We start from the raw sequence: 135,824 nt of genomic DNA on the forward strand, positions 1-135,824 counted from the left end.
CCTAAAGCTGCCTCCGCCTCCCTCAGCAGCATGAGCGAGGGAGACGAGGATGAAAAATAAAATACGGATATTTTTTTAACCATGAGACAGAAGAACAAGCTATGGACTCAACCGCTGGATGGGGAGAAGCGTGAGGAACATCTGGGGTATCTCTGACAGCAGGGAACGTGCTCTGGGAGATGTTGGAAATGGACTGGAGCACAGCAAGGGAGATCTCAGGAAGAGCGCATCCCATCCCCGCTCCCTCGCAGCGCCTGGAGGCCTCACCGGCAGCATTTGCCTGGCACGGTGCCGGGGACTGGCAGAATAGCATCCGCCTGCGAGTGAGCTCCTGTCCATGTGCTGCTGCTTCCTGCTGCTGGGGGCTGGCCAGATCAGGGGTACCAGGCTGAGCGGGAGCCACAGCCCTCCGAAGTCCTGACCCAGCATGTGGGCACACAGCTGCAGCCAGCAGTTGGAGAAGTCAGACCCTGCAACCCAGAGCTCTTCCAGCACGCAAAGGAAGGGCATTGCTGCAGCAAATACATTCAGAAATGGGAAATAAACCTTCTTTTCTGAATGAAATCCACCCCAGACCTTGAATCATGCCATCAAAATGGAGCGTTGTCCAGCTGAGCAGATGGAAATTCATTTGATACATTCAAACTGCTGAATGTTGCTTGTTGACCAAGCCTTTGTTCAGGGCATATGTAAAGATTCCGGCTGTACAAACACCCTGAGCTTTATCAAATCTTTTTCCATATTCCTAGTGCCTGAACAGCTACATCACAACCTCTGTTCCCTAGGTTTGTACTTCAGAGACAAGGAAGTAAGTGAAGAGCACCCAAGCTGCATTTTCTTGCAGTGGGAAATAACTGCTCTGAGGACTGGCATTTTCTGCTGCTGAATGGTACTAATATATGTGGAGTCCTACTACCCAGGGACAGACAAACCTCTCCTGGAAACCCCACTGCTCCCAGACATCACCCTGCAGCAATCCCAGCAGTGCTGCTGTCCCCGTGTGCTACTAATCTAGTCAAAGAAATTGCACGTCACACTCTGAACCAAATGTGTCCACAGACAAGCTGTCCTTGCATGGGGTGCTGGGGCCATTCCTCTACCCTAATATGGAGAAGAGGCTGCCTCAGGCAGCTAATGGGGTCCCAGTGACTGCTGATATGAGGTGGGCCCTATCCGCACGGATGGGCCAGCCTCTGAGCAACCGGATCTAGCTGCTGATATCCCTGTTCATTGCAGGGGAGTTGGACTGGATGATCTTTCCGACTCAAACAATTCTGATTCTGTGATTCAAAATGGGCTTAGGCACTAGGATTTTCCTTCTCTTGCTGTGATGTACTTAAGTCCCCAAGCAGAACTACAGAAGTAGCACTAAGGAAGCTTTCTCCTCTCCATGATGCACACTCTGATCACCTGCAGCTTGGCAAATAACTGACTTGCCTTCCTCCTGGCTCTACCATGCAGCCCCTCAGCTGGCACTTGTCCCCCAGCATTGGAACAGGCTGCCCAGGGAGGTGGTGGAGTCACCATGGAGATGTGGCACCGAGGGACGTGGTTAGTGGGCTTGGGGATGGGCCAATGGTTGGACTAGATGACCTTAGTGGTCTTTTCCAATCTTAATGATTCTATGATGTGTCTTGGGGAATGCTTTGCCAAACAACCCCGACTACCACAGGACCCAGTAACTATCTCAAGGCATGCATTGCCTTCTGGAGCCCCGCTGGCTCCTCCGTCATGGAGCTGCAACAAGAGGTGAGCAGGGAACAGGACGAATGCTGCTTTCATGAGGAAGTGCATGAGAAGAGCCACAGTGAGCTCAGCTGCACACCTGGCGGGATGATGCAATTGAGACCTTTCTCAGCCTTAGGCAACCAGTTACTGTAATTTCATACCTGGGATGCACTCGTTAGTTTTCTGATCCTTTGCCAGTTCAAGTCTTCCCATCACAAACCACTCCTCCACCACGGGAACTGTCCGCTCGCTACTGGTGCTGTTCATACAACGAGCCATGTCCAAACACAATGGAGGTGGGCAGGTTTTTCTTCTCCTTGAGTTTTACTGTTGGTTTTAATTTCATAACGCTCCCTATTCAGCAGCCATCGGTCAGTGGTTGGGGTGGAAGACAGCATCCATGGCGTGTAGATGGGGCTGGAGAGAAACTCAGAGCGACCTCTGCCTGGCAAAAGCTCTTAGTCCCAGGTGGCGACCCAGTGACAAAGCCATATCCTGTACCAGGCATCCTTTTCCCACATAGGAGGACATCAATAAGCCGAAGCCTTTCCCCTGCTGGTACAGACACCAATATCCATAATGCTGTCTCCAGCAAACCAGAACCTCATTGTCTTTGGACACGTGGAAGGCCATTTTGCACTTCTGAGTCATGGTTGGCTTTTATTTTTCATGAGCATTGCTTTAATTCAGTCCTATTTATTGGCCAAGCTCCACATGAAAAATAAACAGTGTACAACAGAGATTTCTGCCTCTCACCTTCATTTTATGGCACGTTGGGCACACCAACACAGCTCCTGGCACAACCCCACTGACAGCACAGCACCTGTCACCTCCATCCTTTGTACCCCCACACTTCACACCCCTCATACCCCCTGAGCAGCCTCTCCGACCTGCCCAAATTCTGCTGCTCGCGTTCCTAGTGCTGCTCTCAGGAGCCCCACTCACATCCTCCCGCGGCAGCAGCTGTAGTGCCGTGTGTGCCAGGACAGCGCACAGGTGCACCAGGTTCCTGCAGAACCGCAGCAGCAAACATGAGCCACAGAGCACAGCTCCTGACACTGCCCCATGCATTCGGCTCTTCTGCAGCTCGGTCAGTCCGACCCTGCACGCTCTGCCTTGCCAGCTTCTTACAGAAGTTGCTGGTACTGCAGCAGCTGCAGAAATTTGTTTTGTGTTTGTTACTTTGTTTTCCTCTGTCGGTTCTGCCTTAGGCAGGGAGCAGCTGAAGCAGCAGGCGAGGTGTTAGGAGATCCCGGCTGAGACATTTAACTACAGAATAAGTCCAAACCTCAAGGTTGATCAGCACAGCAGAGAACTGTTGAAAGGCCCCCACCAAAACACCCCCGGCAACGCAAGCTTTATTGCTGAAGATGGATGTGGGGCAGTTTTGCACGGTACTCTGCAGCGCCTGGGAGACAGAAGACATTCCCAGAGGAATTGGACATTCTTAGAGTTCAGATAAACCCATCAGGAGCTTCCAAAATACAAAGAAGCAAAAATTATCCAGTGCAGCACATGGCAGAGAGCTCCTGTTCCAGCTCTCATGTAACACCTTAAAGATTCGCTTACTTTTAAATCCCTCTGTCATTTAAGCATGAAATACCATAGTCTGAGATCACTCATGTGAAGTTATTTAGCTCACGATACTCAAGGAAGATAAACGTTTTAAAACCAGATTACAATGTGTGCATATTAACTGTTATTTCCAAATGTGGTATGAATTCTCCTCAACTGCACCCAGATGGATACTGAGGAAGCCAGCCCTCTGTCCCGGTGTGTAAGCATCTGAAGGCAAGAAGGGAAAATCAAAGGGAAAATCCTACATGAAGGCATTAACCAGTCTGCATGCACGGCTGACATCTCTCGCGTGTTTTAGACTCCAAACCCAGCCTTGCTGCTTTGAATTATGGCCCCAACAGCCTATTCTATTATTTTCTAATCATACTTCCCCCACCAACAAACAACATTTATCAGTAAAATAAGGTAACTGAACTACAAAGCCATTGCCCACCTGGGAGAGGTGAATTATAACCTCCTCTTTACAGAGAAGTGGCTTTGAAACCCAGCAGCACTTCAGTAGATGCCACTGGAGCCTTATAATTTTCTTGAAGGAGTTACAAGTGCTTATAAATCCTGAGGGAAATGGAACAGTTTCCAGGTGGAAGCCCAGAGCACAGTTTCATAACCAACATCCCATACATCGCCAAGAACATCCCATACATCGCCAAGAACATCCCATACATCGCCAAGAACATCCCAGTTCCAGGGACATTTACAAAGCAGGAAAAAGGTGCTCACGTGCTTCAAGGAAAATGTGGTGATAAACCTCTGCTGCACATACACAGCACAATTCAACAATGGGGCTCACGAAATCTACCATCGCTCCCTTTGTTCTGTTGCTTATCAGGTAACCAAGGAGTTAAAGATGCAGGGGTGAGTGGAAGAGGCAGTCTGTAGCACTGAACACTGCAGCAAACGTCCCACTCCATAGAAGTAATAAAGGTGCCTGAGGGTGCAGGCCTGACGCTCCCTTTAGTTACTGGCATTGATCTAGCAAGCCTATCAGTCGCTCATTCAGTAAATGACCCAGTCTTGATCAGCAGTGTGGATCAGCCAGGGCTGCAGAGCTGAAAGGAGGAAAGCCCCCCATACAACAAAGTTGTTTGAGCAGAGGATGCAACAGCCTCACCAGATCTGTAGTGAAGTTCCAGATGTACTTACCATGCAGATGGTACCCAGCTCCTAAATTCTGTTCTTTTGCTTTACAATCCTAACACCTGCTCTGCTTCTGAACCCGCGTTCCTTCCAAAATAAAAGTCATCTGGAGAACATCAAATTCGTTCTTAAAATACCATTTCACGTTTTCAAAGGATGATGTTCTCAGACACCAAATATGCCCAAGGTATAAATTACCGCAATTCAGCACCTTCAAATTACATCTGCTTCCGGATTCCCTCACAGACATGAGAAAAGGAGAACATGGGGCTCCACTACAGCATTGCTGTTTGGGGCAGTTGTTCAAAGCAGCGCTTTCTCAGAAAGAGATGATGCTTTTCTTACCTCGATGTTGTCAGAAAGGAGCAATGAATGCTTGCTAAGGAGAGACTACAACAGGAGTTACTCAATGTTTTGAGCTCGGACTATAAAACAAGAGGAAAAATGAAGTTTTATCTCCAAATACTTCAGGGTACACGTTCCTACCTGCAACCCCTCACCCTCCCCCATCCTGCACTCCTGAACTACAGAACTTGAGAAGCCCGTCTGTATGGGAAAAGGAGTAGAATAAAGGAAGTATCTGCAAAAACAACTGACATTTCTGGTTTAGAAAACATGGTCACCACAACTCTCCCCCGCTGCAGTGTTTGCATTACTGGCATTCTGTAGGGAGATGCACCTTCAGATTCACAATGCACAAGGAATATCTGACAGTTCAGATTGCAGCTCTGATGAAGCCTCCATTTTATTTTCTACAGCATCACTACCTTCGTTAATATTTGGCACAGCAGCAAAACCAAGATCTGCAGTTCAGCTGTATCAGCACACGATGCTATCCTTTCCAAAACCAAAAATGTATCCCACAAGATTCACTGGCATAGCAAAGCTTTGGAAAGAAAACTAGAGCTTCTGTTGGAAAGGACCATTCAAAGCCAAGATGGGGTTTCACAGGAACAAAACACAGACAACATTCCTGACTTGCAAGCAGATTTTAAGCTCCCAGCTCTAAGTGCTCACCAAAAGGCTGAGGCTCACCTTGTGCTGTCCAACCACGAGAAGAGCTCCACAGCGTGCGATTCTGAATCAGTCCCTTAAAATGTTATCGTGTTGTTTTTACGTACTTTTATTTGTCAGCAATGGAAAAGAAAAGGAAAATAAGAGTATACACAAATTATGTACATGGGTGTCAGACTAGAAACAATTCCAACGCAAATTACAAGCAAACTCAAAGTTGGACTGAAAACATCAAGTAATCTCATGAAGAAAGAGCTCCCCACTCCTCGACTGGAAGCTCAGTTGATACCAATGCTGCTACCTCAGAGGAACAGCAACACACAACCTCATGGGTGCTGGGCACAGAACATGAGCTGGCACCACAGGAATTCTGCCCGTAACAGATGCTGAAATTGAATTCAATCGATTCCCACTGTCAGAAGCCCACATCAAACCCTGGTACAACTGGCACAAGTTCAGCACGTTGTCAACAGCTCAGCAGAGAAGGCAAGCCAGCAGGTTTTGGTAAGGTCAGCTCCTGCTGAAGAACCAGGTTCTGGCAGTGACACCAGCAAACCCGGCCTGCTGCCTGTCAGCGTGGTCTGCAGACACAGTGTGTGAACTTCCAAGGATTGTCACTCTGGCACCTCTCAGATGTATTCAATTTAAAGGAAAAATTTCAGTAATAAATTTAGTGAGAGTTTGGCAATGATCGAATTATCACAGACACACCGACCTTACCAAAACAAGTCTCTAAATTTAAGAAACGAGTTCTCTGTGTCAACCTCTGAGATCTGTTAAGGCAACTTAATATTGCAATTAGAGCAAGAGAACTTTAAATTTGCTCATTTGTTTTCAATGAGAAAGGTACTTTAGCTACACAAATCTTCATTGCTTCAAATTAACTCCAACAGCTGATCCTGAGAACAGATTCACCAAAGTGGGTTTATGTGTGCAAGCATTGGCTAGATTCAGCCGTGAAGTCGCTACGCAATCAATGCCTGTGTTCCTCACCTCTGAGCTCCATTAATACACTATTCTGTCACATGCCGTCACATTCTCTTAAGTTCTGCAAAGACACATTTAGATACAGTGACTCATGATGAGCAAGTATGGCAAGAAGAGATAAGAGCCACTAGGAACCACAGCACCTGTACGGCAACCAAGGGAACATGCAAACTAATTGGACATCTTGCAGTCAGATCTGGATATTGTTAGGAGATAAACACTAACCATAAACATTTAGTTTGTTTTCTACAGAATGGCTTATATCACTTAAGATCACTTAGCATTTAGCAACATTAAACACGTACAGATCTCGAAACACTTACTAAAGGTGAGGGAAAAGTGTTTGCTGTATGAATGAGGTCAAGGTTCCACACAAAACAGTCTGGCTTAAGGCAAACAGAGGATTGCACTACACTCCAGGATGGTCAATCTACCTGCTTTGTGGACTAAGAGCTGTTTAAGCAAAGCAAACATTCCACGTGCCACTGAGGAGAAAGGAAATTACATTACCCACTTGCAGCATCAAGTGTAGTTCACACAGCCAAGAAGTGGCTTGAGTTTTCCAAGAACACCAGAACTGACATATTCTTGATGCGTGTCCCAAGGGACCTGCCCTAAATGCCGCCCAAGAGATGGCACAAAGTGCAGCAGGACAAAGACTTTTGCCATCACAGCTAAGTTCAGAGACACAGACTGCACCTCAGTGTTGTAAAAAGAAGCACTCCAGGATCTTTCTTATCAAATGCCAACTCCTACGGAGAAACCTTGTTAGCCTCAAAACTAAGCCTAGAGAAAACAAGGAGCAGAGACACACATGTAATTTGGAGAGGCTTCAGTATCCACTGACAGTCAGCTAGACAGGGCAATACTCTCATATGTTCAAGACAGATACACCAGAAAAACAGGCAATGGAGAAAAAAGCTCAACTATTCTGTCACAGTACAGCATACAGAAGTTGTTTGTAAATTCCCAGGGAGAATCAAGCAGGACACATCTCTTGCTCAGTTTGTTTCTGTTAAACACCAGACGCAAGAAATACAAGGTATTTTCACTGAAAACATGTTTTCCTATTTACTGTGTCCCATAACCCAAGGCAAACAGGTTGCAACAGCATTAGCACACGTCTGAAATCCATTACAAAAGACATAGTTTGATATCATCACAAAGTTCAGTTTGGAATGAACTGCCCCAAAAATATTAAAATACATAGTTATGACTGATACTAATTAAAGGTAACAGCAAGTGAAAAAAAGAACAGCGTGTGCAGTTAAGCTAGGCGTAGTGAAAAGCTACCCACCCTCATTTTCAGGAACGCCTATTGGAAAGCTCGTCAAGGCCTGCTGCTGCTGTTTGCTAAGACCATTTTCAGACTAATGCTTCTGTGCAGAAGAGTGGCAAGAGGACAAGAAAGACCAACTGATGGCGTACCTGAGAGCTGCAGAACTGTGGAATGCACAAGCTGCTGAGTCAAGGTCGGAGAGGAGTAAAGCTGTTTCTCGGGTGTATTCAGCGTGATGCCTGAGGGCAAACTTTGGGAAAGGGAAGAGCACAAAGAATGCATTTTCTGTTTCCCTTCTCTGAGCAGTTCATACATGCTTGGGGCTCCTGGAAGCAGTTACCAGATCAGGGGGATTTTAGCTTTTGAGTACCATGGCACTTCAGTCCTGAGAGTCAACTAGTGGTTTTTGAGAAGAAAGAGGAGTATCTAAATACAATCCTCCACAGTGTTTTCACTTTCATTTAGAGTCACTCCATGAAATCAAAGTTCAGCATTTGAATCCTTTCTCTTTTGGCTGTTCTTTCTCCTCTTCGTTTATGAGGGGGGCAAATTTACTCCTACAAAATCCGATTTCTAACAAAAGCTCAGTTTCAGCTTCATATTTCTTGGAATGGTTTGGTCAGGAAAAACTGACCACATGCAAATGGGAAAAGACGAACTTTGTCAAAGATGTCTGTCTTTAAGTAAGTCCTCTTCTGCAATGAGTGCAAAAACACAACTTGAAACAAAATCAAGAGACAGTAGGAAGTTACGGGTGAGGGCAGAAGTTCACTGGCTACATTTCAGTTGGTACAGCTTCCACCTGAAATCTCAGTTGGACTAGTACACTGATATAGCTACAGCCACATGGCTGTATCACTCCAATAGCAATCTGCCTTCTCTGCAGCCGTGCCCACAGCCATAGGAAGTTATTGCTCTGGGGATCACACAAACAGCCCCATCAGAGGGCTCCATCTCCAAGCCTGGAAAGGCTCTGCTCACAGCCAGCACCAGGCAGCTCCAGCAGCCACTCTGCTGTTTGGGCCTCTGAAGTGAGTTGCAGCACTCAGCAGACACGTTCAAGATCATGCTAAAGCAACGTGGCAATCCAGCGTGACTTAAATGTACAGTGCAGAGATGCTTATAATAACCCAAGCTCTGCAAATTCATGACCATTCCTATACATATTCTTGAACTGACTGTGACAGCTGGGAACACTAGTCTGTAAGGCAGGGACTCTGACTTCTCAGAAATGAGTCTACATGTAACTTATTGCTCAAAGCACTCCACTATCCTCTGATGAAGAGTGCTATGCAGGTGCTAAGAACCATCATTAAGTTAAACTAAGGGCATTCTTTAAAAAAAATATCTAGGAATCTCTCAGCATTTCCCTGCTTACCCAACAGGCCAGTTCTCTACAAAAGGAAATGAAATACTGAGAGGACACGGACAGTTCCCCCAGAACGTTAGGAAACAAGTTTCAGTTTTCCGTGCTAAAATCTGTAATGTCTTTCAAAAAAATATTAAAGCATCTAGAAGAAACCGAAGGGTTTTTTATTCCTGTGGCTGCTTTATCAGCAGAACTTCGGAACCTCACAGGTTCCTCTGATAAGCCACATTAGCAGAAATGGTATTTGGCAGAGACCTGGTGAAGAGCAGTTTCCTACTGCTCAGTAGTAACCCTTATGAGAAATTTGAGGAGATGACGCCTTATCTTCTCCTCTTTAATTTTGTTTTCCTTTCAGATCGGGTACCAATTATGTTTTGCCCTTCCCATTTCTGTGAGAATTCCAGTTTCATTTATTTAGATCAATGACACTTCCCAAAAGCTGGTGTACAACATCTTTATATACACTACAAATTCAGATTACCAGACTACTGTCAGACATTGAATATATAAATAACTTTGCAAACTATTTACAGGTTTTAAGCTAATCAGGTTCCAAGAAACCAACACTCTTAAGGCAAATTTATGTGTATGAGTGGCTGTCTGGCCTTTCAGGTTTCTTCCCATTCCCCCACAGATGACAGGCGATAAACATAAAGTTTCATTACCTCCTGCTCTCACACTGACAGGATATTTTTTGCATGGAGATGATCTACCTACTTATGATATTTCATGAAAACGGGGAAAAAACGTTTAAAAATACTTTTGTGTTTCTGTGTCAAGAAAATCATTAAGGTGCATACCAAAAAGTGGAATTCCCCATGTCTTACACCAACACAATTTCTGTATGCACTGGACAAAAGTGGCTTGGGGAATTTGGGAAAAGCATCGGTTTAAAGCTGTACAACCCTTTTCAGAACTACACATTTATAAGCTCATCAGACATGAGATCTAGAGAGCTCAAAGGGATCTTCTGTAAGAGGTGACACCGCAAAACAAAATGCAGCAAAAGGTGGATTTTCAAAGCATACGCTTAGCTAGACTAGAGTTTCTCTCTCACACCACATTGCTGTGCAAGACGCTATTCACCATTTAAAGGGATTCTGCACAATTTGCTAATCCTTAGTGGGATAAAAATTGGCACTTAAAATAGCATCTTTCGTTACAGCAGTGTATAATTAAGTGCAATCCCTTTTGTCAATGCATGACTGAAGCAACCAAGCATATTCTGGTGAAACAGGAAGGATTCGCATCCCAAACGTGCTTAGTGCCTCCTGTAAGTCCCGATCATCACTTTGTTCTTACTATTTTTAATGCCCTGATTAGGTCTTTGTTTAGAAGTAATTAACTATTGTGGTTTGGAGGATTTTGGAACAAAGCAGAGACTTTATACTGAATGCAGAGGTCATCTCCAGCAGAGACAAAAGGTGGCAAATTATCGGTTAGCTTTGTATTTAGAAGCATCCCTTGGTTCACTGCTAGGATTGCTCCAGTCATCTGCTTCAGGTGTGGTCTTGTAGTGCCGCCACGCTGACTTATTAAAAACAGGAAGTCTTTCAAATGATTCACTTGAAAGGGCCTACGGAAAAACAAAAGCAATGGTAAGATATCACCTGGAGATACTGGAAGCAAGATGATACTCTGGGGGTTGGTTTAGTACAGAAGTTGTAACTGTGGAAGTGTCTCAATTATCAGAGCATTACACATCACAACACTATTCTAAAAATACTTTGACTTCGACCAGTCATCCCTAAAGTATCACATGACAGTAAGAGATAAAAGAAAATAGAATTCTAAAATATTTCCCTTCTTTCCAGGGAGTGGTGTTTATAAAGAGAGCAAGAGAAAAAATAACTTTTGGTCAGATGCATTTTAGGCTTCTGTACGAGTGCTACTTAGAACAATAAACTGACTCCATCAGTACAGTCCTAGAAACACGTTAGGTCCATCCACGTGCCTTTTTTTCTCTCTGAGAAACACCATACCTTTTTCCTCCATGGATACTTGCACAAGATTAAACTCATTAAAAACTGAAATGAGTGCACAATTCCAAAACTTGCTCACTAAATACAGTAAGGCATAGGAGCAACACTGAGCCAATGCCTGGTGCACGAGCTGTACTCTACAGTCTTATAAATCCCCTGATGAAATTCAAGCAGTTTGCTTCAACTGTGAGCCTCCACACAGCCTGCTATCTCCTCAAAAGTGCCAACAGGATCAGTGCGGTCTATTGCACAAAGGTCAAGGATAGGAAAAAAACCTACAAATCAGGAGTTAGTCAGTAGTCTTGTTTCAGTTTTGCTGCAATCAGAAGTTTTAGAATCAACAAGGTATTATCCAAAATTCTCTCATCACACAGTTGTTTGAAAAGTTCAGCTCTTATGATACATTTATATAATGCAAAAATCCAACACAAGTGACCACAATGAAGAATTCAAGGCAAGCTGACGAGTATGAGAGTCAAGGATATCTTTAAGTTGTTTTTATGACTCTGTGCAACTCGTTCAGATGAAATATAATAAAAATAGCAATTACAAATTTGAAAACAAATGAAAGAATGAAAAGAGAGAAAGTTCATTTGTACCAAATGGCACCTGCTATACGCTATAGCTATGAGCTACCAAGTCGCACTGCACTGCTAGTTTAGGAAAGGGTCAAATTCATACCTTCAAATAAATTACAGCATCTGATCCAACGCCTTCCATTGAGTAGAGTTTTAGGTCCCCTTGGAAGTACCTAGCATACAGACGAGAAATCGGCAAGCCGTAGCCAAACCCAGCCTAGAAAGACAAGAAAGAACAAATAGGAAGCTTAAAAAAAAAAAAGAAAAAAAGTGCTACAGATCATAGTGGTTTATATAACAGAAGATACCTAAAGATCAGATTTGCCTCCAATTACTCTTCAAACTTTTCTATATTCCTCACTCTGCACCATAAGTACAGATTCAACACTTGGAGCCTTCTTTTTTTCCTAGGCAGTTTTTGTTTGTTTGTTTGTTTTTTCCTTTTATGTACAGAAATAGAAGAAAACAAAGAAACAGAAAGAAGGCTTTTTTAGGTGTACCTCGTCCATTTTCAAGGCCAAGTTGGATGGGACTCCTGGCAGCCCATTCTGGTGGGTGGCAGCCCTACACACAGCACTGGGGTTGGAACTGGGTGGGCTCTGAGGTCCCTTCCAATCCACGCCTCTCTGCGATTTTATATTTTCCCCAAGGAGGTTGGTAGGTAGGTAGGTGTAATACCAGACATGCTACTTCCAATCATTAAAGCAAACTGGTAACTGCCTGTAGCTTCCTGTCTGATTACCGCTCTGTCTTTGATAATAGCAGATTTTTGACAGGTGCCACATTGCAGCAGAGATTAGAAGGTCTACTGCAGAAGAAACTAACTTCATTAACAGCACACAAAGCAACAGAAGGCAAATAATTCTTGGTATTGTTTACCCCTCCAGCAAGAAGTCGGGATCTACTGAGAACGTGTAGATGCGCAGACGATCTATTTGTCAAAGCACAATAGACGTAACTAACCACAAATCTAAGATTGTACCTGTCATATTCATAATCGCAGCCACAAACAAGTCAGCAATTCACACCTACTCCAACCCACTCATGTCAGAAGAAGTTGATGCAAAAATAAGACACTCACTGCTGACAGGGAGTAAGAATTTGGCATACATGCCATCATCTACATGACTGGGGACATCCTGATAAACACTGCATTTGATTATTTACTTGAACCTCCCTGGATTTTTCAGGGCTATCCAGAGCAATAAAGGAAGGATTCCAGGCATACAAGAATTTGAAACTAAGGATACTGAAGGCAATGCAGTAACAGAACAGGTGGATTACAAGAAGAATTTGATGCTGGAGAATCAGAAAACTAACAAACTCAATGCACTGCAATATTTATACATAAGCAACCTCAAAAACACTAGGAAAAGGGAGAGTTTAGGTTAAGAGTAAATTATTTTTGTTGAACCTATGCAATACTATGCATGTAATAACTGAATATCATGCCCTAATCTTGAAAACAAAGCCCCACAATGACAAAACCAATAATAATAAAAAGAAGGCTAAGAAGCATGAGCTCTGAGCAGTGTGTGGTATTGCATCATAATAAATCCTTTGGGGTAGAGGGGTGAGTATCAAAAAGCTTTGTATTACAATATTCATCATAAATTCTTTTGTTCTCATCATCTCTAGAGCAACTTTTGTCCACTCTGCCTTTTTACAGAAGTGTAAATTTAGTGATCTTCAGTGGTTTACAGTTACTCACAGGGGTGATTAACAGTTCATCTGTGTCATTTCTGTTTCTTGTTTTCCTAGCAGAAAGATGCCTTTTTCTACTCATAGTGCTTGTTAACAGTCATTAGTGTTCACTTCTACTATTAGAACAACAGCTTAGATGCACTTTTTCAAACAAAGCACGCTGCAAAACAATCCTCAAAGACTCTCATTACAGACACTGGCATCACTTTCTTGCAACTCATTTCAAGATGCATCACCTTTCTGATCTCTAAAAACGGGAAGTTCCAAAAAAGGTACAAAAGCTTGCTTGTGTCTTTTCTAGAGACAAAACAGCATGTGAGTGAAATTCAGGAACAGCTGACCTGCATGTTGTAGGCAGTGCACAGCCCCAGCTAGGGAAAAGGGCAGCACTCAGCAATTCTGAAAACATACTATACTTTCTCCTTTGCAGAACTATACCTCCTTAAAACCCACGTTCAACTTATGTTTGCTTCCTGCTCCTTTCAGGAAGGTCTTTTTTTCACTGCATGCTACTCTGCCTGTGTCATACTTCCAAAAGTGCCCTGTTAAGGCAAGCTTTGCTATAGTTTTCAAGAAGATGATGACAAAGAGCTGACTACTACATCGGCCTGTGACCTAGAGGAAAGAGCACAGTCAATAATGGCCCACCTGCCTTCAGAAGGGGAAGCTTTGTAGGATTAACTTGACATGAAATACTGTAGTATGTGCGATACAAATGGGAAAATATTTGTGTTACTAGCGTCAGTATGTTTAATTAATCCTGATGTAAGCCAAGTTTCTTCCACTACAACCAAATGCTGCTAAAGGAAGAATCATTGAACGCCCCCCTTTTAATTAATTTTCTAAAAATTGACTTTTTAAACATCGCCTTGTGTTTCTAATGTTTTCCTTACGTCTAAACCAGCACAAATGAGTGCAAAACCTGCTAGAATCAGAATGCTGCCATGGTAACAAAGTGTCTCAGCAGATTTAAAAAAAATCCATTTTCAATAAGAGAATTTTCACCAACCAACAAAACAATCCCTCCTTTCTGCCACTCCCCAACTCCACGCATGTTTCACAAACTAGACAGGAGAGGTTACAATAGAAAAATACACCTATTTGCACTGTACTGCAATTTAGCTAATGAACATTACCTAAGCCAAGAATGACAAGTGAGCACAGCGCATGGTAATTCTTCGCTGGCTTTGGTCCTTCACACTAAGTGATAAAGAAAGCTTCCTTCAGCACAGACTTCGAAGATGACTCATTTATGTGAAACCTTTCTGCTGAAAGATTTTTATTTCTTTACTGGCATACCAAGTACGGAGTAATTGCTTTTATAATTGAATCTGGACCATAATACATAATACGTATCAAGGTGCACTGTGAAAGCCCTTTCTCCTCCCTAACAATGTAATACAATGAATACAGTGTAAATCTCAAGCTGAACATCTTACAGTCAGTCACAAAGGAGGAGACATTTTAATGGTGAATACAACTGGCAATCAAGGTGTAAGTTTATAGGAAGAACAAGCTTCAGAAAACCTTTGTGAGCTCTGATAGTAAATTGCTGAGCAAAACTGAGACAGAAGAAAGGCAGATTATAAATGAAGAGAGCTTCCACCATTCCTGATCTCATGGAAAAAGCTCGTATTTGAATTAAGATCTGTCTCCTAGCACTCACTTCATTTCATTTAGGAACTTTTTGTTAAATGCATTTTCACAGTCCAGAACTTAAACAGAAGTCATTTTCCAAATTTCATGTAAGCTTGTGTATTACCAGGAGGTGTTTCTCAAGTGTTAGAACATACAACATGGCTCACCTCTTCACTACATGAAATAAACTCAGATTAACAGTAATTTATACAAGGAGGGGCTTTTTAGATTATTTACCTTTCTCGTAATGCAGCAGTAAAAATCCTACCCATGTACCTGTGATAATGCCATGCTCATGCAGATATGCTTGTTTCCATGAATAAAAGGTCAAGACAAAGAAAGGCAATTTCCTGTTCCAAAGACTAAGTGGTGATAACAGACCCCATTTTATCCTGATGTGTTTTACCTGCATGGAATTGCTAACAATAAACAATTACTTCAATGGAAAATCTGGTCCAGTAGACTGCAGTGAAAGGAACGCACAGAAGGACATTTAAATATGCATTACAATTGCTTACCAAAGGAACAGCTCTTGTGGGCTCCAAACTAGGCCTGGGTGCCGTTGAGTACATGTAGTTAAACAATCTGTCTATTTTTCTTAAAGGTACACCTCCACCTTGATCACTTATCTAAGGAATGAAAAGTTAGTTTTCAGCATTATGTTCTGAAGAGACTTGTAGTACAACACATGAAAACGTTACATAAATGACTTCAAAAACATTAATGAACATGAAGCATCAGAGGTCAAGCAGTACTTCATCTGCTTTTTCAAATTACACGTTAAACAATTCTAAATAGAGCAGGCTGGTAAGCTGCAGATGAACTTATTTTTTGGCACTTACCTTAATAGATAGATCTTCTTTCCCCAGTGTGACTAAGGTTTTGATCGATGGATACCCTTCTCTCTTACCTTCGTGCAACTCCACTGTAGCTCTCATTGAATTCTGAAGTTAAAAGAAAAAAAAAAGTGTTTCTGATTATAAATTCACCATATACACGTTGTGTGTCAACCTTAAACCTGGATATATTTTGTTGAATGTCTTGTCCTGTGCAAAGAGAAGGAAGATCATATTAAGAGAAATTGAAGGAGTGCTTCCAAGTCAATCAGATATTCGGTTAGATTTTTATACCACAACTCTACCATACATACATTTATCTATGACAGAAACTCAGAGAACCTAAAGCAAGAAGAATACTTCTCACTTCTGTGAGAAATCAAGGGATTATGTAAGAGACAACGCCGTTCTTCCAGCCTGTCTTGCAGAACACCATGGTAGACATAATGGTTATGGCACAGTCTATCATTCTGACTTTATCATACCTATTAAAAGGATTTTCACTGCCAGTCCATCACAGATTAACATTACTTATAGCTAGAATCTACTAGTTTCATGCTGTTTAACTACTTGTACCAAAGCATATGTACAAGCGCTGTACAAATTCTCATCTAGTCTTCTCTCAAAGTAACACTACAAATAGGAAAATAAGGAAAGATTTGAAACAAACATACTTGTCTAATGCCAGAAATCAAAGCCCAAATATTATCATTTAGGAAAAACTTCTTTGACTAAATGCACTGTTTCTTTTCTTGACTTCTCAAATACATGTGCACCACCCAGAGTCCACCTGTCTTACTCCAGCACATATGGTAGTTCTGTTCCATTTTCACTGTTGCTCGAATGGTCCAGAAAACACAAAAAAACAGTACAAAGCTACACTATTCACAGACACATGGGCTGCTCTTAAAACAGGCAGAAGACACTGATATTTGCAATAAAAAAACAAGCTTGTAGAAACAGTAAGAAGACACACCATCACTGCAAAGATTATCATGAGTCAAATCCATCGGTATCAAAAGGCCAAAGAGAGAGGTGGGAGAATTTTTCTTTTAATTATACAAGTGCATAAGAGGTTTGTGAGCTTAACTTTCACCAGAATTTCAATCTCTTCACTCAGATAAGAATAAGAAAAGAAAACTGAAATAAAATGTCAGAGCTGCGACTCAAAAGAAAATCTCAATTTCAACAGCAATGGGAGTTCACAACCCCCTTCCAAATATTAATAAGCACAACCTACCTTGAATAATTCAAATAACATATGAAACAAGTGAGAAGGTACGTAGACTACTTGAATAGGCTTGTTTGGAGCTTTAGCTACAAGAAAAAAGAAAAAGATTTTATTTTTTTTTCCCCAAACACTACCCTGTAGCATTTCTATTTACAGGACTACCATGAAATTATAGACAAAGTCATTGAAGCATGTTTTACTTTTCTAGGCGCAGAATACAGTCCATGAAACATCTTGCGTAAAAACAGATTTCAGTTGCTGTTTCCACCTTAAATGACACATGCTAATGATTTTTAAAGGTATCAACATCAGCAGACTTATAGAATGTTCACAAAACTTGATGAATCAGTGATTAATTTAGTACCAGATGTATACTATGAATAACAGCTTTCCCACTTAAGACAGAATTCACTTTTCTTAATACATACTATACTTAAGCATGCTTGCTGCACAAAGATTCTTAAACTAAGAAAAAAAATTCACTGCTTAATATTCTCAAAAGAAATATTTCCCTCACTTAAAAGCATAGAAAATGTAAGGTATTCATAAACTTTCAAAATACATTTCAAGCTATCAAAATTCTCTTGTTTCAAATCACAGCTTGCTCTGTCCATTGGTGTCCCTATTATTAGTATTTCAGTAGAGGTGTATGGCATGGCACAGCTCCGTACACCAGAGCATTAAGTGACCACATTTAATACGTTCCAGGACAGTCTGGTGCTCAAGATGCAGTCATTTCTGAAAATTCAAATATCTACTGGTGCTGAAGTCACACAGTCACAGCTTGTCAGACTGAGCAGCGGTCCACATGGAAGAAAAGTCACTTAAATCCCTGTTTCCTAAGCACAGGGAAACATAAATACACATGCAAGAAATGGCTAGAGTCAGTTTCACCCTTTAAATTATCAGCCCTCAAGTGCCATAAAGGTCCACTTTTAAAGACAGAGAATGTATTATATATAGTCTCATAATTATTTTATGAATACAAATAATGAACAAAACAATCAGTCAACACACTGATGAAGATTGTCTCATCAGTTCCCTAGCATATCAGCTTGTAGCGATAACGGAGGTTGACACAACCATGGTGCAAGACCTTGCACTTGGGTTTGTTGAACCTAAAAAGATTCAACTGGCCCCCACTGCTCCAGCCTGCCTAGGTGTCTCAGGATGGCATCCTGTCCCTTGGGCTTGTCAACTGCATGCCACAGCTTGGTGTTATCTACAAATATACTAGGAGTGTACTTGATCCCACTGTTGATGACATTGATGAAGATGTTACTGAGCATTGGTCCCAGTACTGACCCTTGAGGAACAACACTCATCACTGATCTCCATCTGGACACCAAGCCACTGACCACCACTCCCTGGGTACAATCTCACAATCAGTTCCATATCTTTCCAATTTGGAGAGGATATTAATGGAGACTGTGTCAAAGGCCTTACTGAAGCCTGGACATCAATGGCTCTTCCCTTGCCCACTGACACACCATCACAAAAAAGAGACAAAGTGGGTCAGGCAGGATCTGCCCTTGGTGAAGCCACACTGGTTATCCCCTATCACCTCCCTTTCTTTCATGTGCCTTATCATAGCTTCCGGGAGGATTTGCTTTATGATATTCCCAGCACTAAGGCAAGGCTAACTGGTCAGTAGTTCCACGGGTCATCTATCTACCCTTCTAAAAAAATGGGTAGAATATTGCCTATTTTTAAGTTACAAGGGACTTCACACAATGGCCATGACTTTTCAAATATCATAGAGAATGGCTAGGCAATTACGTCAGCCAATTCCCTCTGGATTCTTGGTTGCAAAACAAGACAGCAGAGCTCAAATTAATGACTTAAAATTAATTAGCAAAACCAAAGCCACAGATATTAGAAACACTTTCTTAAATGCGTCACTTAAATTAAATGAAGTTCTCAATTACCATTGAATTCTTCAACTTCCAAATCGGGTGCCACCAGATAGTACTGTTCACACAACATCTTAGCTGTTTCATATGCATCTACAGAAAGAGAACACCAATTAATGAAATGTCGGTTAAAAAAGACTAGCAAAGCTCAGTCAGTATCTGAAAGACTAAGAGCAGAACACTCACTTTAATTGGCTCGCAAGCATGATGCTAGCATCCATTCTAATCTCTTTATGTCAATAGGCTCATTGTCTATTTGTCAAGAAAGTGTGAACTCTATTTAAAATTAAAATAAAATAAAATAATTCCTAGAGACAAGCTATTTTTCATCTCTCTCTTTGCTTATATATCATGTCTCATGTCTCCCTGAGGAGAAATTACGAACTCAAATGTTTGCAACTACACTGCTTAAGTTACCTTAAAGAAAATGGTTTCAGGTAATGATTTTTTCCTCATTATTAGAGTTGGCTATGAGCAAGCACATGAACAGATGGGGTAGTTCTGTGGACAAAGAGTAATTTGCAAAGATACAGTAGCAGTTGCATTTGACCCAGTCCTAGAAATACCTTCTTCCTGTCCAAAGTGGCACTACAAAACAAAATAGTCACTGCCAAGACAAGCATAACAGGTAAAACCATTATAGCCCAGAAAGGGCTGGTCGTTGTCCATAACTGCTCTCCTTCAAAATGCCTACAGACAATTGATATTTGTGCCTGCTATCTGGAAAAAATATATATTGCTTATTCTGACATCTGCAAGGCTGAGCAAAACAAAGAAGGCTGACAGAGATGCTGCTGGAGCTTTAGTAAAATGGAATTAATCAAAGTTTGGGATGTTCTTGACCAAATCCAAGAACATTTCAAAATCACTCTCCAATAGGAGTCTTTTGTGCCAAGACAGTCAGTTCCAAAAACCTTCTCTAAAAAGGTCCTGTCATTAGCACAACAAAATGTGCCCTAGTCAAAATTCCATTTAATATCCAAATTACTGGATATAATAATGTTGGATATATACCTGATAGCCTTGTGAATAATGCTGTATTTTAACTAAAAAAAAAAACACATAAGGAGCACAGTTACCACTTTGACTCAGTCATCAACAGTTGAAGGTAACCATGCAGGTATTTTGACCAATAAACCATCTACATGGAGAAAGGACTATATAAGCATACTTCAAAGAATTTCCACACCTATGTGGAATTGAAAAAATCAGATGTGGATCAAGAAAGCAGGAGTTAAGATTCCTCACTGTGGAGAAAAAGCTCAAGTCCTCTAAAAAGAAAAGTAATAATAGAGTGATAATAAACCCAAACACATCAATGTATGAATGTACTGCAGATACATCCACTATGTAAACCTCAAGAAAATGAAGGGACTGAAAAATTCCATTTAGCCTCCCTAAACAGAATGTAAGACTCATTCATTTTCAAGAAGTAGCCACCCTGATGTGCTTGAGATGAAAATGCAGGAGCTATCACTTCATGATCCAGTAAAGCATCCGGAAAAGTGTCTGGGTGCAGACACTTACCCTTCTTCTAAAAGCCACCTTCATCTTTGGCAGAGGCCTAAGACTTTAAAATAGACCATGACAAAGAGTTCAAAACATTCCTCATGTTATGGCTTGAGGTACAACAGGAGTGAAGGGTCCATTGGTACATATAAAGTAACAGCTTGCAGAACAAGTCCAGAGTTGCTCTCAGCTCGAATAAACAAAAAATACTTCTGCAGGACAGTCAGTGAGATAGTGACCCACCTCAGGCATTTAAAGATGCTACACTTGGTAGAGCTGCTTGAAGTGAGAAGTGGGCATGTAAGTCATTTCTTTCCAGTCTGAAGGCCATACAGAGCCTGTAGCTGACACATACAGTGCCTAAGTCACGTCTGACTTCTGGCAAATTGCTCCACATACCACCTATTCAGTAGATCATTTTAGAGCTAGCATAGTATATAAAATGTATGCTAACCCCTCTGACCACTTTGAAGATGAAATAGCCCTAATTACTTTGACTCTAGACAGGCTCTTCCCCTAATGACATTCTGTTTCTTTGAAAGACAACAGTGGATACTGTTTTTGATGCCCTGATTTTGTTAAAGGATGAGTTTTTATATATAGTTTATCTACTACAGCTACTTGCTTGAAAACTGAACACCTGTTGATACCATGCACTCCTCTGTCCACGACAGATTACAGCTTATGATAAAATAGATTCAAACACTGCTATTAGAAGGAGCATTGAAATAAACAAGCCTGTACCATACCATACCAAGGTCAAAGTGGAACAGGATCAATCAAATGAAAATAGAGCTGCTGGAAAACAGCCACCTCAGAAGCCAAAGATCCAGATGACAAGAAGCCCTGCTAACACTAAAAATCACCTATGTTACAAAGCAAGCTATCATGCAGGCCAAATTCTAACAAAGTTCTCTATCTTAACTGAAAGCAGACAAAAAGAAAAAGGAAGAAACACATTCTCCTCTAGTAACTGCATAAACAGCAGTGAAGGACAGAGGGTGATATTCACTCCTAGTTCAAGAACTGTATTTGTAAATAGATACATCCAGAGCATGACTCTTCAATAAGCCAGTTCTTGATAGGAGATAGCATTGTCTCTTGCATATTTATTCATGTTCTGAAAGCATGTGAACATTCATAACATGAACATGTCTCTGGTACAAGACAGAATGGGATGAGATGTGGTAAAACGCATGTGATTAATCACTGGAACAACTGTACATCTGAGAACACTGTACTTAAAGGCCTAATGAATCAATCAGAAAACTGCACTTATTCCCAAATTTCTTCACTACCAGCATTAAAGAAAAATAATAGTGCCTTAAAACACATTTCTAAGGATTTGGAGGGAAAAAGGATATGTGATTTTAACACAGCGTTTAGATACTTAATCTGATATTAAAAAGGACATACTAAAGTTAAAGAAATAATAAAATTCATGCCTCCCTAGTTCTGTTAATGAACCAGAAATACAACAGAAGTTTCACATTCTTAATTGTAGAGACTTTAGGAATCATCGTAAGCAACTGCATGACTTTTGTTTCTTGTTGTTTTTGTCTTTGTTTTAAATTTATTAATTCAATGTACATCACCTTCAGTCTTTTGTATCAGAAGAGTATATTTGTTCATATTCTTATGAATATGGATATATTATGTGAGGACTTTTTAATCAACAAAATTATCAACGTAGTTTCCTTACCTTTAACCACGTCTGCCACATTACAATTAGGATCGATACTTCCAATATGTTTGGGATGAGCTGGATTAATGTCTCCTCCAAAAAGAAGCGCTATAAGAAAAAACAAATAGTAATAACTTGCCTTTACACTTGAGACAGCATAGCAAATCAAACTCTGAAGATCTCTTAAACTTAGTGGATAGCACAACACTCTGTGTAAAGACACTGCAGCAAACTGGCAGAAACCCTGCTGAAGACAACTCTCAGCAGCATGATTCTCCATTCCCACTTACATGCAAGGTCTGGCCCTTACCAAACCTTTTCCTGAGTGATGAACTCTCAAAGAGACAGAAAGACTTTAGGCTTTTTTGAAGAAGTGACTTTCTGCTGCTTTGGCAAATTTAGCAGTTCTGATAAAGAACCAGAGGCAGTATGATGTAAAAGATATGAAAGCTTTTCCTGTTCCAGAAATGGTAAGGTAATATACTGGCGCAATGCTCCTTGTAGAACCACACCATAATAAACAGCATCAATAATAAAACATATAAAACATAATAAACAGCATCAATAATGAAACAAAACATAAATGCCGAGTTATCTCACAGTATGCTTTGACACATGAGAGTTACTTGTACACACACTAGTCACGTGCCATGCTGTGTGTGAAGGTTACTGGAAAGACACACAAGATGTATAAAACCTCACAATGCACTACTCTGCATTAGCTCCCCACCATCTGTGGTGCAGTCATACATTAATAGGCCATTAAAGCTGAATACTGGGCAGACAGAGAAGCTCTTAGGGCTAAAAGGTACAAGATACACTCAGATATCACATGCTTGGCCTTAATTTTACACAAACCGCTCTCTGCATACTTGCACATAACAGGAGCTGTGCAAATAAATCCTTTTGCTCCGTAGTACAAGTATAAAAGGTTTATGAGTAAGAACACAAAGGAAAGAAACAGAATCCTGTTGCAAAAGATGACTAATTCTAATATTTATACTTTAATAGGGAGTAGGAAGAAGAGGGAGATGGGGGGCTGGGGGTCATAATTTAAGCCTCATGTCAGAAACACTCAACTAGTATTGGTTAAAAGGCAAGAAAGTCTACATAACTTGATGACAAACTAAGAAAGATATACACAGGGCACAACCAATTCAAAACCCGCGTCCTCCCATTTGATTATAAACACCAACCCTACAAATGATGTAAACAGATTTCTGAGCAGAATGATCTAAAAATACCACGCGTCACTATGCAAACTGCCTGTGCCAACAAGAATGAAAACTGAAAGCCACACTGCCAACATCCCCTAGTTCTGGAAGAAAGCATACTGGTGCTTTGGATTCATTTCTGATAGCTGTGAAGTACCAAATTAATCAGTTGTCAGTACAACTTCACCATCATTCGTGCAGAAAATTAAGAATTAGTCACGAATCTGAAACAAACAAAAGATACGGCTTCAGGATTACAAGCAACAACTAAAGCTCTTAAAGATGAAATAAGCAATTACTTACTGTGTTGGTTAATAAGCATACGGAAAGAGATGCGGTTGGTGTAGAATCTATCTAGAAAATACTGGATGTTACTGCTAACAAATGGGTCAAAGCCGTATTTTTCCTTGTATTCGATCACCCCTTGCGCCATGGTTGGAACCACATCATTGTGTCTGTTCCTGACTTTAATTAAAACGTCTAAAAAGCTAGAAGAAAAAAATCAGAAACAGATTGTTAAAGATAAAATTAAACTCTGTCTCTCGTTTCTGTTTTCAACTCTCCACAGCATAACCATTTTATCTATTTACTGTCCCACCCAGTAAATTAACCGGTTGTACCCAAACAAGCCTATTTAAAGGGAGGTCTTACATCAAGGTGTCAATCTCAAGACTTGTGAAATATTTATTGCCTCAATTCGAGTCATTTCTCCACAGAACATTCCTTTAAAATAAATATCTTCACGGTTAGCAGATCTCCTTATGACCTCAGTCACGTACATCATGGTAACTCATTTTCTGCAAGTAACAGTAGCTGGTAGACTGGAGAGGTAATTCAGACAAAACTGCCTTTCATGTTTCCTGACAAGCTTTATACTTTGCACTTTCTCCCCAACACTGCACCCCATGCAACGTCAGTTCTAAATGCATTTCTTTACCTGGCATCTATTCTGAAGTCTGAAAGCTGGGATAAATAATTATCCGTGTGACTTCTGTTCAGTTTCACTTTACACCACTGGATGGCAGAACACATACAACAGTGCTCAGACTGACTCTCCTCCCTCTGGCAGTTTAGGGGAAGTTTGAGGAGATCTTTTGCACCGTTTTTTAACAAACACTCCTCCTAGAACAGCTTGGGGAATTTGTGTTCCTCCTGCCAAGGGAACTGAACACCTACAACTTTCAAAGTGCTCGTCCTTCTTATTCCACACACAAACTCATGCATACTTGATGTATTAATAGCTTTCTAAAGCCTAGACACAGAAAATCAGTGCTACTCAGTGCTGCATTCTCTACTACTAAATATTGGCACCAGAACGATTACAGAATCTTGTTTCACAAAAACTTCAAACATAGCTTTTAAAGGAAAGGAAATTCGTTGTGCTGTGTCTACATGTGCACAGTTAACTTTTTTATTTTGGTTTAAAAGCTAACTATAAAGAACTCAGTAGATTAATACCAAACATGGAGAAGCAATGTATTAATTATTTGTATCTAAAGTAAAAATATGCACCAACTAAGGAAGGAAGACTAAGGTCACCAGAAGTGGAAAGAATAGAGTGTCAGCTAGTCACCTTGTCTAACACAGATGTAAAGCAGGTGCTTCCTTCCTTTTCATAACTAGACAGCTGAGCCAATCATTAGATAGCAAACCATACTACTCTTAACTAGTCAATGACCTGCTTTTAAAAATGGTTTCTCCCACTGTACACTGCCAGTTCCAAAGGAAAGGAAAATTAATATTCAATAACTTTTTCATAATTCTTGGTCTGATCATCACATTTTGCCCATATGTTAACAAAGAATTCAGTAGTTTCTATACGTTATTTTGTTGCATATGAAAGGAGAAGTCTGAATTGCATAATTTCCAAGTCTGAAGACTTTCACGTGGCTGTTCTCTATTACTCACCAATCTTTCTGACTTAACAGCTTGAAATGTACTGTTCAGTATCTTTACTGGTGATTTGGATTAGGGGACTGAATGCTCTCTCAGCGAGTTTGCAGATGATACCAAGTTCAGAGGAAGCGTTTTTCTGCATGAGGGTAGGATGGCCCTACAGAGGAACCTGGACAGGCTGGATCGCTGGGCTGAGGCCAATGGGATGAAATTCAATATGACCAAGTGCTGGGTCCTGCACTTCAGTCACAGCAACCCCAGACAGTGATACAAGCTTGGGGCAGAGTGGCTTTGATACTGAGCGGAAGAAATGGGCCTAGGGGTGTTAGCAGACACTCAGCTGAGCATGAGCTCCCAGTGTGCCCATGTGGCCAAGCAGGCCAATGGCATCCTGGCTTGTACCAGGAATAGTGCAGACAGCAGAAGACAGAGGTGATCAGCCCTCTGTACTCAGCTCTGGTGAGGCCGCACCTTGAGTGCTATGTTCAGTTCTGGGCCCCTCATTACAAGAAAGACACTGAGACCCAGGAGCATGTCCAGAAAAGGCCAATGAAGCTGCAAGGGGTCTGGAGCGCATTTCTTACGAGGAACAGCTGAGGGAACTGGGATTGTTCAGCCTGGAGAAGAGGAGGCTTATCCCCTTCCAAAGGGGAGACCTTATCACCCTCTATAACTGCCCAAAAAGAGGTTATGGTGAGGTGGGGGTTGGTCTCCTACATAACAATGACAATATGACAAGAGAGAGTGGCCTTAAGTTGTGTCAGGGGAGGTTCAGGTTGGACATTAGAAAATACTCAGAACGAGCGGTCAGGCACAGGAATGGGCTGCCCAGGGAGATGGTAGAATGACCATCCCTGGTAGCATTCAAGACACATTTCCATGTAGTACTAAGTGACATGCTTTAGTGGGAAATATTGCTGATAGGTGGTCAGTTGGACTGGATGATCTTGGAGGTCTTTTCCAACCTTGGTGAATCTATGAAATACTTTTAAAAGTTTGAAAACCCTTTATTGACTCTTAATCCTGTGTGATTTGTAACTACTGAGCTTTCTAGATAAGATGAGTGCTTAGCTGTTGTCATCATGCTTCCCCTTTGCTTCAGAGCAACAAGACTGGCATAAAACCACAATGTGAAAAACAGTTACAATCATATCTAAAAGACAACAACTGATAGCACCCTCTACTAAGTGCTAGTGGCAAACAGCTTTGCTTTTTATTTTTAAGTAGTTCCACTACCCACAGTACGATGCTTACATGTTCCATCAGGGCAAATCAGTCACTGACATCCTGCTACTGAAGGGTTCAAATGTGTGTGCAGGGCAAAGAGAGGGCTAGGATATTTACTTGTTACATCAGCACAGCATAGCTGAAGTTCAGTGTGTGAATGCATACAGTAAAGAGATTTTTCACTACTGCAGTGATTGATAGGCTCCTATTCTAACTTCAAAGATAGCTGAGTTCATTCAAGCCCTTCCATTAAGTAGATGCTTTAAAGGACCAAACATATCAAACTACGCACACATATTTCAAGGCAGCAGGGTAGAAACCGTCACACATTTCCTTCATCTTACCACTCACTCCTTACCCACTCCTTGTCCTACAAACAACTGGAAGGCATTTGATGCTTTCACTGTACCAACAAATCATAGGAGACCATATAAAGAAATTTTTAGGCTGCTCACAGGGATTGCTTGAGAAAAATCAACAGAATAGCTCTGAAGGCTTTATTTAGAAAAAAATCTTTGGAAAAATTCAGTGCACTGTATTTATAAAACTACAATGAATAAACAATACAGTTGGTTTGACAGATGAGAAATTACTAATATGAAGATACTGTAGTCAAATAGAATCTCTGGCTTCTTCATTAACAAAAGAATATTTGTTACCATAGCTATTAAATAAATTAAGTCTGCTATTAAATAAATTAAGCCTATAAACTTCTGCAAAGATAATTCATGAATGTCACCACACAAGCTATTTAACTCCCTAATGACTGTTCATATCATTCTGCTTTAATCCATCATCACAGTGAAAGAAAAAAAAATAAATCACAAGGACAAAAGGGGATTTCTGCTATGCCCATTTTATAGATGCCATTATCTGAAAAACTGAAGAAAAAAAGCCATGAGTGGACAGTCAAGATCCTTTTAAATAGAAGCAGCATGCAATTATTACTAGTGGTTTTTCATTAACCACTCTTTAAGTAAGCACTAGCTGGTAGTTGAGTATCTCCAGAAACAAAGTTCACACACTGACAGACTTCTCTACTATGAATTGCAACAGTTTTCTAAGTGCAAAACACTGAGTGAAACTGCCCATCATATGACTTTCAAGTAACAAGATGGCACGTTCTTATTCTTATTTACTGCAGCATTTATTTATTTTAAATTGCTCGCAGAGGAACTGCTTTCATCTCTATATTACAGAAAGAAAAATCATCTTTGTTTACTAAGTTTCTCTTGTGTGCATTATCTGCAGACATTCACAGTCTATTATTTCATTTACAAACAATTCTAGAACACTTTCTCTGACATGCTCCCATCTCACAGGGAAGAAAAAGAACCAGTGAAGAAGCTCACAGGTACAGGGTGTGCAGTGTTTTCTGAATGCCTGTAACAAACATCACTTTTTACAAACCTTTCATAAGTAGATTTGAAAAGCAACTTCTGTCTTTGTTTATCTGCACACTGACAGTATGGAAAGTTTCATAGTATCATCATAGTATCATAGTATCGTGCGAGTTGGAAGGGACCTTAGAGATCATCGAGTCCAACTCCTGGGATTCGAGCCCTCTAGTGTAGCAGAGCGGCAGTTTTACCCCTTGCGCCACAAGGGGGACTCGAACCTGGGCCCTCTGGTGTTGCAAGCAGCGGTTCTAATACTTCTGCCAGCTTACAACCTCTACTGAATGGAAACACTGTCCTAATGCTTCTGTAATCACGCTATTTGACAGAGCTGTAAAAAGACTTCCCAGCTGAAGCTGGAGGAAAGATGTTTGTGTCTCCAAAACCAAAGTAACCCAAGCTTTCCTTGTACGCCCATACCACTGGCAGCAACAGTGGCCTGCCAACATTGCAGCATGCCTTCATCTAGTCCAGTAACCAACAGAGCCTAGTAAAGAAACTAAAGCACCTCTGAACCTCTGTAACACAGAAATCCTGTGACAGAAACATCCCTTTGAAATACTTTTCCAGTGTTTGCAAAAAGTAACGCTCATTAACATTCACCCTTTCTCATATTTGTATCCTAAACACAGAGAAGTTGGGCCAGTCTGGTAAGCATTTTCTCCAGCATTAGCGCTGGTTTAGTTTAATTTGTATCTGTTCACCACTTCTATCTTTTAAGCATTTCAGCTCCTTTAACTCTCACTTGTGCAACTGTTCCCTTGTTACGTAATAACAGAAAGTTAAGTCTACCTCAATTGACCAAAACTGACCAGGGTGCTCATTCTATTTTCAAAAATCTGTTCCTCTAAAAGTCTTAATGTTGTTGGTTTGATTTATTGTTGTTTTCTTGTTTTTGTTAGCTTGAGGCTCATACCAAACTCAGCTCCAAAAAAAAGCAGCTAGGGTGTTAGTGGGCCAGAATTACTTCTGTTCAGGAAATCTCACATTTTATGGTAGAAATTAATCTACAGGAAGAAAAGATAGAGGTCATCATGAAACGTGTAAGTCACCTGGTACCACACAGGATACTGCAAACAGCAGCAATGTGATTCTACCTTACAATTAACATCACTGTTATCCTACAGCACACTAAAAAAACCCAACATTTTAAAATAAGCCATCACAAGGAAATAAATTACTCACTCATCCAGAACATGAGGATCCTCAGGACTTTTATTTTCATATTCTAAAAGCTCAAGGAAACTCTGCATGTACCTGAAACAAGCAAAGATGATAAAGGAAGTCAGAATAATTAAACCTAAATTACTTCTGAACTTTTACTTAAGCTTTTAAGGCCACACAACCCCATCTAAAGTAACAGAAGTATAACATGTTTGTCTGCAAAGGCTGAGATTTGCAAAGATAGCATAAACAAAGAGAATCAAAGCAAACAAAATACATTATTTTGAGTTAAAAGTTATTGTGTTGAATTAAAAACTACATTTTACGACCCTACAGTCCACAATCGAGGAAAATAAACCATGTTTTAGTTGAGACATTCAGTAAAAACCAAGTAACCATGGATGCTGTACTGAGGGACATGGTTTAGTGTGGAAATATCCCTGGTAGGTGGACAGTTGGACTGGGTGATCTTGGAGACCTGTTCCAACCCCTGGTGATTCTGAGACTCATGGGTTAAAATAATGGCAGCTTAATAGGGAAAATAAAAGCTGCAAGTTAAAAAATAAATAAATAAATAAAAGAAGCAGAATTAATTCACTACTTTCCCCCACCAATATGCATGCAGATGTTCAGCCACATCCAGGGGTGCAGACCCTCAGCACTCACAATGATTACTAGGGAATACAGACTTAATAACCGGAACCATCCCCTTTTCTTCCTCCTCTAAGATTTTACTGCTAAGCACAATGGCATACCGTAATATTGAATATCCCTTCAGATACCTCAGATGAACTATCCCAGCTGTGTCCCCTTCCAACATACTCTCAGGTGTGGGGGACAGGGAAGAGGGAAAAAGAGACTGACCTGACAGTGAAGAATCGCTGCTCAGTAACAGCCAAAACACTGGTGTGTCACCAACACCATTTTAGACACAAATTCAAAATAGAGCACTATATGTTGGCTGCTATGAAGAAAGTTAATCTCATCCCAGCCAAGTTACAGCAAAATAACTGAGATCTGTTCTACAAAGTGTTGAAAATTGAACATTCTCCCATTTCCCCACCAGGGCACAAATACTCTTTGAAAATCCACTTGTGGACAATGACTACAGTGTTGCAGAAACGTATACACAGATGATAAGAAGTGCAACTGAGGTTACATGGGACTGAAGCCACGATCCTGTGAGGAGAGGCTGAGAGAGCTGGGACTGCTCAGCCTGGAGTACAGGAGGCTTGGGGAGGGGTGGGGGTAAGGGAGAAAGAAGGGCTGGGAAATCTCATCATTCTCTATTATTTCCTGAAGGGAGCGGTACAAAGAAAACAGAGCCAGGTTCTTGTCAACAGCGCTCAGCATCAGGACCAGAGGCAATGGGCATAAACTAGAACAAAGGACAGTCCCTCTGAACAGCAAGTAGCAACTTCAGTGCTGTGTGGGTGATGGAGTCCTGACACAGGCTGCCTAGAGGCTGTGGAGTCTCCTTCTTGGAGATCTCCAAAAGCTGCATGGACATGGGCATGGGTACCCTGCTCAGTCAGGGACTGGACTACGTGGCCTCCAGGGGGTTACCTCCCACCTCAGCCATTCTGTGACAAGGTTATCATGCAGACTAGTGTTAGGAAGTGAAAGTTTGTCCACAGTAGTCACATAAAACTTCCAAAACAGTCCAGGACTACTCCAATGGAGGTGATCCTAGGCTAAAATATACAATTTCATCACACAGAGTAATATCTTCAACATGGTCAGCATAGTTATATTAGGTCCTGTCACAAGGATTGCTACTTTTTATGTTTTTTACTACAACCATCACAGATAACTACAGAAATCCCTCAAATATTGTTTGCCTGTTCCATGTTTGAGAAGTACTCGATGTCTCTAGTGCTGCTTACCTTAAAGGTTGTATTTTTATAATGCTAGATATTTGTTATAATGCTATAAGATCATCAATTCAGAACCACCTCCACAACATATATATTTGATCCATAACCCACCGAAGATGTGTTTCTGAACAGTGTAATATTTTCCAATTTGAAAGATATTAAAGTAGCTCTACTGACTGAGTAGTAGTAGTAGAGGATAGAGAAGCAGGGGAAAAGCCATCAACACTATCAGCTGGAGGAGGGACTTGGTTTCTAAGAGAGTGAAAGAGAACTAATTTCCTCTGAGAATGTGTCCTCAGATACACTCTCATTATTAATCCTCAATGGAAAATAACCGCTTTACTTTCAGAACTCTTCTGCTTCATCTGTGAGACTTATTGCATAACAAATATATGAGCACCCTCATTTACTAGAGAGAATGGCCTCAAACTGTGCCGGGGGAGATTCAGGTTGTTAGGAAATACTTCTCCAAGAGAGTGGTCAGGCACTGGAACGGGCTGTCTAAGGAGGTGGCAGAGTCACTGACCATGGAGGCAATGGTTTAGTGGGAAATGTTGGTGATAGGTGGATGATCTTAGAGGTCTTTTCCAACCTTGAGGTCCCTAGAGGACTGTATGATCTTAGAGGTCTTTTCCAACCTTGGTGATTCTATGATTTCTTTGGGGTACATTTTCTTCAACATTATCTTCCTCATATGAATCAAGATCAATCAAGCTAATCACAGGTAAGAATGAAAAGAGGTACAATTATTACAGTTAGCAACACACAGTTAAAGTACCTCCAAAATGAAAGATAGAGAAAATGGCAGATAATGCAACAAGACAATTCCAGGTAGAAGTTCTCATTCTTCTCAGCCTCTCACCCTCATCTTCATTCTCTCCCATGAAGTATTTATTTGCATTGATAATATGCAATCACCTCGAGCTTTCTCTTCTCCATATTGAACAACCCCAGCTTTCTGAGTATCACTAAGGAGATACACTGCTCTCTGTCTCTTCCGATATGAAAGAGTCTTCAGTAAGTCTGTGACAGAGCTAATAAAATCTCCAGTGGCACAGTAAGAGAGAGGAGATTAGGAACACGTTGATCCTTCACATCATACAATATCTTGAATGTCTCATTTCTGAATACACAGAATAATAACTATGCCTCAGAAGCTACAAAGATTTTTACTAGAACTACAGAATTATTGAGGTTGGAAAAGACCACTAGGATCAACTAGCCCAGTCATCAACACATCACCACCACATCCACTAACCATGCTCCTCAGTGCCACATCTACACAGTTCTTCAGCATCTTCAGGGACAGTGACTACACCACCTCCCTGGGCAGTCTGTTCCAATGTTTCACCACTCTTTCTGAGATTTTTCCTAATATCCTACCTGATCCTCCGCTGGCACAACCTGAGGCCATTCCCTCTTGTCCTATGACTGTTACCTGGGAGAAGAAGCTGATCCCCACCTTGCCATAACCTCCCTTCAGGCAGCTGTAGAGAGCAATAAGGTCTCCCCTAAGATTCCTCTTCTCCAGACTGAACAATGCCAGTTCCTTCAGCCTCTCCCCATAAGACCTGTGCTCCAGAAGCTTTGTTGTCCTTCTTCAGACACACCCCAGAGCCTCAGTGTCTTTCCTACACCAGAACACAGCACTCAAGTTGCAGCCTCATCAGTGCCAAGTACAGCAGGACAACCACCCAGCTAGCCCTGCTAACTACATTATATCTGGTTCATGCCAGGATGCCACTGACCTTGGCCACCTGGGCACACTGCTGGCTAGCGTTCAGTGGAGTGTCAACTAACAGCCCCAGATCCTGGTGTTAAAACACCAAACAGAAATCCCGAATATCAGCAATCCTGTACTAATGTTGAGGATAACATAGCAATGAATACTTCAGGTACTGAATGCAAGCAATACCTGATTTTTATGCTACCTGGATTCGATTGGCTGCTCACTATTATTAGCATGTTATATTTAGATGTGTACCTTCTATTTGCTCACTGGAACATTAGTCCTAAGACTGTTGCCTCTGTAGTAAACAAACATTACTAACTCTAAGCAGAAGGATCAGCACTTTCATACTACTGGTGTATCAAGTAAGGACAAGCCAAGTGTTTATCTCATGTAATGCAGGAAGTAACTGTGCAGAAAACAGTCTCAATCAGAAAGAAGACCAAAGCGAGTCAACCAGAAAAAAGCTGCCAAACATGGTCACCAATCCTGAGTGCAAGCAGCAGGCAGAACAGGTTTTAAGACCACTGGTGCTGCGTTGAGCAGACAGCATAATGAGGAACTGAGAGTTTCTGAAACCAAGGGAAATTACCCAAGCTAAATGCTCTAAGCGAATCTACAAACACACTGATGTGATTTATCTTTAGTATCTGTGGTGATGAATAATCTATGGCACTGAACAATGTTTTTCCTTTCAAAAGTGTTAGCAACAATATTTAGATGTCTTCCCAATTCTGAACTGTTATTACCTTAAGGCAAGATCATTAGCACAAGGATCGCATCCAGCAAGTTAGAGATAAAAGCTCAGAGGAAAGGCTATTAACATCAAATGTAAGCCATTCAAATTTCTTCCATCACTCTCTCTTTTTTAAACCCTTGGCTACATGAAGCTGGAAAAAATGAAAACATGTAACCTTAAGTTAAACAAATCTAACCCACTGTCCAGTGCCTATGGATTACACAACATCCAAACAGAGCTGCAAATGCTGGGCTTTTTGGTTTTGTTCTGTTGTTTTGCTTACGATTTTCGTGTTCTCAAACTGCTTACATCCCTTCATCCCTTACTCCTCCCCAAAAAGAGTTCAAAACTGAGGAAACTAGGAAGTAAAAACTTGTTTAAGAGGAAATTTAAAGCAGTGATGATCTATTAGTAATTCACAATGCTGTCGTAACAGCAATAACAGTACAGTTTGCTTAACAGTGCGGAGTCAGCAATGCATTACACCCCTACAGCAGTTAGGCTTGGTAAAGAATGTCACTCCCTTTCAACACCATTCATTCATTTAATTGAACTTTCTTTTTATTAGGAACATAGGGGGAGATGGATAACTGAAGGTTTTAACTGCAGGATTTACCAAGCATTGGAAATCAAAACCTGGTAGAGGTTTTACTCCAGTTAAGATTTCTACTTAGCTAGAACAAAGGAGAAAGGAATAATGGACAATTTCCTACATTATTAGTGAATGAATACAACGATACGGAACAGAAATCTGCAAAATAAATAAATAAATAAAAATGAGGGAGAGAAGAGGGAGAGAGGGAGAGAGGGAGAGAGGGAGAGAGGGAGAGAGGGAGAGAGGGAGAGAGGGAGAGAGGGAGAGAGGGAGAGAGGGAGAGAGGGAGAGAGGGAGAGAGGGAGAGAGGGAGAGAGGGAGAGAGGGAGAGAGGGAGAGAGGGAGAGAGGGAGAGAGGGAGAGAGGGAGAGAGGGAGAGAGGGAGAGAGGGAGAGAGGGAGAGAGGGAGAGAGGGAGAGAGGGAGAGAGGGAGAGAGGGAGAGAGGGAGAGAGGGAGAGAGGGAGAGAGGGAGAGAGGGAGACAGGGAGACAGGGAGACAGGGAGACAGGGAGACAGGGAGACAGGGAGACAGGGAGACAGGGAGACAGGGAGACAGGGAGACAGGGAGACAGGGAGACAGGGAGAGACGGAAAATGACAAAACAGCAAAGCCATAGCTGAAATGGGAAAAGACAGTGTCAGTTATACTTTGCCAATTTTGGTGAGTCATCAAAAGCAGAAATCAAAGCCTGTGCCCTTCAAATCTGCTGTCTTTCTAGAGCTTAATTATTTAGCATAGTCCACTACAACTCACTGGGCAAGCTCTTTGGCTTCAAGCACCGTAGCTTTGCTCGTTCTCAAATTAGCACAAAGTCGACTGAATTCCTGTCAGTCTGCCAAACACAGTAATTCCAGCATGGCACATTTCATACATGAAATCACTCTATGTGCTCATAATGCCAACTCTAGATTTAACTACCATTCTTTTCCCCCTCCTCCAACTTTTCTTTCCACCCCCTCCAACTCACACAAGATACTTTACTTTCCCTCTCCACAACATGAATTTCAGCAAGATTTTCTGTTAGAGTCTCTAACATCCACACACTGATAAAACCTGCCTCCATGGAAACATAACTTTGTTAGCATAGTATGAATGTAAAAAATAGAACAATTAATAATCCATGAACTACAGATTTCTCTAATGTGCCTTTCCAGGAAAGGCCCAAAGCAGATAAAAGCTAGGATTAATTAAGATGGGAATTATAGATGTGACTGAGTAGCTCATTGTGCAACTCTTGCACTTATTTTTGAGTATTTTACAAGTCTTGGCTGCTGTAAGTTTTTATTGCAATTATTTTCCCACATCACTGTAGCAATGATATCCTTCTAAGCAATTCTGTCACATATCCATATTCCACCTGCAGAGCACCTTCAGACAGAACATCCTTCCCAAAGCTGACCTATCAAAAGGATCTTTTTTAAGTGGGAAACTGCTTATAATCTGCAAATCTCTAGCATGCTGCTTGCTCATCTCTTATTTGGAATCACTCCATTTTGCAGTCAAAAGACATTAAATGCATTACTGTTTCACTTCCTTCCCTTGCAACCTTCAAGCAAAACACACGCGTGTTAAGTTATAAACTGTAATGGGGATAGCTTCGTGTAGATGTAAAAGCAAAACTCTACTTTGCGTTCATAATTCACTATACAGACAAAGCCAGTTTTCTTCAGAAAAGAGTAGATGAGTACAAAGGAAGGACAGCTGTCCTTCTTATCCTCATTACTGCACACATCAGGCTAAGGAACCCAGAAAGGAGAAAGACCACACTCTTCCAGAGCAGTTATTAGTCAAATCCCTGCTACACAGTGCAGTTGGGTGTATGCTACAGAAAGAAAAGCATCCACAGAGATGGATTAGAAGGCTGGAGAACAGAGTTTGTCTGCAGCAGAGAGTATATTCTCAGAAGCATCAGGATGAGACTGCTTCATAAGAGGCATAAGAAGCAAGAGAAATTCTTGCCATTTTGAATGTAACTGACTGCCTGGATGCAGGATTCATGGGAAAGGACCCACGCTGCAAAGTAGGTGGAGATAGCTTTGGTGGAGTAAGAAAACAAAGTTCTGTCTATATAAATACCTTATTCTAGTTTAAAAGTTTAATAAAATCTACCATAAGGACTAAGAGTCTTCCGAATTTTTTGGCAGACTGATATTAATGAACATATATTGGGAACTTGCAATTTAAGGCTCCAAATAATTTGGAGTCTTCTCAAAACTACATAGAAACACAGGGTTCTAGTGTAATGCAATAGTACAAATAAGCCATAATTATGCTAGTGACAAGACAGATTACTGGAAACTGGCAAATAAGCAGGTGAAAGTGAATAATGCATGAAGAGATGTATTTGCTCACTTGTGCCAAACATACATCAGCATTTTGGTTTGCATATTAACAAAGTGTCAACCTATGACAGTAAAAATAAAGGATTGTGAAATCTGACTTTCAAAAGCATAAATATGAAATGAATGAACAGGAAATCACAAGGAGGTTTCTTCATTTTACAAATGCTATTACAAAGCAACAACTGAAATTATATTTGTTTATTCTATTGCATAAGATTCAGAAATCTCTCTGTAAGTATGTCTAAAGCTTAGGTTAAAAACAAGCGTGTTTCAAAATTCCCTATCTTCATAGCTGCCTCGTGGTCTAGGTGACAAAAACAAACAGCTTTAACAAGTTTAAGAGTTAAGTGATAAGAGTAAATTTCGGCCAAGGTTCAACACTGATGTACGACAAGGTTTTATTACCCACAGATAAACTTTCTCTTTTTTAATTAAAATTCCAAGCGCAAAAATTGGAAAAATCTCATTCAAGTCCACATCTATAACCAGGAAAAGAACATTCTATAAGTACTTCTGAACTTCTGACACACGATCACAAATATATTCTTACATAATCACAATGAAGATATTTCCTTTCATAAAAGCCATTAGTTAACCAAAGATCAAAATCAGAGGACCACCAGGTAGGTTATCTACCTGAACCTCTTCATCATATTAAAGACCTTATCAGTTGTCTGACACTTTTGGCCCATTTAACAGAAAACTATCAGTCTACAGCTGTGATAGCACACATCACACCGTCACACAAAATATAGGATTTGGACAAGTATGTTACAGTCATATTCAGACATGCTCCAGATTTAAGTTGGCAGCATCTATCACAGCTATTAAACTCATCTGAAACCTGTAACAAAAGCACCTCTAAATACCTATTCACTCTAAACACCTTTGCCACAAATGAGGCAAACATTGCTTGGCTCTGTGTTAGCAGGGTGGAAGCCTATGCTGCAGAACATGTATTTTGACTACAGTAAAAATCAAGTATCATGCTCAACAGTTACTACAGAAAGATTATTTCAATTTCTCCATCTATCTATATTTCACTAAAAACAGCTTCACGCCATCTAGATCAGAAAAGCCTGAAAAGGCCAGGATATTAAGCACTCTTCTACTTGTTGTAACAGCTTCTGGTACTATCAGACAGACACAAGCCTTCAGTCCTTGCAAGCCACCACTTAATCACAACGAGATTACTATTATGTGGTTCTACTGCATTTACATTTACTTGAAGTACTTAGTCATTACATTTGAAGCAGTCATCAAGACAGCTAACACTGTCTCTCATAGACAAACACATTAAAATCAAATTGTGCAATACCACATAACCTAATTTACACTTTAAGTCTGACAAAATATGAGACGATATGCAGCGAACAATTTCTTGGCTCAAGAGCTACGATCGAAACTTGCGAAAGCCAACAACATCAGTTGTAACTCATGCATCTTGCTGTTAAGCTGTTGTTCACAAAGGGAAGTTTGATGCATCCCACAACTGTATTTTTATATAAATTCTTTGGATCAAGTATTTGCAGGGAAAGAGACAAGGAACACCCTTTGAACAAAAAAAGAAAAATAGAGCTTACAAGGCAGTTGTCTCTGAAATTCACAAATAGGCTAGCAACAAATTACTGTGGAAAAGATGGCAACATTTACCATCATTTACTATTTATTAAGAAGGAAGGTGTTGTTTAACAAGCAACAGAATTTGGTCCTGTTCCATGAATTCCCCTGAATAGTAGGTGAGAAGAATAGGCAGTGGTTAAACTTGCTTTTTGTTTTTTGGACAGAGGAAGAGTAAGGGGAAAGGACAAGCTATTTTAACTCACAGGTGTAACACAGCAAGGAACACTTAAGAACACAGCCGAATGTAAAGCATCATATATAGTGTTAGTTTTACACTAATTTTTCAATTCACTTTAAAAAACAAACAAACAAAAACTTACCAACTCTGCACTAGTCCAACTGAAGGCCTATTAAGTAAGTTATCAGGCAACAAATTGACTTCTCTCATGGTGTTAGCTAGCCGCACAGGCAGCTCTTTCCGCAGAAACATGTAGGAAGTCTTCTCACAAGCATTGTCACGACCTGTTATAGGGAAAGAAAAAAATACAAATGTCTATTGCAGCACATCAATTTTTAGACTCACTAGTGTCAAAAGATAAGTCACTGGAGGGAAAAAAATAGTAACTTTTTTCAGTACTCAGCTTCCCTCTCAGTCCCAACACACATCTTTGGGTGCTTTTTCCTTCAGTACAAAGGGTAGTACTTTTGACTTCCTAGAGCTCACCCCCTTCTGTCAATGAGACTCATTCCTTTTTTATTTTTACACTTAAGAGTTTCTGACTGCTTTGATCTAGTCTCTTCATTCATTCATACAGGCTTCAACCCAGCCAGCACCTCACAAACATATGTTACAAAGAAAACTAGAAACTGTCTGTTAGTCTCCAGCAGACGCTCAGCCCCTTTGATTACAGCGTCCACTCCAGTTCACACCTGCAGTATCAGACACCTCCTAACACACTCACATTAAAAATTTCAGATTTGAGTTTCTCCTTTCAATGTCCAAGGAAAGAAATGGCCTTGCAAGGAATGGTTCTGCTGATAAAGAGCATCGAGAAATAACTCTTCCTTCCATTTGCTAATGTTTTCTGTGTCTGCTCTTAATTTTTGAGACAAAGAAAATGCCAGCAAGGCAAAAGTTGAACAGCTGCAAGCATCCCAATAAAAACAACAAAAACCAAAGCAAACAAAAAAGCGCTACACATACTACACTACAGATACTCATTTACTATTCTGTATAGGATTTCTTGGGCCTCGTATACTGCTGCTGAAAAGGGTTACTGGTTAAATGTCAAGAATTCCTTTCCATAGTTCTGAGTTCTGTAGGAGCGTGAGATAAAAGCTGAATCTGAGCTAGCAGTGTGCTCTGGCAGCCAAAAGGGGCCATCTGAGCCCTGCGGTGCAGCAGGCCCAGCACTGCCAGCAGGCAAGGGAAGGGGCTGCCCTGCTCTGCACTGCTGCAGGCTCACCTCCAGCACTGGGTGCAGTGTTGGGTGCTTACAATGTAAGGAGGACATAAAACTATTAGAGAGTATCTGAAGGAGGACTTCAAAGATGGTGAAGGGTACAGAGGGCAAGACATGTATGGAGCAACTGAGGCCTCTGGATTTGCCCCGGGAAAAGCAGCAAATGTGGTCCCTTCCAGGGTTGGGCTACAAGGAACTCATCAGCCATTGGAAGGAAAGCAAACCTCTCAGAATCACATTCCAGTTTTGGAAAGCTGCAGCTGAGTATCTTTGACTTTCGTTTCTAATATACTTCTATCCAGTACAACATTTTTAAAAGTGAGAACAAGCAAGCAAACAAACAACCACCCACACCTCTTCAGAAAGCAAACATAAGACATGGAAAAATAATACCGCTTTGCTGCTGACCAGCTTGGAAAAAAATGATAAATTATTGGAGATCCTAGCCTGAACCAGAAGGACACAGCTGACAGTATTCTTAAGCTAAACAAGTCATCGGCAATACGTACGAAAACAAGCATATGAAAGCATGAGCTGTTAAGATTCTTGCCTAACTAGTTCAGATGGGAGATGAGACCTGGCTGAACATGCTTTCTGTACTTTGCAACCTTTCACAGAAGAGGGCATTCTTCATCAAAACTAATTTCCAAGGAGTCCAATGAAATTAACGAACAAATCCCACACAAGTTTTACTTGTAATGAGTAGTCAGTGTAATGCTTTCATCTAGAAAGGCACATCTTTTGTGATTATCACCAATACAACCACCTGCAAAACTGATGAGTGAAGGCATAACACTAGAGCTACAATTTATGCTCAAGCAAACCAGAAAGCCTTAAAAGCCCTGCTAGGCACATAATCACAAAGATTTGCAATTTGAAAGACTCAAGTATAATGTAACCAGCACAATCAAGGTGCTACCTTTATAAGAGAGTCCCATTATAATCAGCTGAACATCAGAGTTTTCTCTGCATAGGCAATGTGTCCTGATAGATTAGTTCCCAATCAAACTGTAACACAAGCGCGGGGGAGCTCACGGGAAGGATTAGGGTTTCCCCTATTTTTTTTTAATCATCTAAGCATCATCAATCAATAGATCGTCATTACGTTCTATTGGCATCAGCAGTTCCGTTACCATTCCCCCAACAAACATTTGTGCACCTGTTTTACTTACTTGCCTTTTTCCCTCTCCAATTACAAAGAAGCTCATCCTGTAAAAATTAGACAAAACAAATACACCACTACATTGTTGCTGTGAAGCACAGTAAGAATTTCAGAGTTCCAGCCTTCAGTGCAGTCTGACACTTGCCACCCAGAGAATGCAGCCCTATGGGCTGGGTCTTCAGGAAGAGTAGCTGGACAGCAGGAAAGAACACTCTGCAGCTGGCTCTCACAACACCTCTTCACTGGGGAAAGAAACTGGAATCAAGATTACAACTGCTTCTTTCCAATGGCATCTGAGAGAAAGTGTGGTAGTTTTCCAGGCAAGAAAAGGAATGAAAGACAGCCCAGACAGACAATAAGAAAAAAGTGGACAAGCACCCACAGCCCATGGCTGCCTATGCAAGGACGCAGAGGCCCTTCAAGGACACAGTCCCAGAGTTTGTACAAGGAAGGCTGCAAAGCTGCTGGACTAGAAAGCGGGACTGGCAGAAAAGACCCACGTCCTGTTCTCCCATAAGCAAGGGCTTATTTCTACTTAAGGTGTCTCACTACAGCAGTCCTAACTGGTCTCTTTTTAAAGAGTTGCCCTGCTGTGATTTAGGTATGGAGCATTTTTGGGGTCCCTTTGAAGTCACTTCAGGAAAAGAAGTGCTATTTCAAGACTAACCTGAAGTCATTTCACCATTAGCCCCAGTACATCTTTCTGTTTTGCAGTGCACTGCCAGAATAACATCTGCTTTGCTGCATGTAGTTCATCTGAGAGCCTCCACAGAACCCCTTCAGCTTCTAGCCAAAGGCTGGTTGGTTATGTGCCTCCCAAGCAGCATGTGTTCAGGGACAGAAAATGGCTGTGCACTGGGTCAGCAATAATTAAGCATTCTTCAGCTTTCAAAACATCATACTGTGTCCTGACAGCTGCTCCTTGGCTGCTGTTCCTTATAGCAACTCCTGAGCTATTACATAGGTCAAAATGAGTCCAAAAAATAAAATTCAAGTCTAAGTTTGTTTGTTTTTTAAATATGAGTGCTCTGCTAAGTCACAGTGCCATTTTCAAAGGTTTAAATTACAATTAGACTTCTAATTTTTCAAAGGTTGGCTTGATTTTTGCTCTACCTGCTACACCTTGTTTCAAAGCATACAGCTTTCTTTCTATAAATATCTTTAATCACTCCAGCTGGGTCATTACGCATTGCCAGAAACAAACTTTCATGTTAAACACCAGAGGCCATATCCAGTTTCAGTCCATCAATTTCAGTTCAACATAGTTTGAAGCCACACCCAGGGATAAGGAGAAAGTGAAACTTGTGCATAATTTCACTGTGATTTACCCAGCAGCTCTCAACAAGTTACTCCATAACACAAAGATGCACAACAAAGACCTGCTTACCTTTGCATAATTCAAAGTGTAAGAAAGATTACAGTAGTTCTATGCCCTAATGCAGATTACACTGCACTAGGCATCGAGGACTGTAATTAGCTTTATTTCCAAAAACAAGGGGTGCTGTGTCAGAGTTTCCTAATTGCACCAAAGAGCAACAGCAGCAGCAGATTTCAAGACAAAAATGTAATGATAGGGAAGTATAGTGCTAGCACAGCATTATGATATGCTATGAACACAGCTATTGTTATTAATTACTAATAGAGGGCACACCGCTTTTATTTTTTCAAAGCATTGCATAAAGCTATATTTGCAATGTAATCTTGTTAAATTATATGAAATTAACATCATGGAGACATGGATTGTCATCTATAAAGCACTGAAACACTGAACTTTAGGAAATAAAAATGCACTGTGAGAGAGACGCTGTCATTCAAGTACTAGTGATTAATTAAGGTTCTTTCTGTCTGTCTCCTTTAATAGTGTTTTAGAGCTACATTTGTCTGAGTGAAACGAACATATTCCAATTAAAAGCGGCTTACCGAACACTTGTTCAAAGTTTCAGACTCAGCAATCTCTGAATGTTGGATGTGCTTTCATTAAAATACTGCACCTGAATTATGATGCTTTTCTTTCACATTCATGCTGAGTTGGAGTAATTTGAATAAAGGCTAAGTTAACACTTTCACCTTAACAAGTGTTTCAATACAAACGTATGTTAACTTTCTTTAAATAAAAACACAGTAATAGCGGCTCTTTATGATGTACCTCTGTTTATGGTCATATAATTAAAAGCTGGATTTCGAACACTAGTAACAAATAAGCGCAATAGAAAGTTGTTTGTGCACCCGCTACAAAGAATAAGAGACAGCCTAAATGATGTTGGATTTCACTTTGCAGTGAAGCATGACACAGCTGAAGAACTGATTTGATAATCCTTGATCAAGTTTGAGTTGACAAATACATATGGATGATACAGATATGACTTAAAATAATAAGACTAAGACTTCACGAGAAGTTCACTCAAGAGGTGACATCCAACAGTGAAACCAATTGTCTCGTATGTGAAAAGGTGACAAATATTTTTAACAAAATATATCACGCCACTTAATGAAAGAAGTATCAGAAGGAAAAAAAATACAAGACAATGCATAAAGAAAACTTGCTCTGAAAGCATGAAGGTAACACAGGCCATAACAGTAGAACCTTGGATGCAACACGTCTTCAAACACAGTAGCAGCAGATGGACAAAGATCAAAACGGGAAAGTTCCCTATGGTGCATGTCAATGTTATAACCAGCACATCTTCAGAGAAAATTCAGGAAGCAGTTACTTCCAGTTTTCTGACATCTTTTTATTTTCCCCTTACTGGCATTTAACTTTATTCACTCATCTCTTTCCCTCTCACATTTTTACCCACACTGCTAAATGTCCGTAGCTTTTCAGTTCCTTCCATTGCACCAATGGAATGAGAAAACTATTGCAGAGCTGAATCTATTAAAAACAAAACAAAAAAACCCCTTCAATTCTGGATCCTGCAACAGGAGGCACTAACAACATAGAGACTATTCACACACACTCCCAACTGATGCAAATTGAATTCCAGCAAATTCTACTGATTGACCAAACAGCACTATGCTGAATAAGATTCAGATCACAAAAGAATTTGTAACAAATGGAAAGCTGCAGAAGAGGGTACGTACAAACTTCAATTTCACTCCAGAGGAGGTCAAACTCAGGACCCAAAAAAACATTACCAAATACTAACAGACCGTCTGCCAGATTCCCACATTCAGGAAGCACCCATTTGAGAGCAGCCTACTGGAGAATGCGTGATGGTCAAGGTTACTTGCTTCAAAAATATCACACGGCTGCCACAACTCTACTAGGTACTGGACTGCTGGGGCTTCATCATAGAAGCAGCAGTGGTTGCTGAGTATCAGCACTTACATGACAGCAGAGACAGGGGAAAGACGAGTTAACTGTTCTTTTTAGTCTCTGCACTGCACCTAGGGGTCTACTTCTCTCTGTTAGCTATTTATCCAACACTGAGCTGAAACATCAGCCATCACACTACTCTAAGACTCTAGAGCAGGAGAGCCCCACCTGCTGCATGCCAGAGAACACAGACTCCATTCAAAATCCACAAGAACAAGGTCAGAATCCTTTCACCCCTATCCCCATGAAACTACTATTGCTTCTTTCTATGGTAAAATAAGACATAGGAAGATAAGAGTGATTGACCATATCTACCCTCTTCTCTTTAACTTCTAGAGTATTTTTCAGCTCCTGTACAGGCAATCCAAAAAAGAAAGTGAAACAGATGGACAGAGAAAGCTTCAGAAGATGATGCAATGAGATCAAAGCATCAGAGCACACTGAGCAAAGGTCAAACTTAACCACTTGCTGCTGAAACTAGTAAAGCAGAACTAAAGGATCTATGGTTTCCACTGCTTATACATCGTTTCAGGAGCGTGGACTATATACTAAAGTCAAGCAACCTATGCTTACATAACAACAACAACTGCGGCTACCAGAAAGGAAAAAAAAAGCCAACTCTGCAAACCACCACCCTCCAGTCCTCCAAAAGTATTTATGCTCCCAAAAGGAACACAGACACTTTCAGTATACTCTCTAGTGCTCATCTCACTAACCACTACAACCATCAATCCCATACAAAGCACATAGAGTTTGTTAGCTCTGCAAAACCTAATAAGGATGATGAAGCAAGAGGAAAAATAACACACACACCATAATCGGAAATGCTGACTCTTGCCAACACTCACTCACTACCAGAGGCTGCCTCTAAGAATGCTCTACACTTAAATGGGATTCCCTTTTCCTACCTACCATGCCATGTCAGAGAATAGCAGCCACAACCCAGACAGATGTTCCAAGAGGGACAGCCAGCAGGTGGCCATATTTGACAACATAGCCCACACAAGCCCTAGGTGTTCAGCCTCTGCTTTTTAGAGGGCTTCAGCCCAAATTCTCTCTGCTCTCCAGGGCTACTCCCACCAACATCTACAATTTTACATTCAAGTACCATGTTTTAAGGACTTGTTTTCTCTTGGCATATACGATCTCAATATTAAGAAATTCATGATGTGTTAATAATGAATAGGAGAATGACTGAAGCTCAAAACAAAAAGCAACACCAAACCTGATGAATTAAGGACAGGACTGTATTTTTAGTTCTTCTGCATCTGTAACAATAAAATCACTTTTTAAAAGGCTGAAAAATTAAGATTTGTGAAGTAACTACTCCCTGAAAACTGGCTGAAGACAATTCAGACTGCCACTTTAACACAAGTTAAGGACAGAGTGTCAAATGGTAAGAGATGTCATCAGCACAGCTGAACATGGAGGAAATCACTGTAGTCATTATCACACCAACCACATGTTAGGACACATAGCTTGCTAACTCCAAAAAGTCTGTTTTAAAATAAATGATCCTTCATATGACCTGGAATTTGTTGGAAAGAAGTTTAGTTTTGAACTGGGACAGATAAACGGAATGAATAAACAAAGGAACAACACATCGCTGACCAATCAAAGCCTCAGTCAAACTGCAGATCCTTCACTGTCACTCAAGTCATAGACTTCCCTACAGTGGAATGATCCAAGGGAAGATATTTGTCCCCCAAGAAGAACAGATCTTCAGCCAACCATTTGTAATGGCTGTAAACTAGTATGTGTTATTAAATAAAACAACACAAAGTAACGCAGATAAATCAATATTCTAAGATAAGCTTCTTCGATCTAAAAATAACATTAATGAAGTAACTATTCTGAAGTACACGCTAAGAGAAAATGCAATAGTCAAGCAATAAATAAAGTTTAATGCAGAGGTGCTCAAACAATTACCACGGTTTGTTTTCTGTTTTGTTTTTCTAAGAATCCATATGTGTCTAGGACTGTCTGTCCCAAGACAGCTGGGGAGTAGCTGGAAGTCAGGGTTAAACAATTCACGTCTCTCCTTCTCTCTCACAAAACATGAGAGGCAGAGTATTCTTAAGAGAAATCACGGTTCCTATCTGGTTCCTGGCCTCCAAGCTACCCATGTTACCCAAAGGCTCCCTCCACCAAGCCCCAGTAAGCTTCTTGGAGAAAGCTGCTCCTCAGACATCAATTTTGTTTCTTTGAGCTTATCGCCACCTTTCCCCCCCATTAACGATTCACTTCACACTGTAGCCTACAGTTAGGTATCCCAAAGCAGCCTCCCTAAATTCTCAATTTTGACAAATTCCTCACTGACCTCAAGGGAAAAGATCTACAATTCTCAATAACTGCTCCACAAAAATACAAATCCCTGCATTATCTTTTAGTCCCTGCCAAAACGCCAACGGGAAAACTCCAATTCTCCAGCTTAAATATGAGCAAAAACACACAGTATCAATAACAACATTACTGCTGACAACACAGGGCCTGGATCTCCTTCAATCTCAGCAAGGTTTACTAGACTGTTATCCATCTTGTTACAAAATGCTTTCAGTGCTTAACAAACTGGGCTACAAAAAGATTAGAGGATTAATCCGTGCTGCCACCAGTTACCAGGCTCGTATATATTTATCCAGCATGTATTTTTTTAAAGCATAGAAAGGATAAAAGTAGCAGTTGTAAGGTTGTTCTTTTCTTTTAGCAAAAAGCAATTTGATGATTTTTAACCTTGCTTCTTTCTCTGTTTGTATTCTTAAATCTGATATTGACCAAAACAAAATCAACAAAAGTTGCAACAAGCACATGACTTACATGCAAAGGAATCAGTGAAAGCATTTATAAAACTGGCATTTCTTTTACATTAACTATAAACCAGTGTGCTACCTGTTTTACATATATATATATATATATGTGAGTGTGTGTGTGTGTGTGTATATGTATACACACACACACACACACAATAAGTGGCCTCTTCACAGGGAAAAGACTAATTTAAATAGGTCAAAGTAACACATAAGAGAATGTCAAATGTCACATTTACATAGAAAAGGTTCAGAGAAAAGAAGGATCAATATAACAGTCTCTAACAATACACAAAGAACATCAGGAAAATGAGGCAAATCCTAAGTTTCTGAGCCACAGCTCAGTGCTCTAAGATAATAACCCTCCCTTTCAGCCTATTACACCAAGAAAAATTAGACATTTAATTGATGAACATGCACAAAACCATAAACATTTTAAAAGGGCAGTAGTCTACAAACAACTTTTACAACTTAAAAAACAACCCTATACAAGTGTATTAAGGGTAACTGGCACCAATAAAAGCTGCTTCAATCCTGCAGGGATGGAACGAGATAAAGCAATTCTAAAATTCTAAGCCAAATTCTATTATCAATTACATGGTTTTGGGCCATAGAAATGCTAACTATCCATTGAAGAGTACTGGTCAAGTATTAAGTATGGAATATTTTCTAATGGATATTTGTGCCAGTCTGGTTGGGATAGCTCTCTTCATAGCAGCCCATATGGTACTGTGCTTTGGATTTGGGACCATGAGTGTTGATGACACCAGCATTCCTGCTACTGCTCAAAAGTACTTGCCCAGCTTCAAGGCTTTCTCCTTTCCTTTACTTACCTCCACCCAAGCAAGCAGGCTGGGGGCTGGCACGATGCTGGGAGGGAGCACATCCAGAAGTCAACCTTTGCTGATCACAGGGGTGGCCCACACAACACAACTTCAGGCTCAGCAATAAAGAAACAACTGGTGGACTTGTCTTCCAAGACAGACATTACTCTGAGATTTGGCATCAGTCCACTAGCAGGAGGTAAGAAGTGATTACCTTTGCCACACTTTCGTCTTCCTCTTTCCTTCACTTACAAAACCGGCCTTATCTCAACTCATGAGTTTTCTTACTTGGGCTCTTCCTATTCTCTCTCCCTGCCCCATGCGGGAAGGCAGCAAGTGGCTGTGTGGGGTTTTAGCTCCTGGACAGTCAGCCCACCAGAATGCTGCACATCTACTATACAGCAATCTCATGTTGAAGTTATTCTGTACTCTCTATTTTTATCGCCTTAACACATTTTTTTTTCACTGTTTAGTGCCATAATATCTTATCTGAGCATTTTATCATTATTACTTTTTATTTTTTCGGCTATTTAGTTCAATATGACTCACCTAATTTTGGGCTTATTCTAATGTCCTCCTCTTCATTCCCTCTCAAAGAGGAGCACTGTTACTGTTCAATTCCACAACCCTGGGACTATCACCAATGATTATTTCCATGAACCCCATAAGCAACAGCCCTGCTGCTTACTAAGCCAAAAGGGCCCAAATACATTTCAGCTTATCCAAACTTTGTATAAGGAACAAGGGGAAGTTAAGATTTCCTTTATTTCTCTTTTCCTGAAGATCAAAGATGAACTCAGTCTTTACCATTATGTATTTTAATGAAGTAAATGCTACACTGCAAGTTGTCTTCAGATTCTTTTCTCTGGCTTTCTATCCCCTGCCTTCTGGGGGTAACCTTTGCCATTACTTGCACTGCAACCCAAGATACACGTTCTTGTTTTAAGTTCGCATTTCAGTTCTTAACACTGTTATACTATCCTTATCTTTTGTCAACACCAGATTATTTATTGATTTATTTTCAGAAATCATCTGCTATTTCTTATACCTTAGGAGAGACTGTGTCTACTCATTTCCTTAGCTTGTGGAAGCTAAGCTACAGGAACTGCAAGAAATCCTCCAATATTCTTGAAAATAGAAGAACTGCACTTCAGGCCATTTCAATTCCACATCAAATTCAGCAAAACAAAAAGTGTAAGTACACATGTGAATACATACACATGTATGTATTCATCGTAACATCATATGCTCCCTCTGAGCACCTGTGGGCAGAGAAATGCAGAGCACCTTCGTTCAGCTTAAAGACAAACAGAACACAGATTAAGGAAGCTTCAGCCACTTAAGGAGCAGGGGGAAAAAAACCACAATGAATCTCATCCATTGGAGAATGCTCACCTGTAGACAGCTAAGCTTCAGGCAGCAGAACAGCCAGTTGTATTACCTACTGAATGCAGAATTTCCTTTGCCACACAGTCACCAAAAATAAAATAGGACTTATTGCATAATCAAAATCACTGCAAATTTAATCCAACACTAACTTGTTCTGTTTTGTTTTGAGAATCTTGCAGACCTGAATGATCAGAAATGTAACTACCAGCATTAGATTAAAGAAAAAACTTCTGAAAAAGCGCCTATTGGGCAAGCAGATTTAATCCCTAGCAGCCTCCAAAAGCAACCAATACAGGCAATGCTGTAAACAACCCCATTTGGTACCGCGATTGAAAATGACACAGTACTCCCACGCACAAAATAAATCTCTACCACACTGCAGTTCAATAGCAACTGCTGAACCCAGTTATGTAACCAGAATGACCCCTATGGACCTTCACAAGAATCAATATCAGAACTGATAAAAAACTTCAATGCTACAGCAAGTAACGCTGCAGTCAGAGCTGTAAATAGTAACAGGTTACAAGGAACGGTTGCATCACAAGAGGTTCCCAGCTCCCTTACTGCTTGGCAGCCCATACAAAGAAAGCCCCCTTTACTGTGTGCCCCCAGTGGCGCAGTGGTTTAAGCTGCTGCCTGCGGCACTGGAGGGCCCGGGTTCGAATCCCCCCTGTGGCGCAGGGGTAGAAGTGCCGCTTCGCTACACAGGGGGCTCGAAACCCGGGAGTTGGACTCGATGATCTCTAAGGTCCCTTCCAACTCGCATGATACTATGATACTACTATGATACTATGAAAAGAGCAAATCATGGTCCATGCTCACATCTACAGAACAGAGGAATGGATGCAGAAAAGAATTTAAAAAGCAATAAAATAAAATAAAAAATGTACAATTCAGCATCCACCTCCAGATTTCACCGGGTTGAGTCTTTTAATGTGAAGCCATTTAATCATGTGAAGATCATTTAATGTGAAGCCAAAAACATCTTTTAATGTGAAGCCAGAGTAAAGTTACTCTATCCCACAGTTAGGCAAAATTCATATCAGGATGCTATTTAAAACTCTAAGACGCAGAGGAATACTACTGAAAACCTGGGAAAAGCTCACATAACTGTGATGGTATTTTCATGAGGCTTTACAAAATCAAGACAAAATATTCCATCCCAGCATATGGGATATATCCAACTTCACAGAGGAAAAAACTCCAGGCATCCAAGAATGCTCCCCAATGAAAGCTGTACGTGCTGGGTGAGAGCTGAAGCCAGTCAGATTAAAACAACGGCAGTAATGTCTGACCAGCACTCATCTTTTTGATCCAGTTCAGTTGTTAGCATACCGATGGCTAACGTTCAGACTAAGAGGGAATTTATTTTGAAGGTACTCTCAAAATCAAACATAAGGTTTCAGAGTCAGTTCATAGATAGCAGGAGAAAAATTCAGTTGCAATGCAATAAATGATAGGTCATTATTTAATAGCTCCTTCTAGCATTAAATTTGTGAGAGTCTCAGCCACACAACCTCTCCACTAAAGCTGTGTTTAAAAAAATACATTATTTCTTTGTGTACACTAATCCTATATTGGTCCCCCTTCTACCAGAAGATTAATTATTAAGTTCAGAGACATACAACTGTTTTCAGCCTCTACTTCCAACCCCCCCATCTCATTGTTTGTATCTCTCCACTCACTGCCTTCCCCGTTTCCTTGTTTCTAAGCATGTTTTCAGTTTCAGCACTGACAGCCCTCCGGCCACCAACGCAGAACACAAAGTGTGAGCACTTGCAGAAGTCTGACCTAGTACTGCACGCACAACAGACAACAACAGCAGTGCCAGTACCCGGCCTACTCCTTCTAACAGTTTTGGAACAGGCCTATAAGCTTCCTCAATACAGGCCAAGTTGAATAGATACCACAAACTAATTGATTTCATAACAAAAGTCAGATATAAAAATGAGGAGGATCTGTCATATATTTGTTCCTCTTAGCCTCCAGATATGCCCCAGCTGCAAGCACTCACTGTTGCACATTCTAGATGTTCATGGTACAGTGCAACTGCTCCATTACCATCCTTGTGACATGCTTCAGTGCCAGTTTTTGCAGCAGTTGCCACAGGCATTTTTATTATAACCTACAGAATGACAGCCTTCCAAGCCATGTTCCATAACAAGGACTCACACAGCCCATGATTTACTGTCCTCTCCCTTAAGTATATACTCTTCATTTTTACTCAGTGTCACAAGAAACGACATGGTATTTAAGATTAGCATTGACAAGTAAGAGGGAATGAGTGGAATGAGTGCCTTTTTGTTAAGTTTTACCCACACGTATAAACAGTTACCCAAAAACACATGTAACCTCGACTACAAAATTCATCCAAAACATTTCATTTCAGACTTGCAGGGAAAAAAAAGGGAAAGAAGTCCAACTGGCCAAGACAGCTTTGGTATTAAGCAAGCTCCACAAGCACACAGTATGCATCAGACCTCAGCCCCTCACAAGTCTCAGGTACATCATTACCACGGTAGCAGTTATCGGTGCATTACACTGGTATAGTTGGCCAACATACATTCACAAAATACCAGTTAAGTACACTTAAATTGACTCTTTCCAGAATAATCAATGAACTGCACAAGTTATATCACCTGTACCTTTATTTGTGCTCAGTTATTTTATGAGCAGCCTTTTCAGTACAATCACTCTTTTCACAAAACATTCTACCATTATCTTTACTGTCAGCTGTTTACCGTCAACAACATGACCCAAACTGTGCAGCTGCATGGAACGTGTGAGCTCAGGCACAGCTCTGTTCTAGTTAGGCTGTAACGTTCTTGGCTTAAAGCCAGCCCTGAACAGCCAGGCAGAGTAAGCTCACGTCCTTCTGTGCCCTTTCTTTAAGTGCTAGGACACAGCTAGACATAGAAACATTACCTTCCCCAACAGACACAGCCAGCTGGTTACCTACCTTCTTTCCCAGACATACTTGACTGACCAGTTATCCACGTAAGAAGCTGATAGGACTGCAGGCTATTTCAGATTACCTGTAGTCCTTCAAGGCATGCTTTGCACAGCTGCGGCAAATCTAAACTAGGAGGATCTATCAAACACACAAGTCCAATACTGGTACTCCTCCCCACCCCCTGACAGTTTTGCCCTAGAAGTATATGAAGATTCATTTACCTGAATGCTATTAACATACAACTCTTGTTTCAAGGTTTACTTCAGAAAAGTTAGTTTAGAGGTTACAGCAGAACAGGCCGTTTAGGAATGCGCACAACTTGGAAACCCACCAAAATCACTTCCAGAGTAACTATCAAGTTTAATAGCACAGATATAAATCCATGTGTTCTGTTGGACTTTGTGTGTTGGGTTTTTTATTGTTTCCCCTTTTGACAGGGTCAGGGGGCGTCACATAAGAATAACAGGTGCCTCTATACACCTAGAATGACACACTGACATTAAACAAGGTCTAAAGTTGTTTATAATAAACACATCGAAGTCATTCTTTTGCAAAGGGCACAGATTGCACAAGAATCTCAGAAAATGCAATTTGCAACAACTAAATAAACAATATTCAAGAGGAGCCCCCAAAAGAGAAAACGAACACAGGAATGAAAAAGAAAAGCAGCACAGTCTGTGCTCTCTGATTGTGACACAGAGGTCCCAAGCCCATGATGACACTGTAACCCTTCACACAGTTGGGGCAGCTATGAAGATAGCTGCAAGCCTGACAGAAAATGCATCACATAAGGGGGTGGAGATACTGCTTTAAGTATTGCTTTCTGATTAGTTTTACAGGGCTTTGGTATTGATAAGCTGGTTTAAGTATTCAAACTGTCATAGAAGTTTAAATGAATTGAGCTACCTGAGCAATTTTTAAACTTAATAGCATCATGAATTTCTACCAGTGGTAGAAATTTGACAAGAAACGCACATCAGACAACAAGATCCCACACTGCCATTCACAAGTTTCCTCAGGGCTTATTCTTCTTTAAAGCCTGTTAGAAGGTTGTTCATGTTTTTGTAATACAAGCACTACGTTCACATCCCTTGGCAAAAAAACATACATTGTTTTACTAAATGCGAGAACAGTCGGCTCACGGACGCTACCTAAAACCAGAATTTCATCTTCCCATCAAGCAATCAGACTAGGTAAACATAACTGAGCTGCACCTTTACTATCACACTGTGCCTCACATATTTGCTCACTTGAGCGCTTGTGTCCGTTGCTATCAGTGAACACTTTGAGGTAATTCAGGCAGCAGGGCTGTATCTCCTGATGCAGTACTATATGTCAGAGCACCAAGTGACCAAGCCTTCCATGCGTAGCACATCACAGTTGTTGCCCCAACATCTGCCATCAGGGCATTTATTGGCGATTTCTCCTCAAAGTCTCTGAGGTCTCTGTTAGAACCTGAAATTATCCAAAGCCACCTACGCCCAGGGTTGGATAGGTTAAGTAACTGCTCTGTTTTTGACCTATTGGATTAGACTGCTGTTATCTTCCTACTCAGGTTACCTCAGTAAATACATGTGCCAAAGAGAAAGTTAGTGAAGCTGTAAACAGGCTGCAAGGCTTATTAAGATCAAGCTGACAGTTTTAGCGAGACACAATATCAGTTTCTAATCTTATGAACCCATGAAAACATCCCATGGTGATTATAGGAGCCTAAACCACAGCTGTATTTTTACTTCTTCTTCAGAGATTTTAAATGACAGATCATATAGCTTCCTGTCAGTTGTAATATATGACTACATTAAAACATACAGTGTAAGCACACACAGGGTTCCACAGGCACATCCAGTGACGGCAGCTGGGACCACAACCACAGGACAGCACTGGCCAGGCTCTCACTGACCCTTCCTGTTTTGTGCGCTTCGGTTAACAAAAATCAGGCTTCAAACAAAGAAGTAGGACCACCTCCTCCTAGAGAATCCAGAGACGTTCTTCAAATAGTGATTCTCTAAGTTTCAGAGCATTGTTTGTGACAGCACAGAACGACACTGTGTCCAGAGCACAAATGCTAGGCACGGCTAACACAGCAGCAAAGGCACACGTGGGGATGCCAAGTCAGACTCGTGAAGAGGAATGCACAGGTTCTAGTCAGGTTATCATCTTAATGTAACCCAGGACAAGGTGGGGCGTTGGGCCTTGTTTGAATGGCAGAACACCCTGTGTGCAGAGACATGGCAGCAAGAACACCTCCACTGCCGGCTCTTTGTAGTCGCAGCCTTTTTTCCACTAATGCCACTGCCATAAATGTGCCACTGTTTCCACTTTTAATTGCTTTCAGGCCTAATGCCTCTTTCCTGTCTCCTTGTGTCTTTAATATCACACTGGAATGAAGGAGCACTATATTAAGCCTCGTGGTGTTACGCATGACCTTTCTGTTTACTTCAGCAGCTGCATTTATAGTATAATATAACGTAAACAGCGCTCCTGTCAGAAGAGGAAGCCAATAACCTCTGACCCAGATAGAAGTGCATTGTTACCTAGATCAGAACCAGCTCTCCAGCAACACAAGGCACGCCCGGGTCTCCACTCAACAGGAAAACGCTATCTGTCCATCAGCATTGCTTCCTAAAGCATGAACTCTCCACGAGCACGACGGCTGTCACAGCTCGTGCTCCAGCTCTGGGAAAAACAATCTCCGCGCGGAGCGAGTACAATTTCCACATCCGAGCTCAGCGCCGAATCGGCGCCCCGCGCGATAAGCGCTCCCACCGACCCTCTCCCTCTCTCCCCCCCGCTCCGTGGCCTCCCGCGCCGTGACGGAGCACCCCAAGGCCTCCACAGCCGCCTGGCGAGGACGCGGGGGCCAGGCCTCTCTCGGGGCGGGCCCTGGCCGGTGCGGGCGGACCCTTCGGAGACCCGGTCCCGCTCTCCCGGCCCGCCCCGGGCCCGCCGAGCCACTCACCGAAGTCGAGGAACTGCTTGATGGAGAGCGGCGAGGGGGAGAAACGCGAGTAGTATTCGATCTGCTTGGGGATGGGGCTCTTCAGCAGCGCCCCGCACAGCCGCATGGCGCAACACTAACGCGCTGAGGCGGCGGCGGCGCAGCCACCCGCGTTCATGCCAAGGATCGGCCGGCCCGGCGAATCCCGTAGCGCTCTGCGGCCCTACCCTGCCCGGCCCGGCCAGGCTCAGCCCGGCGGGAGGGGCGAGCGGAGGGACCCCTCCGCCCCCTCCGCCCCGCCCCACTGCGCAGGCGCGCAGGCTCCAACCCCGCCCCGCAGCGTCGAGCATGCGTAGAGCTTCGACATCCAACGGTCCGGGCGCGTGGCGCGCATGCGCGGAGCGGCGAAGTGCGGCCTGCTGTGCGGACGTGCAGAAGGAGGCGGCGTGTGGGTGGTTCGGTGCGGGCATGGGAGTTGTGCTCTGTGGCTGCCTGCCGACTCGAGAAGCCCATGTGATGGGCTCATAGTTGGACTCAGTGATCTCACAGCGCTTTCTGACCTTAAGGATTCTGTGATTCTACCGTGCTATGACCTCACGCCACCACAGAGGTGACCACCTCAGCTCTGGTTATCCCTCAGAGCTCTGTATTCCTCTTAAAGAGAACTCATGCCCAGTCTCTGTCAAGTTTCAGCTCTCTGATAATACACACAATTGCCGAATAGCCAACTTTTAGCTGAGAAACCTGCCTGAATAAAAATAAAGGCAATTTTGATCGCTACACCCAGAGGTATACTCAAGGAACTTCAGCATACAGGAGATATTACTTTAATTTTTCATAGCCGAATCCCAAAAGGAACAGGGATTCTTCAGATACTGAATCTCCAGCCTTCCTATCTTGACTGTCCTCCCAGAATGTGAGACTGGGAAATCCTGACCTAACGTACAAAAAGTTTTCTAATAGCTGGAAAACGTTTTAAGTCCTTTTGAATTGCGTGTTATAGGTATGACTGCCTTGAAGAAGCATGTAGCATATGCAAGGGTAACCAAATATCTCCTGTAATTCTGGAGCTTTTTTGGCAGACGACGAAAGCTGTTTTTTAACTTCTGCTGTATACACTATTCAGGGATTGATTTTGATTTATCTACAGCTTTACTTATGAAATGAGTTGGAGAATCATGTGATAGCAAGTAGTATCTTTTCGCATTATAGACAGAGCAATGTTTCCCCAAATTAACATGAACATTAGCAGCTACAAAGGATAGTACACTGTCTAAATTTAAGCCTCATGATTATATATACCATTCACATTTTTAAGTAATACTAGCGTTATTTCACTTATGCCTTGAAAACATCTAAGACCAACTTACTGAGTTGTCTTTTAAATGCAAAATATTTTTTCCAGTATAAATGATGACACAACATTGTTTTTTTTGGAACACCAATAAACATATAAACCTAGTTCTTAAATAATCTGCCCAAACAAGGAGAAGTTGGGCATAAACTCTGTTAAGTAGAAAACATCACCGAGATCAATAGATGTGGAATATAAACTCATGATTTTGCCTCCTCGAGAAACTTTGCACATGTAATGAAATGTCTAAGAAGTGTGCAATGACCTTGCAAGGCACTACAGTGAACTAGAAGGGAAGAAAAGAGATTTTATTTGGGAACTGGCTTGTCATTTTGCCTCCTAGAATCACCAGCATTCCTGCTCAAATTGAGATATCCCTCTGCGGTACATAATGGGGTAATCAGAAATCTATAATATAATTTAGAAAGTAATGATATAATGTAATGACTAGTAAACAGAGTTTGATTTAATAGCTATCATCCTGTGTGGAATGAATTGGAGTAACTGGAGGAAAACTGGTACGGAATTGATACCCTAACAATTTGCATGACTGGCTTTCACATTTAGAAAATGAAGGAAGTAATGGAAATGATGCAAATATGTTTCAAGCAGAAAGGAGAAGCCAGAGCTCATCTTTAAGGTGAGGAGATAGGAGTTTATATTACACCATAGCTATTTATTAAAACATTCAGAATGTGCTGGTCAAAATAAAGTCTTGCAAACGTCTTACTTAGAGCTTTATTTCCTGGATGGTCATTGAAGTCAATATCTGTGAAAATAAAGAGGAGTGGGATCTTACTGTAAACTATGATCAGTACAAAGTAATTTTCAAGCTAATATTTTCAAAGGTATCTAGTCTTTGAAACAACAACAACAACCCAAACTTTAAAGCTTTCTTTAACCATTTCACTATTTTGCGTGCTTTTTTGTTTGTTTTAGCATTTTTAGCTCAAATCACATGAATGTATTTTCTGTGTAAAAAAAATTCTTTGCCATTACTTGTGCTCAGAAAGTTCCTGAGGAACCTGAGCATAATGCTCAGATGGGCACCTAGCAGAGCCAGCTTTGCTAGGATCCCTTCCCTTAAACTCTCTGGGGATGGTTTTCAGTAGTCCTCTGGCATTTCTGTATTAGTGCTGGAAGGACCGAGGGCCAGAAATATTCCCTTGCCAAAACCTGAGATTCTTTGCTTCTCCCTGCCCCATCCACTGGCTCCACTGAATGCCTTTACAAACCAGCCCATGTCTCCCCTAGAGTGGTGAGCATGGAGGAGCCTCTGCTGCTTAATCTCTACATATGTGAGTATCCTCAATACACGAGTTTAGCAGAGCCACGGGGATGGAAAAGGAACTTTTGTATGGCTAGTGGTGAGAAAAAATTGCTTACTAGAAATCAAATGTCTTACTAAATTTATTAGTGTTTGTCAACCAATAGAGAATCATTCCTATTCTGATAGAAATTTGTTGCAAAGTTTCATCTAGGCAATTCGGAAGTCACGTTTGTGTTATATTTTCAGATCCTGTTCTTTCTCGGCCTTAATGTTACATATGCTTCCGTTTTCAAGGAGCAAAGATTTTGCATGTAAAGTTTTATCCAATTAAATTTTTTTCTCAGTGAACCTTTTGGATTGTTAAGACACCAGAGCCATAATCTCCTTAACAAAGCTTGTTTTTCTCCACTGCAGAATACTTGCTAGCTGCAGGGGATTCAGCATAATGAACTTCTTTGTATATGTGTCAGAGAAGAGGAATGTTAAACCATAAACTAAGAAAACGTGGTTATTAAGTGTTTTCTAGACATTGACTTCATGGGACTCATAGTAATTTTTCAACAACAACAAAAGGAAGCTATGTTGAAGTTATTGTACCCCTATATCTTAAAGTTCAGAAGCAGTCACTGAGAATAATACAATTGAAACTCTAACAATAACAGTAACAAATAACAGTTATTTTGGGGAAATTCACACAGAGAATTACAGTCCCAAAGCACATTTTACAAAATGACAGGAAAAAACCCCCATCACAGCACAGGAAAAACTGGTGTAGTAGTTGATGTCTCATACAAATCACTTCTGCTCATAGTACTGATTTTTTACAGTAACACTGCTGTGTTTTCCTGCTTGCCATTATGCATTTGCAAGGGCCGATTAAAGCAGTGGGTCATGTACAGCTGCATTGGAAACACATGGAGTTAGAAGGGAGTAAGTGCTTTTGATGAAACTTTCCTAAACTTGAAACTTCATTTTTAATACTTTATCCCTTCCTGGTATTTATACACTCAGATGGTAAGCTTCAATGGGCTGCTACCCATAATGGTCAGAAGACAGATAATACTCAATGCATGAGTTTAAAGTCAAAATAGTCATTGCATTTGGAATCACATGTGTTGAATTAGATTATCACTATCATTGCCTACCTCTTCAGACATTCTTGTCTGTTAGTCACCAGGCTTCTTTAACAGGCTTTTTCTTTTCTGCCAGCAAAAGCTGGTTGTCATTGCATTTAGTATTCCACATCCTAGTTAGCTGAATGACAAAGCTGCATCATTCTATAACAACTCTTAAAACATTTCATCTCTGGGGAAAACAAATAGGTGATTTCCTTTTGAAATTGTTCAGGAGATGCAGGAGAGAAAACCCTTGCCACTAAATAACTCAGAGTAAATACAGAGAAGAAGAGTTTACCTACTTCTCTCTGTCAGTGAGGAAAGATCACTTTATGAGTTTAGCTACTCTTACCTAACGCTTCAACATTAGTCACACTTTTTCCTTTAATTCCATGGATGTTTCTCTCTTTTCCTCCCCCCGTTAAGAGTTTCGCATTGCCCTTTTCTCCAGTGTGTTTTAGGGGAAGGAAAGCAGGGAGCCACGATTTGTGGTTATCCAAATGGCTGTCAGTTCTCTACAATTTGAAGAGGGTGCTGAACCCCTCAGGGAGAACAGTCAGAAGGATGGAAAGTCACATTTTAACCACACATTTGTCAGAAAGAAAAGGTGCTTTAACCCTAAAAACTGCCTAGGAGGAATACCCTTCCTGCCACACAGTACTTGGGGGTGTAAGGATGATGCCTGAAACAAGTGAGTTAGAACTATGATCACTTGGTGGAGAGTTATACCAATACAACCTCTTCCCCACAAGAATATGTCTTACTGCTACTTCTACCATCAAGTGTATAAAACCAACGCAGCCCTGCATTTAAAACATGTGGAAAGCTGAATCTTACCTGTACACTTATTCCAAGGATTTGCATTTAATCTTCTCTTCCAGAAACAGCTTGCACAAACACTGTCTAGGGAAGAGTCACTAGAGAAATATATCTTTGTGTTTCATATCCTAGATCAATTAGATTGGAATTGTCAGCCTCCTCCAAGGAGGAGGACAGTGTCTCTAATGTAAATTCTCTTCCTTGTTTCTTTCTTCTTCTCTTGCAGTCACTCACCACCTTGTTGGGTAATCTCCCAGGGGGCAGTTCAAACATTTCTTTCAGACTGGGTTGATGTAACCATAGCCTGGCATACCTTACCACTGGGCAAAATCATCTCAGCATCTTTCTATTTGCAGAAATTGAAGCTTATGGATGCCATGCAAGGAAAAAGCTAAAAAAGGTACTAGATCTTGCTACATGAAATTTGCTGTGTCCAGCAGCAGAAGTTCTTGTGTCCTCAGATGTAATAAATCTGCAATTTAGGGGAGCAGGTTTGAGTTGCCTTGGCTCTGAATGTTCTCATCTGGAGAATAAAGTACTTTGCCTTCATTTTGCACAGAACATTTGTTTTCCACACACTCAGTTCTTCAAAAAGAACATCAGTTTTGCCCAAAAATTGCCATAATCTCATCACAGGTTGTCCTCATCTATACTTGTACAGCTGCTGCTTGACACCCTATCAAGTAGGCTTCTGGAGGACCGGAGAAGCAAGTTTACCAGGCTTTTCATGCCCCAGCCTCCACAGCTCTGCCAAATGGACTGTCCTGAAACTAGGGCTTTCTGGTTTTGCTGCAAAATATGAAGTGAGAACTGTAGACGATAGGAAAAAAAATGTGTCTTTCTTATAGAAACTTCAAAGTATTAAACTTCAAAATATTCGTGTTTGAGAATCCACCCATTTCAAGGGATTGTTTAAACAACATGGTATAGAAGTTTAGCTCCAGATACAAAGTGAATGAGCATTCGCCATAGTGGAATTTTCTGAATGTTAAAAATCTTCTACAGTGTAATTCCTGTTCCTGAGCTTACCTTCTCAGAGGTGGTAGCTCTGAGCCATTAGACAAATTAGTATAAAATTCTAAATGCCTTTGTAATGAGTTGTCAGCCATTTCTGGAAAAAGAGAAAGAGATAAAAACAGAATAGTTTGGTTTGAAAGGGACCTTTAAGATCATCTAGTTTCAACCCCCTTGCAATAGGCAAGGACACCTCCCTGCCTATGGGAAGGGAGAACACATTTTGTGTTTATTTCATCCCCCAGATCTTGGCAGTAGAAAGTGGGATGAGAGGAGTCCCTGTTCCATCAGCAGCTCTGCCCATTGAGGATGCAGCGATAAAACACTTTGTTCCTCCACATCGATTAGTCTTCTTTTCATCCCATTATGATATTTCCCTGAATTTCATGCACCAAATGCTAAAAGTTTTATAATTCAGTAGCATATGAAGTGCTTTATCTGAAATCAATAGGCATTATTTCCACCAGAAGGCCTCTATATAATGAACACGCAATTACAGCAGTTTTAGTTATCAGGTTTGTCTGACCTGCCAGGTTTTACTAACTACTGATTCCTAGTGTTCTTCAGGCTTTTTCACTCTATGTATTTACACATAAATTGGTTACTTTTTTTTATCTTAACCCAAGCCTATGAAAAGCTTAAACTAATGATTGTAGTTTCTTCCATTTCTCTATGAAAAAAACCTTTCTGCATTTACGTAACCAATAAGCTTTTATTGTTCCGTTTTTCACACACTTATTCTGTTTATATATCACATGTTTGCAAGCGAGCAGTAAAGAAACTGAACTGGCTTACATACCACAAGTAAAACATGCTCTTTAACCTTTTTGTGATACTGTGAACTTCAAATGCACTTTTGCACCTTCTGTTGATACTGCTTTTTGCCAGATTCTGGAGCTCGTCTTCACTGCAGAGTAAACATCAAGATATATTTTGTAGATATATTTTGTTTGACTTTCTGCGATGGTTTCCAAACTGAAGCCTGTAGATTAGCCTAAGTGAGAAAATAGGTAAACATGATGACTGCATCTATTTATAGTGAGTTAAGAAGTTGGCCCTAAACCTAACTTCCAGCAGATGAAATTCTGCGAGGAGAAATAAAATAGCCATTAAGGAATGATTACATCTCCTCACTAACACAAGAAACCTTTGTTGGGTTTGTAACAGCACAATAGTTTTTGGTTAGACATTGTGTATCATAACCCTGGTTTACACTCCCCTATGACAGCAGGGAGTCACACCTGAATGCCAGTGCGGCTGCTCAGACCAGTGCCTGCAGTGAGACACAAGTCCAAGGCCAAATGAGAATCTCACATTTTTATTCATCTTTAAATACCTACACCAAGGAAGAAGTGAATATATCATGCTCGTATGCTCTATCTGTGCATCTCATCTGGGTAAAAGGAGCAGACCTCAACTCAGGCCTGAAGGCCTCTAGCCCACAGCTGCTGGCTTTTCCAAGAGTTTCATCTGGCAAAATTTCCTGAGACCCTGTAGAGAGCAGAAAGAAGATGACTGAAAATTAGTGCAATTTAACAAGAGAAACAAGTATATATCTATATATATTCACCATTCTACCTACTAAGCATTTTGTGAACTATTCTGATGATAAGTAAGAAAGCATATCCCAAGAGTTTTGTGGGTAGGGAGAAAAACTTTCATTTCAGTGCTTCCCGGTAGATGTTTGTTTTGAGATAACAGGAGTGACAAAATGCCATTATTTAGGTAAGAAATGGATCCTGTGCTGAGATCTTGCTAAATAGAAGCCTTACTTTCTCCACATTGCATCTAAGTAAGCACAGTTCTCCACATTTGTTGTGAGATGGATTAGCTTTGAAAGATTAGATATGAGTATGGATAAGAACAGAAACACCGATGAGCTAAGGTCCTCTTTACACTTCATTAAGCAATCACACACAAAGTATGAAGTTCTTACACTCACATGATTAACATTACAACATCCATGTTGTCTTAATGTTTTTCTGCTGAATTTTGAGCACACTGAAAATCAAAAAGACTTCCTATTATTAGAATTGCTAAATGTTTGCCTTTAGAAGCCCTTTTTAGTTCTGTTCAATAGATATTCTCAAGGCAAGATGAGCCTGGAGTACCCCAACTAGGAGGAGAGGCTGAGAAAACTGGGGTTGCTCAGCCTGGAAAAGAGGAGGCTCAGCCATGATCTCAGTAATGTCTATAAATTCCTGAAGTGAGGATGCAATGAAGGCGGAGCCAGGCTCTTTTCAGCAATGACCAGAGAAAGAATCAAGGGAATGGGCACAAACAGGAGCGAAAGAGGTTCACTCTGAATGCCAGGCAGCACTTTTGTGCTGTGCAGGTGACAGAGCACTAGTACAGGATGCCCAGAGGCTGTGCAGTGTTTTCCTTGGAGATCTGCAAAAGTTGCCTGGATATGGGCCTGGGCACCCTGCTCTGAGTGTCCCTGCTTGGGCAGGGGTTAGGCCACACGGACACAGAGGGCTCTGCCAACATCAACCATCCTTCAATTCTATTATTATGGAACAAGAACGATGACATTTTTTTTTGTGTTTATTGGTACTCAGCATTCAAATTCAGAAAAACTGGCACAGTGAGCAGATCAAAAGGAGATCCTAAAGAATAGTATTCATGATATTGATAAATGGCTTGAGACCTCTCCTGCAAACAGTTTCAAGGAAGGTAAGAAGCTGAGAAAGCTCTGAGAAACAATCTCCATCCTGGTGCCAGCTGCAAGGTGCTCAGCTGGATTGCTAATGAATGTTCAGGCTTTGAAATCAAAGGGCATTTAGTGATTAATAGCAGCTCTGGATAAGCCAGTAATGAGTTGTTATGGAGTACTGCTCACGAAAGGCTGGACTTTGCAGTTCCTTCCAATTTTTATTCTTCTGGTCTAAGCTTGCAACTGCTCCCATGGTGCCATAAGCACCTCCACAAGCAGCTTTCCCACCTCTCCTCCAGCCTTTCCTGGGGATACCTCTGTGTCCTGCTGCAGGCACAAGTCCAACCTCAGTGTGCACCAACATAGGGAGCTCAATCTGCAGCAGCTCATTTACATCACGTAACATGTGAAGCAGATTTAGGAATGTGACACCTAAATGCAAAAGCTCAACTGAATTGAAAAATGGTGTATTCCTTCCCACCAGTTACCACCTAAACTGCCTTCTCTTGAGAAGACTATCAATATCTTATAACAGATCCTTCAGGGAGACGCTTCATCTCCTTACAAAGAAGTAACAACAGCAGACTTGCACCAATCAAGATTTTCACTGAACTGATTAGGGAATTTTCATTGCCCAGTAGGGCAATCAAGACAAGTACACCTCTCATCCATTAAAAACAAACACAAACAAACAACTTTTGTAATCTCATTACTGTAAACACTTGTTTTATTGCTTGAATTACGATTCCCGCTAGGAGCAAAGCAGCTATTGAATCAAAATTCAGTCATTTAGTCAGAAAGGCAAATATTGGCATTGCCTGGAGAAAGAAGAGCTTTATAACCTTTAAAACAGCATAATCTGCCTGAACTTTCTGCCACTTTTTCAATGGGCAGTGCAGAATAAGTGGATTTTGGACACTGCTCTGTGGTATTGAAACTGGAGCATCCCATTGCTACGGAGCTCAAAATATTTATACATCAGTAAGAGCAGAGACTGCCATAATTCCCCCAAGAAGTCAAAGAACTATGGCTGAAAAATCTCAATGCTCCCATCAAATAAAATATTATTTTCATAATACCATGAGTGGATTTGCAGAACGCAGCAGCCCTGGAGCTGTGTCTGGATGTCCACGCCAGTGCTAGCAGAGTCAAGCAAAGTCATAGAACTATTACAGCTGGAAAAGACCACTAAGATCAGATGATCTGTCCAACCATCAGCTCATCATCACTATGCTCACTAACCATGTTTCTCAATGCCACATCCCAGTGTTTCCTGAACAGCTCCGGGGACTGAGATTTGGGGGTTGGACTTGATGATCTCTGAAGGTCCCTTCCAACCCCTACAATTCTGTGATTCTAACACCTCCCTGGGCAGTCTGTGCCAGTGCTTCACCACACTTTCTGAGAAGAAAGTTTTCCTTATATCCAACCTGAACCTCCCTGCCACAACTTGAGGCCATTCCATCTCATCCGTATTGCTGTTACCTGATGCCAGCCCTCACTTCGCTACTTCCTCCTCTCAGGTAGTTGTAGAAAATGATACGGTCTCCCCTGAGTCTCCTCTTCTCCACCAGAGTCGTGTCACCAAGGCAAGCTTACTGCAGGCTCTCCTCCTTGCTGAAAGAGGCACTTCCATGATGGTTTTGTCTTAATCATTAATCAAAGGCAAATATAATGCAATGAAGGAAAGCAAACACACATATCATAGCACAAATGCAAACAAGTGTGTTGAATGGTGGGGCAGGTTTCCCAGGTTAAATCAGAAGAATGGAGGTGAAAGAGAAGAACTTGAATGGTGCAAACATTTTCACTGTAGAGTCATATTCATGGCAAAGGTCCTTCCTCAGGTGAGCTACGAAGGCCTCAATCTGTGCTGTAGGTGGCCTGACACACGTGCCTAGGCAATTTGATCTGTGTGCATTTAGACACCTGGACAGCTGCTTGTGCTGGAAATGCTTCTGAAACTACCTCCACAGGTCTTCTGCCTTCATCAGGCACTGATTCTCCTGTGTCACTGCTATCTAGCTTACTCAGCAGCCTTCTGCTGCTAGCTTGCTTTGTTAGGGAGGAATCATCCCCATCAGATGCCAGCTGCTCTGGCAGGGCTGGGGATGCAGTCCTTAAAAAAAACAGCTTTGGTGAGAGGAAGATGGGAGTCTGGGCTGGTCCACCAGTCAAAAGTTCCTACTTTATAAGTATTTCTATAATTGTCAGCCTAGGACTTGGATCCAAAGGAACTTTTAGGAAGAGTGAAAGAAAACGGACTGCTTCATTGATTGTTAGATTTGTAGGTTATTGCTAGTAATTAAAACTACAGAACCTGTAGCCCAATGGGGTACAGGCTCAAGGGCTGTTAATGCACTATGGGTAGCACTATTTAGGGAAATGAAAAGGGAAAAAATCAGTGTGATTTAAACCCCACCCCTATTCTGAAAGCTGTCCTTTCAAGAGGAAGAAGCCCCAAACTTCCCATCCACAAGCTAAATCCCTGGTTTCAACAAACTGGCATTCTCCTTCACCTGTTTACATTAGTGTAATTCAGGAGCTTGAACCTGCACTGTCTGTAGGCTTCAGAAGACAACTGTCTTTCCAAATGCAGCTATTTAGGGATAGCTCTTATACACAAAATGCCAAACGACCATAGATGCAATATTCATTTACCTCCCGCATCCAGAACATCATTTCAGTTTTTATTCTCACCGCAGCCATTCGTTGTTCCAAATTCCTTTCAGTAAATGTCCCCCACAGCCACCCATAGCTTCTGCAGAAATAAATCTGAATATTCTGCAGGCAAAAAATAGCAGAAACACTGAAAATCATACAGTTCCTCTCCAGAGTGGATGACTGATGAAGGACACATTTCAAAGCCCGTGAAAATATGAGCCAGAAATAAGTATCAAATGAGATTATCCTCTTATTGATTTCTCCGCAGTACATTCTGACTAACTGGCAAATCAAAGGAGCTGTTTCCAGCTGCCCAACAAGATGACGTTCTTCATCCTCTGTATGTGAGGCTTCCGACAAGTAAGTGGTTTCCTTAGTTATCAGATGCCTGGTGCTTTTCAATTCTCCTATCTAAAAACTTTGGTCTTTGTCCTAAATATCTGAGCTTTCCAAAGGTGCATTCTGATCCTCTCTTTATTCCCTCCAAAAGAATCCACCATAATATTCCTTTTGGAGATCTTCTACAGCCTACTTCAGAACCACCACATCTTGTTGACAGTGTTCTGGGGCACCTGGACCCTCTGGAGTTGTTACAGCCACCACTGGGACAACCTACTGAGGACTGGGGGAAATTTCCTACCACCACAAGATACTTTTTTTCCCTCAGAAATCAGTATCTCATTTTTATCTTAAAGGCTTTATGTGTTACAGTGAATGGCTGGATCAGAAAATGCTTTTGGTGTTGGTAAGAGCTGTTTAGCCTGCACTCCTCCATGGTATCACCAGAATATATGAAGTAGTTTAACCTGCCCTAATCATAATTAAAGAATGCTAACGAGGAGAAGCTAAGAGAACTGGGATCATTCAGTCCAGAAAAGAGGAGGCTCAGAGAAGATATTAGCACTCTGTGCAACTGCCTGAAAGGAGGTTATAGCAAGGAAGGGGTCAGCCTCTTCTCCTTGGTAACAGTGATAGGATGAAGGGTAATAGTATCGAGTTTCACCAGGGGAGGTTCAGGTTGGATATCAGATAAAAAATATTTCCAGAATGCATGGTAAGGCATTGGGACAGACTGCCCAGGGAGGCTCTGGATGTGTACAAGAAACATGTAGATGTGGCACTGAGAGACATGGTTACTGAGCATGGCAGCGGTGGGTTGACGGTTGGACTAGATGATCTTAAAGGTCTTTTCCAACCTTAATGATTCTATGATCAGCCTAGAGGTTGCAGCAGAGCAAAACCATGTCTTTAGCTTTAATCTGATGGGAACAGGCATCTCATTTTCAAACACTAACCTGCAGCCCAGGTATTCAGCTCTCTGTGCCTCAAGGTTTCCTTGTGCTGTGGACAGCTGTTCAAAATGGGCTGAGTTTTGGTAACAAAGCTGTTGTCCAGCTGCAAGAATAAGTACAAAGGAGAAATTAAGTAGATAGGCGAAAGTGAAATTGTAGTGACAGTAATAGCTAGCAGATCGGGGATTCAAAGGGAGAAATACCAGAGCAAACGAGCAAAGATACAACACACACACACACACACACACACACAAGTCAGAATATCAGCAGACTGCAGTCAGTGGAGAGAGGGACCATAGCCCAGCCCACAGAGCCCAGAAGCAGGAACTTCCTCTTCGGATCAGCATCCCATAGAGATGTGTGAGGTGCCTTGCTGGGGTGCTGAGCATCATCAGTGCTCCACTGGGTAGTTTGCTGGCCATACTTACATGCTGTATGTGACTGCCATGTTCTTGAAAGTTGCAGCCTTTCAGTATAATGCAAGGTGAGCAAGCAAAAACAAAAAGACCCATTGAGAACCCCCCTGAGGTTGCAGGTATGAGTGCTAGTCCTGCTTCCCCTGTTCTCCGCCTGCCCCTGCTTTCATTCTTCTAACCACGCCGTAACACTTCAAGGTCTAAAGCCATCAGCGAGGGGGTTGCTGTAAGTGCTGAAGCATTTTTTTTCCACTAGTAAGTGCTATCTGAATGCTCCCTCCAGCTGTCTGTAAAGGAGAGCAAACGAGGATGTTAAGCGGTGTCTGACGGTGGCTTTTTAATCGTGCGTTTAGGAAAGAATCGGCTCTCGCTAGAGGGCACATGAGCCCAGATTTTTATACACCCTATTTCAGGCGTGAACGACAAGCTGCAAACCGGCAAGGCTGAATGCAGCCACTGTGTGACCGGATCCTCTTAGAAAGCAAATTATAGCACGGCTTTAAAATGTTCCGACCCCCAGGCACCACAGACCATGGGGCAGGGCAATGGGTTATGTCATTTTGCTGTGAAAGGACTTCTGCTGCTGGTACTGCATCCATCAGCACCACAGAGGGATAAATCTCTGTGCCAGTCGCAGCAGACGCTTCTTGTGGGGGCAAGGAGGAGAGGAAAGAACAATAAACATGCATGTTTTCCCTGATTGCTGGCAAGATTCTCAAAAAGCTTTCATGTACAGGGGCAACATACAGTGTGGAGATAGGGACAGATTTAAGGACTGCTACTGGAAATGAAAGAAGGTTGGGGAAAATCTCATGCCAAGTCCCAGGAACAACAACTGTAAATCTGTAAGTGTAAATCTGTACAGCGCAATGCTTTCTTTTGAAGCCTCGCTGTCTGTGTTACTGACATGTTGGCATAGCTTTGGGCTGGTCCCACAGACCAGGTGCAGGGGTTGGGCTGAAGCCTGAGGTGTGGAACCAGCAGGAGGGCAGGGTGCAGGAAGGGTGTGCCTGTTAAAGCTTCAGGTCCCATAGGAGGCCTCACGTTAGCAAGACGGAGAGAGCCAAAGATACAACAGCAGCAACTTCAATGCCTCTGTGATTTTTACAGCACGGAGGTATCTGTATGGCAGGAGATTCAGCATGTTGGAGCCTCCCTACAGCTGCAGCCTTCAGCCCTGTTACATAGCCTGATTTGTAGTGCCCTCCCCCTGCTGTTAGCACCTCTGCATGTGCAGGTCTGAAAGTTAAATGTCTTAGCTGCATAAGTAACCAAGCTCACTTATTTTACATCTTACTGACATATCAGTGCACTGGAGGCTTGACCAAACTGCCTCGGTTTGGGGATGGGTATGATGAGAATAGCATGGGCATTACCTGCAGGGAAAGAAATGAGGTACTTTGCTCATTGCAAGCATCTTAGGGGATAATTTGTCACAGAAAAAGTGTTTGTTTCTGAAAATTGCTTTCAAAATGTTAAGTTTTATGCCACGTCTGGCATAGCATCACCTTGAGCTTTCCTAGGAAACTGAAAATGTTCTCTGATTTAAAATAATAATTGGGGGGAAGAAGTGAGAAATATAAATCCTGTAACAAAAGACAGCTATAGAGAGGTGCAAGAGTCAGGGGAACACCACACTGCACGCTGCCTGTTACCAAGAGCTGGGACAGAGAAATCTCTCAGAGGGCTCAGGGATGAGGACTGCCCACAGCTTCCTCACAGGACAGGAACACACTCAGGAGCAGGAGGGGAAGGTGGCAGGTTAAGTCATCAAAAAGAGTGGTAATGCCCTGGAAAAGACTGCCCAGGAAAGTGATGGAGTCACTGCCTTTGGAGGTTGCTGACCGTCTCTCAGATTTGGTACCCAGCTGTGAGTGGCAGAAGAATATAGATAGAAAAAAAGAAAATAATAATAATAATGATAATAAATAGTAATAAAAGTGAGAGCAGATACTACACCCCAGCATAGAAAGGAAGCATCAGCAGCAAGGCTTGTCTCAGGCAGCTGTCACTGCTCACAGGGAAGAATTTACTCAGTGCCTGGAAACCTGCTCAGACTCAGTGGAAGTCAGCCCAAGGATGGGATAAGGTCAGTAATCTTAGCTAAATCCTATTAAGCTACTAAAGGACTCTGATTGCCTCCTCAAAAAGAGCCATTCAAAAGGTGGTTTTAATATTAGAAAATTAAGGAAGATAAATCCAAATTAAATCCTTTTAATTACCCTCCATTTATCAGCACTGTTTTTCTCAAGGGAGAGACAGGCCAAGGATGTTGACTGAGGCACAGGCACGACACTAATGTTGTCTTCTGTTTCAAGCTACAAAAGCAATTTAAAATCTTATTAAAATCATTACAAGAAAAAAGATCAAATTGGGTTTGTCTTTTTTTGTAGTGATCCGCTAACGTGGTTTTAAGATAAGAGGGAATGGCCTCAAGTTGTGCCAGGAGAGGTTCGGGTTGGCTTTTAGGAAACATTCTTTCTCAGATAAAGTGGTGAGGCATTGGAATGGGCTGCCTGGGGAGGTGGGTGAGTCACTGTCCCTGGAGGTGTTTAAGAACCATGGAGATGTGGCACTGAGGAACACGGTTAGTGGGCATGGTGTGGTGGGTTGGTGGTTGGACTACATGATCTTGGTGGTCTTTTCCGACCTTAATGATCCTGTAATTCTATCTAAGAAGCCAAAGCTGAAGGCATAGCATAGCAGCATCACTCACCTGAAGCCAACTGCTCATGCTGCCCAGCTGCTCCTTGTTCCTCAGAGCTGAAGGGCTGATCAGGTTGCACCCACTCCTATGGGCTGCAGTGTGCAGGGCCAGCACCTCACACCAGGATGATCCATGCAACAGACAGGGATTGTTGCCATGGCCCAGGTGTCAATTGGGTGAAACATTGTGGAAATTATAGTCAAATAGTTTTCATGGTGAACTGTACAAAACTAACTACCCCAAATTCATACTTTGGCACTCTCTGCATAGCATATGTACGTTTTCCTTCTTACAGCACTGATACCAGCTTTGCATGCAACTCAGCAGACAGCAAATCACAAGGTAAAGCAACAGCTCACCAGCAGATTTTCACAGAACTGCGGGTGTTGGAAAGGACCTCTGGAGGTCATCTAGTCCAACCCCCTGCCAAAGCAGATCCCTTAGAGCCATACAGCTCCCATTTCAATGCTCAAGAACCTCTTCACCAGCCACTTTTTGGGTTGGAGCCTGTGAACTGTTCATTACCTTCTTAGTGTCATCCACAAGCAGACAGGTGACCTGGTAGCTTTGTTATTTCTTCCCCAGCAGTGCAGGATCCCCATCAGCTCCCAGGGTAACAAGCACAGCAGAACATCATCTTCCCCAGCTACCAGGTGTGTCATTTGTAACTCAGCAGCTGCTCAGTAAGAACAAGAGCAAAATGGTTTGTGTTTTTCCCATGAAATAAGGATTACTTGACCGGAGCCTGAAATGCGATCCTTTTTGGAAGTAAGAGATAGCGCACATAGGGAAAATAAATAGGTTCTGAAAAAATGAAGAAACGTCTCCTATCAAACCTATGAATCTTAATGCATTGACCCCTGAGGCTCACCTGCTCAGGCTCTTTTTCAAATTGCATACAAGCAGAGGAGGGATGTTCCTTAAGAGAGAGAGGAGAAGATGCTCTCATAGCTCTGGGGACCTGACATACAAAATATCGCCTCTAACCAAAGCAACCAGTTCAGATGTGAGCAATTTCTATTGAAGCACAGAAATAGCAACAGCTGATGTCATTAACAGAAGTAGGAAGGTGAATAGCAACAGGGGGGAGCATTAAAAAAAAAGAAAAGGAAATGAGAAGTGCAGCCTGGAATCACAGAAGTGATGGTGATACATAAGCAGAGAATAATAAAAAGCAAAAGTGGCTGAGAAAGGGAATAACTGTCAGCTTGCATAAAAATGCAAATACGTTCCACCTGCGTGGAGCACTTCCATCAGTGTGAGTGCTGCCTGGCAGGCGTGCACGCATAGCAAAAGTGCTGGTTCTGCAAAGGAAGAAATCCAAGCTCTACTGACAGGCATCCATGAACACGCTAAGAAAAAGCCCCAAACAGTTAACACAGTGGAAGCATTCAAAACAGATTAGTTAAGTCAAGGATTATTCCAAGGATAGAATTCCCCTGTGATGAGTCATGTACACCTCAAGCTCAACCATATCACGGTGACAACTGTTGCCATAGCTGACTGTAGACATGGGAGAAAACAAGGCAGAAAGAGGGGGCCCCTTTCCTCCTCAGGTTTTGCAGGCAGGCCTTCTGTTTGAGGGCTGCTGGTAGGTACGAAAAAGCTATGGCAGATCAGATACCACTTAAAGCCACCCTACCCTCACTTGCTTTTCAGTGAGATGTTTTAGGGGAATGAGAACAACAGAAAGCACTGCACACTAGCAGCAAGCAGTCAGAGCTCACCTGCCATACACTGGTCACTGCTACAGTGCCCAGAACTACTTGCAGGTTAGTCTGGATAACACCAGTTTCTCTCAGCACACTGCCTGCTCATGGGGCATGGGCTCCTTTCCCTGTTTGCAGCAGCCAGGTCACACCCTTCTTGTCACCAGGCTGCACTTTTCTTGCACCAACAAGGCCATCCAGTACCTTTGGATGGGGCTGGCCTGGCCACGAGAAGCAAAACACACCTCCTCCTTGCAGATGTTGCGAAGTGTAGAGAGTTTTGCTAGCGCAGTGCATTGAACTATAGGGGTAGCAACATTTGCTGTAAGCAGTATCTCTCTAGTGAACAATAGAACCCAAGGGACACAGCATGGAGCTGTGCCAGGGGAGGGGCAGCTGGGGGGCAGGGAAAGGGGCTGCACCACAGGGCGGTGGGCATGGAACGGGATGCACAGGGCTGTGGGCACGGCCCCCAGTGCTGGAGTTCAAGGAGCGTCTGGACAGCGCTCTCAGACATAGGGTTTGGTTTGGGTGGTGCTGTGAGGAGCCAGGGGTTGGACTCAGTGATCCTTGTGGGTCTTTCCAACTCAGGATACTCTGTGATTCTAATATCTGGTTATGCTCATATTATCTGACAAAGCATTAAAGTAACAATGATCTGGGATGATATTTGAAAGTAGAAACACAGCCTGTGTTTTGCAGTGTTTATTTCTCCCACCTACAGATCTGCCCTCCTAGTTAATGGTCCAACCTGAACATCCTTTCTTTCTAAATCCTACAGTACATCTTTGTTCCAGGAATGCTTTTAAGGAACAGAACATAGTTCTCCAGGAAGTCTGGTTTCTGAAGTGCACAGAACTCAGACTAAAGCCACAGCTTGAGCTCCCTTTATTGGTAATAGAATCTAGTAACTTGGAAAAGTCGGTATTAGCTTGTCAGCAAGAGAAATAGCTCCTTTCACAATAATAAAAAAGTATCTCTGGCCCTGAACAAATAATGATTTGATTTTTCAAAATTAACATCAAAAAAAAGCTCCTGACAGAATCAAACTAATTAATAGAAGACATTACACAGCAGATACCTACACCAAAAGGAGAGCAGTTGGCCTCTGGGAAAACCAAACACACCATTCTCACACCAAGGACATAGGCCCTTCTGCCATTAGCCTTTACATTGCTTTTGATGTTATACCGTGTGTTAATTATTTCCAAATCACAAGTGCAAACACTCATCCTGATTGGAAAATTAGCAGATTTCAAACTCAGCTAATTTGCCCCTAATGAACGGAATGTAACAATTAGCTCACACCCTTTGCTGGCTGTGTATTGCAAGTCTACCAGAAGGTACAGAAACTCACTTTTTGCAAACATTTAACTAGAGTGAAAATGGATGTAAAGTCAGATTTTGTCTTTGTGCTGTTTTCTGCTCCTCTTCTAGCTCTTGGAGCCATGGTTCTCTGAGCACATGCAGCACAGACCTCCTGTATTCTGTAATCCTATCTCTTTAGGCCAGCCTATTTAGATGCCTTTTGCTATGTGCCAAGCAAAAGGGATTTAATTACTTTAAAAAATTAAACTTACAACTTCTGGGTCTGTACACATAATACACAGGTAGAACGTGCTCCTGGGCTCTCTGCCCCTGGCAAAGCACAAGAGTCATTACTGGCCAGACCTTCAAGTCATACCTGACCGTCAACAGGGAAAAACTGACACTTTTTGGCTGCTCAGTTGCATTAAACTAAAGCCATTTTACCCTCCCATTAGTTTTGTCCATATGCCTGACTGTACAACAGGCACTGGGCAGTCAGGTCCCTTTGTAGTTGCAATGGAGAATTGCCACTGGACAATTTTTCTCTCTCTTAGAAATAACCGAGAATGTCCAAAATATTGTCAAGGCTTTAAGTCTGATTTCTTACCACTAAAAAGAAAAACAAAACAAAACAAAAATACTAACAAAACAATAACAACACACAAAAAAGCAAACATTTCTTCTTCAAAGTTTCTTCCTCTATTTCAGACTACTTTCTGCAGCGTTGTTTTCTTTCTTGTTTGAAACGCAATATAGAATTGTATTGTTGGGGTAGAAGCATCTAAACAACATCTATCTCATCTAACCATTTAATTCAGGCACATGTAGATTTCTTTGTGATCTTAATGGTGATTTCTGAATACACAGAGGTAAGAGAAAAGGCATTCCCTACAGCCTGGTCCTAAGCTGATAGAAAATTCCATTCTCTTACCTCCTAGGGCAAGTTTACCAGATTTCTTGCTCTCTGTGTTGTTTTTCTTCACTCGGGTCCATCCTGGAGGCCATGACTTGCAATGTTCTCATTTCAGGAATATCTGAACGAATGTACCACAGTGCAGGGCTACCTGCTGCCCTGCCTACTGGCTCCTAGATGGCTGCCCTGTCACACATGGGCATCAGCATTGCATGGGCTATTAGTCTGAGCATGAGGCGGGGAAGAAATTCTTAATTTACAAAGCTCAAAAAGACAAAAGGATTTATAACAAAAAAGCCACACATTCTACTGCATTCATGTAAGCTGTAACTCAGGAAAGCTCTTAGGCACATATTTAAGTATACCTATTTTGCTCTCAAGAGGGTTCTGTGTAAGCAAATGACTTCAGGAATGAGACTACATAGTAAAAAGGAACGTGTTTGCTGTCAAATGTGAAGTCCACTGGACAGTCACCACCTGACAGTACATTTTATTGCTGAAGAATGTCAGGTGAATACAACAATAGGTATTAAATATCTGCCCAAAAGCATAACAGCTAGTGACACGTATAGATAAATCAGGCCTACACCCATGTTTACAAGATATATTTAGCAGACATTTCAGAGACGTGAAACAGACCAGACCAAAAATGATGGAAGAAAAAGTCTCTGTTCATTGAATAAGTGCCCCAAAAGAAGAATGGGTGCAGGCCTTCAGGTGCCTTCACACGACAGACAGACCACCATTTCTCCATATGCTCCATCTGTTTTCAAAAGTGTTCGGCACACGGACCTGTTCTTCCATGCAAGAGATCCCACTCACCAAGACATCACCTTTATAGAGCTGCTATAGAAAACATTTTCCAGTAGCGCTCAATCTAGTAATTAAAATCTTTTCCACAGCAATTCACAAAATACTTCACCAAATCAACATGTTTTATTTTCCAATTTTGAAGCTTCTTCAGCTCACAGCCAACCATCCCCAATACTGTTATGAAGTACTGCTCCACAAGTTGATAAGAGAAACTGTATGGGAGATTGGTAATCACAGCCTGAACCTCTGATTAATCAGCTGAGGCAAGTGTGGGGTCAGCTGTGGGAGCACAGGTGAGAGTGATGTAGCTGTGCTCCCGGAAGGGGTGGAGCTCGACTCCATCCCCTCTGAGACCTCATTTAAGGGCTGACTCCCACTGAGGCAGCATCTCTTGGAGATTGCTCTCCAGTGAGGACTGCCCCAGCTTCTTCAGCCAAGGTACCACCACTGGTGAGTTTTCCTTTGCTTATTCCTTCTGTACATTTGCTACCATCTGTATAGTAACAACCAATACAGAAACGTAACAAAAATACACGTGCCCTGAACGGATATAAAACATTAGGAGTATGCTAATAGCCATAATGTTAAATTATATTAAGAAGTTTTCTCACATTAAGATATCAACGGATTTGTTAATTCTACTGACACACTCCAGAGCAGAATGAAAATTTTCACCTAAATTATTTTTCAAGGTAGATTCTCTCACATTATTGCAGCTCAAGAAACTCTATTAATTGCATGGATTGCCCGCTTAGAAGAAAATTCATAAAAACTGCTTCAACCACTTCAAACAAAAAAATAATTCAATTTTTCCTCATACCATGGAATCTCTCCATTGTTAAATACTATTTTTTACCTCAACCAGAAAGAAAGCATTCTGTTGAATTCAACTTCTTTTTCTTCTCCCAGTTTATTCACCAGCTAAAGCTTTTGGAGAACCTCATTTTCCACAGCCAATTCCCAAACTGAAAGTATTTTTGGAGCTCCCTGTGAATGAGAAATAAAGCCCCACTACCTGCCTCGCTCGTCTCTGATGAAAAGTTGTATTTGATACCATATTGACAATGGATGTTAATAACATCTTTTCCAACATGAAGCGTTTTCCCTATCTCCTGATGGAATAAACATTCCTGCTGTATGGATGAAGTATTTACTTCTAGGCATCAGACTAGATGTGAAGAGACAAGTGCTAGCATACAGTTCTGCACCTCCTTTCCCAACACACAGCATATCCCAGGGTTTACCAAATCTGCTGTCATATTATGAACTATATTGAGCTGAATCAAAATAATTAGGCTCATCAAAGAGCAACAGGATCTTCTGGGGAAAAAGAAAAAAACAAGAAACAAACAGCAAAACTGTTTTCAGCAAAATGAAGCGATGGGTACAAACACTGAGCAGGACAGACTTGGAGGTGGAGAAACTGGGGAGGTAGGTTTTTGAAAGAGATTCCTTTCAATGGTACTCATTCCCATAGCCATCCTGCATGCAAGGATCTTGAGTATCATAACTCCCATTCTCCACACAGAGAACCGAGTAATACATAACACCACAGAGCAGTGACAGAACATCTCTCAGGCCGACTCCTACTTCCTTTTTCCAGACCAGAAATGAAGAATCTCCTTTCTCTAGCAAGAGCATCAGTCAACAACATACAAATGGCAACCTGGTTTTTACCAGGTTAGGAGGTGAATTGCCAGGCAATATAAAATGTCTTGTCCTAAAGAGATCATCATTTATGTAGGTGGAGAGCCCATAACAGTCTGAGGACTTCAGAACAAACATTTACCAATCAGACTTAGCTATGGTGACCTTGTAACACTGAGTGAGAGCTGATAAGTTTTAATGCAGGAAGGATGGGAATATGCTGTTTCAGACATACAACAACAATCCGGGCTACCGGAAACAGAACTAAATAAAATCAAAAGAGATGAAACGGGATCAGCATTAGATTAAATCACAGCAATTCTAATAGCAATTAAAAAATAAAAAATCACATTTGAGATCATTTGACTACCATCAAGTGCTGAAGAACAAGATAAAAGTACGTGGTACGAAAACACTCACACCATGTACGTATCACTGGAAAATAAACAGGGTTATCTTTCCACTCGTTGGTCATTTCAGTACAGCTCACAGGCATTTCTGTCAGAAGTTGTTCTGACACGCACTGTGGCTACACACAGTGAAGGAAGCTCCTGAAGATGAGCTCTCAGCTCCTGCAGAACAGGAGCGCTGGAAGCTTCTAAAGCCCTCGCAATCCATCTTCACTAACTGTGACGTTCAGGACAGGAGTCTGCTTCTTGACCCCAGCTTCTTCAGTGATACACTCTGGAGGGTCAAGCTCATCGTATCTTCTCCGATAGACCACTCTTGAGATTAAAGTTATTAGAAACATTTCCATGATGAGGATCTGGTGGGTTATGTCTGGGGAAAAAAAGGAAGGAAAAAAAAAGAGAGAAAAAGGACCATTTTATCAATCTTTGTGCAAAAGGAACAAACGTTACCATTCTGTTCCCATAACAGAGTGCTTCTCACTCTCGGCATCAAAATCATTTACAGAGTTACAGTATTGCTCATCAATAAGCATGCAATAAATTACACATCCAGAATCCAACAGATTTAGCAGTAATCATGCACATCAGTTTCTCTTCCTATGATTTCAAACCACAACTCTTAAAAACTCCTTATCAAGTTTTTCTCTGTGACACCCATAGAAATTATGTTAATGCTTTCTTAAATGAAAGCTGAGATTGTCCAGAGGCTGTATGATCCCAGGGAACTCATACCTGGGGAAAACATTAGATATTGCATTTAGCAAAACTGAACTGATACCTTTGTAAGAAAACAAAGAACATCCTTTCCAAAAGAACTTACATGCTCCTCTTGCTGGAGAAGAGAGTGGAGGAACACAAGGGATAATTCTTTGCATAGCCAAAATGTTGATAATAGCTGTCTGCAAGTGGTTCAGAATGAGGATAAACTGCACCAGAAAGAGAAAACAGATGCCTTAGTTACCAGAAAATAAAGAAATAAAAGGATTATATTTCACACAACTATTCTGCTTTCATAATAGACCCTCTTTTAGCTCATTCTTTTACTTCATTCCTCCTTTCTTGCTCTCCCTTCCAACTCTTACCAGGCTGCCTGCCATCCTGCACAATTCATCTTTGGGTCAGGATGCTGTTGCTTGAAATGTGAGTATTAAATAAAACCTCTGTTTTAGTAGTATTTTCTCAGCTCTTTGTCTGGGAGGTGCAACAGAGAGCGAGCTCCCAGTTGGGATTTTAAACAATATTGAGCTCTGAGTAGTAAGTAAAATGTCTTAAAAGCTTCCTGTTAATCTCAGAGCTTATGCTCTTACTTAGTGAGAAGAAGCACTTGAAGAATGGTATTTCTGTTGTCTCATCTTTTTGTCACAGCAGGGAGCTGCAGTGTCCCCCCAGTCATTTATACAGAACTCTCTTTTTTGTCAAAAAGGATAAAGATCTCGCCACTTTGGGTTCAGCAATAATCTGCTTTATTTTACCTACTGTTTGCTAAGCTAGGCCTTCACCAGATATACCAAAGTGTGTCTTGACGCTGATGTTACTCAGTGTAAACATTCACACTCACGGGGTTTGCCACTTTAAACTAGATTCACGTCTATGTAGCTTCACATGTGCAACTATCCTACTTGCTGCATTTATAAGGGTTTGAGATCTTTTAGTTAACAGAGCCCTTAGCACACCAGCTTTACTACATGTCCTGTTCTGGAAGGCTGTATAGCCAAGAATCCTACTGTACTCTCTCCTGGGCCACGTGGGAGAGGGTAGACCTGTCCCTGCCCATAACCTACCCGGGTCTGTTCCTTACTGAGTCCCAGCCAGTATTTTCATTATTATCTAACCCTGAAGTGCACAATGGCCAAGAAAAATGTTGTCAAAACAAAATGACTTGCTGAAATAGCTCAAACAAAACCCACTCACACAATGCTCCACATCCTCTCCTGGTTTTTAAAAGTACACACCAGCTTTTTAACATTGTCTTTCAGGATGCGGCACCTAAAAAGCTTCCTTTGAGCCTTGCAGCTGCCCAGAGATGAATGGATTTCACACAGCTCACACCTCCAGGATGCTTGAATGACTAGAGGTAAATTGTCTCAAACTGACATTGAACAACAGACAAGGAAAGTGCTTCCGAGGGACGTAGCCTTAATCAGGTAAAAATATGCCATTGCACGGTGCATTTAATGGAAAAAAAAAAAAAAATACTATAATCCTTAAGCAAAGGACTAAAAACCTGGATAACTGGTGTTACATCAACAGCAAGATCAATTCTTATCAGAAATACTGAATTTCTCACCTGATAAAGAGCAAACTTTGGGATGATCTTCTTACAGTTGAGGAGAACCCTAACTTGTTGAAACATGATTCCAACCGGCCACAGAGCAATAATGGTAAGGATAGCAATGAAGCAGCTAATCCATATTGCAGCTCCTTTGGGAGATAGCTGAAAGGCAAATCAAACATACCTGTAAACCTTTATAGCACAAATGTTGCTATTTCCAGGCAGAGCTGTGATCTGAATGATGCAGACATTAAAATGCCTGTTTCTGTCTCCATGAAAGCTGATGTCAGTAACAGCTGCTGGGGCTTGTATGGAAAAACTGTGTGGTACCATCAGAGCGCTATCAGCTACAGGAAAAATGACACAGCCCCTCAGTCTGACCTCAGCAGCACCCAAGAGTACTCAGCTGGCTCATGAGAGCGTACTCAGCATGCCATCTGAGGCATCATCTATTTATCTAACGTTAAACAACAACAGAAGTACTACTGTTATTTTGAATTATCTAGGGGAGGTGCACAATTATTAGCAGATATGGTTTTCCATCATCTTGCAGCTTGCACAGTACCATCCCTCTGCTTTGTGCTACCTGCCATCGTTTGCAGAAAAGCATAGAATTAGGCTTATTACACACCTGTGCACACACTTGCTCCTTAGAGATGTACCTTACAACACACAGAGAGCCATGTGTATTCTTAGAGCTATGCCAGCTCTACAGAGTCCAACCTACTCCGGTGCCCAGTCTCTTTCCAAGAGAGGCCAGGAGACACAATCAGAGGTGAGATACTTCAGTCAGAAATGCTCTCAGGTTCCACAGTTTAGTTGTAGGCTGAGATACTAAAATCAAACCAAAAGCTATGGGTTCTGCAGACCATCTGTGATTAAAATGTTCACTTACATTGGAAACACTGTAATTGCCATTGGTCCAAAGCACTGTTGACAGAAACATGAAAACAGGTCGAAATAAAGCAAACTGGAAGGTGCCCAGCTTCAGCCAAAAGAGGGATCGCCTGACCAAAAGAAATATTTACACATATCACAGAGGGAAAAATCTTATTAGCAACCTTGATAGCATTTTTTTGATGTAGTCAAACAGCAAAACTTCTCCAGTCCTACCGCACACAGCTAAGCTCTAGGGAGGAACAGCTTCAAAATCCAAAGAATTACCCAAATGCCTAAGGACATGTCTATTAGAGTGTCTCCAAAAGCAGTCATTCTCTTGTTTGGCAACAATTAAGATTAACCAAAGCTGAGCAAAATCACAGAATCACTAAGGTTGGAATAGACCCTCCGAGATGATCCAGTCCAACCGTCCACCTATCACCGATGTTGTCCACTAAGCCATGTCCCTTAGTACCACATTTACACGTTTGTTGAACACCTCCTGAACACAAATGGGGCGTCACTTTTTGCCCCAGAGCAAACTGCAGAGCTGACAGAAGCAAAACCAGCTCTGAACAATGCCACTTGCTGCTGCCTTCTTGCCTTGCCATTTCAGTTCTCTGGGGAAACTGGGCAGAGTAACCTTCAGCTGAATGGCAAAGTACTACAGAGCCTAAATCCCTGCCACAGGCTCCATCTTACTCCCATCAGCTCTGAAGAACAATATGACAAATACTGCAATCCCTGCAATGCGAGGAGTTGTTTTTTCCCCATCAGACCTCTTCTGACACATTTCTACCTACTGGACAGCAGGTTACTTTGTCTGCATATGGAAGCAATATAAAACTGGTCTTTCTCTGTCACAGCTTGCTCATCTGAAACAAAAACAACAAAAAACAACCCTCTAATGGGAAAGGGCCAGAAATCAAAAGCAGAGACAACAGGAGGGTTCCCCTGTACTAGAGATTCCAGAGAAAGAGTCAAAAGGCCCTCTTTTGCTGAGGCTAACATCCTCAGCCCTCTAAATATTCGTGGATAACCTGTCATAGGACTGACCATCAGGAAGGCAGAGTAGAGGAGGCTCTCTCCATCCTTCAGCTGCCACAAGAGAATACAGAGGGTGACACACATGGGAAGAAAAATGAATGCACTAGTGATGTTACAGATCTGCAGCATGTTGCTGTCCTGTAGATTTCTTCAGCATTGACTACTGACACGAGCCTGAATCAGTGCCCATCAAGTTCCTTCTGACATAGACACACAGGCCCTCATAGAATCATCTCTATGCTACAAGCTCAGTCTTTGAGCTTGACCTTTCAATGGAAAGGAATTGTGCTCTGAGGGATCTCCTGGCAGATCGTGCTCTGTGCCAGGAGGAAAACCCTGGATCATATGAGGCTTTCAGGCTGGGAGCAGCATGTGAATGGTGGTGTGACTCTGACCAGAGGTGGAGCCCCAGCAGGCAGCGCTCCAAGAGGGCAGGGTTTGTGTTACACCAAATCGCCTCCTGAAGAGGTGCAGCTCTCCATCCATACCACTCTTTTCCAAGGTGCCTCACTACTAAGTTTAGCAGAAGAACATCTCTGTTTGGTTTTCCCACATCAGACAATGCCATTTCACTGCGATCTCAGCTTTCCAGGGAAAACATTTTAATCTGAACTAGTTTTAAAGACCAAGACTGCATGAAACATTTCAATTCAGTCCAGCATGAAAAATCTTCTTTCAAGACAGCCTCAATTTGACAGTTTTGTTTCCAAAAGAAAATTACCCATTCTGGAATGCAAACAAACCAAGATCTCAATTACTAGATTTTCTAGAGAGGAACTTCTCTCTGCTTACTATAGACAAAGTTTCCTGAAAAGCAATGAGATGAGCTGAGGAGACACAATAGAGCTCATCGTTACCACAGGTCAGAAACATGGCATGGGGTTAAACCAAGTTACCTCATTCTCCAGCCCTCACATACAATCCCACGTTACAAAAATAAGTGTTGTTGTACAGCCCTGTGGGATGGCACTGTTTAAGAGACAGCTTGAAACCGGCTTTCTGGAAGGAGGGAGGCCCTTCGCTTTAAGTGAGGCTTGCCAAATTGGCTGGATTCCACCAGGAGATTTCCAGCTGGGAAATCTTAAAGGGCAACTCACCTAGTGATGCGCACTCCGGGCAGGCACAGGCAGCAGCAACAGCAGGGCCCCGTGCTGATCTTGAAGTGACCATTTTCAAACCGTTTCAGGAACAGCTTTTGACCCCCGCACTCTTTAATCATCATCATCAGGAACTTGTGGATAACGATGGCAAAAAACCTAGGAGAGGAAGAAAAAGCCAGCTTAAGCTTTCCTGCCCGTCTTTCATACACCTCTGCCAGAGCTGTGAAGGTTGCTTAAACCTTCAGCCCACATTCTTTAAAGTTTATGCTTCACAATAAGCCAGAAAGCCCAGCTCTAGCTTTGAAAACTCCACAGGTCTTTCTCTAAACGTGCTGGTGGCTTTTCCAGCCCAAGTCATTACAGATGTATTTTTCAACACTTATCTAGTCCCGACTAGCCCAAACTTTTCAAAGCAAGTCCTATTCCTCCTTAGAGGAAAACAAGAGCAAAACCCACATGGGTAGGTTTATTTATGCATTAACCTAACATCCCATGCACCGCCCCAGTTGGAGTGCAGTTCCTCTGCACACAAACCTGATCCAAACAGTGACTACTACAGACCCACCTCTCCTTCTGTCACCAGCAGCACATTCTCAGCCCTTCCCAGAACAACAGATAGCACAGCCACCCTTTCCTCCTGATCCCATACTGAATTAGGGAACTGATTCACCAAAATCCAGTTCTACCAAATAAAGGAGGTCCTCTCCAGCTGTGGTAACTGTTTGACGGAGCCTGCAAAGCAGCTGGAGAACTGGGAGTGGTAGGAAAAGGGAGGGAACGGGAAGCTGAAGCTGCAGATTGGACTAGGGAGGAGAGAGATTGAGATGGGCTAAAAGTGCCATAGGACTGGGTCCTCAGAAGTCCTGCAATACCAACACAAACTCTGGCACAGTAAAATTCCCGCCAGTTTGTTTTCCATCCTTCTTTACTCTCTTTGCACATGCAGTGTGACAGGGCCTAGGGCCATGCAGGAAGCTCTGTGATGTGGTCATGCAGTGGTTTCAAAACAACCCTGGCCCTTCTGGAGCACCCAAGGCTCCCCACACCTGGCTCTGCCTATAAGAGCTGTCCCATCACATCCAGAAAGCAGGGACCGTGCTTCATTCTGCTTTGCATGTCAAAGCTGTCACATGCACAGAGAGGGCTTTTATCAGGACAACTGTGGAGTATTTTTATATTGATATACTCATTGGAGGTTCACTTGCTACCATTAATAACAGGCCTATGCAGCTCATCATTAACAAAAGCACAGAGGAGAAGCCACAGGTCAGAATCTCATTCTACATGACACTCAGAGAGAGAAAGAAAAGGGTATTACTTCAAAACTATCATCAATCAAGACAATCAATTGCATGCGAGTCACTGTTCTTCATGCTGACACTCCCACTCTAGGGGGCTGTGGTGCTGGGAACTGCTTCAGCGTTTTCCACCTCTCATAAAGGAGATGCCAAGAGATTTCAACTCAAACCAAAAATTACTAAACTGTTCAATTTACAAAATGACTGCATTTACCAAGAGGAGCAGACATTTAAAGGGAAGAAACGCGGGGTTTGGGGGGGCAACGAGCAGGATACTCACACTGATGCTGTGAAATCTGTAAACATTGTTGAGCGAGGAATCCACATGCCAATGCATGAGGTTGTAGCAATCACCTACAGAGAAAGGGAGGAGGGTTGTGTGGATAAAGCAGGATCACGTGGATTTCCAGGTTAAGGCTATTCTCAATGTTATTTTCTACAACACTTACAGGAGCTGCAGCATTTATCCAAATTAAAATGGACCTTTTGGAGGAGGGGATTTTCCTGTAGATGTAGATCACTTCTTCTATAAAGACCAGATTGGCAATGAGCGTCATCAGAGTCAAGATCGCAAAGAGAAATCTACCAGCTAGGTCAAGGCCTATAGAAAGAGCAAAAAAGAGAAAAGAACACACAAAAAAATCTGGTTCATATGTTTCACACATTCGTGCATTTTGAACATTGAACATAAAAACAGGATCTCAGAGCAGCATCTTAGTCCTATTCCTGAAAAATCACGTGCCAAAGTGCAATGAAGATGGAGCCGGGCTCTTTTTAGTGGTGCCCAGGGCCAGGGCTAGAAGCAGTGTGCACAAATTGGGGCACAGGAGGTTCCCTCTGAACACCAGAAGTACTTCTGCGCTGCACAGCTGACAGAGCACTGGCACAGGCTGCCACAGGCTGTGCGTTCTCCTCTCTGGAGATCTGCAGACGTCTGGATGTGAGCCTGGCACCCTGCTGTGGGTGTCCTGCTGGGGCAGCGGATGGGCCAGATGGACTCAGAGGGCCCTGCAAACATCAGCTGCCGTGTGATCCTTATCCTTAGCTACAGGCACGGACCACTCACTCCAGAGGATGATTCGAGTAGTTAAGTTTGTGAATAAGTGTTCCCAGAATCCACAGGCAGCATTCAGGAAGGATATGCCTCAAAGCATCATGCAAAAGTCCCTTCGGTAAGGGGAATTCTAGGTCCAGCATTCTTAGATGAGCACAAATGAGTAACAGAGGTTGTTCTGGGAGCTTTACCAAGTAGGTTACAAACAGCAGCATATCTACACGGTATTAGTTCTCCGCTTCCCTTACAAGTCCAAAGGCGCGTTCGTGCATCACTTCCTTATGCACGCAGAGTCCTGGGAGGCTCAGTGGGAGTTTTGCGGGGTAGGAGAACACCGTCCGGCCAAAACCTCCCTGCCCACCCCGTTCCCTCTCCCTTCGCCCAGGCGGCTGCGGGCCGCCCTCCCTCCTCTTTTCCACTCAGCTTTCGCCATGACAACCCCCTCGGCCGTCATCCTCTCATCGGCCGCTCCCTCCCCTCCGCTCGGGGATATCCCTCTCCCGGCAGCCACACTTACTCCCCAGCAGCTCCTGAGCGTAGGGAGGTTCGCTCCCGCCGCAGGACGGCAGGAAGGTGCCGTTCGTCTCGCCCTCCATCGCGGCGGGCTGCCCCTCGGCCGTGGGGGAACGGGGAGAGGGCGGGGAGCCGCCGTCGGCCCCGGGCAGTGCGGGAGCAGCGATGCACGCAGCCCGGGGCGGTTAATGATTAGCGCCGGGCCGGGCTCCGCGCTGCCTCCTGGCGCCCAGCGGCCGGGCACCCAGAGCAGCGCGGGGAGATGGCTGCTCGTATGGCCGCTGCTAAGCGCTTCCTAAAGGCTTCCCGAGGTGTCCTCCACCAAGGGTCTCCCATTGGTTTTGGCTGGGAGGAGAGGAGAAGTGGCACCTTTTTATGTTGTGGCTGAAGGAGAGCGAATGGAAGGTAGGAATGCGCTAAGGGGTTCTCTGCTTCCCCATGCTCGTTTCAGCTGCTGGTAGGATCTCTGTGGTGTCTGGAGCCTGTGCTGGGCATCACCTTCAGGTTGCTTCCTAGAAAAGAAAATGGGTAATGCATCCCGATGGACTGGAACAGGCTGCCCAGAGAGGCCGTGGAGTCTGCTGGAGATGCTCCAGTGCCACCTGGATGCCTTCCTGTGTGGCCAGCTTTAGCACAGGGCTGGGCGATCTCCAGAAGTCCCTTCCAGCCCATACAGTGCTGCCATTCTGGGTAGTCAGATCAAAAGCTCCAGTTTTTGCTGAGACGGAATGATAGACAAAAGACTTTGAAGCTGCCCCCAGAGCAAAGACAACAGCATTCTCATCTACCACTCCTCTTTTGAAGGCCAGCAGATGTTTATCTTATCTCCTACTGATGACGACTTTCACCTGCCTCAATGATATAACAGTTTCCTCCCAGCTCCTTGTGTAGTTTTCCTGTCAGTCAGGAGGTGCTGGTATCATCTATGCCTTCTTCCTGGAGTAGGCATACTGGCTTCAGAAGGTGACGAAGCCCCTTGGTCACATTACGGGGGGGGGGGGGGGTCCAAGCCTATCTGCACATTCCACTGCCAGTCCTAACTCATAAATGGAACAGTAGGGGATCCTGTGGGCTATCACAGGACAGGCTCTAAGCTCCATCACATAGAACATATAGGATAGGCTAAGCTATTATGGCTCTAGGGGAATCTAGCAGATATCATCATCAGTGCAGTCGAAGAACTTTCCTGGGGGAACAAATTCTGTTCAGCTCAGTTCAAGCTAATAAAGAAAAGTTGATATTAGAAAAATAAATCAACAATTTCCAGAGCTGTAAGAATATATCTCAGATTTCCCCAAATGTTGAATACCCGACCAGTCAAGAACAGTCAGCTAAAATGTTCCAGTCCCCAAAAGCCTGTACAGGTCAATTTTAATAATGCAATTAAGTCTGATTTCTCAGGTACGGTATATTATGGAGTTGAATTTAGATGTGACTTAACCTTTTCCTCAATAAAGCCATTGACTTTTCACCTACTGCCAGTAATAAATTGGAAATTTCAGAAAATGTGGCTCATTAATGTAACATCAGGGAGACCTATATCACAGTTAGATAACTTAATGACGGGATTTGGGGTTCCTGGTAGCAATTAAATACAATCAAGAAGTACAGTGACAGTATGAAACTGTGATTGCATGCCCGTTCAGCTGGACAGATTTCCATGTGAAAAAACAAAAGAGTATCAGGTGTGCCAGAAGCTTTACAACTGTGCTTTTAGGAGGGAAGCCTGGACAGAGATTTTTACTCTACATCTGTACAGGGGCAGTAAAAGAGAAAAGAGAGGGGCTTGCGTTAAGACTTAACCTAAACAGGAATTTGATTTGATCTCACTGCCAAAAGAGCGAATCAGTTTCTGGCAGTCAAGGTATACGAGAAAAATAAAGAAGCAGAATCAATCAATCAATCTTATTTTTGTTGTATATCGTTACATTTTCAAGCAGGCATCAGTAATTATTGCCACACCTTGCGTTCTTTAAGTGCCTTGTGAGCAATTGGATGTGACAGTAGAAGAAGAGAAAGGAAATCACAGTACTTCCCAGTAGAACAAAGAGCTGACAGAACCTTATAAAATTAGGACCCTAAATTGATGGTGAGGGCGGTGAGCCAACAATCAGCATCCTGAGGTAGAATAGAGGCAGGAAGTGCATTTTCTCTGCCATTGCTGCGATGAAGTACATATATTTGATTGCAGAGCTCTTCAGCAATGGGAGAGGCTTTTTCCCCAAAGGAGTGTTGATGAGCAGTAAGACAAATACATCTTAAGGACCAAGTAAGTGCCATTTTGTGAGCATCTGCTATGTGGCCAAGGACAGTGAAGGGAAAAGACAAAGCTCACGGATCTCCAGCATCATGAAGAATAGATTAGGATTAAGACATTCTTTCCCTAGTGTAAATTTCTGTAGGTGGTTTTTTTGTTGTTGTTCTTTTGTTTTTGTTTTCCTTTCCAGTCTTAATATATGATCCTCAAATCCTAGAAGATGGCTGACAAGAATTAAGGGACCTCTTTATGGAGCAGGTTATCAAGCGTCAGTACAGCTATGCTCGAGGTCATGCTTTACAGCTGTTTCCCCAGAGAGGAAAGTAGGGGTCTCTTTATAAGATATAATGTTATTCTACTGGAAGAAATTGTCAGGCACTCTGCAGTTAATGACTAAGACTGCTTTTACCACAGTAACTAGGTGCTGGGCAAGACAGGTCATGCATTTCTTCCCACAGGTTATAACATGACAGAAATGCTTTTTTCCCCTCCTGAATTGCTTTTACTGGTAAGAAGAAAAGAAAGAAACAGAAAACAAAGTATACACACACAACTGGAAAGCTGTAATATAATAACAAAAGAAGCAAGACAGAATAGACTTGAAAACTAGGGGTATGTTGGCCTCTGTAAGAAGCAGACCTTGCATAAGAATATATGAAGAAATACGTATACATGTATGAATGCAAAACATCAGCATGAGTTTTATTCGCACAACCAGTGAGACTGCCTGTGCCAACAGCTTGAGCACTGTGTGCATACAAAATCAAAGCTACATTCTGAAACCACACTTTTTACCCTTACATAAGCACAACCTATTAAATTCTGAAGCTCAGTTTGCTAGTAATGTTACAAGTAGAAGCTAATGAACTCTGTTCTCTCAAAGAGTGATCAGGCACTGGAATGGCCTGCCCAGGGAGTCACCATCCCTGGCAGTGTCCAAGAGGCATCTGGATGAGGAACTATGAGAGATGGTTTAGTGGCCTGTGGTAGCAACGGTAATGGGAGGATGGTTGGACTGGATGATCTTGTAGGTCCTTTCCAACCTTCTGATCCTATGATTCTATGATTCTATAAACTTGTTGTATGCTTATATGATCTGTTTTGTTGTCCTCCAGAATGAACATTAGTTGTTGCTTTCCAAGCAGTGTTAGAGATGAGCTCATAAATCAGAAGAATAATACCGGTTTTAGTTTGATGCTATTTGAAAACTACCTCAGTTTCACATCTGTCCGCATATTCACGGGAAGTTCTTGGTTTTAAAGACATACTGAAACCCCCTAGCAGTGTCTGAGATTGCATTGAACTGTGAAGGTGGAAGAAGAGCACAGATGTGCTTCAAATGGCACTCCATTTTGAATTTTTGTTTTGCAGTACATACACAGACAGAGCCAATGGGAGCAGTGCGAGAGATTCTGGTAGAGGTACAGGATCACCTGGAACACAGCCTGATTGGAAAGGAAAAGCAAGATCATTCAAATAAACATCAGACACATTGGTAATGGCTGAAAAAACAGCAGTCTCCTGAGGAAAACCGGGAGTTAGGCTTCCTGAAAACTAGAACTGAACAACTGAGTAGTCTGAGATGTTACAAAAGAACATGGAAAACTTGACCAAAAACAACAACAAAAACAAAAAAAAGAGGAAATGGTTAGCAAGAAATTATCAGCAGAAATACACATCTTGTGAATATAATGAAGTAGATTCACGGTGGCTGTGATTGGGCAGATGTGTGGGTAGACTTCATTCCAAAGTACAGGGTTAAAGGACTCATCTACAGAGAGACATACAGAGAGTATCTTTTTGTTCTAGGGGGTAAATTGTTCATGTCAACGTTTAAGTTGCTGGTGCGCATTCTCACATACTGAGACCCAGGTAAGCTTTCTGCTCTGGCTTGGCAGTACATGGCATCTCTTGGCTCTGCCTTAATCTGACATCTTTCAGATTTATCTCCGCTTGCTTCTTGTATTACCTCCTCTCACTACCAATTTCCCCTTTCCTAGCACTTGACAAGCTGAGTAGCGCCTTCTTATAGCGACTATTGCAGCTCCCCCAGCATCTTCCAGCCCTTTGCTGGCAGCTGGATATTATGGTATCTGTCTGTTTCAGAAACGTCATTCCTACATACAGAGAATAATTTATCAGATGCTCTTTGGTTCTTTTTATCCCCTGTCCCCTCACTCTGTGCAGTCAGTTTGCACCTCCTCCAGTCTTTACTCCCCAGCGATTCATTCTGGTTTTGTAGGCGGGAGCTGAAGGAGCTCCACCTGAGTGCTGAGTTGTGGGGTTTTCGAGGGGGGGAGGTGTTTGAGTTCCGCAATAGAAAAGATTATCTTGTCTGACTGACATGTAATACTTAGGGTTCTATTTCTGCATTACAGACATAATTACATGGTCTAAAAATAATTTCCATAAACATTTGACAACATTCTCTTGGAACTTACTATGCCTGACAACATTAGTGTCAATAAAACTGATTTAGAGAAATGCCTGCAAAAAGGCCCGTCGTTCTCTCTCCAGAAAGCAGGGAAACTTCAGAACACTTGCATTTGTTTGTTGGGTTTTTTTTTGAAGTCAACTCTTCTACAGGAATCTCAGCAGATAAGTGTATACAGATAAGCGTATATCTTTAAATCTCATCATTCTGTGAACCAGGCTTATAGCAGCTTAACGCTGAAGAGAATATATTCAAACCAAAACTATGCTTTAATGATTCTCGGGATATTTTCTGCAACACTTGACAAACCTGTTCCCTCTTACAAAGTCGGGTATAATGCCTCGGGTGTTTAAAAATAGACGTAAAGCAAAGTGCTGTTACATGCCCAGTATGGTTCCCAGATGCATTAATGTGCTTCTTCACACAGTTCTTACAATACTGGAAGAAGGGGTGCTTCTGTGCTGTTATTTGCTTGCTGCCTTGCAGCTCCCACTGCCTGTAGTAGCCTCTGTGGAAGCTGTTTCTCTCCCGCTGTAATGTTACTGAGCTGGATACAACCGTGTGGAGCCAGCTGAGGGAGTCTCTGGTAAGCAACGACGCAGCAAAGGCAATACCCTGTTCAGGAGGTTAAATATCTGCCTGTGTCTAAGCGATGCACTGCTTTTGTGTGCCCATGGAGAGCATCTATATCTCAGCTGTGTGCTGGTGTCCAGGCTCTCTGCCTCCCTCACAGCTAAAGAAAAAGTTATAATTCTCTTATGTTTACATGGAATTTCCTGTGTTTCATTATGCTCATTGCCTCTCATCCTGTCACATGGCACCACTGAGAAGGGACTGGCTCCATCCTCTTTACTCCTCTTTAACTGTCAGGTACTTACATGCTACACAAAAGGCTCGAATCCCGGGAGTTGGACTCGATGATCTGTAAGGTCCCTTCCAACTCACACGATACTGTGATACTATGATACTTGAAGAAGATCCCCCTGTGCCTTCTCTTCTTCAGGCTGAACAGTCCCAGCTCTCTCTCAACCTCTCATCATACATGTGCTGTAATGCCTACCAAGCCATTTTACGATGTCAGCTGCATTGCTGGAATACACTGGTTTATAAATGCCTATTTACAAGACATAGGTATTTCTCTGACCTATCAGTATACCCGTGTACCTGTTGCCCAGTAAGGCGGTGGATGCCCCATCCCTGGAGATGTTCAACGTGAGGCTGGACAGGGTTCTGAGCACCCTGACTCAGCTGTATGTGTCCCTGTTCATTGCATGGGAGTCGGACTAGAAGGCCATTAAGGGACCCTTCCAACTCAAACCATTCTGTGATTCTATGATCTGTAAGCAAAAATAATACTAAAATGCCAGTATGTTCTTACCTCTACACCTACATCAGATGCTCACTGCTCACCAAGAAGTAGGCTACACCAGCAATCCTTCCACATGCCTGAGGAAATTATGTAAAATGGCTCACATTACATTTTGTACATTTGGTACAGTGTTAGTAGCAAAGGTTTAAAGCACTAGCAAACCCTTACTCCATCCTGCTCCCTACAAGGATTCCAAAGGGGAAGGGAAATCTACAAAAGGAGGGAGATCCTACATACAATGGATCCTATATACAATGGAGAAGAGAGGAGACAGAAAACAAAGAGGAAAACTTTAAATGGAAAGTGAGAGAAACTGAGGGGTTTCGTGCCTGCTGTGGCACATAGGTGGGAAAGGTAGGTGGAGGTACATGGGCAAAGGGAATGGCCTCTTGCATGGCTGTGTGACAGCACAGTCTGTGAGATCTAGCAGTCTCAAAGACCCAGCCTGGAGGGCACAGGGATGGCTGCTGCACCAGAGGGATGAGGAAAAGTTTAAGTAGCTATAGGTAAGTATAGGTAAGCTTAGGAACTAGAGATAACTTATGTTATCCTTTACATCTATCTTGCAATTGTTTGTTTGTTTGTTTATTTATTTATTTTCCTTCAGCTGAAGTACTGTTATTAAGGCAACTGACTTACGTTCAAGAGTAAATTGAGGAAACGAACACATTGAGCCCCTAGGACCGTCTCTCACAGAGGGTGAGAAGTGCAGGAAAAGAGGTGAGTGATCTCACTTAAATGTGTCTCTTTCTTCTTGGTCAAGTCTCAGTAGAAAAGCTGTGCAGCCAAAAGAGGTACCTTTAGATTGCGTATCCTCAGCTGTGAGCCACGTTTAACTTAGTTGGTCCCTTGGGTATTACAGGGTAGAACCACTCCCTTCTGTCAGGGTTGTTCTGACAAAATTATCAAAAAAACATGAATTGTACAATCCAGCCTATCTGCTTCTTTGGAAGCATTGTTTCTCTGTGATAAGAACTGACAGAACAAATATTACCTATCAGTTGCACAACCTGGGTAAAGTCTCAAAACGAAAGACACCCTGTAAGGAGCGGAGAGGCCAAAACCCAGAGCCAGCACTGTGCTAGCAGGAATCTACACCTGCTCATGTGTGGGAATTATACTATGGCTCAGGGAAAGAGGGAAAGGCTGTGCAGATGTATCCAGCAGAACAAGGATGGAGGTACACGTGTACATGCCCAGGCTGTAAGGCTCTGAGGACTGCACAGGCCCTGTGAAGCTGGCCAGCCCTGAAAGAAATGCTGTGCTAGGAGAAGCCAAGGCAGAGTGAAGGGCATATTTCTGCTCCAGGGTGAGCACAAAAACACCACTGGGCCCAGGTCCTGTGTCATGGCGATCACCAAGTGCACATGGGCAAAGACAGGCTGTCTCTTAGAAAGGGTGTCCGTTGCAGTGATTATCACCTTCATCACGATGGTTACCCATTGTCAGCAGGGTGGATAATTATATTATCCAAAATGGCAGTGGGCATAGGGTGAAGATCAGAGAAACACAAAAACATTAAGATTCTAGGCTTCCAAGATCATCAGTCCCACAGTCAGCCCATCACATACCATACCCACTAACCATGTCCCTCAGTGCTACACCTGCACATTTCTTGAACACCTCCAGGGACACTGATTCCACAGCCTCCCTAGGATGGAGCCAGGGAATTTGGCATCCTGCTATTGCCACCTTGTTCACACACATTGTAGGCACAGAGGACGTCCAGACTCCAAGGGCGTTTTGCTGATGGAAAGGCCCCAGAGGCTCTTCTGGGGAGCAGGAGCATGGAGTGGCGAGGATCTTGCTTCACCTAGCCACAGTGAAGCTTAAGGAATAGGTAAAAAAAACCTGTCACAGGCAAGTTACTGCCACACACATCTCCCTGGGAAACTTAAGCACGGTTTACTTGTTCTTCCATCTCTATAAAAAAGGGTTTCCCTACACCCCGTACAGGGCTTTGATGAAGCCATGTTCACCAGAGAAGTGGTAATGTCTTGTGCTGTGGAGGTGCTATCAGAGGTTATCACACCGTATGATCATGCTGCTCCTCCTAGCTTCAAGCCTATGCGCACATATGCAGAATTAAGGGTGCAGCTCATCTTTCTTCCCCTGCTTTGACTAATAGTGGAGCATGCTGGCATTTCACATACAGCCATTCTGTGTATACGTGTTCTTTTTGAAGAATACTTCTGCCTAATCACATCTGAGTTCTCCTTATTCCTTTACCCAAAATAAGACCTAGACAGTAAATGCTTTATTCTCTAAATATTTAAAAAAGGGGGGGCTGGGGGATGTCAAAGTTTGGAAAATAAAGGTGTCTGAAAGCAAAGCTGAGAACATAAAAATTAGGGAGGAGACAAAGGGGGGAGAGGCAGCATGCAGGCTTTGCACAGAGACAGCTCCACTGAAGCCAGAAAACTGGGCTGTTCCCATAAGAGTTTTCATTTTAATGGATACACCGCTTCTGTGATGACAGAATTATTGAGTAAAACGTCGTTACTGCATGTACCCTGAATTCCCTCATGCTATAATACCTTTTCTGCAATACCCTTTATTTCACTTGCCCTCAGAATACCGGTATACTTATCTGCTTCTTTTCTCTTTCCTAACAAGAAACAAAACAAAGCAATAAGTCACAGTTCTGTGAGGTACACAAAGCTCACCATACACAGCACGTTTCTAAAAGGTAACCTGTATAGCTGTAGACAAAGTACTGTATGTACACCCAATAAGGTGAACTGTTCCTACAAGCTGTCTTGAGGCAAGCAAATCAGATAAACATTTCTTCACGGGTTTACGATGGGAAATTATGGCTTCTCCTTCGCAGCACCATCTATGTTCATGGTTAAAAGGCTTTCAAAGACTGCCGGCCTCCTTTGGCACATCATTCCTCTAAGTCTCATACTATGACAATAAAAACTGTCACACGGTGTGGAAAAATCTCCCCTGATTCAGGTATTATTCTTCACTAGAAAGCTATACTGTAGTTAAAATTAGCAAGGTACTTCTGAACCCTTATTTAAAGCGTGTTTGCACTGACATCCCAAGAAAAGAGTTTCTTTATTTAATTGCACTGTCAGTGCCGATGCTTTCAGCTACAACCATTTGGAGTTAGACCTTCTAATAGAAAGTGACAATTTAAATTGCCACGATGGCAGCATAAATGGTGCTTAAAGTCATTACAGACCTGATGCTTCAGTTGGCTGAAGACCAGCAAAAGAAAGGTGGAGGGAGTAGGGGAAGAGGAAATTAAGTGGTGAATCATTAATTCCTAAGGTACTCGGTGTAAAAACATTACCTGTGATGAACACATTTGTTGCTGTGATGGAGAAAATGTATAAGCCCTCCTTCAGTTGGCATTAACTAACATAGAAACAGAACCATAGAAAGGTTTGAGTTGCAAGAGACTAAAGTCCATGGAGATCCAACCCCAGCTGTGGGCAGGGCTGCCCCCCACCAGCTCAGGCTGCCCAGAGCTCCATCCAGCCTGGCCTTGAGTGCTTCCAGGGATGGGGCACCACAGCTTCTCTGGGCAATCTGTTCCAGCCCTCACTAGTGAATTGGTGTCAGTGTTCCATGCTTGCTCTCCTGCTGGTCAGTGTCCTGGTCTCCTCTCTTGCTGCCATGCTCCACACAGCAGGCACCTCTCACTCTCCCCACTCCTGGGGGCTCAACTGGGCACCTCCTTCACTGATGCTGACAGCTCACCAGTGGCATTTCTGTTCTGTCAGTCGCAGTGAGCCCGTGCAAGAGGTTTAAGGTAAGGTCCATCCCTGCCATTGCCGTGTTTAAATTCTTCCTGAGATTGTTCTGTCTGGAGAAGGTTCAAGGGTGACCATTTCACTCCCTACAGCTGTCTGAAAGGTGGTTGTAGTGAGGTGGGGGCCAAGAGGGATTTCTCCAAGAGGGAGAGAGGGAAGTGGAACAGGGCACTCCCCATTCAGAGTGTAGCAGCGCCCAATCCAACACCTTGCAGCCAAACCCCTGCCTCCCTCAGCACACGGCAGCACACGGCTGCCCGGGACTCGGCCCTGCCTGGCCTTAGCCGCTGTTGCCACCTAGCGACCAGGCGGCCCCGGCCTGGGCCGCCGTAGGAGAGCAGAGTGAGCTCCATCACTTTTAACAGAGCTGTTCTACCCCTGAGGACAGCCCCATGGCATGATCCGGGCGGGTCCGCTGTGCTATCGTTTCTTTCTCTCGGCCGGGTTTAGCTTGACCTTGAAAATGAAAGCCAAGAGCGAACGGCCCGAGGGGATTTCTGCCCGAGGGCACCAGCTCCCTGCTGCAGCATCCTCTCCTCTTGCCATTTGTCACTGCAGGTTCCACTAAAGGGATCACTGATTTAAGGCTCACAAAACCTCTTAGTGCTAACGAGCTAAGCGTGGTCAGGTCTGATGAGGATTTGGATAGAATTTACTTAATCCTGTGTTAGGCAAGGAAATCCTGCCCAGTGTGCGCGCACAGCACAGGGCACACAGCTCTCGACCCCCAGGTCAGAGTGCCTCAGGGGCAGGAGCGATGTACCCAGCCCTGCAGGCTGGGCAAGGCCTTAACAGCAATCCTCCAGCACCGCCAGCACTTTGCTGGCACCTGGAAGGCACAGCCTAGGAGTGGCCCTGCTGGGCATCCAGGGCCAAAATGCACCGAGCAATGAGCTGCGTGCATCATGCCCTCAGCACCAATGTTTTTCCCCAGCAGGTCCTCCTGTAGGCATCCAGCCTGCTGACTAAGGCAGGCAGGGCCTTCAGGACCAACTGTATGGTACCTGCCGTTTGCGGTACAGTCGTCAGAAATGAACAAAAAGGAAAAAAAAATGCTACCTTTAGGCACTTGAAACTGAACCTGAGAGGCCTTTGTCAGTTCAAAACTGCTTTTAGATTTTCAGAGTTAGGATGGTTAGTTTTGTTTCCTTCAAGGCAAGCTACGTGACAAACCAAACTTGCCAAACCTTTTGGACCTCAGACACCAGTATGTTTCATGGGTGTGTGTTGTGCACCGAGGGACATCTCCTGGCTTCTCTCACTCGCATGCTTTTATGCAGAGATGGAGAATCGCACCCTTCCCCTCACTAGAGAGTGGGGATGTTCCTTTCAGAACATGTCTTTTGCGATAGGAAACACACTGCAGCTGGTGCCTAATTGCTGATTCCCCCTTCCTAGCCACTGTCTTCTCATTTTCCTGCAGCAGGAAGGAAATCTTCCCTTATTCCTTCCAGTGCCCGAGCAGGTCCGTGTGTCACATTCACTTGCCTGCAGCTCCTTTCAGAAGCTCTCAGCTGCACAAAAGGACATCTAGTGAAACAGGGCCGCCTCTCAGCTTTCCGCTGTCCCACTCCTCCTGCTGGCCCCACAGCCCTGCCGCAGCAGGGGGGCAGCCATCAGGAGGCCCCACATTTGATGGCAGGCCTCAGTCTTTGTTCATAAGACAGCACTGGCTTGCTGCTGTTTACAAGGCATACGCTGGACACTGTAAAGGTCTGCTATGCGGCAGTGTAGACTGACGTATTTCCTGTGCACAGCTCAGCTTTGCTGTGCTATTGTTGAGCTGCCCGGTGAGATAGCTGCTTCGGGTGCTGCTGGAAAGGAGCTCAGTGGGGCTGTCTGGTCACGTATCAGCATTGCTGCCAGCGGCCAGAAAGGCTTCAAATTGCTCCTTGGCAGAGGACAAGGCTGCTGTATGGCAGGCTAACAGCTGAGGAAAAGCACTCTGGTAGTAGGTCCTGATTGATATGCAAAGTGGTATTAATCATACCATTATTATGTTTTAAAATATAGTAAATGATAAACACGCATAAATACCCTCAGTTTCGCGTATTTCTCTTATCTCTCTGCTTCTGCCGACCACTTGGGCTGCTGCACCACCCAGCTCCCACACCTGTGCATGCCTGCGGGGAGTGATTCACTGCGTCAGATGGATGCAGCCCTCACATTCCTCGTGTTCCTGGGCTGTGTCAGACGTAACATGCCCCAGTTTTCCTAACACTGCCTTGGCGGTACCAGCCTTAACAATGTTCTCTATTCGTGCTGGTGCAAGAGAGAAACAGGGGCCATGTTACCGCCTCTTTTTGCCTGGGCTCATGCCAAGATGACATACCAAGTTGTGCCTTCAGTTCGGTGGCAACTCTTTTCCAGGTGTGCAGAGTTCCTCTGTAATCCCAGTCAGTGCCTCCAATAGCAGTACGCTGTGTTGTCCCTGACCTGCTCTGAGCGCGAGGCACCTGTCCTTCCAATTCCTCACTGCAGACCATGCTGCTGCCCCACTGCTTACTGACATCCACTCAGCCACACCTTCACTAGTCCTCCATCCGCCGTAATTGTTTACATGTTGTTTCCTATTAATTATATACCATTTCATTCTAATTACTACCTTTAATAAGCCAGTGAAACACATCGACCTGTCAGCTGGCTTCGTGTTTTCCTAATTAGGCTTTCCAATGGAAGTAAGGCTTTCAAGGAAGCCCTGATTGACGCCAGGCTTTGCTGCCTGCCCTGCTGCTGGTGTGGCTGCGGGCACCTCGCCCAGGGGAGCTCCAGCGGGCTGGCCGCCAAGCAGCCAGGCTTTTATGGCTGAACGAATGCAAGGAGGGAAGGGTTTGCCAGTCCGCATGTGCGAGAAGCAGCAACTGCTCCTGCCTCTAACTCCCAGCAGCCACAAATGTGTGTGTTCTGCAGTGCCCAGAGCATTGTTGGCTCTGTAAGTGGCTGAGAAGCATGGGAGGATGGAGAAAACAGAAAAAAGCAGCTGGTGGGCAGCTGAGCCACAGCTTCATAATATGAAGAGCTGCCCCACGTAAGCCTTGCTGTACATCACACCAAGATGAGGAGTGAACAAGCAAGCATTTCCTCAAGGCACCAGACGAGAGCAAACATCCTGAGGGCACCTGGGCCAGCTAGCAGCCACGCTTCACCTCCTCCTGTTTCACACAGGTCAAGAGGGCAGCGGCACTCCGCAGCAGCTCTGCGATCGGGTTAATGGAGGCAGTTGGATGCCATCAGGTTACACTGTTTAATTCAGCTGAGCTTAAGCACTGACAGGGCAGCGGGAGGACCCATTTCAGCAGTCACAAGCCCTCTCTCGAACCCCGCTACCAGGGGCAGCCCTAAGCAGCAGCGGGCTGAAGAACCAGGGCACAGGCAGCAAAACAGAGCCAGCCAGGAGCTTTGGCACAGGGCAAGGGAGAGGGTGCCAAGCGGGGCCACCAGCTCCTGCCCCACTGCGTGCCAAAAGAAGAGGCACTGAGAAACATAGTTTGTTAACATCAGTGGCAGTGGTACAGCTCATCTGGCTCAAGGTCTGCCTTTTTTTTATGGGGGGGGAGGGGCAGTGTAGTAGCACTTAAAGAGGTTGCCACCTCGCTGAAGAAGATTAAGGCACCGTAAAGAAGCATGACAGACATTAAACCTTTCACCAAGATGGGTTTTGAAGACCTATGGTCTACTTGTCTTGCCTTCCCAGACATCCCACTAACAGACACAACGAGCTGAAGACACGGGGAGCAGAGACACAGGCTGAAGCGCGTTAGGTCTCACCAGGAACTCACCCCTCCGAACACTCAGCCCCGGTTACCGGCATCAAATAGACCCAACATTCATTAACAGGAAAATACTTTGAATTTTATTTTTTCACGTTATTATCAAGTACACAGTTACAATAATGTCACACATCCCTATATGATTCTATGTACTTCGTTTTTTTTCCTTTTGTCTTTTTTACAAAGTGTACAGAAGGGAAGGACGTATACAATATTTAACAGGGGGGTTTTCTACAGAACAATAATTTATAGTATGTCCTTGTAAAAATCTGTACCTTTTTTAAACATTAAACTGAAACATCCATTCATAGCATTTGCTAAGCAAATTATTTAAGGATTCAAACTAACCTGTAACTAATGTCAGTACATTAACAATAACTATATTTCCATTTGCTCTTTATACAGACAAATACATTTTACAAAATTCCACTTGACCAAACCCTCAATTATTAAAAAAAAAAAAAAAAAAAGAAAGAAAAAAAGAAAAAGTTTCAACGTTGTGCTTAAAAAAAAACAACAACAAAAAAGAATAAAGGTGTTTGTATGATTCCAGGCTACGTAAGAGAAAACAAACGTGTAAAATTGTGTTCTTTGTCTTTCAGCTTATTTAAAAAAAATCAAGTCAAAAATGGCTAAAATCCTATGGGAATTTATGCACATTTTGTACACTTCTCAGGTTTCCAGTGAGAAAATGCCTGAACGTAAGAGGAGGGGGGAAGCCAAAGAAGGGAACTCTCTGTAAAGAGACGCGCGTGGAGAACCTCCAGTGTGTGTTTTAACACATCTCATTTGGCAACCCGTAGGCGACAGGCGGACAGCTACGGCCACACAGAACATCCACTGACTGCAGCGCGGCTTTCAGCCAAGGCGCAGAGCAGCGCCACGCACCAAAGGGTGACGGCCAGCCGCTGGCGGGGCTACACGCGGCACAAGCCCGGGGGGCACTGGCAGGCAGCATCCAAAGCAGCAGCGTTGTACAAGGCAGGGACGTGGCTTTAGGCTCTCCTGAACCAGCGAAACAGACACAAGTACTGAAGCTTACGGTGAAACACAAGGGTTCGGTAACAAAACCTAATACAGCACGTTTAGAAGGTGCACATCTGAGAGGAAACCTTTGTCCCTTTATGGCCCCAAACTCGAGATGGTTACTGAAATTCCTGTTTAACAGGACTCTCGCCTGCCTACAAACAAGGGAAAGCACTGGGACGGGCCCTGAACCCATTAGTTAGTGACTGGTTGGTTCCAAATCTGTCCAAATTGGGTCCAAATTCTGCAATGCACAGCCAGCTGGCAGCTTCAGGGGGGATCTGAGAAAGGGGAGCGGGCCTGGGCCCTAAAATCTGGCTTATAATTAAATCCTTTTTTCTATTTTTGCCCAGCGGTTGTTGTTAACGTACATGACTTCACACTTTGTACACTTATTTAGTCTGCAATTAGCAAACGATACAGCACTACTTTGTAATAGTCTTCAGGTGGCAAAACTGCGTACAATAATTGTAATGTTCTCCCAGCTGTTTATAAACAAGACTACAAGAACTGGGTTAATTCTGGATGCCGTACTCATTAATAAACAGCAGCTCAACACAGCAGCTGATGGCTCAGGAAAAACATTCCATTTAGAAACAGTTCTGCTAGTGCCCTAAGTTACTGTTCTGATGAAGGATAGCTACACGAAAACACCTCTCTACTCCTTACGAACGTTAACTGCCCCGTTCCGACCCCTCTGAAGCTCCCAATGTCAGCATCTCATTTCCAAAATCGAGGCACCTCTTGGTCTTAAATTTTATTCTAAGTCAACTCAGAATAGAAACGTGACTTGAACAGCACACCGTTCCTCCAAAGAAATGCTAACATACATAAAACCATTACAGCGGAGATACATTTACCAGCACATACAGACAGTTGCGACCTATCAACTCTGCAAACGGAACAACAGTAATTCATGTTTCCAATACAAAGCCGGCAGTAAACTGAAAGTAAAAAGCCAACTCCTCTATAACACGCAAAACCTTTCCGAGACAAAGAAGCACAGAACAACAAGCATGTTTGAGCGTACTTTTAAATGCGATTAAAAAACAATAAAAATGCCCCAAACCATTTTAAAATTTCATCTTTGAAACCTGAATTAAAATGCAGAAGCTTTCCCGCAATAACGTCTGACGTGTAACTCCTTAAAGGTAACACAGTTAACTCGCCACAAAGTCTGTATAGTCAGAACAAGACAATCAGGTGGGCCCTAGTGACTTTAGCATTACAATTCCCCATTTCATACACACCTCTGACAATTTCAGCAAGAGAAATTTCATAGTTTTAAAACTCACAACAAAACTGCATTAACATGGACACTGTGAGTATCAACGAGGTCAGTAAGATAAATATACTTAAGCTATTACGGTTGAAAAATTCATTAAGAGACAGGGTTTACTTTATTAAATGCAACTTTATTGTTGCCATCTTTTCTTCATTTATTAAACAAACTGAATAGAATTCAGAACACGCTATTGAACAAAAGGTATAAAAGTCAACTAGAAGCAATAATCCTATTTTTATACAGCAACAAATCAAATGCACAGTATGGGGGTATTTTTTTTTTGTTGGTTTTTCTTTTTTCTCTCTCATGTGTGTGTGTGTGTCTGTGTCTGTGTGTGTGATCGCAGGTGATTGGCTTTAAAATAAGCTAACTGCCCGAAAGGCAAAATTCCTTTGCAATTCCAGCCGTAAGTCTGTGAAAGAGACTTTAAGGCAGCCCAACATCTTTATGATGCCGCATAATGTGCTGGTTCTTCTCTGAAGGCCTTCGGAAACCCTTCTTGCAATACTCACATCGGTGAGGGTAGTCTTTTGTATGAATGGAAATAACATGCCGTTTGAAGCCTGAGGCGTCTGTAGTGCTATACTCACAGTACTCGCATTGATACACTTTCCTGCCACTGTGTGTTTTCATGTGTTTTTTCAGCTCGTTTTGTTGCCTAAAGCCCTTCCTACATCTCTTGCACCTGAATGGAAGATCCTTTGTGTGAACTGAGAGTATGTGGCGACTCAGAATAAACGGATCTGCAATCTTAAAGTCACAATGTCTGCATTGGTGTAATTTTTTACCCTTGTGAGCCGCCACGTGTTTTTTCAGTTCCGAAGGCCGGTGAAAGCCTTTATCACACATATCACACTTATGGGGATAGTCTTTTGTGTGGACTGAAATTATATGTCGTTTCAGATCACTCGAGTTTGAGCTCTTATGGTCACAATGCAAACACTGATGTGTTTTGCTTTCTTGATGCATAAGCGTATGCTGCTGTAGCTCTTTGGTATCTGAAAAAGTCTGGAAACAAATATCACACTTGGACGACGTTTCCTTGCTATGTTTAGTCTTTACGTGAGTTTTCAAGTTAGAAGAGTCGGCAGATCGGTATTCACAATATTGGCACTGGTATGGTTTCTCACCAGTGTGGATTCGCATGTGCTTCTTCAGCTCCGACGGATGACGAAATCCCTTGCCACACTCCACACAAATATGAGGAAAGTTCTTGCTGTGGACAGCTAAAAGGTGATGACTTAGCAATCCTTGTTCTGCTGTCTCATAGTCGCAGAATTTGCACTTGTGCATTTTATTCACTCCTTTGTCCCTGTGCACCATCTTGTGCGCAAACAACGCTCCCGCGTGAGAGAAGCTTTTCCCACACTCATCACGCTCAATAAGCTTTTCTGTTTTGTTGGTCAGCTTATGACTCTCCAAGTGGTTATGTAAACTTATTTTCTTATTCGTAGTGTAATCGCAGTCTGTGCATCTGTACTTTTTCTTAGTAAGAAGGTGCTCCGGGTGGTTTTTCATGTGCCTTTTCAAGAAACCTCTAGATTTAAATTTCTTTCCACAAATCATGCAGGGATAGACTGTCAGTGGATGACCATCGGGGCCAATGATTATTGCTGAAAAACAACAGAGAAAACCCTTTCAACAACTCTATGCTTCAGTCCATTCTTTTCTTTCAACCTTAGCACTAAGCTCAATTGCTAAATAAGATCGAGTCAGGCACGCATGCTTCGCTATACAATTACCAAGCTTGTTACTGGGCTAAGTAGAAGAATTGGAGAGAATTAGTATTTTCATCTATTATCATCATCAGGAGAAAGGAAATACTGATCTCAGGTGGAGACAACCAAAGCATCATCCAATCGATTTTCAGCTCAGGTAATTGTGAGGTCATGCACTGAACACACACAAAAGCCAATACCAGTGCAAAGAGCAGCAGGCATCTCATTCAGCATTACACAGTGAGCCTATCACACTGTCATCTTTGACCTTCCGTGAATCTGCAGGTTTGGCAGTTCAGCCACCTATCACTGACTACAATCCATGTCCCCACACTAACACCTCCTTCTAGTGCCATCTGTCAGTTATCATCTGAAGAGTTACCAAGCAGAGATCAATGAGAAGACGTTTCACACACAGACACCTCAAAGCTTTGGAACTTGTTTGCTCTGATCCATCAGCCTGATTTTCCTATACCAAATTTGTCTAGGCACACTAAGAAGCTCTCTTATTCAACAGTGTTTTAGGAGAACTGAATATGTAGCTGGAAATAGAAAAAGCCAACTTGAAAATTAAGACTTGCTGGGTTTACTTAGTCAGAGCTAGACAAAACAGAACTCCTACGGTTAAGTCATGGTTTGGAAAGAAACTTTTAGTATAATTTAAGGCAGGGCTACAAAAGAAAAGCTGCATGCCTTTTCAACTTTATCAGACCAAAGAAACCCTTCAAAATGTAACACAGCAGTAGCAGAAACCAAATAACACCAAAATAGTGTATTTGTTCTTACAGATACAAGTAAGAACACTGCAATGAACACTGAGGCAATTTATTTCACAATTTAAAAAGGGCATTTATTAAAGCTATCCACTAAAAAAATACAACTCTCATATTTACCAGTTACTAGCTGAGATGGTGTAACAAACTGTACTGTTCTGTATAATTTCAATGAAGACAAAAAAGTTTTTTAAAAGTACTATTACTGAGTACTGTTTATCAATCTAACCTTATCTTTACAAACAAGTTACTTTCTATACACGTGGCACATACTTCTATCAGCGTGGCAAGTGAAGTTCATCTTCTCTTTTTTTAACCTTTTGCTATGATACTGTTTAATTGAAAAACTTCAAAAGAAAACATGCACACTTCCATGATCTAGAAGCGTTGCCAACAAAACAACTTTCCAAGTATTCATTTTAAAAGGCATTACACATCCTAACAGCAAAGCATTTGTTTACGGACAAGCACACAGAGAGCCACAACTCACCTGTTTGATACTGCCTGGACTCAGGTCTCCTTTTCTTCTTTGGTTTTTGCTTTGCCAGTCTCCCAAGTCCCGCTGACTCATCTATGTGCAAAAGAGCACTTGCAGTGCCATTCCGACTTTCAATGCCATCGTTATTATTACCTAATAAAGCAAGTTTAAAGGTTACCTCTTGTCATCACACCACAGATTATCTGAGCAACACACTCTATAATGCTACTTACAAAAAAGAAAAAAATAAACGACTGTTTTGACATTTAATTAAACCATTCTAACATACAGGATGAATTAAAAAACTGCTCAGTATGATGAACTGTGCTTGGTACTATGATATCAAGCTGGAAGCCTTGGCTCCATAAAACTAATTTTTCAGGAGTACACAATTTATGGCAGTGAATGAAAGGCTTTCCGTTTCACCAAGAGTTTAGGTGCACATTTTTTGCATTTCTTTGGCTACTAATTACACCCCAGATGTTTAACATCAGTAAACAAAAACAGGCCACAGTGTTTATTGTACCTGATGGTCTTCAACAGCCCTGAAATACATCCACATGTGCTCTCATTCACTTCTGGGAATCTGAATTCGCCTCACTAAATCTCCCAAACTATGTTTCAAAACTGTGATCAGTCAGTTGTTCTAAACAGCCCATAAACTCACGCACAAATTACACTGCAAGCTCTTTGCACTCCTCTGTATTTTAACAAAAACTATTCCTACAGGGAATAGAAAGCATGTGTAACACACAGAAAACCACCTTTGCTTCACAGACCTTTGTGTTTAAAAGAACAGCACGCAAACAAGACAGAAAGACTAAAGTGGGAGTCAGAATAAGATGCTCAATAGCTGTTCTCTTCATTAGACTGCTGTGAATGTAAATTCATGCTTGAATGAAAAAAGAATCAGAACAGTAACAGCCATGGGCAGAGCCTGAAGATTCTGATCTATCTGCTAGCTCAAGTGGTGAACAGCAAACATGGCAAGTGATGTAAAAATTGAACAAAAAAGTTTCACATCTTACACACAGATAGTACAGTTTGCAGTAGGTGTATGAAGAGTCCTTCTAGATGGTAACACACACACACACACACAAAAAAAAAAAAAAAAGAAAAGAAAGGAAAAAAAAAAAGAAAAAATAGCCTTAAACATTTTCTAATACTAGAATAAAAGTGTGGAGCTTTTGAAATACAATACATAGAAGAATGGGGCTTTGCTATGATACAACAACAAAACAGGTTTGCCACTGTAAGATCCCATTTGTTCTCAACTTTTAATATCTCTTGAAGTAGAGAAGAGCTCTGCAAAGTGCAAATGACAAACCTCAGCCATTCTCATGCCTTCATGCTTCATTATTTCTTCCCTTCCCCGCCAGCTCTCAAGTTGCATGTCGGGTTGCTTACTGCTGATGACACAATCACTCTACTGTTTCTTATGTTCTTAACTCCACTCCAAATTCTACCTCTGTGTTCTTAGCGGTCTGCTCAATTTTTTCCTAGTTCTCCTCAATCACTGAACATTCCGCCTACAACCGTTCTCGAGTTCACTTAATTTCATTTTGAATTCCCACTCAACCTGACTTCTGTCCTTTCCTCTGAACTGAAACTATGCCCAACAACATTCAGCCAAAGGCAAGGCTCTGGGTGCATTACCATCCACAACCTAAGCACTTTTCACCACACACTGCTCCCTGTAATCCTGCCCTCACTTGACTTACATCCACGATTCCAGCCCTGCGTTGCATTCTCAGCACTTCCCTCTCAGTAGTTTACTGACACCATCACCAAAATTCACATCATGCAGACACACAACCTAAGTTTTGTTCTCTACTCCACTATTTCTTCTCCTTCATTTACTCAAAGTACATTCAGTAGGAGGATGGGAGCAATAAAGCAAAATTTCTGAGGTAAGATTTTACTCTACCAGCCTATGTAAGTTTTGGAGATCGGTTTAAGCACCAGCTGGTGCACAGATACTAATGTTCAATAAATACTGTCAAGGCTCTGTTATAATTTTAAGATGTATCCCTCCAGCATCTTTTTTGTTAATTAGTTATTGCCATTTGTGAAATCACATATTTATGAGTTCCTTCCAGAAAACACTTAAACCAAGCTAAAGGTCATCGATGCTCTTCATAGTTACACTGAATGCCACATATTCCCATCTGCTTTTTTCTTCCCAAATAAAAAGACACAGAGTCCTGTTCCCAATCAATATATACTAAAATTGTGACAGACAAATGTAATTGAGATGCAATTTTTCAACTGAAAGGTTCTGCACTTCCTGTTCCACATCATGACAATGTGAAGGAGAAGGTCTGATAAAAAAGGAATAGAAAGAAGCCTGTTTTGCAACTCCTCTCTTCTCTTCTTTTTAATTTTAAGCCTCATTATGCTCAGAAACAATTCCTAGACTAAAACAGGTACAAAAGCACAGACGTTCCACTGCCCTCCAAAAACCAACCCAGTACTTTCTCATAGTGTCACCAAGAAGAATTCTGTGAATATTACTTACCATAAGCTGCTGCCCATGCTATTGGCATGAAAGTTTTAATCTCATTGTCATCAATTTGCTGCTCATGGGTGACTGCTGCATCTTCCTCTCCTACTATCACTTCCATGTAAACCTCATCGGCTATTTCTGCAACATCTAAGAGAAACAGAAATCAAGAAAAAAATTAATAAGAACTGTACTGCTGAAAGTGAAAATCCCCGTTCCCAAATGAAAGCCACCTACTTACTTAAATCTTCGTCTTCGTGCTGAGAATCATTTACGGTCATGTAAACCATTTTCTCCCTTGGAATACGAATACTGCTATTTTGATCAAGTAAGCCAACTGCGTGATCATTTTCTGGCTCGCTCTCCACAACGTCTACTGTGCCCCCTAATCAGGAAGACCAGGACAAAATATTTTAATACATTTTGTTCAAATTCTATTCTAAACTGTAGAAAACTAAAAGTTTGCAACTCTTTCACATTTAGACCCACAGCTCCTTACAGCTGACTTGAGAGAAACCATCGTCTCTAATTATGCAAAATTTCACATGTCAGGTTGGAGTATTCTAAAATGAGCATGTTTTACCTAAATCATCTTCTCCAGGGTCTGCTTTGAATATATAGACCTTGATGACTTCTGGACAAATGCCATCCACTTTACAAGATCCACTTTCTGACTCTGCTTCCATGGTAATTTCAGCAGAACCTTCATGTTCTATCTTACCAGCATCATCCACTACAAAAACAAGTTATTAAAATTATCCAGCCATATACAGACAGACTTATGAAAAATTTTATTTCTCAAATTTGGAAGCGGTTTAAAATTACATTGTGAAAAATAACCTACCCATACATAATTTTTTTTCACATCCTTGAAATCAATGTCAATAAACAAATAAATTCAAGTCATATCTTCTGGTTAAGGGGAAAGTGCAAGTGTGTTGCATGCCTAGAAGCATAAGCACCACACCAGGCAACACTGCTATGGAAACTGTGATCTGCAGCAAGATGGTGGTAGCGAGGAATGGCACGTTAGTACTTACTCTGTGGGGTAATTTTACTTATTCTCAGTTTCAGCTGTTTTCCCCTTTGTGTCTAATAAGCTGTTAATCATTTATTTTCCAAAGCATTATCTACTGCTTGACTCTCCCTAACGCAAGTGGCACTACTTCTGCCAGTTCAGTCTGGTTTCTTGCAAGGTGGTGTTATTAATACTTCTTCTGCTGCACTTTTTCTCATCCACTCAGTTTCACCGCCATCACATTGCAGCACCTATCCAACTCACAGAACCATTACCAGAGGGGACCTGCACTGGATTTTATTCCGTGGTCCTATCAACTCTCCTGATTATCATCTCCAATTTTCTTCTCTCCCTCCCAGAAGTGAGCTGACACCCAGCTCCAGCATGAACTGCCATAACTTGCCTGGGCCTCCCACACAAGCATGGCAAGCAGCCAGTTTTCTAAGGAACACGTTTCTGATTTTTAAGACACACTCTCCACGGGCACATGCGCACACACACCCCATCTCACTGTGCCGAGCATGGGTGTTCAAGAAAAAAATGCTAAATATGCGTTAACAAAATCCAATCCAGTATTTCAAAACCTCTACATGATCTTCCAGTTCCAAAAGCTCCGCAACTTTCTCACAGCGCTGAGATTATTTAAGAATTCTTCATGTGACAACATGCCTTTGAAATTGGTGAGTTCACTCTATACTACGTTTAAAGGCAGATTCAGCTCCCTCAGAGCCAACTGTAGCCTTGATTCAAAACATGAAGGTGTAAGATATACACTAAAAAGAAGCATAAGAACTGTCCAGTAACTGCTGCAGCATTTTTAGCTACCATGCGTAGCACATAAGAACTTTTAACACAGCGTGCTCGTTTCACTGGCACACACAACTCTACCCTCATAACTACATCACAACTTTACCACTACTCAGTGACTGCAAATCTTCTCTCTACTTGAAGATCTACTTAAAATAAAAGACATAAGCTCAGAAGATCATTACTGTTGTTCTCCTGCCAGGAAGTCAATGAATTAATTAGCTTTTATGTTAGATAAAAGTAGCATGCATTCTGTCTCGTGTATCAAACATGACGGTATATAAGTATGATCCCTCAACACGGCACCATTACTCAAAAAGAAATAGGGATAAAGTTAAATGCATTAACAAGCATGAAAATAAATTAGCTTCTCTCTCCTCACAAGAACAGCAGCAGAAATCTTAAGACTCTTATTCAGGATCTGTGACAGTTCTACAGTTCCTTCCAAGTAGCACAGTATTTAAAAAAATGACGGCCAGGGACTATTTAACATCCTTCAAAACTGAACCCCAAAGCACTTCAGAAGTAAAAACCTTAAGATGTTGTTTTGAATCACATTAGAAACGTAGCTCTACAGTACATGCACTCGGTTATTGAGTGGACTTCTATAAATTCTTCGGTATACACACGAAACTTCAAACTTCACTGGAACTCTGACAAAAAGACTTGCTTTGGTTCCTATTAGGTATGTGTAGCTGCTCTCCTTTAACTTGGCTGTTACCAGTGTCACACACGTGTACTTGGAAGGCTTTCAAATCAGCGTAGACTGATTTTACACCACTGAAGCCAAAGGGGAAGTCTGCCGCCAAGTTCAACTGATGCTGGAACAGACTCAATGAAGGAGAATTAAGGCTGAAGCAATTAAAGAGAAAAACCTACATGCACTGTACAGAACAGGTTGGTTTCCTTTAACAAAAACAGAATACACATAGAAGTATCCACTCATAACATTTATACAACAGAAGAATTCCGGATCTTAAAAATACACTCTGTTTGTTCTTCGAAGTAAATTCTCCAAGGTACAAAAGCACCTTTCAACAACATGATGAAAATAAAGTTCCCTACCCAATTTCTTATTTGTTTATCCCTGACTTCACTCCATATCCAACAGTATTTTTAAAACCACAGAACCGTATGGCTTGGAAGGAACCTCTGGAGGTCACCTGGTGCAGCCCACTGCTAAAGCAGGTTCCTTACAGCAGCTTGCACAGGAAAGTGTCCAGGCAGCACTGGAGCACCTCCAGAGGAGACTCCACCACCTCCCTGGGCAGCCTGTTCCAGCGCTCTGTCACTCTCACAGTAAAGAAGTTCCTCCTCACATTCAGACGGAACTTTGCATTCCAGTTTATGCCCATTGCCCCTTTATTGTCACCAGGCACCACTGAAAAAAAGCTCGGCCCCCACTCTCTTGACATCTGTCCTTCAGATATTGATAAGCATTGATAAGACCCCCTCAGTCTTCTCCACGCCGAATATTCCCTGGTCTCTCAATCAAAGTATTGTTTAACAGCACCATTCAAATGTAATGGAATTGATTTGTAGAAGTACTATGCCAACTCTTCTCATACGAAAGGGAAAAATATAATACTCCAACAGATGGTAAGAAATGAAAAACTAAGTCCTTGAAGAACCTGAAAAAGTAATAGCATCTGCAGTATAGTAACAAACGGGAAACATGAAGGAAAGGGCCATGGAGAGAAAAAGGAACAGAAGACGAGAAGAGAGAAACAAGGCAAAAGAGAAGAGGTAATCTATCACACTAAGCACCACTTTCACAGCACTTTGTCCTATGGATATACATAAGCATTTATCTATACCGATTCCTTAACGCTCTGGTAGCATTTATGAAATCTGATTTCTATTTGACACTTCCCTTGTATTTCTACATTTGCCACGTATCTCAGTCACACAATCAGAAAATTATTCATAACTAGTTGACTGATCAATGTTAGAAGCTGGAGCTCCAATGATGTTCACACTTTTCATTCAAACTCACAGTCCATTAAAGGATCCCACACACATATTCCTCTTTGAAATTACAGAACACACACACAAAAAGCCCATCTGACCAACCTTAAAATCGTCAGTTTAGCTTATATTTCTTTTCAGGTAGACAAAGTAGGTTGTTACTAAGCTTGAGTCACACGCTAGAAAAAAAATATGATTAGTGATATTCCAACACACAAAACAAACTACTCTATTTACCTATTCAAAATCAAAAAGGACACAGTTGACTCTCTTGCTTCTCCTGAAATAATCAAAAGCACGCTGCATTCCCCAGACAGACCACTCAGTTATGTGTGGTACAAGCATTTCACTTGTACCTCGCTTGATAACAAAGAATTCCTAGCTCACTTATTTCTTTTACCATCCAGTTATTCCTTTAACGGCAAAGTAGGTTCCCTAACCTGTGGGAAAAAGAGAAATGTGCTCCATTTTCATTTCAATGCCTTCCCATACACATGAGCAATAGCATACCCTTAAGAGTCTGAATTTCCCCTCAGGGCAGCAATCAAGGAGCATTTCCTCAGCATCTAACTCTCACTCACCCTTCTGGTTCTGCTCCCCAGACCACAAAACAGAGAGAGCACCGAGGCAACACCCAGACAGAGGGAACTCTCCCTCACTCTCACGGTGACCTCCTGAGCGGCCCATCTGCAACAACTGCTGGGGCCCGTGCTGAAGGCCGAGCAAAGCACAAGGCAACAAGTTCTGTCTCACAGAAAGAAAAAAGTTCCTGCATCCTTAAGGGCCTCAAGGGAAAAAAAAAAAAGGTGAGGAGGGGGGTACCCATTTATACTAGCTACAGCAGAAAAGCAAACCAAAACATTCTGTTTCCTTGATTAGAAGTCTACTGTATGGCAAAAGTCAACTATGGTATGGCACCAGTGAAGGCACGAACATTATGGCTGTGTACATAAGATCCATTCCTTTCAACTAATCCATGGATGAGAACAGATGTGCTTCCCCTGAACCTAGGAAATGTCACAGTCATCACTGTATCCTTGAGCATCCTGGATTCTGATTCTTGTGATGAAATGCATTAGTTCAGATACAGCATGCAATGATGCACCTAACTTGGTCACAGGACATGGACCTGACATTTGGATACACGACTTAACTTTCTAAAAGTCCAACTTAAAGTTTGCAAGATGACCCTTCCTCTCCCCACACTCCTCTGGTCAAAGCTCCTCAGTGCCTCGCTGGTTTTATTGCAATTAAATACAAGAATACCAGAGTACAATGTCTTTGTCTTTTGGAACTAGTTCAAGCATCTTACTTTGCCAAATTGTTAAATATAAATAAATAAAATCAAACAAGCAAAAACCTCAGTTTCCTTAATACAATACAACTCTCCTTTGCCAGAAAGTGCTGTTTTTTCTTTTGGTTTTGCTAACTACCACCTATCTCACCATTACTGTTTTACATGGAGAGAGATGATTTTACAGGCCTTCAGAATTGCTACCAAACAACGTGGATGGGTGTGAGTCAGAACACAATCAATCCTTTCCTGATCAAACTTTATGGGCAATCCCCATAAACTGGCTTGTTAAGCCTTACATGAAAGAAGAACTGACTTATCAAACCTCCCTGAATCCTTTTCAAGCTACTAATTAGTAGCAGTTTGCATTCTCTGATGAATGAACATATACCTGACTCAGCCCTCCTGTGTCCCAGATCTACTACAGACCAAAAAAGGAGGCTTGAGGGCAAAGCATCCAAGAAAAAAAGGTGAGTGTATCAACCAGCAAGTGATAACGGAAGCTGTGCCAAGGAACATTATCTTGGAAATTACAATTTATTGAAGGGAAGTCATACAGTGGAACCCACGGGGACTACACTCACTTAAGATACCAAACAGTGTGAAACCAAGAAAAAAGGCAGAGACGCAACATTAATGTACACACACATTAGTCATTCTGAAACCACTATTTTCAAGATAAAAGTGAAGAAATTATCTTATTGGAAAAAAATCTGTGTAGGCTCAGTTCATCAGGAACAAGAATGCAAACATTTGAAGAAAGCCAAAGGACAGGAAAAAGATAGCAAAAAGGTTCGGTCTATGGCCTTCTGTCAAGAACACAGACTGCAAAACCTATGAACACAGAAAGAACCCAAAGTGTCACCGCCTGCTTTACAAGCAAACAGAGAAAAGAAGATGAGCAAAACCATTCCTAACAACATCTACCTCCCAGCTCTGGGAAGCAGCCACATTTGGCTGTTGTAATGGCTGACAAAATGATATTCCAACATCCACCCCAGCAGCTCAAGGAGGTTTGCCAAAATCAAGCATGAACTTACAGGTTAAGATGAATAAATAAAAACCAGAGTTGATTTTATTTCCTTCTAAAAGCCACCTACGGCTGAAGAACTGAGACAGTCCACAGAAAAGATGAATAAACACATACAACTGCTGATGCAAAAGAAGAAAAGGAAAGGAAATGAATTCAGATAATGTCTTCCACACAACGAAGAGACTATTTGGAAAGATTGCCTTTACTTGATGGGAAAGCACTAGCCTCTGACTCTGCAACCAGAAGAACTCGTTATGCAGGCTTTAAACACAGTAGGTGGTAATAGGGAGCTTCCCTTTAAAATGAGCAGTAGTACGTATTTAACATTTTAAACGCAAATAAAGAAGATACATGTTCGGTAATAAAAACAAATGTTTTAAATGCTGCCTTATTTAAGGTTCCGAATGTAAAGAAACTACTTTGAAAGACAATACAGGGGAATTTAATGCTAAATAAAGTATCAAAGCACAGAAATACATATGGAGAAGCATATGACTAAAAAACTATGACTATCCCAGCACAACAATCAGATTCCTGTTTTCTGTCAGGTACCAACTGCTGACGACACCTACATCTAACAGGCTGGTTGGGTATTTTAGGGATCACACAACATGGCATCAAGGAATACTCTCAGTCCTCAACCCTCTATGCAACTACACCAGAAACGCTGAATGGGAGACTTCTCTATCCACCCCTCCCCCTAAATGAATGCAGACAACAGCATGCCAAGTGTTCCTGTGCTTGCAGCCTGAGAGGTTTCACAGCTGTCCAAGATGCAGTATGCTAACCTGCAGGGGAAGGGTGAGCAGAGAAGCAGGTGTGACAGCATTTGGAAGAACTACAGCAGAGGATACGAAACACATAACGATCACCAGCAGGGCCCTTACAGTCAGGTCTCAACTCCATCAGTGGGTTATCCACTTCATTGTCTAACTATGCTGCACATGCAGAAGCATTTAAGCTTAATTTCATCTAACCAAAGTGGGGACCAGAACTGGAAAGCTTCACTGAAATGCTGGGTATCGTACAGAGAGCATTTATCAGTTTGGATATATGATATTGCAAGGAGCAGCATTCTTGATCCCTTCTCTCTCCACTTCAGTACGTTCCTGCAGCTTAATTTTACAGTATCTCGTGTTATCCATATATTGCATTATCCCATTTGTTTTCATAGAGAGTTAACAGTACCTCATATAAACTCAAAACATGGCTGCACAAGGTTACTCAAGGAACTCAAGAGATGATAAATTAAGAAATGCAGTGATCTTAGGTAAGGAGAAACAACATTAAAATCCAAAAGCACAGAACATAAAATTAAAACAAATTATCACACATTTCAAAGGAAGCGTCCAAAGCAAATGAAAAACAAGGGAAAAAAAAGGTAAGTGAAGGAGGGCAAAAAACATGCCTCATCAACAGAGTGACTGAATGCTGGACAAAAGTGAAGTGCCTGGAGTTGCAATTAAATGTATCAGCCTAACAAAGCTTTTCTATTTCTACGAAAAACACATTCAGTAGTGACAGCTTGATGTTCCCAGGTGCTGCACTAAGTGAACATTGCAACAGATAACATACTTGGAACAGGCTCTACTTCACACTCATGGATATCCTCAGTAGAAAAAGGATAAGTAATACGATGTGTTTGCCCACTTTCTAAGCCTTCTGAAATGTGAATCAAATGCATCGTGCCACTGTTCTACTGAAGACTAAGATATTCACAACTGCTTCTCAGCTATGAGCTCTTTCATTAGCAGCACACCTCTGTCCCCTGCTTAATAAAGACCACATCCTAAAAAGCAAGGAAAAAGATGCTGCGGTTTGTATCTAACTGTAAATGGAGCGGAAGGAGAGGCCTTCAGGAAAATAAAAGACAAGGATAAACTGGTGTTTCAGGCTTCCAAGAATCACTTTTCTGACTCCCCCTTTTCCACTGAATACGTTTTAGGTTTTCTTATTGACTTGGCAGTAATCTTTGTAACCGGTACATAAGTGGTTTTCCCAACAATGTCACATTTATTTTCTTTGACTGCTTACTAAGAACACGGCATACAGCTTACTGGAATTCTTACTCTATTGTTCATATCTATAATCAGTCATACATTTGCCAGTAGTTCTCTCCATTAATTTCACCAGAAGTTTAGCTTGTACGCATTCTTAAAGATACCTTAGTTTAAACACGTTAGTGAGACCTGCATTTCTTTCAATAATACAGAAAATATGATTCTGATTCTGTTGTAAGCCTTCATTCACACATTCCGAGTATCACCCAAGCCCGTATCATAAAAATTTTGATGGCTTTACCAAGACACTTACGAGAAATCATCAGATAATCTTCACAGTTGCCCTTCTCGTCTTGATGTTCCACAGGGATCCCATTGGCATCGATCACTGCTTCCGATGCGCAGTCTGCCACCAAGACTTCTTCAGAAACCACATCTGTTCCCAGAGTATCAGTGACAATATCTGCTTCTTCAACGTTATCGTGAACTACATGTTCTACATGTCCAACTTCAGGTACATGCATTGACTCGCTCGTCAGTACATGTTCTGGTATAGACATTGCTTCTGCTGTTATGTCTGAAGCCAAAACATCATCTGGAACAGTGCAATGAGCCAAAGAAACCTCTTCAGCCACGTCTGTGTCCAGCACTTGTTCAGGAATAATGACAGTTTCAGATACGTCTGGCTCTTCCATAATATCTGGGCACTGAACATCCTCAATGACAACATCCTCAATGACATCTTGGATTACTACAGAATCTGGATCGTCAGGAACAAAATTATGCACAGTTATATCTGAGTCGACTACATCTGAAACAAATACTGTTTCCTGTACTTCCACAACAATCTGATCTCCATCCATATGTGTGGCATCAGCTCCTGAAAAATACAATTAACATTTACATTGTAAAACTACCTCAGATGAAGCAGTTAATATTGAAATCACTTCTATTCTGCTTCAACTTTGACACTATGTAGCCATTTAGCAAAACCATCATAATAGCTTATAAGCAATTAAAACAGGCAGACAGATATATAGGAGCTGATAAAGCAAATCCTCTGTAGATGCTAACACAACTAAAATGAACAACAGGTTACCAGATTTTAGGCTCTCCCCCAGTCCAAATAACTATTACTTCACAGAAGAGTAGCTCATTTGTACTGCTTTGAGTAACAAAAGCTGATGAAAATCTGAAGTGACGACCCTTTACAAAAGCACTGATGAAGCATAGCACCTTTAAGCAAAGACAGCATGAACTAAGAGCAGTCAATAGCATTTGATGTGTACATTCTTATTTACATATTATCTCCTGACAGACCTGTTGGATCAAAAAATGCATTTGGCTCATGTGGCTGCAATTCAAGCCCATCTTCATCCATGGCCTTTAACTCTCATCAGTCACAGTGTCTGTAGAAGGCAAAGAAGAAAGGTTATTTAAGTTATAAGCATTATGGTAAGAAGGTTGCCTCTGCCTGTGCAATACTCATCACAGGAAATTTTGGGCACATGAAACTGAACAGAGAACATCTCTTGACCTAAAGACAGCCTACATATCACTCAGAGTACATCCACTTGGCATTTGAGAACTACTACCCCAAAGCACCATACATTCACGACTCACTATGAGGAGGCCAATCTCTTGACTATCCCAGGCCATTTGTCAATAAACCAGAAATACAGAGAGAATAGAAAAAGCTGTGATATAGTGATATGTAAATATGATGATTTCCTTATTATCAACAACAACAATGAGATAAAGCCTAGGAAAGTTCACACTCAAGTGGTTTTGGGTTTTTTTGGGTTTTTTTGGGGTGGCAGGGGATACAATGTTCCCAAAGCAGGAAAGGTCAAGAAGACGAAGTTAAAGGTAGGCAGCTAGCAATCTGAAACACCTCACTTCTGCCTCATCCCCGTTCATACACTGGAAAGAGCATATGATAGCCAAGAGAAAGTTACTCCTCTTAGTTCATTTCAGGAACTGACTACAATGTAAACTGTTTCCAGAGTATAACACCAGGAGTTTTCAAACTTCAGATGTGTGAATATTTAGAATACACATGCCACACCACAATGTACCAATTTGCTTTCCTATTTAAAATATCACCAGTTCTCAAAAATTGCCAAAAGTCACAGTAAGTCAGTCAACAGAACATCATCTTTTCTTCAACACCTAACACTTTCACTCTTACCAAAAGAGCCACTTGGCATCACAAAGTCAAAACGCTAACTAGATCCAAAACTCTACTCTGTATTTTTCTCTTTGCATATAAGCATTGTAATAAGGATAAGGCAAACCTAGTTGGGTAAAATATGATCTAACATAAACTTCCACTTAAAGACAACGAACTTTATAAGCACTTAACCAGCAAGAGGCAGCAGAATGCTGCCTAGTATTTCAGTACAAGTGGACAACACAGACTTCAGCAGTTCTCCTACCCGCCAGCCACTTTTCAGTGACAGGAATCCGCCAGCTTTGCTGCTACCTTCACAATAGGCCTAGAGAAAAACATTAAGATTTTGCCCAAGGTTTCCCTAAGAATCATCATCTTTTCAAAATGACGTCAACTAACATTTATGAGGATAAAAGCACAAAGTTGCAACAGTCATTTGCAGCAAAGCCTGTTTGACTGATGTGATCAACTTCTGCTAGGCCAGAGAAACAACAACAGAAACAAGGTTTCATGCAATCATTACTGAAGATTTATTCCTGCCCAAAGTTGTATACTTCTATCAGAACACGGCCAGCCAAATTGCTACAAATTTCTCCCATACACACTGCCATCTTTAGTGCGGTTTTCAGATCTTACTCTTGTTGAACTCTAACTTCTAGCATCTTAGTACTTACATTGTCCATTACTAGCTCATCTGCTCACTTAATCTTTGCAGTTTACAACTATAGCACGCTCCCATAACTCACGCAAAACCACGCTACCCATAAATTTGCAGCAAAACTGTATAAGCTTCCTGGAGATTTCCTGAGCAGGAGGCAGAGGCATTAAGGGTTGGTGAAAACTCAGGGCCTCCTTCCTCTGACAATGCCCATCGGAAGCTAGTGCTCATATCCAGGTTTCAGATAAAAGCCAAGACGCTGATTATGACTATGCTTGTGAGGGCTTTGTTACCATACATGCTGGCCTCTGATAAACAGGAACCCAACTAGCCTGAAGTGTCAGTTCACCACCAGCCACTAGAGGAACTGGCATCCGTTTCTTCTATTTCCTGCTTTCGCCACCCACCTGACCACCACAAATTCCCACTGCTTATGACTCACGCACTCCTACTTTCTCTATCCTGTCCTTTCCTTTCCCCAGATTCTTCACTGTCTCTCTAAGTGGGGCTCTCTATCTTCCAACTGTCTGTCCTCTTCCAGGTGGGACTTGGAGAGCACCACCACATGCCAGCTTTCAGAGCAAACCCACCAATACCACTTTCTCTACCACTGCTGCCCACATCCCCAGTGATAGCTGCTAAAACCAGCAAGTCTCTGTGGTGTTCACCATGATGCAGTTTTACAAAGACACAGCCAACTGTGCCGACAGCCCAGCAAACCTTGCATACTCTGTGTACCAGCACAGCCTCTTCTGTATTAGCCAGCTCTTTTTACCTACAGGGGCATAACACTGCAAAATAAAGGCCCATGTTCTACACAAACCGACTGGAGATGCTTCCCGGGCAACTGAGTTTTCAAGACTCAGTCTTTAAAAGGACACACATCTATGCTTTGGTTTCCAAAGAAGGAAAAGAAGCATTTTATCTGAATCTCTTCCTACATATGGTTTCCCACAATGAACTCTGTACCCAGATCCGGCCAGCAAATCCATGTACACAAATCCTACAGCTGTGCAGAGCCACAGAAGCTTGAAAAGTGCTCCAGTAGGGCACAAACTCACACACAGAAACATGTGCTGCTGGTAATGGATCAAAAAGAGATCCTGAAAGCACTTCAGGGTATAACTTTCTAAGCAGCGCATGAAAAAATGCTGCGCTTCTTCCTGTTTGCTCTTCATCTGATCAGTGGACCAGCGCAGTGCTCCTAGGTTCACCACACAAAGGAAGGTACGCCTAGTGGTTCTGCACCCAGTGGCAACTCTGCGGTGAGACCTCTCTTCTACCACGTGAGAAATACCAAAGCACCTCACTGTGAGCACACCATACCAAAATGCCTTCACATTCCTTGGTAATCGCCCTAAATTCTATCTTAAGGCTAAGGAGCAATTCCAGCAGCTCATCCTGCAAGGTTTCAAGAAGGGCAGAAACTCCTCTCAGCTCTTCAAAACATTCCAGCAACACTTACCTCAGGAACGGGGGCTCTGGCAGTGAAGCAGACAGAAGCATTTCCAGTTCTGGTTTGGGAACCAAAACTCTCGAAGAGAAGCAGGTGCCCAGAGAGAGAACGCTTGGTCCTTCTCAATGGCTGAATCTATATGGTTCTTTGCTCAAAGCACAGTGATTTGGGAACTGCTTTTCTAACTAGAATGGGAAAAGCTCAAGTACCTTAGCAATGGGTTTCCATCTCTCCAAAGAACTAAACCCATGCACCTTTTACTTGTTTGGGGTTTGTTGTTATGTAGATTTAGAACTAACACAACCCTAAAAACACCTAATTTGACCTGTAAAGGCAGTGATTTCTTACAAATTGACTTTCATGTTTATTCAGAGTTTCGCCTGGTTTTGGTTTTATGAATATCAAGGCAATATTTTCAAGTGAAAGGACAAAAAGTAACAAACATATTTGTGGAATGAACACTATTAAGCTGTAAGCAATAAAATGAATTCTGCAAACAAAATACAGCCTTTCCCATAAAACTCCTCCTGAATACAATCAGTCAAGAAAAGCAATGCAGACATGAAACAGCGTTGCCACAAACAAAACCTTGACTTAATAGGCCTAGCAAGGTAATCAAGATGAACTAAGAAATGACCAAGCTGTCAAGAGAGAGGACAACTTTAAAAATAGTTACTTGAAAGAAATTAACTCTATAAAGACCTTTAATATGCAGCAGAAATGGTCAGTATTTCAGCTAAAAAATAGGAAGCAGGAAACTAGAGAGAAAAAAAAAAGGTGGTGGGGGGGAAGACCTTGGAAAAGCCATCCTTAGTATAAAGAAATATACAAACTACTCTTTTGTGTACTCCTAAGGAAAGAACAGTTTATCTGTTCATCCAGGATGGGAGGAAAAAAAAAAAACCAAATACCCACATTGTGAAACTCTCATCCCAGAATAAAGCAAAGAACAGCAAAATTTCCCATTCTTGTCCAAAAGCCCCAGCCCACACTAAAAATACTTGAGTACAACCACAACCATGTCCCCATCATGCCTTGCTACAACACACGAAAAACCAGCACGCCTCACATGTCCCAACTGGACTGGAGCCCTGAGCTGTCCAAAGCTTTGTGGTGGCATGAGACCACCGTGGGTTCAGCCTACGCCACTGCTGCAGCATCATAACTCTCCCTACGTGACCCATTTACAGAGAATGCCATGTGCACACGTGTTCTCAATCACACACACGAAAGGTTAAAAATGAGACTCCTGCAGCGCCTAATCCTTATCTTGGATATAACCCCCACCAAAACTAGGTGATTAAATGGAATAAAAACAATGTTACAAAGATGACAGTGTAATCATTTTGCTGTTTATTTCTTCATGCATCTCCCTCAGTTTTGGCAGGAGAATCAGCACTGCTGTTTTCATTGTGGCACGGTAAAAAAAACAAAACAAAACACAAAAACAAGTCTTTTTCTCTTTGTTGTAGTTCAGGGATGTGAGTATTTGCAGAAACTGGTTACAAAAGAGGCTTTTCTCCAGATTTCACAGAGGTTCTGAGCACCAGGCGACACCTAAGCTAATGCTCAACAAAACCTACGTTAAGGATATAACCAGTCCTGGGCGTCCCTCAGAAACTACTTTCCACTGTGCTGGAGACCTCTGCAGCAGAGGGGTCGGTCAGCTTGGAGGAGAAGAGGCCACAACCGAGGGGGGCCCAAAGGGCCGGGAACACTGCGCCTCCTCACCTGGGTCCTCGCTGGCGGCGGGGCAGGACGCTGAGGGCAAACCTCCCACCGCCGCGCCGGCTGCGCAAAAACCCGCCCGGCCCAGGCCGCGGGCAGGCGGGAGGCAGACTAACAGCCCCGGCGCTGCAGCGCAGGAAGCTACCGCGGGCCGGAAAGCGTCGAGCTTCCCCGCGACTCGCTGGCGGGGAGGAGGGAGAGGCGGGGGAGCGGCGGGGTGGGCAGGCTGTCCCTCTGCGGAACCTGCGGCCCGGCGCCGCGCAGAGCAGAGCGGGGCCAGGGGCTCCCCCCTCCGGCCCGGCCGGGCTGCGCTTAGGCGCAGGCTGTGGCGAGCGATTAATTCAAGATGGCGCCCGGCGCCCTCCGCCTCCCCCCCCCCCGCGCGCCGCCATTTTGTCTCCTCCTCCACACACTCTCCGAACCCCCTTCGGCCGGGCCCGGGGCCTGGCACCGACCTCGCCCGCCTCCCCCCGGGCCCATAACCTCCCCCCTCTGCTCCCGCCCCCCTCCCGCCGCCGTCTCCGCCGTCCAGGGCCGCCCCGGGCGCGCGGAAAATGCCGGCCCGAGCCCTGCGGCCCGCTCTGGTGCCGGAGCCCTGGCGCGGCCTACCTGCGGCCTCCTCGGGGCCTGCGCCGCGGCCTGCTGCGGGCAGGGGAAGGCCCGGGCCGGGCCGGGCGGCGGGGCCCGCTCCCGGGCTGCTTACCGTGCGGGTGGCGGGCGGCGGCGCTCGGCTCGGCGCGGCCTCTCTCAGCGCGACTGGGCCGAGCGCGGCGGCGGCTGCGGCGGGGCGGGCGGGCGGGCGGGAGGGGAGGGAGGGGCCGAGCTCGGAGCTGAGTGGAAGCGGCCAAGCTCCCCGGGCCGGGCCCGCCGTCAGCACGTCACGTCACTGCCCGAGAGAGACCCAGGAAAAGGCGGAAGGGAGCGCGCCGCCGCCGCTGCCCGCCGTCTCGGGCCAGCCGTCCGCCGGGGCCTGTGCCGGGCGCGGCGCGGGAAAGGGTGGCGGCGGCGGCGGTGGCAGCGGGAGGGGGAGGCGCGGCGCGGCGGCGCTCGGCTCCCTGCGGCTCCTCCTGCCGCCGCCTCCGCCGCTGCTCGGCCGCCAAGCGCCGCTCGGGGCTCCGCTTGCGCTCCCGGAGCGGAGCGACGGTCCCGGGGACCCCCTCCCGACCCGGCCCCAACATACTGGAGCCTCCCCCGCCCTAAGGCCGCTATCCCGCGGTGCAGGCCCGCGGCCCGGCCCGGCCTTGTTGTGGCGCGGCCCGACGGGCCCGGCTCCACCGCCGGCCTGGCCGAGGCGTCCCGGGGTGCGGATATGTGGGGATTTTGGGGCGTCGAGGTGAAGCGATGGGTGTTGGGGGACCTAGGTCCTGTGGTGGCCTTATGTCACCGGGTGCAGTTGCACCCCGCAGGTATTGCTAGCACTAATAACAACAATTAATCAGAGGGGCCCCAGATTTCAGTGAGGAAAGTGACTCCCGCACGCAATGGGAACGGTGCTAACCCTAGAGCTACTGGCACTTATGTAAAAGGCAGCTGTGGTTCCTAGGCCCGGCGCTGCTCATGCAAGGAGACAGAAGTGGGGGGAAAAGAAAATTGGGAAGGGGTCTTCCTTTGTAGGCTGCAGAGCATTTGGAGGAATATTAGGTCAAAACCAATGTGCTTGGTTGGCTGTGTTTTCTGCTCCTTGTCCTAAAAGTTGATCAGATTTTCTGTTGCTTTTCAAGCAAACAGTCACTGTTGATCCATAAGAGATACAGTCTAGAGTGTTCAAGCTATCAGAAATTACACACCACAAGCAGCCTCATGGCAACAAGGAAGTAAATTTGTGTAATTACGTGATCAGGGCTTGAGGAGACTGCTGCTTGTGCTATTCTCACCATTGAAATAAACTGGAAGTAAACTGGCTGTCAGGCTTATCAACTGATGCAAGCGTGACTTATCTGGTCATGAGCGGCACACACACAATGTTTTTGTTGGGCATGTTTATGCTTTGGGCTCAACATTGACTCAGCTGTAGTTTTGTGCTGTAGTCTTTCCCATCCCAGCACACAGGCTGTAGAAGAAATTTGGGATTGCTTGTGAAATTCTTACATGGCAAATGTGTACCCTGACCATGGTACTGTGAGCAGAGGAGAAGTCATTATGCTTTAGAAACAAATTTCTTTTGGTTCACTTCACCAGAGTTCTAGTTAAGCTTTCATAGAATCAGCACAACCTCATATTGCAGGACAGGTTTCTAAAATATTTACCTTAAAAAAGAATTGTTAGTCTTCACCATAAGTGTGATGTAAATGTAAAATAAGTTAATATTCTTGTTAGGACGAAAGAGGCCAAGGAAGCAAGAGCAGAGAAAGATGCTCACTGATTCATAATCAACAGCAAGTCAGATCTCATATAGACATTTTTTACAAAGGTAAAAAATATTTATTGTTTTTTACATGTGCATTGGTAAGTTCTGTGTCTGGGATGTGCCTCTAATGGCTTTTATTATACCATATTTCATAGAAGCTAGGCCACTAAAATGGCCAAGGTACTGAAGCATTTGATATATGAGAAGAGACTGAAAGAGCTGGAACTGTCCAGGCTGAAGAAAAGAAAGCTTGGGGATTTTACCTGTATACAAATACCTCATGAGGGGACTGAAGACAACACTCGTTGGTGTTCAGTGTCAGAGTGAGAGGCAGTGGCACAATTTGAAATATAAGAAGGGAAAAAATACTGTAAAGTTAATCAAACTGGTGGCTCTCTCCTCTTTGGAGATGCTCGGAACAGAATTGCACAAAGCTTCAAGCAACCTGCTGTTGTTTGAGACCCTGATCTGAGCAGGAGCTGGATCAGATATTCTGCAGAAGTACCTTCCATTTTCATGCTTCTATGCTTTTGAAGCCTTTTTTTTTCCCCCCCAACAAATTCAAAGTGCATAGAAAATTATAATGAACGGCAGGACATCCCACAAACTGGTTAGTTCCAAGAACACACAAATTGCTCATTCAGCTGAGGCATGGAAGTCCAGAATATGTGACACATTACCCTCAACTATTCAGTGTATCCAAACATGAGGTCATTGGAAGGAGAGGCGTCAAAAAAGCTGATGCCATTGGAAGACATATCTCCAGATGTCTTGTGAAAGTATGAATATCAACCTTTTTTTCTGACCATACTTGGTTATTCACACTGTCAGCATGTGGCCATTTCACCTCTAAGGAGAGACTTAGTCCTGATCTATTCATCACCTAAATGTTATCCTCAGCTACTAATGTTTCTAATGTCAGCCTGTGTGCTTGGCAAGATCAGGAATGGGAAACTCCCATTTCTTGAGCTGCCAGAAAAGAAGCCACGTTCACAACTGATATTCACAGCCATTTCTTCTCTCACATGTAATGAGGGAGTCCAAGAGCAGGAACATGCTTGAAAACTGTAGATAAAATGTGTGCAAGAGTGCTTGCACCACTTGTAAAACCATAATGCATTTGCATAAATGTTTGTGTAACTTGCACTTTTTGGAATGCAGTAGACAAATGATAAGAAATACATGATAAACAACAGGATTTCAGACCTCTATCAGAGGTGAGATTGGGCTAGATTTAATACAGATACAGACGATAGCTTCTATGTTAGTTTGTAGCCCAGTTGTTCCGCAGCCTACAAACAGAGCCCTCACCTTTTGATTCTCATTTTACCTGTGGTCCGGCGTGTCTTTAGTTTTCCCTAAAACTTGTTTTAGTGTCTGTTGCTCAGCAGTAGGTAACCTTGCTATATCAGACTTTGCACTGACCAATTGAGCTTGTGGCTTTTGCTGAAATACCCTTTTGAATTCTACTCAAACTCAGTCATCACCGGGTTAATTCCGAAGCTACACAGTAGTAATTTCTTACTTGGAGACTTAATTATTACGTTGTTCATTGTGCTGTTTTGCTCAGGCTCCACATGGGTTTTCTCAAAAGGAGTAAATGTGCATTCTACCAGCTCTGTACGTCATGAAGAACTGGTGCGGCTGGAAGTTGCTATGGCTGTTAATGCTTGCACCCATGTCACTGATAATTTACAAATTCCAGAAATTAGTAAAAAGCCATTTTCAGTCTCAGTTCCTTCCTGTCTATCTTGTGCCTTATTTCCTGGTTATCAACAACATGTTTAGCAAATACAAAGGCCCAAGTAACCCTACCACATTTCTGAAGCTCTAGGCGTACCATTGCTAACTAACTGCCCTAAGTTACAGAAATGGGCAAGTTGTAGAGCGTGAATGTTTGCTGGGATAGGTTTGTTAGCAAGGCTAGTTCCATTATTAGAATTATTTTACTTAGGAAGAAGTGTAGCATAAATCTTAATAACCAAAGTGGTGATTTACAGTACAAGCTACAACTGTACTAGGAGCATTTTTCATGCACAGTGTATTTGGGATAGTTTTACTGAAAAGGATTCCTTGTAAAGGGGTGTCTGAAAATGAAGTACGAGGGATGAGCAATCATTCTATTCCTATTTGATCAGCAGTTCCAGATAACCCTGGAGTCTTATAAGTAATCATAATAAAGAAAAGGCTGCCAAACAAAAGGTCTGTTACACCTCACAAGGTATTTCTGGACAGCAGCAATTAGAAAATGCCCTACGCTTGTACTTTTCACTAGGCAAGTGTAGAGTGGTACCTTCTTCAGAATTGCATGGTGACGATAATGTAAAAATGGTAGTAAATATCCAAAAGGTTATCTAAAGGAAAAACTCACCCATACGGAAGCATTCAGTCTGCTGGGAATCACTGAGGCAATATCCACCAAGGAGCAATCTCCAAGAGATGTTGCCTTAGTGGTGGTCAGCCCTTAAATGAGGTCTGGAGGAGGTGAAGTCAAGCTCCACCCCTTCTGGTAGCACAGCTACATCACTCTCACCTGAGCTCCCACAGCTGACCCAACACTTGCCTCAGCTGATTAATCAGAGGTTCAGGCTGTGATTGCCAATTTCCCATACAATAATACACTCCTGCCTGCCTCTGTCATTGGAGGAGGTAGATGGTTCATTTAGTGTAATAAATATAAGTCTCAAAATATTTGAGCAATTTCAGAAAGAGCGCTATCAGGACAGTTCTCATTTGGCTGAACAAGATGAGCCAGGTACTAATAAACCAGCCCATCGTGTTAAAGTCAGCCCCCATTAAAATCATGGATAAGAAAACGCACTATTTCTTTGATGAAGAGTAAAAGGATAAGAGTATAGCTAACACCAGTGAGTGTGGCTCAGGGAGAAAAGTTATTTCTTAACATGTCCAAGTATGAAAGAATTTGTATGACGGCTGCTCCAAAAGTAATGCCTTCTACTTTATTATATTGGCCCACGACATCCAAGGTGAATGTTGGTGGTGTGGCAATAGAGATTGAACCTTCCCACCAGTATCCCATTATATTTTGTTGCCATGTGACAGATGGCAGCAGAGGAGCTGTTTGACAAATCTAAGTGCATGTGAAGTAATGCTGTGGGATTGAATTCCTCCATGCAGAAAAAATGGCTCCCAGTGACATTCATCAATGCTTGCTGAATGTTCGTGGAGACCAACCAGTGGATGTGAGCACAGTGAGGCAGTAAGTGGTGCATTTCAGTAGCGGCAACAGTGATGTGAAAGATAAACCATGCTCTGGACACCATGCAGAGCTGTTGCCCCGCAAAATGAAGAGTGTGTCAATCAGCTCATCCACACAAGTCAGCTAATGGTGATTACTATGTTGAAAAATACATGAAGATGTAGCCAAAATTGGTAGCTGGATGTTCAAACAGCGGATTCAATTTAAAAACCAGAGCTTACTTTCTAAACAATAAAATGTGATTAACCACAAGAAAACACAAGGGACAGAATGGGTTCCCTCCCCCTTCACTTCTTCAGCTCAAGACAGGTTGGTTTTCTCATATTTTTGACTGAATCCAAGCCATTTGATTCAGGAGTGAGTGAGATCCAATGGCTTATGCCATACAGAAAGTCAGGGTGACCTTGTAATTTCAGAAGTGGAAAGAATTCCAGGTATCTATAAGAATACGTGGAAACTTATTTTTGGTGTTCAGATTTTTCTTCTGTTTAGGAATAGTTTCAAATCATTCCTTCTGCTGTGTCAGGACATGCCCTGTAGGTAGTTATTGCTGTTTGGCAGACAGTGAGATACTGTAATTTTTGTAGTCTGCATAGGGCTGTGCAAATTTTCTAAATGACTGTCCAGACATTAATTTACGAGTTAAACTAATGTCATTAACTAATATTGTTTTGGTTTAGCCACCAGTTCAGCACCCCGTAGCTGTTTGTTCTCTCCACGCTCTGAGCGGGATGCGGGAGAGAGTCAGGGAGGAAACAAAGTAGAACTCATGGGTTGAGATAAAGAAACTTTTTACTAAGACAGAAAATGAGAGAAAAGGAAAATATTAATAGTAATGATAATAATATGCATTTACCAAACAAGTGATTTACAGTGCAATTGCTCAGCACCCACCGGCTGGTGTCCAACCAGTCTCCAAGAATGGAAGCCCATCCAGGCACCTTCCCTCAGTTTTATAGTATTTTCACGTGATGTCATACTGTATGAGGTATCCCTTTGTCCAGTTCAGGTCAGCTGTCCTGGTCTGTCCCCTGTGCCCTGAAGCCCCCGTCACTGCCAGTGCAGTACCAGAAGTTGAAACATCATTGGCTCTGTACAACACTGCTCAGCAAGAACTAAAACGTGTGGTAATAACATTGATTTCTCACAAAGCCAAAACATAGCATTAGATACTATGAATTAAAAGTAACCATCACCAGACCATCATCACGGTCTCAGGGCTTTCCGTGCAGGACCTGGAGGCATACAGTGAGGAGCTGGCTGTGGCCCACAGAAGTGCATCAGAGCTGGTTTAATCCCAGCCACCATGCCCAAAACTGGGTCTTTAACTCCTTTCACTTGGAACAAGAGGGCACTTGCTGGCACCTCAAAGAGCAGTGCTGGTTATTGCTGTGTGCTGTAATAAAGGCATATGGCCATGCACAAGTCTGAATGTACAAAGTGAAGTCCCTTGAAACTGCTTACAGCAAAGTGAAGGCAGTTGAAGTCATATGGAAGTCACAGGATGTCTTATCTGCAGTATGAGGTGTTGAGTCATTTCATGCCCAAGAAACCAACATCATCAAATTCACAGAAATCGCAGCACAGGACAGATGCAGTGAGACAAAGAATACAAGATGCCCCAAGGAACTACAGGATATTTAAAGGAGCCAGGGCTTGGAATTCCTGCTGCATGGAGGAATGAGAGATGAATACCATTCATCTGTCATGTAGATAGGGAATTGCAAGCCTACAGAACTGCCCATGTATCACTAAGCAAAGGGCAAATGCTTTAAAACCTTGCAACCCTCTTCCAAATCACAGCTCTTGTTGGTATTCTTTTGGCACCAAAATGATCACAGGCTCTTCTCAAGTAGAGTTTTGCTTGTTCTCCAGGTGGCTCTGCTAGTTATTTGCCTCACTGAATAGAGGATAAAATCAGCACAGAGCTCTGTGGCAGTCACCTGCTCTGTCCTCTGAGTTCAGCACCTAGCAGCAGTCCTCCTGGGTTTGTTTTCTCATGGGATACAAAGCTTAGAAGGCACAACCTGGGTTGGAGAAGCGCCCAGGCTTTCAGAAAGCCTGGGGTTCAGGCAGCATCTGGCTTGATGTTTGTCAGAATAAATGGATGGCCCACTGAGACAGGCACATTACAGCCCATTCCAATATTCGTGGCACCAAGCTACTGACCAGGAAGCTCAGAGATATAAGTGCCAAATGAGCTCAGGCGTACCGAGCTACCCCACGATGTAGCCTAATAATTACCTCTAGGACCAGAAATGCTCTCCTGTTTTTTTTTTTCAGCAGTGTGATTGAATTTGACCGCATGTATCTGTCTCCAAATTTAGGATAAATTTAGACAGATCAGCTGGAGATGTTTAGTGGGCTGCTCATGTGTACAGGCAGTTGAAATCCTTGGGAGCCAAAGGTTTAGGTACTAAGGAAAATGAATAAAGGGATAAGAGAAAAATATTTCGATAGGAAAGCTAGTTGTAGTTAATGAAATAGTGAAAAAATGATTGACTTGAGGAATTGTCTACTAGTACACTACATTCTTCTGAAGTAATTGCCACTAAAACTGCTTATAGAGTCATAGGATTGTAGATTAATTAAAGTTGGAACAGACCTCTAGGGTCATCCAGTCCAACTGTCCATCTACCACCAATGTTGCCCACTAAACCATATCCCTGAGTGCCACATCTTCACATTCCTTGAGCACATCTAGGGGCAATGACCCCACCACCTCTGTGCTCAGTCTGTTTCAACACTCGACCACTCTTTCAGAGAACCAAGTTTTCATATAATCAGCAGTCTTTCAAAGCACACTTTCATAGAACCATGGAATCATGGAGTTTGGAAGAGACCTTCTAAGATCATCGAAAGTCCAACCATTAGCTTGATCTAACAAGTCCTCTCACCAGACCATGTCCCTCTGTGCCATTTTGATATTTCTCTTTAATGCCTCCAGAGAGGGGGACTCCACCACTTTCCTGAGCAGACTGTTCGACCATGTAATTTTTCCTAGTCCTGCTGTAGACCTTGCTGGGGTCCTTAAAATGATGAAAAATAAGGTATGAAGGAAAACCCTATGAAAGAATTATAACTTTTTTCATTTGGAGGCAGTTCATCATGATAAGGATGGGATACTGAATGGCAGTAGGAAGTAGACATGCTGAACAATAAAATGGGACATAAGCATTGTATTTGTTAGCGTAGCTTGATATCTGAAGAATGGGCTCCGATTTGGACAGAGCCTCCAGTTGTTCCTACTTACAAAGAAGAGTAACAAAAAATGCATTCCAAATTACAAGTCTGACGACTGACTTTTTTATTCAGGTATGCATCTCAGAGAACAGTGTCTGACATAAGAAAACCCCCAGCAGAAGCATGAAGTGAGTTTGGAATGAGGGGAGGAATGTAAAGGGCCTGTGTTGGGTCTACTTGTGCTGTGCTCTGCAAGGTGGCTGTAGGGATGTGACAGGAGAGCATCTGTCTGTTTACATTCTTTCTCATGGTGGTGTTATGCAAAGGCAACGGGTTTAAGCTGACCTAATATGTCTAAACTGGTGAAAACGCTGGAAGGCCAATGAGATCTGCCCTGTTGTATATCTCAGGTAATCTCTGTAGTTAAATCATTGGAGTCGGGCAGCACGGCATCCCTTACTTTGAAGCTGTGTGACACTTTGCACCACACGAGTTTTCAGTTGCTCGTAGGATTTTGCCAGCCTTCACAAGTCTGAAATTTTCCATTAGGGGTGTTGGCCTCAATCTGGTTTTGTTTTTGGGAAGGTTCCAGACACCATTTTTAGAGCTGCCTGAGGTCAAAACTGCAGATTTTCTTTTTCTTTTTTTCCCCCCTTGTTAAAAAATAATGATAATGATAAAGAAAATCAAATTTATGGGAAGAAAATTGTTCCGAGAAGAGATCTTAATTTCAATCAGCAGAGTGGTCCTTGTGCAGAGCAGGGATCCCTGCTGTCCTCTGGAGAACACATGAAAAGCACTGACGTTCCTTGGTCTACCAATACTCAGCGGACTTCTTGACATTTAGTTGTTAAAGGCAGAATTTCCACCTTAATTTCATAATTGAGTGCTGCGCAAGCCTAAAGGAATTTTTAACGGGGTAGGGAGGTTAATCATTTATTCCACGGTTTCAAATAACATCCTCTTGGTTTAAATTCTCATCGTTTTAGGGAAAAACAAAAGAAAAAAACCAACAATCCAAGGCTTACCTTATAATTCTGTAGGCTCACATTTCATTTGTCTTCTTTCTCCGAGAATCAAACATACCTCTTTGTGAGCCGTTGGTACATGTGATGAAGGTGAAAGGAGCGGTAATTCAACCCAACACATTGCTGGAGGAAAGCCTGAGAGACCCTGACAAAAGAAGGGCTGGGGAGGACTCAGACACTTAAAAGGTATTTTTATTCTCTTCTTGGCTAAAGAAGTTGCACTGGGCCCTGAGGGCTATCTGCCTCGGTGACTATACAAGCATTGTGTTTTGAAATAGGACTGTGCCAGCCCCTCCCTTCTCTAATAAACAGTTAAGCAAGGCAGTGGGGCATTACAAAACAAATCATTACGTCGAGGGGCAAACTCTGCTTTCAGTAGGACTTGAACTCTACAACAGTATAAACTTCTTTTTTTTAGTTATGTATTTATTTTTTCAAGACTGAACCCGAAAGTGGACTTTGTGTCAAGCAAAATTCTTGCGGCTACGTGTGTATGAGACATGACAGCACTTGGAAACCCTCAGATCCCAGATACCACATAGACATGAAAAGTGGGTTCCTCCAGTACAGACACGAGCAATTTCTTTCCTAAACTTACATGAAAATACATGTTGTGACGTGACATGTTCATGTACGATTAGACCTACAGGACTTGAGAATGGAACAAAAGTAAAAGCAAAGCACAGCTCCTGGAAGTAAAGGTCTCTCTGTTGAAGCCCCTTATTTCTTCATCCTCACTTGAGTTGGAATGCAGAGTCTGTGGGCTCCTTACATTGGTGGGGGGTTTGTGCTCTGTAATAGTGTGCACAGGAACTCGTCAGCAGCCCATCAGCTCGCTAAGTCGCACTGGTAAGGATGGAGAGTCCACTTGTCTGTACTAATAGTGTCTGCACAGACATCTTGGCAAAAAGTTAGAAGTCCTTTAAAAAGGCAAATGTTGCATTGCAAAGGGAAAAAGTAAATTTCCAGCACAAAGATACACATTACTGGAATAGCAATAGCGTGAACTAAGGAACATGAAGAAAGGACTGTGCCTCCTTCAGGAAAATGGAAGTAATTTAAGATTAAAGCTCTGAAACAAAACACGAGCTTATCTTTAAGTGCCTGACAGTCCCACGGTATTAGTAGGACACTCCATGTGCCTGAGGTGTGCACACACTCGGTGTGCTGGGACACACTGGTGCTGCTGGCTCAGCGCATTAACACATGTGTTACCAGATAGGCAGGCGAGAGGCCAAAGCCAATGTGGGAATATGGGAATGCCTGCATGTGTTGTGTAAGGAATAATTATGATCTCATACCTTCGTTGGTGAAAAGTGTGACTCCATTTTAGATTTATAAAGGATTGAGTCCTTCACAATTACTGCTGAGGGGATACATGGGAAATACTTTTTGCTAAGCTTTATTATTGGTGACATTTTCACTGTGAGCAGGAAAAAGTAGAAAAGAAAGAATATTCTACTGCTGTATATCCAGTACCAGCCTTATAAAACCATAATTTTTAAGCTGAGGTGTTCAGTTCTGAGGGGGGAGTAGTTAGAGTCAATGAAACATTTTGAGATTAATAACAGATGATTGAGCACAAACAGGAACAAAAATGAATCATACAGCCTGAGGGAAAACCTTAAGGCACATTTGAAGAAGGAAAACCTTTTCAGGCACTTCAATCATATCGTAAATAAACTGAAGCAGTAACTAACTGCAGTGTTGGCAGGGGAGACGGCTGAGGGTATCCTTCTGTTTAGAACGACCCCTGTCTCATATGTCTGATTTCTTTATCAGTGTTTGCAGAAAGGCAATGAAGGAGAGCTGTGCCCTGACACATCTGAGTGCTCCAAAATCCCTTCAGATCAGCCTCACATCAAATAACCCCTATGCTGCCAGCAGGAGAAAGGCACATAGACCTGCCCAAAGGGCCTTGCTCCTACCATGGGCAGGAGCTTGAATGGCCAGCAGCTGCCTTCTGGCCTACCCCATGCTAACCCCTAACCAGGGGGAGAAAGGGCGCTTTTTTCAGGTTGTCATTTTTTTTTTCCCTTTCCAGTTGAGAAAGGCAAACTTACATGTCTGTGCTACTTACAGACACGTCTGACTGTAGCAGCTGGAAGCAGCAGGCAGTGTGCTGAGCAGCGATGGTAATGACGGGACACCCACCGCGGCTGGCAGGCAGCTGACTGCCATCAGGCAGGCACAGGCGCCATCGTATGGCCTGGAAGGGATGGCCAGGCAGCGAGATGCCGTCTAGAAGTGCAGATGTGTTTTAAGACGCTGAAAAATTCACGCTTCTTCGGAGCGCGGTGCGAGCTGTGCCTGCACTTGGCACTTCCCAAAGACACGTGAAAGTTCCAGACAGAATCACTGCCGCAGCGCTGCAGCTCTGTGCCGTTTGCACAAGAGGCCTCCGTGCGGTGCCGCAGAGCTCTGTTGCGTCACACCGTCTCCTTACATCATGCTGAAGTAACACCGCCTGACACAACGCCTGCAGTCACCCTCTGACAGTGCTCTTGTTTAACAGGAGCCACTACAAAATGCTGTACGAGAGGTCAAACAGCAGGGCTGCACAGAAGCTAACACAACTGGTGCCAGGCTGTCAGAACCGCTATTGCGTTCTCGTTATTTCCCTCCTGTGTTTTATTTGGGTTAGCTTAAAAGAGACCCCTATGAAATACCAGGAGAGAGCAACTAGTCCTGTACTTCAGGAATCTTATTTCTTGCTGCCTTTCGGTGTGATTACAAACCAACTTTTCCTAAAACCTCTTTTTCTTAAAGCACACAATGCAACAAAATAAAATGGTATCCTGATTCTTTTTGCTGAATCTAAGCCTAACCGTGCTTTCAAGGCTTTCTCAGTGCCCTATAGTTACTTCTTCAAAGAACAGACCCCATAAAGCATCACACACTGTATGGGAACTGCCGAATCACAGCCTGAGCCACTGACTGATCAGCTGGGGAAAGGACCTGCTCAGCCCTGGGAGCACAGGTAAAAGCAATTCAGCTGTGTGACCGGCAGGGGTGGAGCCTGGCTGTGCCTCTCTTATACCTCATTTAAGGGCTGACTGCCACTGGGGAAGGATCTCCAGCTGGATATCCTGCCCTTGTAGAGTCCATTCTGTGAGCCTTGACCTTTGGAGACGGGTGAGCACATTTACTTTTCCTGTGAAATATCCAATCTGTGCTGGTCCCTCTGTTGTTACACTTCTGTATCACCCTTCCACCATGCTAATCCTTCTGGTTGTAACACACGCAAATAGAAACTCTCATCTTTCTTTATTCCTTTTCTGCATCTCAGAATTATTCTATTTCCAGCACAGCTGCTCACTGACCTTTTGCTAGAGAGCTAGTGTTGCATGTATGCAACAGTGTAAGTAACAAATGTACTCATGCTTTAGAGAAATGCTGCTGTGTCATCAAACAATGACGTCTTCCCAGTATTTCTGTGACACCGGGCAAAGCCAGCTTGTAGCTGTTACCAGCAGCACTAGCACACCGCTGGAAGCTCTCCTGTGTAACCCTTCCAGCTATACAGCCAACCAATGTATTCTAGGAGAGATGCTCCATACTTCGACATGCCTCCTCCCTTCAGTCAGCTCAGAGTAGTTCTGAACACAACTAAAGCAGCGGAAACGGCCAAAGCAGTGGGGAAAGACAAAAAGGCATTTTGGTTTTATTTTGTCCATCACTAACTTGCCCCCCTTGCACAAAAACAACAAAAAGCAACAACTAGTTGGGTAGTACTTGCAGGATATATAGCATGGTGCTTGTCACAGAGATCACAGCCCACAAGTTGCCTAACATCCCTACCCTTAGGAAGGCAGGAAGAGACTGTGGTCCAGAGTTCTTCAGCTATCATCTGCGCTAAGGCAATGCTTGTCCTGCATGGCACAACATACATGCACAAACCTAAGCATTCCTTAATATCATTTACACTCTGTATCCACTTAATAAATTTGGTACCTACCACAGCAGTTGGTATCAGAGAGAATTTTAGGCCCAAATTAAGTAATGACCCACAGATGTGCAGCTGGAAGGATGTAGATATGACTGCTAGTCCTAGCAGTAGGATAAGACAAGTTCTTCGTACTTATTAGTTACCTATGTGAAGGAATATATTAAGGCTTTTGGAAAGATTGCAGCACTTACTCTCAATTACAGACTGAGACAGTAAAACCTAATCTCCAAAGTATCTGGATACCCAGAAACACCTATGGGTGCATAACCGCTTTCAGAGCATTCTGGCATCTCTGTAGTGTTACACCCATGCATTCAGTACGCTGAGGAAGAACTCTTTGGAGTAGATTTCAGTTTTGGGGCAATATTGATCCTGCTCTCTGTGGCGGCCCCCATGCCCATAGATTAGTCAGGACCCCGGTGGCACATGGTGGAAGAAATGCCGCTTGCAACACCGAGGGCCCAGGTTCGAATCCCCCCTGTGGTGCAAGTGGTAGAAGTGCCGCGCTGCTACGCAGAGGGCTCGAATCCCGGGGGTTGGACTCGATGATCTCTAAGGTCCCTTCCAACTTGCACGATACTATGATACTATGACTTCAGCTTATCTAAGGTTTTAGAATTCAGAGTTACAGAAATGAGCTTCCAAAGCACTGAAGGTGAAATATTTGAATGACACATTCAAAGCTTTATGCTGGTCAAGTAACAGAAGAATCAGGAAGAACTGTATCTGACGCTCTCTTTTAAAAAAGAGAAGCACTACACAAATACTCATGTATTTAGTCTCAACACCATCTGAGGTAGAAGTACTTTACAAACCAGGAAACTGAGTACAAGAACATAGATGGAATAAGGCAATATGAAGTACAAAGCGCAATAGGAAACAAAACCAGCCTGCTTCACCGATGTCCACTATGGTGAGTGAAAAAAATTGACCCCCTGAATGCTCTTTCAGGTACTAAAGAGAGTAACTCAAATGAAGGCAGTACTTTGTATAAAAATGTGGAAAGTAGCAGGACTGGCTAAAGAACTTAGTATATAAAATAGCTAAAGTTAAGTACATTAGTACAAATGGAAACATTAAATGAGTGTTAGTACCCCACAGTTGAGTATACTACATTGTTTTCTCCTAAAGAGCAAGATTCAGACTAGCCAAGCACACGTGGTCGATAAATCATTCCCCCCATCCTGATTTCTTCCTCCAGAATCATTCCCTTTACATCCTTTTCCAGGCATTTTATAGTTCAAGATCACAGCTATGATTTGCTCAAGAGCTTAATATAAATTAAACTCTGACACATCGAGTTCCACGAGGACAAGGAGCTACGGTTCAGACTAACTATGTTCTCTTCATAAATCCATTCTGAATTAAGTTCAAAGAAAGTACTGCTGATTCAGATCCAGTTTGTGTCTTTCTCTTGGGGGAGTTTATCTAAGGGTCCTTGTAATACTGGAAGGGACAAATTTAAGTCAGTCAGTGCCACCATCTTAACTATAAGGCATAGCACAGCCCTACACACAAACTTAGGAAGAAAGCTTTTCCTGTAAACAGCAGAAAC

The 135,824-nt window shown here is 42.7% G+C and overlaps 4 protein-coding genes across 9 annotated transcripts in view; 1 reads left to right on the plus strand and 3 right to left on the minus strand.

The window, feature by feature from the left end:
- The window catches only part of PCYT1B (phosphate cytidylyltransferase 1B, choline), a 41,759-nt gene extending 39,291 nt beyond the window's left edge, over positions 1 to 2,468 (plus strand). For all 4 annotated transcript variants that reach the window (XM_072326899.1, XM_072326877.1, XM_072326868.1 and 1 more), the window contains exon 8: positions 1 to 2,468. This exon is cut by the window's left edge and continues 147 nt beyond it. In XM_072326899.1, coding sequence (XP_072183000.1) covers positions 1 to 60 — 60 coding nt within the window. In that variant the 3' untranslated portion in view covers positions 61 to 2,468.
- A 7,062-nt stretch (positions 2,469 to 9,530) lies between these two features.
- On the minus strand, positions 9,531 to 55,021 carry PDK3 (pyruvate dehydrogenase kinase 3). The gene is made up of 11 exons (XM_072326856.1): positions 54,782 to 55,021; positions 38,292 to 38,433; positions 29,087 to 29,158; positions 23,685 to 23,869; positions 22,186 to 22,275; positions 18,990 to 19,067; positions 17,071 to 17,147; positions 15,837 to 15,938; positions 15,513 to 15,623; positions 11,756 to 11,869; positions 9,531 to 10,668 (listed from the first exon to the last, which is right to left on the minus strand). The coding sequence occupies exons 1-11, from the start codon at positions 54,885 to 54,887 to the stop codon at positions 10,525 to 10,527; spliced, it is 1,221 nt and encodes a 406-aa protein (XP_072182957.1). The 5' UTR covers positions 54,888 to 55,021; the 3' UTR covers positions 9,531 to 10,524.
- Positions 55,022 to 74,423: 19,402 nt separating this feature from the next.
- LOC140261040 (organic solute transporter subunit alpha-like) lies at positions 74,424 to 85,227 on the minus strand. The gene is made up of 8 exons (XM_072354018.1): positions 85,035 to 85,227; positions 83,913 to 84,064; positions 83,744 to 83,817; positions 82,163 to 82,321; positions 80,035 to 80,146; positions 79,155 to 79,301; positions 77,688 to 77,793; positions 74,424 to 77,237 (listed from the first exon to the last, which is right to left on the minus strand). Exons 1-8 carry the CDS (start codon positions 85,111 to 85,113, stop codon positions 77,056 to 77,058), a joined length of 1,011 nt encoding a protein of 336 aa, XP_072210119.1. The 5' UTR covers positions 85,114 to 85,227; the 3' UTR covers positions 74,424 to 77,055.
- Positions 85,228 to 98,686: 13,459 nt separating this feature from the next.
- On the minus strand, positions 98,687 to 121,372 carry ZFX (zinc finger protein X-linked). Of its 3 annotated transcripts, none has more exons than XM_072346179.1 (8): positions 121,246 to 121,372; positions 115,848 to 115,936; positions 114,841 to 115,407; positions 106,991 to 107,140; positions 106,649 to 106,792; positions 106,423 to 106,557; positions 103,917 to 104,057; positions 98,687 to 102,548 (listed from the first exon to the last, which is right to left on the minus strand). In XM_072346179.1, exons 2-8 carry the CDS (start codon positions 115,906 to 115,908, stop codon positions 101,362 to 101,364), a joined length of 2,385 nt encoding a protein of 794 aa, XP_072202280.1. In that variant the 5' UTR covers positions 115,909 to 115,936; positions 121,246 to 121,372; the 3' UTR covers positions 98,687 to 101,361. The 3 variants fall into 3 exon arrangements, with proteins under 3 accessions (XP_072202280.1, XP_072202285.1, XP_072202294.1); XM_072346184.1 differs by lacking the exon at positions 121,246 to 121,372 and adding an exon at positions 120,546 to 120,600 and having other exon boundaries at positions 98,693 to 102,548; XM_072346193.1 differs by lacking the exon at positions 106,991 to 107,140 and having other exon boundaries at positions 98,693 to 102,548.
- Positions 121,373 to 135,824: the final 14,452 nt, after the last annotated feature.

The sequence above is a fragment of the Excalfactoria chinensis genome, chromosome 1, assembly GCF_039878825.1.
Source record: "Excalfactoria chinensis isolate bCotChi1 chromosome 1, bCotChi1.hap2, whole genome shotgun sequence".
NCBI classification, from domain to species: Eukaryota; Metazoa; Chordata; class Aves; order Galliformes; family Phasianidae; genus Excalfactoria; species Excalfactoria chinensis.

Bases quoted from the DNA above. Each gene is read 5' to 3' on its own strand.
- ZFX (XM_072346179.1), bottom strand. From the start codon at position 115,908: ATGGATGAAGATGGGCTTGAATTGCAGCCACATGAGCCAAATGCATTT. The intron at 115,408-115,847 runs GTCTGTCAGGAG...TGTATTTTTCAG, and splicing joins TGCATTTTTTGATCCAACAG to GAGCTGATGCCACACATATG. The intron at 104,058-106,422 runs GTAAGTAATATT...TTGCTTTATTAG, and splicing joins AGCATGGGCAGCAGCTTATG to GTAATAATAACGATGGCATT.
- PDK3 (XM_072326856.1), bottom strand. From the start codon at position 54,887: ATGCGGCTGTGCGGGGCGCTGCTGAAGAGCCCCATCCCCAAGCAGATC. The intron at 22,276-23,684 runs GTAAGTAATTGC...TTTTTCTTATAG, and splicing joins TATGCTTATTAACCAACACA to CGCTTCTTTTTGGAGGAGAC. The intron at 10,669-11,755 runs GTATGAATTTGA...GTTTTTCCGTAG, and splicing joins ATGCTGTAATTTATTTGAAG to GCCCTTTCAAGTGAATCATT.
- LOC140261040 (XM_072354018.1), bottom strand. From the start codon at position 85,113: ATGGAGGGCGAGACGAACGGCACCTTCCTGCCGTCCTGCGGCGGGAGC. The intron at 82,322-83,743 runs GTGAGTATCCTG...TTCCTCTCCTAG, and splicing joins ACAGATTTCACAGCATCAGT to GTTTTTTGCCATCGTTATCC. The intron at 79,302-80,034 runs GTAAGTGAACAT...TTTGCCTTTCAG, and splicing joins GCAATTACAGTGTTTCCAAT to CTATCTCCCAAAGGAGCTGC.